Source organism: Canis aureus, chromosome 7, assembly GCF_053574225.1.
Source record: "Canis aureus isolate CA01 chromosome 7, VMU_Caureus_v.1.0, whole genome shotgun sequence".
Classification (NCBI taxonomy): Eukaryota; Metazoa; Chordata; class Mammalia; order Carnivora; family Canidae; genus Canis; species Canis aureus.
The window spans coordinates 26,265,077-26,409,255 of NC_135617.1; the positions used below are offsets into that span (position 1 = coordinate 26,265,077).

At 36.7% G+C, this 144,179-nt stretch overlaps 1 long non-coding RNA gene and 1 pseudogene across 1 annotated transcript; one reads left to right on the forward strand and one right to left on the reverse strand.

Annotated features, from left to right (window-relative positions):
* Positions 1–3,732: 3,732 nt before the first annotated feature.
* LOC144317166 (uncharacterized) lies at positions 3,733–71,208 on the forward strand. The gene is made up of 3 exons (XR_013383063.1): positions 3,733–3,927; positions 67,454–67,572; positions 71,026–71,208. It is a non-coding gene; the product is annotated as an uncharacterized LOC144317166 (long non-coding RNA).
* On the reverse strand, positions 28,127–28,365 carry LOC144316797 (metallothionein-2 pseudogene; annotated as a pseudogene).
* Positions 71,209–144,179: the final 72,971 nt, after the last annotated feature.

Here is a 144,179-nt window from a genome sequence, read left to right on the forward strand (position 1 = left end):
AACCACAAATCAGAAATCAGTAATGGATATGTAAAAATAAAAGAAGAAGGAATCCAGGTACATCACTAAAGAAAACCAGCAAACCATAGAGAAGACAGCAGATGAAGAAAGGAAGAGAACTACAAAACAACCATAAACAAGCAACAAAATGGCAATAAGTACATACTTACCCCATAATTACTGAAAGGGAATGAACTAAACACTCCAATGAAGGAAAAGCAGTTCTAAGAGGGAAGTTTATAGCAATATGGGCCTACCTCAAGAAGAAAGAAAAATTCTCAAGTAAAACAACTAAAGGGTAGAAGAGAGAAAAACAAACAAAACCCCCAAACGAGTAGAAGGAAGGAAATAAAAAAGATTAGAGCAGAAATAAATGAAATAGAAGCTAAAGAAACAATATTACAGATCAATGAAACCAGGCACTGGTTCTTTGAAAAGATCAACAAAATTAATAAGCCTTTAATCAGATTCATCAAAAGAGAGAAAGAACCCTCAAATAAACAAAATAAGAAATGAAAGATGAGAAATAACAACTCACACCATAGAAATACAAAGGATTCTAAGAGGATTATCATGAAAAATTATACGTCAACAAATTGGACAGCCTAGAAGAAATGGATAAATTCTTGGAAACATATGACCTACCAAAACTGAATTGGCAAGAAATAGAAAATTTGAATAGACTGATTACGAGCAATGAAATTGAATCAGTAATTTAAAAACTCTCAACAAACAAAAGTCCAGGATCAGATGGTTTCATAGGTAGGTCCTACTACATATTTAAAGAAGATTTAACACCTATTCTTCTCAAATGATTCCAAAAAATAGAAAAGGAAAGAAAGCTTCTAAATTCATTATATGAGGCCAGCATTACCCTGATACCAAAACTGGATATAAAGACACACACACACACACACACACACATGCACACAGAACTACAGGCCAATACCTCTGATGAAGACAGATGCAAAAATCTTCAATAAAATATTAGCAAACCAAGTCATAGGATGCATTAAAAAAGAATGATTTACCACGATCAGGAGGATTTATTCTTGGGATGCAAAGGTGGTTCAGTATTTGCAAATTAAAGTGATATATCACATTAATAAAAGATAAAAAACATGATCATTCCAATAGATGCAGAAAAAGCATTTAACAAAGTACAATATCTATTCATGTTAAAAACTCTCAACAAGTAGGTTTAGAGGCAACATACCTCAACATAATAAAGGCCATAGAGTGCCTGGGTGGCTCAGTTGGTAAAGCATCCAACTCTTGGTTTTGGCTCAGGTCATGATCTTAGGGTCATGAGATGGAGTCCCACCTCAGGCTCTGCACTCAGCACAAAGTCTGCTTAAGATTCTTCCTCTCTACCTCTGCCTCTCCCCCTGCTTGCTCTCTCTTTCTCAAATATACAATGGGTATTATGTGCAACTGATAAATTGTTGAACACTAAATCTGAGACTAATATACTATATGTTGGCTAATTGAAATTAAATTTAAAAAATAAAATAACTAAAGAAAAGGATGTCCACTCTTACCACTTTTATTCAACATAGTACTGGAAGTCCCAGCCATATCCCTCAGACAAGAACAAAAAGATAAAAGATATCCAAATAGGTAAGGAAAAAGTAAAACTTTTACTATTTGCAGATGACTACATATAGGAAACCGTAAGGACTCCATCATAAAAATACTAAAGCTGATAAATGAATTCAGTAAGGTCACAGGATACAAAATCAAGATAGATAAATCTGTTGCATTTCTATATATTAATAATAAAGCAGCAGAAAGAGAAATTAAGAAAACAATTCCATTTACAATTGCATCAAAAATAATAAAATGCCTAGGAATGACCAAGGAAGTGGTTGAGCAAACTTAACAAAGGAAGTGAAAGACTTATGCTATGAAAACTATAAAACACTGATGAGAGAAATTGAAGATGACACAAAGAAATGGAATGATATCCCATGCCCATAGTTTGGAAGAACAAATATTGCTAAAATGTCCATACTACCCAAAAGCAAACTACAGATTAATGCAATCCCTATCAAAATACCAACAGCATTTTTCATAGAACTAGAACAAATAATACTAAAATTTGTATGGAATCACAAAAGACCCTGAGCAGCCAAACCAGTCTTGAAAAAGAAAAAAAAAAAAAAAAAAAAACTAGAGGAATCACAATCCCAGATTTCAAGATATACAACAAAGCTATAGTAATCAAAACAGTATGGTACTGGCACAAAAATAGACCCATACATCAATGGAAGAAAATAGAAAACCCAGAAATAAATGCATGATTATGTGGTCAATTAATCTTCAACAAAAGAGGAAAGAATGTACAATGGAAAAAAGACAGTCTTTTTAACAAATGGTATTGGGAAAACTGGACATTTGTATGCAGAAGAATGAAACTAGATCACTTTCTTATACCACGCACAAAAATTAATTCAAAGTCAATTGAACACCTAAATGTGAGACCTAAAACCATAGAAATCCTAGAAGAGAGAACAGGCAATTATTTCTCCCACATTGGTTCTAGTGACATTTTCAAGATATGTCTCCTCAGGCAGGGGAAACAAAAGCAAAAATAAGCTACTAGGACTACATCAAAATAAACACTAATGCACAGAAAAGGAGACAACAAAACTGGAAGACAATCTACTGAATGGGAGAAGACATTTGCAAATGGCATATCCGATCAAGGGATAATATATAATTATATAAATATATATCTATATCTACATACAAAATAATTATATAAATATACAAATAACTCATACAGCTCAATACTGAAACATATAATCCAATTGAGGAGGAGTTGGAGTGCCAAGAGCAAGTTGTAAGGTCTGTGATTTGTGAGTTCAGCAGTGGCATGTCACAGAGTACCAACCACATGCATAATGTGACCCTAGGGGTCACACTTTTTTTTATTTCATTTTATAGTTTTTAGTTGGCTCTTCTGTCCATCTTTTGAATAGGATTTTAAATACAAACAATTTATTTACACATCATACAAATGGTAATAAGAAGCTTGAGGAAGGAAACAATGAGAATAATTTATATAAGCATTTTAACAGACTAGGTATTTCAAATTTGTTTTCAAGTGCTAAGATAACATTTATTTAGCAGGACCAGCACATTCTGTAGGGATACAGGGCAGAGAAATTTGGACCAATAACATCGCAAATACTAAAATGCATCATAAAAGACTGTCCGGGAATATTGATGTAAGCCCCATGAAAGCATTGAGCAATACAGAGTAATAATTGTATGATCCTCCTAAGCTTCTTTAGAAATCAATTTTTGCTTATACAAGGAAACAAACTCTGTAATGTTTCTAGCCCAGATTTAGGGAGAGAAAAAGAATTGCTCTGTTACTCTGGATCCCTCACTCAGAAGCCCAGGTGAAAGTGTCAATGCCTGAAACCCATTTCCACGGTCATTCTGGTCTTTGTGTGACGGCTCATATCAAATGGTATGGTTGAACAGCCTCTGTATGTTTTTAAAGTATTTTGATGATATGAAATACCACTTATTAAAAATTAAGAATGAAGGATACAAAACTGTATATAGTGTATGATACCTATTTTATAACATTTGCGGCCTGAATTTCTCTTTGCTTCACTAGTCTATGAGTGCAAATGAGGCCTCATGATTGTTTGTGTCACAAATGTTGCTGTCTATTGCCTCTATTTGCATAATTCAGTCTCACCTGCTGTGCCTAGAAGGCGCTGATGCTGTCTTATATGTACTTACAAAGAGTTCTGTCAGTTTTCTTTACTTCAGATCTCTTTGTTGGTATCCAGGGCCTACAGCACAAGGGTACTCAGTTTAGATTCAAGCTGGGACTATACATATATAAATCCAGATTCATATAGAAGAATGTCTACAAGAAAACATACCAACTATTTTCTTCATGTGGTGAGATTATGGATAAGTTATTCTACTTTTTACATTTTTCAAATTGTTTCCAATGAACCTATTCTGCTTTTAAAGAAAAACTAGATAAAGAAAGAGGAAAAATGGAGAAAGAGAGGAGGAAGTCTGAGAACTTAATAGAGTGGCTGCATTAGAAGAAAATATTAACCTTCTATCCAAGGCAGATGGTTAAGCCAAGGTTAGAGCCCTGATTGGGAAAACTAGAGACTCTGACATGGAGGCTGGAAACAGTAAGTGGATACTCCCAAATATTTTGATTTCTCAGACTCCTTAAATCAACTGGTGTGGGCCACTTCTGGGGATCCACACCTTCCTATTAAAAGCCAGCACAATGCCATGTTAGAAGACAATGAAGAGACCTCTCCCTCACAAGGCAACGGGTGTCCATATCAGGATCTGCTCCCTCCTCCCATTCTGTCAACTACTCCTAGAACTAGGACTAATTCTCAGTACAATCCAATGACGGCTATGGGTCTGAAGCAGAGAAGAGACAATATACCCCAAAGGAACTGCAAAATCTAACCAATATATTCTAGTGGGAGCCAGATACATGTGTGTGAGCTTGGATCTTGAGAGTGCTTGATTGGGGACCAGAAGATAAGATCTGATAAGTGAACATTCTCCCAAGATACAGAATTTGACATTTTGACAAGAGATGATGCAAATTTATGATTAGGATGAATTCTAGAAGTATCAAAAAAAATCATAGCCTACAATTAAACAACGTTGAAATGCAGAATTGCTATAGGAGATAGTGGAGAAATGGCCTAAAGGCTTCAGGATTTGGATATGCTAGAATGGATAAGTGGGTTCCACAGATTGCCTGGAGGACACACCGTTTACCAAGGCCATAAATGTGCACCAGTGAGAGGGGCACTTGCATCACTAAGGATTTCAATGATAGTTGTCCTATATAGGCCAGAGCTGACAGTAGGTGAGGTTGTTCCTGAATATGGCATGCTGCTAAAAGTGGAGATGACAGAAGCTTGAAACAATAAAGACCTGGTGGTGACACTTCACTGCCAGACACTAGAGGGTTGCTATTATAATTGAGATGATTAATAACACACAGTGTTTCTAGATGGGAAGCCAGTAAGACTACCCCTTGGTCTATATAAGAAGAAATTATGGATTATTGTCCTAATTGATTACAAAAGGTCACAATCTCATTTCTAGTTTCTAGACCTAAGCCAGTTTTCAGATCTAGAATCTGCTGATTAGGGAGCCAGCTGTGAGATGATGCAGTCACAAGGCCATGTGAATAACAAAACAATCTTTCATAAGACAGAAGTGGTGCAACTGGGATCAATAAGCATAAGCAAACTGGGAGCACATTGCCTGGGCCCCTAAGTATCCACCTCTGTTGCACTATCACCTTGTTTCCAATTCACACCTATGGTCGTGTTGGGGATTTCAATAGAACATCTGAAGGGGCAGGGAAAATATTACATATGTATATCAAAATTAGTTTGTATATGGGCTCAAGCTGAAAATAGAGAGCAACTACATTAAAGTCCACCCAGAGGTAGGCTTAGAAGACAGGGTGAAGGGAAATTGTTCCCAATGGGCAAGACTTCAGATAGTGCACCTTATCCCAGTCACCTACGATTTGTGGAAAGAGAAATAGCCTGAATTAGAAAGTATATGGACTCATAGACATGGAGAACGGTCTGGCTGGGAGTGAAAAGATAGTAAGTTTGATGACAAGGATTTCGGGTTAGAGAAATATAGATGGACATATAGGAGTGTCCAGGAAGTATAAAGATTTTTGTATCACATGCTACCCACCAGAGAGCATCCATCATTGAAGTACTAGACTGAGAAGTATACAAAATTATTTGGACGGTATACGCCGGCCAGCCTTCATCATTGACCAGCCTAGTGTTGTCATAATAGGCAAATGAGGGCAGCCCGGGTGGCTCAGTGGTTTAGTGCCACTTTCAGCCCAGGGCCTGATCCTGGAGACCCAGGATTGAGTCCCACATCGGGCTCCCTGCATGGAGCCTGCTTCTCCCTCTGCCTGTGTCTCTGCCTGTCTGTCTGTCTCTCTCTCTGTGTGTCTCTCATGAATAAATAAAATAAATAAAATTTAAAAAAATAATAGGCAAATGAACAAAGTGGTCATGGCAGCAGAGATGGTGGTTACATGTGAGCCCAACAGCCTAGATTCAAACTTACTGATCTAGGTACTGCTGCCTTTGAATGTCCAATCAAGAACAGAGACTAATGCTGAGACCCTTACTTGGAACTGTTCCTTTGTTTGGTACTGGGTTCTAGAATCAGGAAGTAGAAGCAGTAGTGACTGCACTGCACTTACTATTACTCCGCATGATTCATTGGAGAACTTTATGCTTCTTATTCCTATACCTTTGGGTTTTGCAGGAATAAGAGCCTGATTTCTTGTAATGGGGCAGTTTAGCCAGGGAACCGGGGAAGCATCTCATTGAATTCTAAGCTGTGAGTGCTTGCAGGGCATTTGTGTTCCTTGTGTCTAGAGACTGGCAGGCAAAAAAAGTCACTGTCTTGGCAGGGGTAATTGACACTGATCATTGGGGGAAATAAGAGACATGGAAAAATGTGTAGAATCTTGGGTGATCCATTTAGGTACCTCTTGGCATCTTTTGCCAATTGTAATGGCAAAAGATTTTGGACAACCTAGAATCATGGAGAGTTCTTAGGGTCTGTGTCACACCACTTAGTAAGCCAGCAAGACCAGAGAGGTGGCTCTGGAGGGTAAAAGAAAGCTAGAATGGATAGTGAGGGAGGGAGACAATGTGTGACTTGTAGCCGCGAGACCAGCTACAACAGTGGGTGTGGTTAGTCCCTCTTCTAAGATTCCCTCAAGAAGAGAGGTTTATAGAAATTCTAGAGGAGCTGCTCCCTGAATGTATATGAAGTGGAGGTGAATGGGACAAAGAGTCAACTGTGGTAGATAGAAATGGATATGCGCCATCAAGTTCACCCTTCAAGGAAAGATTTGTTGCCCAGCTCTAGGAAGCGTGATGAGCTAACAGCCTCCAGCTGGCAGCTCTTTCAGGCTCTGCCTCCACTGCAGACAGTACCTCTCCTCAGGTTGGGTCCTTCCCAAGGGTATCTCACAACCAGTGACTGAGCGAGGCAGGAGTAAAGGTATGTCCAATTAGGCCTGCATAATGCAGGATAACTCTGAAGGGCAATTGTTAGTTCGGAGCTCCTTAGCAGGCTGGCTAAGGCTTCATCAGGCTTGTGCTCTGGCTTCTCTGTCCAATCTGCTTCCTCCTCTACCTTTCACAGGTAATGTGATACACATCTCACTCCTAATTCACATCTCATCTTTAGTCCCATTTAAGTTTCTGCTTTGAGAACCCAGCCTGTGAGAAGAAAGTTCCTGTTCAAGGTTAATAGAGAAGATTCTAAGTAAATAAAATGTCTAATTCTAATTATGTAAAATTTGTGTGTTCTCTGGCTGAAATAATTAGCAATTGTTTTAGAGTCTACTTCAGCCTTATTATTCATGGATTTTATTTTTCTTTGGTTGCTAATCCTGTGTTGTAAATATCAATAAAATATCAGCCCATAGTTTGGAGTTATGATTCTTCAGGTCAAGTTTTTACTAGAATTTTTTAAATCTTTAATATATTGTTACCTTTATCCTTTATTTTGAAGGATTTCTGTAAAGGGTGGGTTTACTTAATAGTGACTCATTCATGTTTGAATTCAGAAGGAGGACTAATGTGAAGATCCTAATGTGTTTGCTGTTGGGTATGCAAATTTTCGAGATGAGATAGTTGGAAAACGAGTCAACAAAAATCTGCCTGAAGTAATGCCTCTTTTTAAAGTTCTTCATGGTACTATTTCCATTTCAAAGAGGTCTATTGTTGGTTCAATAATTTCTGCTACATCTTCTAATTCTAAAAATGACAGTGAACAATGCTATTTCTTAAAACTTTATTTGGAAATAATTTCATAGTCACAGAAAAATGGCAAGAATAAGAATAGTACAGAGAACACCTGTATATCTTTTACTCAAATTCACCTATTGCTAATATTTTACTCCATTTGCTTTATTACTGGCTTGTGCCCCTGAGATCGATAGATATATAGATATATAGTTATCTACATAGTCCTTTTCCTCTAAATATTTCTGTATTATTTCTGAAGAATAAGAATATATCCTGGGGCACCTGAGTGGCTTGGTTGGTTTGGTATCTGACTCTTGGTTTCTGCTTGGGTCATGGTCTCAGGGTCATGAGATCAAGCCTTGTGTCAGGCTGTGCTCAGCAAGTAATCTGCTTGAGATTCTCTCCCTCTCCCTCTGCCCCTCCCCTCATTTTCCTTCTCTCTAAAATAAAATAAATAAATAAATAAATATTTTTGTTTTAAAAAAAGAACAAGGATATCCTCTCATATAAACACAATATGGTTACCAACTTCAGGAAATTCAACATTCATATAATACTTTTACATAATCTGTCTTCTGTATTTTAGTTTTATCTTTTGGTCATGAAAGGTGAAGCACATTTGAAGAATGGAGCACAAGAAGAAAACTGATGGCACCGAAAGTCTTTTCTCAATGCAAAGAAAGCAGAAGACAATTGTATTAGTTTCCTATGACTGCTTTAACCACAAATTTAGTTGCTTAAAAAAATACACATTTATTCTCTTACAGTTCTGGAAGCCATAAATCCGTGTGTATGTGTGTGTGTGTGTGTGTGTGTGTGTATACATGAGGATATATTTTTTAGATGTACCCACTAGGAACAAGAAGCAAACACACCCCAACAATGAGCACACTTAGCACCCAGACCTTGATCTGTAATACCATCACCCATTAAAAACAAAACCACCAAGGCTCCTCAAAAAAAATGGTTAATTTCAGAACTTGGACAATGTGGATTACAAGAAGAACCTAAAATATCTTACAGTTAGAAAGTAAGGAAGTAGTCAAAAAATGAAGGGACATGTCACAAGACACAGAAGCTGCTGTTGGGGCTCCCACTAGTCATAATCTATGATACTCTGAGCACTAAAATAATTAAGGACAGTAATGAATTACAAACTCCTGAAAAAGTTGGAATCAATGATCCATTTTCTAATATATTGATGAAGGATAAATACGTTGATGAAAGAGGATAGCAGATCTTTGCTCATAGTAAAATGCCAAATGCAGATGGTAAAATGCGGGAATGCTGGAACTGGCAGGTCACCTTTCTGCAGCCATCATATTAAAAGTTGGTTCAGATGAGCACCATCAATGGGCACTAAACCAAAGGGGGAATTTTTGTTAAATTTATGTTGTCTTAAAATGTCTCCCCAGATTGCTTATTAATTACAAGGAAAAAGACAGTGATTATTCAGTGGGGAATTGAACATCTTGACTGTGTTCACAAGCTAACCATCACCATTAAGGGGCAGATGGGCCTGATGTACCTCAAGATGCAACACCCAGAGAACAATAAAACATCACTTATGAAGTGTTCCAGTCAAGAATATACAACCTGAATCCACGCATGAGAAAACACCAGACAAATCCAAAGTGAGCAATAATTTCTTTTAAAATATTATATTCTTTAAAAACATAAATAACATTGAAAGACAAAGACTATGGAAATATCCTAGCATAAAAAGCCCGAGAGACATGATAACTAAATGCAATACATGATGCTAAGCTGGATTCTGTACTGGGGGAATTACTTCCACAAGTGTTGTTTGAACTTTCATTGTGTCTGAGAACTGCCCAGGGGGAAGCACATAAACATACATACAACATGAATACTTGCACTTAATATACAAAGCATATGGTGGTGCCAGGGGAGATACCAATTCTGCTTGGTGTGATGAAGCTGAGGGAGGGGGAATCCAGGCAGAAATCCCAGTGGAGGTGATTATCCTGCCAGGCAAGATTTCTGCCTTCCTGATGTATTTACCTTCCATCTACAGGCTCAACCCAGATTTTCTTATTGACCCAAGGCCCCATCCTGCTTGATTTCCCACCACCACACCTATGATTTGTCACATGCTATTTCCCTGGGCTACCTATGCATGACCTGGTTCCTTGGGAATCTTGTTCTTGCTGAGTAACCTTCTTTCTCTCTGTATGATGGGCTTCTGAGCCATTTCAATCCTGTTTCTGCCCTGAACTCAGTTGGTATCTGCATTGTACTCATCTGAGCCTTTGGAAGAGACTTTGACTTTGGCTTCTCATGAGGCACTCTTTTATCTGAGAGCTGTAGGCAGTTTGCAGCCTCTTGGCCCTCATAGATCTTACTTTCTATCTTAAAATACTAAATATTTTCTGACTTAGAGTGGTTAGTATGTCTACAGAAAAAATTGTGAGGTTTTACATGCCTTCAAGCCTTTTTCTACATTTTATCCCTTTCTAGCATGATGAGTTGCACATTGTAACCCTTTGAAAGCTGTTTTGTACACACTGTTTTGCTGTAGAGTCAAAGTTCACAATCAAGTGGACTGACCGTTGTAGCTCCAGTGGACTCACTCCCCTATCCTGGCTGTATAGGGCAGGGAATAGCTCTCCCAGAGTCCAGCAAGGATAGCCTTTCAAGAGAGATGCAGGAAACCAAGTAAGATAAACACATATTGGGAATGAAGATTAAGAAATAGTACCTTAGAGGCAAATCATTGGGTATATTTATTTCAAAGAAAAGTGGCAATGTGGTGATGAATGATTGATGAGATAGCTTAGTATTTATGATCTCTGTAGAAAAGAGTTCCTGCTCTAGCTCTCTAGCTCTTAGGGGGGAAGTCATCCTGTTGATGGAGGGGCCTGAAATTTTTATGTCTGACTTCTGGTTATGGACAACTACTTTTGAGAATCCCTGCAATAAAACAAGAGGATGCAAACTCAGGACAGGTGGTAGGGCCCACATGGTCACTTGGAACAAACCTGTACCCTGAATGAGACACATCTGTCCTTGGACCTTTATGTTTCTCCAAAGAGCACACCTAGAATTCTGAAAGAGCAATGAGAATGACAGGACAAAGGATAGAGGGATAAAAGGGTTTGTATATACTTGACATGGTAGAGAAAAGAGCCCCTGGATATTTTTAATATTTTAAGTTCACAGCTTTTCAGAAGGGATATGCCAAATTTTCAAACTCGCATTTCCTATTTCCGTGTTCTAAGAGAGAAGTATGGGGTAGAGACAGTATAAAGGAAATGCTCTTGGAAGCCCATTCTTGTGTTTTTTGAGAAGGTGGTGGTAAACCTTGCTATCTCATGGCTTTTATAATATACCTGTGAACTTCATGCAATTTGGGGGGAAAAAAAAGGAGTAAGAAGCAACCAATCCTGGCCTATGTACTGCTTTACCTGCCCCTGGTCTTCCCTTTCTCAGCAAATGGCAGTTATTTTATTCTCAGATCAGAAAACTTTGAGTCATTCTTGATGTTTCTTATACCTTGTACACAATCTATTTGTAAATCCTGTTGACCTTGTCTTAAAAATATTTCTGGAGTTTAATCACCACTCACCAAATCCACCGCTATTACTCTTGCAACGGACTTGGTCTTGATCTCTGGCCTGGATTGTGCATTAGCCTCCTTTGGTCTCTTTGCTTGTAACCTTGCCACTTGATAGTCTGTTTTTAAAACAGTAGCCAGAGGGATCCAAGTTAAAAGACAAATTGTATCCTGTCATTCCTATGCTGGAAATTCTGCAATGGTTTCCATTTGGCTCAGTATATAAGATAATTTCCTTTCAGGGGCTTCTAGAACCTGGCCCACTCTATTATCTCATCCTACTTCCTGTTGTCCCTTGAATACACTAAGCATGTTGCTGCTTTAAAATCTCTGCTGTTCCTTTTGTCTGTAACATTCTTCCTGCAAATATTTTTATTGCTTGTTTCTCATGTCAAATCTCTGTGGAGTCAAATATCAACTTATCAATGAAGTATTTCTTGGCCACCCTTTATAAAACATTAACTCCCTCTCTCAGCTTCCCTGTTCCTCTTTTGCTGTTTTATTTTCAGAGTACTCTTTAGCATATGGCATGCTACTTATTTATTTTTTATTGTTTGTTTCCCTATTAAATATAGGCTCCTTTAGAATTCCTTATTTTGTTTATATCCTTAACACTTGAAAGAATGCCTGGCATGTTTTCAGTACTCAACTGAAATAATTGTAAAAATATAAATTTTTACATTTTTAATTCCCAATGGAAATGATCAAGTTAAGCACCTATAAAACTAAATTCTTGTATGAAATATGTAGCTCGGGACTAAGGGAGAGGATTTCCTGTTAAAGAAATATATCCAATAAGTAGAAACCTGCTAAGAAATACCAAGGAATTCTTCAAGTCTTTAAAAGGATGAATGATTATTTTTAGAGTTCTACAATTTACTGTTCAGTAATCACCCCAACATAAAATTTTAATTCTAGAAATTTTAGCAGGTTTTCCTCATAAATCTGGAATTCTTAGGTAATGAGGATTCTAGACAAGGGAACCAGGGATCAGAAGCTCCATAACTAGAGTGGCATTCAAATTTCTCCAAGTAAAAGTTACATTTCTGTAATGAGTGTGGGAGGATCAAGGTTGGTGGCACAATAGTCAACACCAGAAGTGACAATGTGCACATCACCTCTATAATAGCTAAATGCCAAGTGAAGGGTATTTAGGACATAAGAATGATAAAGATGATAAGGACTCTATTTTCAAAAATTAGTGTCGTAGGAAAGGGAATTTGTTCCACTAATTACTTGATTTTCCAATTTCCATGGAGTTCCAGACCACAGATATCTGGAAGTAGGAGATTAATGCAAACACAGTTTAACACAGTGCAAACTGCGCACTTTAAGGGGTCATTTGTTCAAAGGTCTCATTGAAGTGGTAGATTCCAGAGGGACTTGCTGTACTCAAGAATCCTCTCTCTATTTTTTTACATTTAGTTTTTAATGTAGAAGATTTCAAACATACAATTAGAATATGGTAATGAGCCACCATGAATTCATCATCCAGCTTCAGAGATTACCACACTTTGCCATTTTCAGAACCCACTTAAGACATCTACACTTTGTACTTAATATGACTTTGCATTTCTGTGTGAATAGTAGATGATTACATCCTGATAAAACAAAGGCAGTACAGCTGACTAAAAAGTCAACCGCATAAAAAAATAATTACCTCACTCATTGTGACATATTCTCTTTCTTTAAAAATGGTTTTACCAGTTATAAATGATGTATCAGGCATAGGTTCACATGCAAAGAACTCCAGCTTGGTCGATTAGTTTGCTGAATACAAGAAGAAAGGACGGAAGGTGGGAAAACAAATGTAGGTTTTAAGTGAGAATTCGAGAACGTAGAAGATTTAAGATGTCATTTTGGAAAGTTCTGAGCTGGAACATACTTTGTGTAACTCCTAGCTGTGGGCTGAGCAGTATGATGCCATCGTGTTGAGGCTGCTCATAAGACCATTGGCATGTTTCCTCACATGGCTCTTCTAGGTGTAGGCCTGATGGAGTCGGAGAACAGCAGATCAGTCAAAGATGGTGCAGTTGCCTTTAGAAAGGTGCTTTTTACGAATAGATCTTGGAGGAATTGGCTTTTGTCTGTATTTGGTTTGCCCTACGTAGCATTTCTAACGGGGAGGATGATCTTACAGAAGTGTAGTAACTTGTGAAGCATTTATAAAACTGATTCATTCTTTTTATAGTTTTTTTTTTTAAGATTTTATTTATTTATTCATGAGAGACAGAGAAAGAAAGGCAGAGACATAGGCAGAGGGAAAGGCAGGCTCCCTCCAGGAAGACTAATGTAGGACTCCAACCTGAAACCCCAGGACCACAACCTGGGCCAAATATAGATGCTCAACCATTGAGTCCCCAGGTTCCCCTGATTCATTCTTAAATAAGGCCAGGTTGTTAAATAGTTTGTCAGCATTTCCAGACTTAGTCAAAGAATAATGTATTACTCTATAACAATCAGCCATTTTTATTTAAATAAAAAAATTTATAGTATTGTAAATTATCATAAAAACAGATTTACTTTCAGATAACCTGAGGCATATTCATATAAGTCCTAATAGTTGGCATAGAAAAATATCCTTTGTTGAAACTTACAAAAGTAGCTTATATGGTTAAGTAAGGGTTTTTAATTTTTATTTTTTTAGTAAGGGGTTGTTTAAACTTGTAAAAAATTCAAGGCAGAGGGGGAAATGTTTACCATAAAATATTCACATTTGACTATCCGATCGCAAGATTTCTAATATAAAAGAAAATATGTATTAAGACACAATTCATCCATTTTAATGAGAGCATAGGAAGCTGTGATGCAGATGGGACATATACTAATAAGGGCTGAAATGTCAATTGACAATGTTAAATGTCAATAAATGATATTATACCTCAGTAAGATTTTAAAGCTACCAGACTACATAAGGAACTTTATTACTGCAAGAAATTTCTCAAATTTAAAATAGGAGCAGTTTTAATGGAACAAAAATCCAGAGATCTTCCAGTTGGACTTGAAGTTTAATCATGAGTAACAAAGATCTTTGACTTGGGGACTGTAGATTTATAGACTGCTTATCTGCTTATGGTAGTATTAAAAACTTACTGGGCTGGAGTGAACACATCTAAGTTCTAGCCCCTGCTGTGCTAATTATTGTGGGAATTTAGTCGTGATTTGGGATTATATAAGATTTAAAGATTTTTAAAATTCTGTTTAGTTTCAAAGAAATTGTGAGCTGCTCCAACAAAATTTTCTCTGCTCCATTTCTTCTGGCTGTCATTACTTAGGGCCTTAATGAAAGTTTGGAGAACCTAGTAAATGATTTCTAGCTGGGAACCCAGAATGTCCAAATTCTGCTGTCTATAAACACTCTTCCTGTGAATTTCTCAAGAGAAAATTATAAAAGAAAACTAAATACTTAAAAGCAATTATCAAGGACACTTATTTCCCAAACTGTAATGTAGGACCTTCAGGATTCCTGAATATGGCCTAGATCTGAGGTCCTTTTCTCCAAACTCAGATTTACATCTAGTTTCAATTAAGTACCTAAAGATGAAACAATTATTTTTAAGTGCTCCTGATAGAAAGAGAAAAGAAAGCAAAGTAATTTCTTTTTCTACTTCTGGAATTTAGCATCAACTCAGTTTAAAGAGTTAGGATGACTTTTGAGCAAATAGCAAGCTTGCCCACAAGTAAGTCCCGTCTGATCAGTGTTCTGGAATCTGATTCCACCAGATAAGAGTTTCATTCTCTTGGAAAACATGGGAGTAGTCCAGATATCTTTACATTCCTTACCATTAATTCTGCTCAAATCTTGTAAAGAGTAGAACTTAAAGTAAAATCAGTGGTCTGTGTGCTTCTGCTTCTGGTATGTCTGAGTAAGCTCTGATTGATAACTATAATCTCTGGGAAAAATACAAAGGTCAATCACATGAAGTCATTGGAGAACAAACAAAACAGGCTGATTCTGGGGGGAGTTAGCATTTGGACAAAATGAATGATATGAGGAGTTTCCTGAATTTCATGGATTATAGGTTGAGGACAGACTCAGTCAATGCTATGTGAGGTGACTAAAACTTACAGAAAACATGTAATCCTGCTGCTTAAAAAACAGATTTCATAGCATCCCAAAACCATTGAAATCAAGGCTAGAACTGCAGAAAAGCAAGAATCAGAGAGAAGAGGAAACAAATTCTGTGTATAAAACACCCAAACATCTGTCTGATCCTTGGATCACACATGTGCATTTGGGCAGCCCAGTTCAGGATTTAAAAAGTTGGATAAGCTTTGAGCTCCTTTTCAAGAAACAGAATTTACAGTTTTAGTCCAAACAAGGTGACTGACTTCTAAACCAAAAATAATCACCACACTCAGCAGAGGACTATAACAGAACTCAGTCACCAGAACTTGACATTAACAAAATCAAAGTACAATTCGAAAGTTCTTTTTAAAGAACGAGAAAAGGTATACCATTCTCAAAAGAAAAGACCATCAATGGACTCTGATCCTCATGTTGATAACAACAAACAAGGATTTTAAAATAGCTCTTGTAGCTGCTCAATGACATAATGGAAAATATGCTCAAAATGATCAAAGAAAAATTATCAGCAGAGAAATAAACATTTTTACAAAAAAAGTGGAAATACCAAAATGGAGATATATAATGTCTGGATTAAAAATATTTGTTGGACAGGCTTAACAGCAGAAAAAAGAGTTGGTGAATTCGAAAATTGAAGTAAAAAGATTGAAGTCAATACACTTTTCTTGCTTACAGAATTTAATCTTATCTCTTCATCACTAAGCCATGACTTAAAATCTTTGTAGAACTAACATTAGCTCCAGTGCTTTGCCTAGAGTATATGCTGTCAGCCATTTGTAAAGAGAATAATAGTGAATCAAAAGAAATTTAGTGCAGTCAGCGTATACCAATTAACTAATTAACTAGAGGTTGATATCTATTTCTCACTGTAAAATCGCTTGAGTTCTCTTAGGATTTTAATAATTAGTTGTTTTAATTGGCATGGATATTCATAAAATCCAAGCACTTTTCAATTAAAACCCCCTATAATACTTAATTTTTAGTTCTTGGGGTGTTTTACAATAATGAATCCCAGGTAATAACAGTAGTTGAGCTTTATTGATCACTTATTCCTCTAAGTAGTCTTAAGAAGTAGGTAATCTAATAACATTTTTAGAAATGAAGAAGCTGAGACCTTGTAACATCGCTTTACATATATTGGCACATAGCTGGTAAATTGTAATGTTGGGATTTAAACCTGGGCTCTGAAGCCAAAGGCCATGTGCTTCTCCAGGCCTTATCTGTTTTGTAATCAGAGTAGTCACAGTAGCAATAATGAGACTCCGCAACCCTAATACACATGAATTAAAGCTGTGAGTCTTTAATTATAAATGATTCTAAACTTTGTCAGTTATTTAAATTTAATCTATGCCAGTACTTTCCAAAAGTGAAACATTTAATGAAGTGTGGCTAATAACTATAAAAACTACTTGTCTTCATAGTGTTTATACATAGTTTTACTGTGAACTCTGCTCAGGATAAACAGAGATTCTTGAATACTTTATCATCTCTAGGTTATCTGCAATAATGCTTCTTCTGATTTTAGGGCTACAAAAATATATTAATTATGATGATCAAGTCACAGTGTATATTGAAAATACAAAGTAACTAATAAGGATTTAATGTTATAGTAAATTTTAATTAAAAATAGATAATGGGGTTCTTACTGCATTTGTGAAAAGATCTCTAAGACTGCTTTGGTTTATTCATTCAAAAATATTTTAATCTTCTATTAAAATAACCCATGGTATGTTTTTAAAAAGTTAATAGTCTGTAAAATTTAGTAAATATCAGTGGTATTCTCCCCCCCTTCTCATCCTATTTTCTAGAAGTCACTCCCTTTAACTCTTTTAGCTATTTTCCAAGACATCAGTCTATTTTTCTGAATAATGTGGATATTTGGTATTTTCTAAATTTATTGAAAACATTGTCTGTTGAACTTAGCCTATCTGTGGAGAAGGTTTTTTGTGTGTGTGATTGTTTGAGTGAGATAAGCCTCTGACAGGCTATACAAATACTAGCAAGGATGTAGAGGAATTAGAACTCTTACACAGCTGGTGAGAATGTAAAATGGTACAACTGCTTTAGAAAAAAATTGTCAGTTTCTTAAAAAGTTAAATGTATACTTCCCATGTGATCCAGGCATTCCTTGCCTGGATATTTACCCAAGAGAAAGGAAAGCATAAGTTCATTCAAAGACTGTACATGAATGTTCTATAGCAGTTTTATTTGAAGTCCCCAACTGGAACAGCCCAAATGTCTGTCAACAAGTGACTGGAAACAAACTGTTGTATATCCATATGAAGAAATATTACTCAGTAATAAAAAGAAATGAACTAATGATACAAACTACACTGTGGTTGACTCTCAAGTATTCATGTTGAGTGAAGGGATATAGACAAAAGAGAGAATATACTTTAGAATTCCATTTATGTAGAATTCTAGGAAATTCTAGGAATTTATAATTGACAGCAAATCATTGGTTGTCTGGGAATTGAGAGGAAGAGAAGGAGAGAAGGATTACAAAGGGACATGAGAAAGTTTGGGAGAATGAGAGATATGTTCATTATCTCAATCGTGGAATTAGTGTCTTGACTATATACATATATCAAAACTTACCAAACGATACACTTTACATATATGCCATTAATTATTTGTGAAGTATATCTCAATAAAACTTTTGAAACTTATTTCAAAAGCTCTAAAAATACCTCTAATTGTATGCAGCCTGAAAAATTTGCACTAGCTGAGTCAATCCATATTTACTAAGTTTTACTTTTTCCCAAACCATTTTCATCTCATTCTTAGTTATTGTCACACTTTCTGAATTATATTCAAATGCAAGCTAACATTCGGTTAACTTACTGAGCTTTTATGCTGAAGTGTTTTCACTTGCATTATGTATTTATACATGTCTGAATATGTACATTTTGCTTAGCCTTTACCTTTTTAATGCTCTGCTAACATTGGACTTTAACTGTCCCATACATGCCTTTCATTCCTGTCTCCAGACCTATACTCAGGTTCTCTCTGCATAGAAATTCCACTCCATCTTGATTTCCAGTCCTTCGTAGTAGTAGTAGTAGTAGTAGTAGTAGTAGCATTTTTTTAAAGACCTAGCAGAAGTCCTTACTCCTCTAAGAAGCATAATCATACTACTCTCACAATTAATTCCTTTTTCCCTATTTAACATAGTCAGCCTAGTATTAGTGCCATTGATGTGCATATGTGAAGTTGTCTATCCTATTATGCTATGAATACTGGAGAGAGGGATTGTTTCTCTTTACTCGTCGTATTTCCAATCAGTCCTTGAATATGGAGGACACTAAACACATATTTATGGAATTGAATTTCTACTTCTAATGGACCTCTACTACTATCTGCTATCTATTGCATTCTCTCTGCAAGGATCCTCACCCTTCTAGGACTATGTTTCATGGAATTTAAAATAAAGAGCAACATTTAAAATAATATTTAAAGTTAGTTTATTGATTTCATCTTCTGCTTTCTCCATTTTTTTAAAACCCTAAATATGTGAAGACAATTTTTAATTTCTAAAGAATCCTATGACTTAAAATGCATATATTAAATCTAAAACACTTCAATAATCATCTGTGGGCAACAGAAACTCACATAGCATCAGACAGTGCTTTTGTTTGCTTCCATTAATGTTCTTTGAAATGGGACTTTCACATCAGGTTACCTCAGTGCATTCTTCTCAAAATCAGGGATTTGCCAGGATGTCCCTTTTTTTTTTTTTTTAAGATTTTATTTATTTATTCTTGAGAAAGACATAGGCAGAAGGAGAAGCAGGCCTGATGTGGAACTCCACCCCAGGACCCTGGGATCTGGATCTGAGCCAAACACAGACGCTCAACCACTGAGCCACCCAGGCTTTCCCCAAGCTGTCCTTCTAATTTTTGTTCTACAAGGTATTTATTTTCAAATTCATTTTTCCCCTGACCCTTTGGCTATTTTTCCTGTTCAAATTAGATAAGGGTGAATATAGGAGCCCTACATGTTGTAAGAGTTAAATAAATGTTTATTATGAATGAATGAATGAATGAATGAATGAATGAATGAATGAATAGTGGTTTTTATGCAGAAAGTCATTGCCATCTAGAGAAGTTTCACTGATTCATTGCCTGGAATGTTAAGGTGAGAGAATCAAATAAAAATCAGGTCAATTATGTTTTAGTTAAGATCCAGAACAAGAGAATTTGTTTTCAAAGCTTCCATCAAAATTCACCCTTTAAGGTGTCCACATTGGAAATGTACTAATTTCCTGGATGAATGAATTATTGGTTTTGAGTAGAGCATTAGGTCAGAGATAAAACTCTCCCCAACTCTAGACACATGTATCCAGCTTCTTACTTACATATCCACTTAGATATCTAAAAGACATCTCAAACTTGATGTGTTTAAAACAGACTTCCTAATCATTACTCCTCAAACCTATTCCACTCACGATTTTCCCATCTGAACTGATGACCATTTCTCAGGCGACTAGACTTGGAGTCATCCCTGAGTCCTCTTTTTGGCTTCCTCTCACATGTTCTCACCCCCTTCATGTTACTTACTACCCACATCCAAGCTATCATGATATCTTGCCTGGGTTATGGCTCATGCCTTTTTTTTTTAAAGATTTTATTTATTCATTTGAGAGAGAGGGAGAGAGGGCATGAGAAGGGGGAGGGGTAGAGCTAAAGCAGACTCCCCGCTGAGTAGGGAACTGGACATGGGGCTCGATCCCAGGACCTTGAGATCAGGACCTGAGCCAAAGGCAGTCGCTTCACAGACTGAGCCACCAAGGTGCCCCTGGCACTTGCCTTTTAATGGGTTTCCTGTTTTTCTCTCCTAGCCAGCCCCCAGAGTCTACTCTCTTTACTGCAGGCAGTATGATCTTTATAAAATATGCATGATATCAGGGCACCCTTCTGCTCAAACCCTGCAAATGTTTCCCCATCTCACTAAAGTCAGAGCCAAAGTTCCTCCACAGCCCACAGGCCCTTCAAGGTCTCCCTGTTCCCAGCACTCCTTCTGACTTCCTTTCCTATGATGTACCTCAGTCTGTCCTCCAGACTGGCCTCTGTTTTCCTCCAGCACACCAGGCATGCCCTACCCTAGAGGCTGTGTTACAGTTGTTTCCTGTACCCAGAATCTTTCTTTCTCTATGTCTGCTTGGCTAATTTTCTTACCTGTTTCAAGGGTCACCCCACACTCCCCACCCTACTTGCCCTACTCTACTCTTTTTCCCTTAGCCTTTCCTTCAACTTATTGTTTATTGTCTATCTTTCCCTACTAGAGTATAAGAACCACAGATCAGGGATCTTTGCCTTATTAACAGATATAACCAAAGTTCCTAGAATCATGTGTGACACATAGGGAGTGCACAACAAATTTTTGTTGAAAAAATGAATTGGGTGGATTATCTTAGAAAAAAATACAGAATATAATCTATTAGTGTCTAGAGAATAGCACAAACAAATTGTAGCTAAATTGCATAAAGGAATCAAGTTAGATCTAACCAGTGTTCCAAAGTATAGAATAAAAGTAATAAATATAATGCTAGGATAGTGTAATAGCAGGCAAAAGATAATTAAGCAAAGTTAGAGACTTGTGTTCCACATGGGAAAACTTAAGATTTTGCTAGATATTTCAGGTATTTCAGAGTTTCAGATATGGTGTGCATGTAGGATCTCTTTATCCCAGGTTCTTCTTGATGTGTCATAGACATGGGCCGTTGAGGACAATCACCTTCAAGCAAAGCAGGCAAATATATCTGTTCTACAATTTGCCATTGTTTTTACTCACCGTCACTTTATGGAGTAAATTCCATGTTTTTATTGTGACAGAGAATTGTTTTTATTAATCTTTCCTTAGCTTTGACTCTGTTAATAGGAACATATGGTGGGATACCTTGCATGTATTAGTTGGATCCTTTCCTTTATTGCCATTTATGGAATCTGTACCTTAATTATATTGCAAGGGTTTGGAAAGGCAGGGAAATTTGTCAGTCAAACATGTTGAAGGTCTCATTAGGAAAATCTTAATTTATGGAAGTGGCACTAGATCTAGCATGTCAAAGTAAATTTAATCTCAAAGCAAAGACCACTTTGTCTCCACTCATTTTTATCTTTGCTATCCTGTATGGGCAGCCCTTATACATAGGTGTGCTATCAGGAGAGTCAAAATCCGTAGTGACTTATTCTATTTTTTGGAGATGGGAAAAACCAGACTTTGTGTGTTCCTAAGTCCTCAGGTCATGAAAATCATATCATAGCTATTAAAATGCCAGCTTCATTCCTTCCCTCTCATATAGTAGGTTTAGAATATCTAACAAATAAAAGGCCTCCCTCTTTGTTGGAATTCTCTTATTTAATAATGTTCCAATTGTTGAGGCACTATATAGAATGCTTGATGGCTTATGTGCCAGATTTTAACTGTTAACCCATCTTCTGAGTTCACAAATGACATCAAGGTAGACAGTATTTGTTTTGCATTTCCCAAAGCTTTGTTATTAGGCATACCCCATAGAAAATATTCCATGAAGATACAGATTTAGAAATTATTCAGTTAGATTTAAATCCATTAATTTGTTATAAAATTTCATATGTTCTTCAGGAATCTTCAAAAGATAGAATAGAGATAGCAAAATTCTTAACACTTGTTTGACCAGAGAACTATCCTTTAAAAAATAATTAGTAATGTAATAATAGTTTTAAAAATAGACATTTTGTTTTTACTGTGAATGCTGTCTTCCTCTGAAAAAAAAATGTACTTCAAAGAAAAACTCAAATAATTTATGATTTATGATGTTTTGAATTCATATATTTATTTCATATTACATCTATTTTTAATATTTCATAAAGAATATTTTAACGAATCTCACTACTAATATAGATAATAACTTCTATGCATTTGTAGTTAGTAAGAAGAAATAGTATGCCCAGTATGGATAAGCTATTGGTCAGTACCATATACATATTGAAGGAAAATTTCAAGTGACTAGCATATCTTGTACAGTTTGGGAAACAATTTATTAGATGATTGATCCAAGACACTAATACCTTATATTTTTTTTGTTGAAAGGAAATAAAAACTGTGTTGTGAAAAGCGATGATAGCAAAAACTTTAGTGACCAGTTAAGCAAGGTACTGGACAATCAGGATGGACAGTAGTATTCTAGTGTGCTCCCCTCATATCAACCCTGCTGCCTATGCTAGATGTCTCCAGGAAAAAGAGCCCAGGACTTTCACTTCAAAAGCAAAGAAAAAGGAAAAAAAAAAAAAAACCCAAAGAATTTCCAAACAACAGAAATCAATACTGATTCTGGTCAGCCTTCAAGTCAATGCCCTGACGTGGGAGATTGTAGTGAGAACATATCCTGCAGGAGTACTTAATAGTCAAGGAGAGATAACATATGAATATTTGTTTTTCACATTTATAAGTTAGGGATGGTCATTTGATACACAAAGGAGTCGATTTATCAAATAATCCTGATGGAGTTCTTTTATGCAATAATTGTCCCTAGGTGATTTAACATATATTTTAATTTTAAAAATTGATTTCTACACCACTATTAAGGAGCTAATCATTTCTGTAAGTTAAATGTACCTTTGTCCAAAGACCGAATGGCAAGTAGAGAAAAGAAAGGCATTAGAAAGTGTTCTGAAATTTACCAGGTGAGAGATAACTTTGGGTGAGAGGTTGGTTTGTGGAGATGTTGCAGTGTGGGAACTGTGGAAGATAGGACTACTTTGGTTTAATGAAGCTTCAGAGTTTTAAGAGTCTCTTGCAATGTCTCTGAGACCCCCACTATGAAAATGGCAGGACAATATGGAAACTGGAAAGCCCAAGTAATCATAACTGGAAAGAACAGAACTCAACAGCTGGTAAAGGCTATTAGATATTAGCGCAACACATTCATTTGGCAATGGAAGCAGAATGGGAAACAAAGGAAGTTTTTTATTTGCTGGCAGTCATTATATGCTGCTGCTGAGTAACAGGTTGAACATTTTCAGTCACTCATCAAAAGAAGAGCCTTGCCAACACCATTGGGAGGGCTCACCAGATGCTCAGTAGCCACTAGGGAAAGTGAAACATAACTAAACAACTAACGCCTCATTTGTTTAAAGAAACCTTTTAGACACTCAGTCTCAATTGAGAATGCAAAGAGCAGAGGAATGTCAGAAACCACTACTGATATCAGTCCCTGAAGCACTGATCTTTACTCCTGGCATAATGTAGGAAAAGAAAAATACCCAGAATTTTTTCAAACGTGATTTTCATAAATATGCATTTGTCATTACCTTCTAACAACAACAACAAAAGAATTTTAATTAATTACCTATCCTTTAAATTTGGATTTTTGTGATCAAAAGAGCACCTGTGAAAGTTCATTCAATCACAGGGTTGTTTTTCTTTTGGATGGTGTATGGAGGAGAATCAAGGCTGGGAGATGTTAATTGCAAAAGAGGGGATGAATGCAGGTGAGAAATAAGTTTGATTATATCCACAATTACTATTAAAACCCAAAGCTATTTTCTGACTTATCATGAGATGAACCGTGCAAAGAAGCACACTGCATGTGAATATTTATATGGAATTCTATTCTACATGTAAGTTTTCTTTTTTTATTTTTTGTAAGTTTTATTTACACGGAATTTGATGACATAAGATTTCATTAAGAACAGTGATCAATCATAACATAAATAATAATTGTAGGAAAATAAAGACTAGGCAAATTTCTTAGTTACAAGTAAAGAATGGGGAGCTGAATTTACCTTTCTTCAGTGAGAAAGATCATTATTCCCAATGAAAAGGGTTATTTTTTTCTTTTCAATTATGTAGAACTCAGGAAATATTCCTTGATTCTCTTTCCCAATAAACAAAAGGTTGCATTCCCACTTCTCCCTGAAGTCCTTTTTTCTTTTTGAGCTGACTCCATAGTCTTGCCTCAGCCTCCTATCATATACTATATATCTGTTGCTTGGCTTGATTCAATCTCTCCAGTTTCTGATTATTCTTCTCTCTGGAGAATTTGTTCCAGAACCTGCTGGACTTTCTGACATCTCTCATTTCTTTTAAAGTTGCTTTTTTTCCTCCACTTGAAATGACATATTTCATCTTTCCACTTAGATAGATGTCCAGTTTCAAGGTCACAGTGATCAAGCATCCATATTCTAGTCCTTATAAATTCTCGTAGAATAGAACTGGATAAAAAAAAGTAGAGGTGGGGGGACGAGCTGATACAATTACAAGCCAAGAAACTTTTTAAGGACACTTTCATGACACAGTCTCTGTTCACATAACAAATGAAACTAGTATTTATTTGAAGGTAGTGATGGGTTGATAAATATTTAAAAAGTGGTCCTCCAATGGAGGGGTAAGGGTAGAATGAGAGATCTATAAGCATAAGCATATCAGTGCAGAGACTAGCATGAGACACTTGCATAACCCTGAGAATTAGAGCCTCCTTTAAGTTTTGTGCCTACTCCAGGCCCTGATGTGTATATATACTTATATAAGTTTATCATAGAGTTAACTGATACAAATAATGCACAGCACACAATTTACAAAAAATAACAGACAATATTTTTGTTTTGAATTTCAAATAGTCAGTAAATTCTTACATAATTCTTTCATTGATTTTTATGTAAAGATTTTATTTTGAAATAGATTTAGACTCACAAGAAATTGCAGAACTAGTATAGGGATTTCTTTTAACTTTTATATTTTATTTATTTATTTTTACATTTTTTAAAATTTAAATTCAATTCGCCAGCGTATAGTATAACACCCAGTGCTTATCCCATCAAGTGTTCTCCTCAGTGCCCATCACTCAGTTACCCGATATCCCCATCCACCTCCCCTTTGGCAAACCTTTGTTTGTTTCTCAGAGTTAGGAGTCTTTCATGGTTTGTCTCCCTCTCTAATTTTTCCCACTTAGTTCCCCTCCTTTCTCTTATAATACCTTTCAGTATTTCTTATATTCCACATATGAGTGAAACCATATGATGATTGTCCTTCTCTGCCTGACTTATTTTACTCAGCATAATACCCTCCAGTTCCATCCATGTCAAAGCAAATGGTGAGTATTCATCTCTTCTGATGGCTAATATTCCATTGTATCTATATGCCATCTTCTTTATCCATTCATCTTTCTATGGACACTGAGGCTCTTTCCACAGTTTAGCTATTATGGACATTGCTGCTATAAACACTGGGGTGCAGGTGCCTCAGTCTTTCACTGTATCTGTATCTTTGGGGTAAATCCGCAGCAGTGTAATCACTGGGTCATAGGGCAGGTCTATTTTTAACTCTTTGAGGAACCTCCACACAGTTTTCCAGAGTGGCTGCACCAGTTCACATTCCCACCAACAGTGCAAGAGGGTTCCCCTTTCTCCACATCCTCTCTAACATTTTTCGTTTCCTGTCTTGTTATTTTTTGCCATTCTCACCGGTATGAGGTGGTATCTCATTGTGGTTTTGATTTGTATTACCCTGATGGCAAGTGATGTGAAGCATTTTCTCATGTGCTTGTTGGACATGTGTATGTCTTCTTTGGTGAAATTTCTGTTCATGTCTTCTGCCCATTTCATGATTGGATTGTTTCTTGGGTGTTGAGTTTGATAAGTTCTTTATAGATCTTGGATACTAGCCCTTTATCTGATTCATCATTTGCAAATATCTTCTCCCATTATAACTTTATGATTGAACTTCTGAATTGAATTTCTGCATCATATTTAAATCTAAATTCTGTGACTCTGTGGCAGAGAGTATTGCTTCCGGTTATTTCTTTTGTGGTGAATTCTTCCTTCTTGTCATTTTGTCCAGTGCAAAGTGGTGGTATGGGTGAGCTGAGTCAAAAATACCAACCACGACCTAAGTAAAATACACCCTAGATGATTCCAAAGAGGTCAGAGACCAGAAAATAAAAGAAAAAGAAGAAAAGAACAAAATTCAAAAAAAGGGCCACTAAAGTGAAAAACAAATTTTAAAACAAACTCGTGAAAATAAAAAAAAAAACAAAAACAAAGAAGGGGGAAAAAAGAAAAGGGAAAAAAGGGGGGGATGGTGGTGGTGAGGTGGTAGTAGAGAGAGAATGTAATCTCCCCGAGGGGTCCCAGAGGGTGATCCTTTTAGTTCTGAGTGTATTTTGTTCTGTATGTTAGAAGATGTTCAATCCCAAATTTATATAAATCAACAATACTTCTTATATAAAGACCCACGCTTGACCACAAAAACATAAACAAGATAAAAAAGGGGGTCAGAATGGGAAGGAAGAGAAAATATAATCTCACAGAATGAACCAACATGGTGTTTCACTTGGTTTTGGGTGTATTTTGGTTGTGCGTTAGAAGGTACTAATTTCCACCATTGTAAAACAAAATGAGACAGAAAAAACAAAGAACAAAAAACAAATACCCATATCTCACATACCTACCAAAATTAAATTGAATACATTGAAGGGAATCCCGAAGTGAAAACTATATATAAGACATGTGATTGTAGAAATATGAAAGTCAAAAAGGAAAAAAAACTTAAAAACAAAGATTTGGCAAAATATCGTCGTTAAGGTGTGACAAGAGAAAAAAACATTGGAAATTGTTAGCCAGCTATAAAAATGAGTCGTAATTAAAAAAAAAAAAAAAAAGGATCCTCTAGTTCTATATCCTATTTTCCTTTAGTCCTGGAGCTTTCCAGCTGCTTGTTCAGTTAACTTGCTTTTTCCTTGTTCTTCCAGCAGTTCTTCTGCGGGAGGGTTCCCCACTGATTCTCAGATGTCTATGCCCGGGTGGAGATGTCCCTTGTCCCTTGCCAGGTGCTGGGCTCAGTATGAGCTGTTTATCCTTGAAGTCTTTGTTCCCTAGGGACCCTGCCTCTCCCAGGTGCATGATGAAACACGGAGGGAAAAAAAATGGCAATGGCCAAATTTCCAGCTCTGGCGTCAGCTCCCTGCTAGTAACTAATGCAGTCTCCCAGTCTGCACTGGTCTAGATGCTTCTGGGGGCCTGCTAGGTGCACTGATCTGCACAGCTTGGGTGCGCCCAGTGGCAGGAGAGTTCTTGCTTTCTGTCCCAGGGGGAACGCAGGATCTCTGGCTTTGTCTTCTTTGGTGCCCTTGGATCCAGGGCCCTGTGCCACTGGACCTGCACTCCTGGGGCCCGCCTCTCCGGAAGGGAACAGAGGACAGCCACCTCTGTCTGTTGCCAGGCTCTAGGGTAAAGGCTGCTCTGGAGCCGGCCCTCCTAACTGGGGGGCTTCTCCCCAATTTTTAAAAAAGTCGACAGCTTTTATTATAATTCACGTATTATTTTATAGGGAAAATAACTAGGAATGTAGTAGCAAACGGGTCAGAGTTGGACCCAAAACAAAAAGCACCAAAACAAAACAAAACAAAAACAACAACAACAACAACCTGTAGGTTTGTACACGTCCCTCTATTTTCTTTTAAAATATTTTTTTTCAATTTTTATTTATTTATGATAGTCACAGAGAGAGAGAGAGAGAGAGGCAGAGACACAGGCAGAGGGAGAAGCAGCCTCCATGCACCGGGAGCCCGATGTGGGATTCGATCCTGGGTCTCCAGGATCGCACCCTGGGCCAAAGGCAGGCGCCAAACCGCTGCGCCACCCAGGGATCCCAGTCTCTCTATTTTCATGGGGAACAGGCTTTCCCCTACATCAGGCACAGCAGCTGCACTTGTCCGATGCGCCCTTGCAGATGCAGCCCTGGGCACACTTGGCACAGCCCACGGGGCAGCAGGAGAAGCAGCTTTTCTTGCAGGAGGTGCATCTGCACTCTTTGCATTTGCAGGAGCCCGCGCACGTGCAGGAGCCACTGGCAGCGCAGGAGCAGCTGGGATCCATAGCAAGAAGAGGTGGCTGACGTCTGGGGACAGCGGCAGCGAGAGAAAGCATAGGCTGCGGTGTCCAACCCTTTCCCGAGATCAGACCTCAGTTTGCTGTGAGCTTGCTCCTGGCCCCTCCTCTTACAGTGACTCCAGGAATCTTGGTGCTTCACTGCCCCTCCTGAGATTCGGTCCAATTTCCCTGCTAAGCACTTTTCCATCAGGGAAAACTCACCTGTGGATTTTTACAGTTCCCACTTCTCCAGGCTGGGCCTTCTTGCCCTGGAGGCTCTCACCCTTCTGCTTTAGCTCCTGCTAGTTGTGGTTCCCCTCCTGCACTTTATTTCTTTTTAATTTTTTTCACCTTCCTACCTTGTTAGAAGTGACAACTTTTCTCTCTGTAGCATTCCAGATCTTCTCTCTTTACATCTCAGGTTGACTTCATAGGTGTTCAGGATGTTTTGAAAGTTATCTAGGCAAGTTTGTGGAACCAGATGAGTTGAGGACCCTACTCTTCCACCATCTAGCCCCTGTCCTCCAGCATCAATCAGTAGAGCCAGTTCTTGTGTACCCTTCATTTTATTGTGAAACCCTGATCCATGTCCAACACTGAAGAGAGCCCTTCTAAGAAGACAAGGCCGCTCCTAAGTGACTGACTTGGTAACCGTGGTCCCAGCTACAGACCTGAAAATGGCTACCCTCTATTTGGCCTTGGTTCTGCCACCAACGACCATACAAGGAAAGACGTAGGAGGAGTCATGCCCACATGTGTTAGGTAATAGCCATACAGACCTCAGTCCTGGCTGTGTACTCAGAGGGGGGCCCCTGAACCATTCAGCTAATTTCAGCCCAAACTCTTTCATCTGTAGATTCTGAAAGGGCCCTGTAACTGGGCTCTCGGTTCTCCCAGCCACACTCCACAAGCAGTCCTGCCAGTATAGGACCCAGTGGGGAGACATTTCTGCTCCTCCAGATATCCTGAAACAGTCATATTCTCAGCTCCAGCCTCAATAGTCATGGTCAGAACACAGTCCAGTCTGCCCAGGGAACTGCTCATTCGTGCCTTAGAAGCCAGGCTGCAGACCTCAATTGTGGCTGCAAAGCCTGAAACAGCCTTGGAGCTCAGTCCTCTTTCAGCCATAGTCCAGGGCCAGCTTTGCCAACCCAGGAGCCTATCGTGGCTGAGCAGGATCCCGCCCAGGGGCCAGGCAGGAGCTACACCCATTTTACACTAATGCAAGACACTTTATCTTTTGAAAGTAAATATATATATGCCCTCAACATAGGAGCACCTAAATACTTATGGTAAATATTAATAGAACTGAAGAAATAGACAGCAATATAATAATAATAGGGGGCTTCAATACCCAACTTTCAACACGGAATAGATCATTCAGGGAGAAAATTAAAAAGAAAATGACTTGGGCAGCCCCAGTGCCTCAGCAGTTTAGCACAGCCTTCAGCCCAGGGCCTGATCCTAGAGACCCAGAATCGAGTCCCACATCAGGTCCCTGCATGGAGCCTGCTTCTCCCTCTGCCTCTCTCTCTCTCTCTCTCTCTGTCTCTCATGAATAAATAAATAAAAATCTTAAAAAAAAAAAAAAAAAGAAAATGGCCTGAATAATGCTATAGACCAAATGGACTTAAGAGACATATACAAAATGTTCCATCCAAAAGCATGTGAATGCACATTCTTAAGTGCACACAGAATATTCTCTAGGATAGATTATACGTAGGACCACAAAGCAAGCTTTAACAAATATAAAAAGATTAAAAGTATAAGGGGCATCTGAAAGGCATACCATCACTCTCAACCCTAATAAAGCCAAACCCCAGGTGATGTGCTCACAGCTCCCCTCCACCATAACCTTTCTGTGTGGCCCCAAGTATGCCATATGCCTGCCTTCCAGGACCTGTGAGTAAGAGACTTTTCTTCCCTCAAAGTTTTCTGACGGTTATTGCCAAAGGACATCTTGCAATCATAATAAGCACAAGGGCTGTTCCAGTCAGAATATTGGTTATGGGTGGAGATCAGCATGGAATATATGTAAATGACATATTTTTCAAAATATTCTTTTGAGATATTTGTTCTAAACATATAGGCATATAATTAATTCATATATTCTCCCAAAGCTATTGCTAAATTTCATTTACCTATAGATTCTTCTGAATTTTCAATAAAAGCAATAATGGCATGTGTGAATAATGATATTATTGTTTTTTAATCCTTGTAACTTTATTTCTTTGTCTACTCTTATTGTACTGGCTAGAACTTCCAATACAATACTGGGAAGAAGTAATGATAATAGACATTATCTTATACTCAAACTCAAAATGTTGGGAACTTCCAACTTTTATTGAAGGGGATTTTCTTGGTTTTTTTTTTTTTGTTTGTTTGTTTTTTAGATAGACTTTTATTTGTAATTTTTGAGGCTTTTTTTCTTTAATTATAAGTGAGTTTTGATTTTTTCAAATGATTCTTCTGCATCTAATTTCATGATTATGTTCTTTTCTCATTTATTCTGTTAATTCTAATAATAGTCTGCTTATTTCTTTTTTATTTTGTAATATGAATTACATGAATTTTTACTTTACTTTATTGAGGACCAATTTACATATAAAATGCATTCATTTTAAGTACATTTTGATGAGTTCTGACAAAACTATACCCCCATAACCAACACCATAATCAAGATATAGACTATCTCTTTCCATTTTCCTTTTTCTTGTCATTTTCCTTCAAGCTGAGACCTGAGTGATCACTGATCTGCTTTCTGTCACTATAGAGTAGATTTATCTTTTCTGGAGTCTCATGTGATGGAATGCTATGATATGTACCCTTTTGTGTCTGACATCTTTTGACCAGAATAATGTTTTTGAAATTCATCCTTTTTGTTGCCTATATCGGCAGTTCATTCTCTTTTCATATCTGGATGATAATTCCTTGTATAAATATAGCAGTTTGTTTATTCACTTACCTATTAATGAACATTTGCAGTTTTGAGATATTGTGAACAAGGACTTAGGGAAACTATGGTTTCCAAAGCAACAGCAATTCAGTCTTTCTACGTTTACAGAACTATCAATTCTGTAAAAATGGTTCTTATGTTGTACACTTAAAATTAATATAATGTTGTGTGTTAATTATACTTCAATTTTATATATACATATATAAGTGTTTCTTAATATATTTTTCCTAGAATGGTTACTGTTAGAATTTAAGTATTCCATGAGGGCAGGGATTGAGGGCAGGGATTACAGTCTGTTCTGCTCACTCTGTATTTTAAGTAACATAAGTGCACTTAAATATTGACTGATTAATGAAATTACTTTGAAGAACTTTGATTTTTTTCCTGTCTCAAATTTATATTCTGTCTCAAAGTTAAATTAGTTAACTTTATTTTATAATTTTAAAAGAAAAAATATAAGAGTGTTTAGAATTGAGCATAAAATGAGAATCAGCTATTCAATCTTAAATTTATTTTTTATGGGAGGACCAAAGATGAAAGTCTTTAGTTTCAATATTCCTAGGTTACAACTTTTCATGATTGACTAACTTTCTAAATGTCATCGATTTCTTAAAATAAGTTTTATTCATTTATTATTGTCAATGTAATAATCTCTTTAGGCCAGAGTTCTCTTAAGTCCACATGTATTTATCTTCTTGGACATTTTATATTTTCCTACTATTGTTTGTATTATCAGGGAAATATCACAAGTCCCAGCTTATAGCAAAACATACTTACAGTTTACAAAAGTATGAAGATAAAAGTCACAGGAATAAAAGGAAGAGACAAGGTCTATTCCATTTATCTTTAAGCCATTGGCTGATTTCTTCATACTTCCTAGGTTCTGGGTATACAAAGTTAGAGTTTTAAACAGATATTTTTCATATGACATATCATGATTTTCCTCAGGTGATACAAATTGGTTGGAAATGCATTGTAACATATTTTCATTTTACTATGTATGCATGAATGTGTGGGTGTGTTGTGGCCTTTGGAAAGTAGTTAAAGGGAAGTTCTTTCTTTAGAGTTGATTTGATTGAGTGAATAAGCATTCATTGAATTCACAATTAAACTTTTAATTTTGAGATAATTGTAAATTTGTATATGGTTATAAAAATAATAGAGATCCATCTACCCTTACCAAGATTCCACCAGTAGTAACATCTTGAAAAACCAGAGGACAATATAACAATCAGGATATTGACATTGATACAGTCAAGATAGAAACATTTACATCACCACCAAGATCCCTCATGTTTAGCTTTTATAAACACAACCACTTCCCTTCTATTCTCACTACTCCTAACTACTAATCTGTTAATTTCTATAGTCTTGTCAATTCATGAATGTTACGTGAATGGAACGACACAGTATGTAATCTTTGTCTTTTTCCAGTCAGCATAATTTTCTAGAGATTCAGTTGAGTTGTTGCAGGTATCAGTAGTTGTTTTTTTTTTTTTTTTTTTTGATTGTCAGCTAGAATTCTGTGGTATTATTGTAAATAGTTTAACCATTCACCCCTGAAGAATATCTAAATTATTTCAATTTTGGCTGTTATAAACAAACCTGCTATAAACATTGGTGTACAGATTTTTGTATGAATATAGTCTTCATTTCTCTGGGATAAATTTAGTTAGTTTTTTTTTTTTACACTTTTTCATGACTCTTTTATTTTTTTCTGTTTTTTTTTAATTTATTTTTTATTGGTGTTCAATTTACTAACATACAGAATAACCCCCAGTGCCCGTCACCCATTCACTCCCACCCCCCGCTCTCCTCCCCTTCTACCACCCCTAGTTCGTTTCCCAGAGTTAGCAGTCTTTACGTTCTGTCTCCCTTTTTGATATTTCCCACACAATAAATTTAGTTTTTAAAGAGATTGCCAAACCATTTCCCAGAGTAGCTGTTACCATTTTATTTTTTCACCAGAAATTTATGAATGATAAAATTTCTCTACATCCTCACTAGCATTGAAGTCACTATTTTGTATTTTAACCATTCTAATAGATATATGTAGTAATAGCTTATTGTAGTTTTAATTTATAATTCCCTAATTGTTAATTATATTGAACATCTTTTCACATGCTTTTTTGTTATCTTTGTAGCTTCTTTGATGAAATGACTTTTCATGTCTTTTGCCCATATCTAACTGGATTGTTGCCTTTTCCCCACTTTTTTGAGTTTTGTGAGCTTGTTAATTTCAAATTTCAATTTTTGATATATATAAGAAATTAATTGACTTTTGTATATTATCCTTGTATCTTGTGACCTTGAAATAATTACTTATTAGGTCCTGGAGTTTTGTTTTGTTTTCTTAGGGAGGAGGGTCCATGTGGTTTTCTATATAGACAAACATGTCATCTGCAAATAAGGAACTACAAATGGTTTTGACAGTGTATACTATATCAGATAGTATTATATTTTGCTAAAACCGTCAACAAAACTACAAAAAGTGTCATTTATTTTTTATTAATATATATATTCTTTGTTTCATTATTCTTGTCTTATTTTGCTGAGGAAGACTTTCAGTATGACATAGAGTAAGTGTGGTGAAAAGGGCTATCCTTGCCCTGTTAATGATCTCCTGAAGAAAGAGTCCAGTTTCCCATGATTAAGTAGGATAGCTATAGGGTTTTGTGATGTTCTTCATGGAGCTGAGGGATTCAATTCTACTCCCATTCTAAAAGTTTTTTTTTTTTTTTTAATCATGAATGGGTATTGTATTTTATCACATACTTTTTTCTTGCATCAATTGATTTAATCACATGATTTTTGCTTTCTTAGCCTGTTGATGAAGTGGAATAAATGAATTGATTTTTAAATATTGAACTTAGCTCACATATTTGAAATAAATATCACTTCACTGTCCCGTATAACTTTTCTTATGTATTTTAGATTACATTAGCTATAATTTTGAAGAAGAGTTTGCTGCCTTGTTCATGAGAGACATTGGTCTTTAGTTTTCCTTTTTTGTAACACTTTAGCCAATTTGGTGTTAGGATAATAATGGCTCCATGGAATGAGTTCAGAAGTGTTACCTTTTCCTCTATCATCTGTAAGAGATTATAGAGAATTTATGTCATTTATTCTTTAAATGTTTTGTAGAATTTGCCAGTGAAATAAAGGAATCTAGTACTTCATTTTGGGGAAACTGATTATTGATTCAATTTCTTTATTAGTTATAGACAGATTGTCCATTTTTCCTTGCATTAATTTTGGTATTTTATGTTTTTTAAAGAATTAGTCCAATTTGTCTGAATTATCAAGTTTGTGGGCATAGAGTTGTTTGCAGTATTCCTTTATTACCCTCTTAATATGTTTCTCCTCTTAATGCTTTTTTTTTTTTAGAAGAGAGAGAAGCAGATATATTCCCCCTTTTTCTCTTCCTCTCTCTCTCTTTTTTATAGATTTATTTATTCATTCATGACACACACACACACACACACACACACACACACACACACAGAGCAGAGACACAGGCAGAGGGAGAAGCAGGCTCCATGCAGGCAGCCCGACATGGGATTCTATCCCAGGTCTCCAGGATCAGGCCCTGGGCTGAAGGTGGCGCTAAACCGCAGAGCCACGCAGGCTGTCCACCTCTTAATGTTTTTTAATGAAATCAGTAGTGATGATCTCTGATTCATTTCTGATATTGGTAATTTGTGTCTTCTATCAACCCAAGACATTGCAGTAAGACAAGAAAAGGAAATAAAAGACATACAAATTAGGAAGGAGGAAATAAAGTTGTTCTTAATTACAGATTACATGATTGTCTATATAGAAAATCTCAAGGAATCTACAAAAATCTCCTAGAACTAATAAATGAGTTCAGCAAGATCATAGGATATAGATAAATATGCAAAAACCAATAGAATTTCTATGTACTAGTAATGAAAACATAGTCACTGAAATTGAAAATACAATACCACTTATATTTTCTCAGGAGAAAAGAAAAGAAATATTTAGGTAAATCTAAGAAAAGCTGTACAGAACTTGCCTGCTGAAAACTACATCAGACAGTGTTATATTTTATTTCAATTGTGAAGCATATTTTTAAAAACTCAGGGAAAGAAAAAAATCCTATTGTATTTACCTGTATTACCTCTTCTTTCTTCCTTCCTAATGTTCCAAGTTTCCTTATTTTATTTTTTTCTTTCTGTATATAAAACTCTCTTTATCATTCTTTTGTGTTGATTCTTAAGACAAATTATTTTCCCCAATTGGAGAATATTTAGATTTTTCCTTCATTTCCATAGAATATTTTGCTCATTATAGGATTCTGAGTTGACTTCTTTTCTTTCAGCACTTGAATAATATTGTACCACTTCCTTTTGGTCTTCATGGTCTCTCATAAGAAATCTGCTGATATTTAAATAGTTTTTCCCTTGTAGGTAAGGTATTTTACTCTGGCTGTCAAGAATTTTTCTTTGTCTTTAGTTTTCAGAAGCCAAATTATGATATATTGTGGGAATTGATTCTTTGAATTTATCCTGTTCAGGATTTTCTCAGCTTCTTAAATCTGTACATTGGTATTTATTGCTAGATTTTCAGGAGTTTTCAGAAATTATTTCTTTGAGTATTTTTTCATTCCACTCTCTTTCCCCTCCCTTTCTGGATCTCCAGTGACACAAATCTTAATTAATATGTATATTATAATATATATATTATAGTCCCACAGATGTCTGAAGCTCTATTCATTTGTTTTTCAGTCTATTTGTTCTCTGTTGCTGTGATCGAGTAATTTTTATTATTCTAACTTCTAGTTCACTGATTGTTTCCTCTAATTCTCCAGAATACATTTGCTATTGAGCTCTTCTACTATTCTTTTAATTTCAGGTATTTTATTTTTGAGTTCTAAAATTTCCATTTAATTCTTCTTTATATCTCCTTTCTTTTTTTCTCTTAGCTTTACTGGAGTATAATTGATTTTTAAATATCTTATCTTTTTTATTGAGATTTTTTATATCCTCATTGAAGCTTTCTGTTGTTTTCATTTGTCTCAGGTGTGTTTGTAATTGCTCACAGAAGCATTTTATCATGGCTACGACTTTAAAAATCTCTGTCAGATAATTCTAATACCTGTGTCCTTTGGTGTTGACATCTATTAATTGCCTTTGTATTTTTGTTATTTATATATTTTTTAATTAATTGCCTTTTAAATTCAGTTTGAGATCTTCTTGGCTCTTGGTGTCATGATTGATTCTTTACTGAAATCTGGACTATTAGGGTATAATGTTGTGAGAGTCTGGATCTTAAATAAGTCTCCTGTTTTAGCTGGGAATTTCTGATACTACTCTGGCAAGGGAGCTTGGGGTGCTACTTTATTACTGCCAAAAGGAAGTAGAAGTATATCCTTATTGCTGAGTAGGATTAGGAGTTCCAGATTCCTATGTGATCTTCACTAGCAGTACAGTAGGGGTAGTTTTATTACTTGTATGTCAAGATGAAAGCCCTGATTCTCAACTTGCCCTCCTCTGACACAAGAGCAGCAGAAATGAGGGTGTCTTGTTACTGCTGAGAGGAGGGCTGTGGACATTTCTGAATCCCTTTTGGACTTCTCTGATATCACACTGGCAGGAATGTTGGGAAGCCTTGTTATGGCCTTGCTGAAGTGGAAGTCTAGGCTCCCCATTTGATTTTTATTGGTGTGGATGGGGATGGAGCCACAGTTTATTCTGTGGTGTTTAGCTAAAGTGGGAAGTTATTGTCTAAAAGATTTCTCTGGAGCTAGGTTGCCCTTTCCCTGGTCCTTGGAGGTAAAGCTAAATTACAACCTTTTATTTGGGCTTTTTGGTCTGCATTTCTAGGTTACTAGCTTTGGTAGCTTCATGTCTGAGATAATATGAAGCAAAAAGAAAACTCCAGGGAACTTACCACCATGTGATTCCTAAGATCCTGAGGTCCCTAGCCAGTCTGTCTTTTTCTCTCCACCTTTCACAGTGTTCTTATGTTTGTTTTGTATGTATATCTAGGGTTTCTATTTGTACGCACTGAGAATAATAGGTAAAAGATGTCTACTACATCTTCCTAGGAGCAGAAGTCTCCATTCAATTTTCACTCTGTGAAAAGCCCTGGTGCTTAGGGATTATAGAAATAAAATAAATTATGGCTTATGTGCTCAAAAGCTTTGCTGCCTTGTTGGGATGCTACCTTATAAACACCCAAGTGACTATATCCATGGAAGGTTACAGTCAATGATATAACTGAAGTTTGGAAGATGTAAGATCAAAGGTAATATTTCATAAAATTGAAAGCCTTAGCTAAGATAGGAAAAGCTCAAGCAGGGATATCCCTAAATTTTGTGAAGTCCTAGAGAAATACTTTTTGTGGGGCCTTGTCTTTACAAGCCATTTGATATAAATTGTATTATAAAATTAATTAGTACATGTAAAATATAGTGGCTTATCAATAAAGATTTAGAAAAATAAATATGTAAGAGATACTTAGATATTTATTTCTTGTCCAATCAGTGCATATAAATATACTTTATAGTATCTAAGTCCCTTGATTTTCTGCTCAGATCCAGGAAGCACTTCTTTATTACCAAAACCTCCATTCCTTACTCTTTTCATATCTTCCTACTTCAAGAAAAAGTGAACAATAATTTGTTTCTGTTCATGGTAAATTTTTCCATTTGGAGTTTTGTTGTGAAAATACAGAACACAACTTCCATTTCTGTATTTTATTGAAATATTTAGGCTATAATAACTAAATGTCTAGTCTGTGGTTTACTTCAGTATTGATCATAATACTACCTCCCATGTACTACCAATGAGTCAGATAGGTAAGGATCTTGTCGTAGGGTGAGAAGAGCAATATCATATGCAATGCCATCACCATATTGATTGGTGGCTGAAAAGAACATTAGTTGGAAAGGTCTAGTCTTTGCAGAGCAATGGTTTTGAAAGCCCTCAAAGGATACAGGAGTAATTATCCCAAGGACTGGGACTGAAGTGGCTTAGAGCTTCTACAGGGGATGAGGTGACTGTCTTTGGTGCCAGTGGCAGGAGATGCATGGTTTAAAGAATGCCTGCTGCTATCCTTACCACCCTTTGGTACTATAGACAGGAGGTAGTACTGTGGTTGGAACATGAACAAGTGATAGTCAAAACAGGAATCCACACACATGGCTCAATCCAAAGTGTCAGCTGTAGATTATTTATAGGCCAGAACTCTGAATTCATCCTGTGTCTACTATGAGTGAGAGTTACCCAAATTATCATGCCAGGACCCTTTTGATGCCTATTCTTGCATGACCCTGCAAAATAAGAACCATGCTGGATAATAAAAGCAATTTGCTTATCAGACTTCTACCTGGAATTGGGGTCCAGCCATGTGAGCCTGGGACACCACTGCATGCTATGTGTTAGGGCTTCTCAGGACATCTGTTTGACCCTCTGTGTGGGGTAGAAAGATAGACAGAGGCTTGTAGACAAAACAGAGTAATGAGACTCATATGGTTCCCAATTGAGGACCAGGACACCCTTGTCAAGCAACATTGTTGGTCAGCCCCAGCCACTAGAGGGGATTCTGAAGACAGGGGATCCTCTGAGATGCTTACCTGTGTCTAAGAGCAGAACTCTGGTGAAATTTCAGTCCTCCTTCACTCCTGACTAGCTGTGTGTCTTTGGACAAATTACTGAAAATTATTAGATTTCGTTCTCATCATCTGTAAAGTGAAGTAATTGACTCAATGAGCAGTCATATAGTCCAAAGTCTCTATATTCCTATAGATTTATGGCAAAATAGATGTAATAAAGTATAGGTAAAAATAATATAGGCATGAAGACATTTTCAGAAAGAAAAATAGTAAATTAATTTTAAAACTCTCAACCTTCTTGGTACTTGGAAATCAAATTGAGTCTGACTTCCAACTAGTCAGCTCTGGTTTTCTGTCCCTTGCTCCTGGGCCGAGTAAAGGTGAAGACAAAGTTGTGGAATAAACACTCTAGAAGCTGAGTTTGAGGGATTCCTTCCCTCTACAGATGAAGTTGTACAGAGAGAGAATTTGCTATTGCCAGATTATACATCTACCTTTGTGCTGGATCTAAGCACATGGTGAAAGAGAAGGACTCCAATTTACTTGGAATTTGCCTAAAGTAAGATATAAAGCCCTAAAACTTAAATTACAAAGCCCTTAGAGAGAGAATAAAATTTAGGCATTCTGTTTTTCATCAACACTATAATCCTTACTGTGAGATAGGTAATTTGGACCACTTAGCCTGCTACCTTGACTTCATCTAATTGCCCTTATTTGAACTCAAGTTCTACAAACAACTTTTTAAAAAAATATTTTATTTTTGTTTTGTACATGAGAGATAGAGAGGCAGAGGGAGAAGCAGACTCCCCTTGGATCAGGGAGACTGATGCGGGACTTGATCTCAGTGCCCTGGGATCATGACCTGAGCTGAAGGTAGATGTTTAACCAAATGAAGCCACTCAGGTACCCCATAAACAACTTTCTGTTGAGGATTTGACTTCCTTGTAGATTTGCCTCCAAGGCAGATCATGTGGCAGTATATTTCTCATTGCAATTTAACAAACTGGCTTTTGGTTCTATGCTCCAGTTTTGGAAAGGTTGATTAATGTGTGGCAGCCCCTGAGAGACAATATTACACTAGAAATGTTGACAGATTCAGCTTTCAAGTCTGCAAGCTTGAATCTCCATGTCTGAGTCATAGTAAATTCATCAAGGTTATGAATACCAATGGTGCAGCCTCTCAGAACTAGATTTGCCTAGCAAGTAGACACCCTTTTTCCATTGCCAGAGGGTCTGGCCATTTAATTCTGGTGCTAATTTCTACACTGGCAAAATAGGTTTTGATGCTACTAACTTTAGCCCCTAAATATTTAATTCTTTAGTGGGACATTCCAAAAAGTATGTAAAAGAGTAGATATATACTTCAAATATTTTTAACCCTTACAACTTTGCAGTCCTAAACATATAAGCACTAACATTAGAGAAGAGGCATCATAAGACAGGATCAGAGAATATGATCTTCCTTTTCCTGAGGAGAAAGCATGGCTTATGAACTCTGGTCTGTGAAGAGTTCACATGCTTTGCCACTAACTACTGGTATCATCTTGGAAAAATTACCCTATAGGTCTCATTTTCCTCACTGATAAAAATAAAAAGGTGGGAGTAGATGGTCTTAAAAGGTTTTTATGCCTGTTAGTTTCTATTAATCCCTATTAAACCTATAAACAGGAAAAAAAGGAAATATACTAGTTTATGTTTCTAGGGGATATTACTGGTGTTCACACAGTTTTGGGTACGAAGGAGCAGTTGTAGCATATCTTTAAAATTTGCCTTTCTGTACTCCTCTACTGTATGGAAACTTATGCTCAGTTATTATATGATGAGTTTCAGACAATCTCTGGGTCTTTTGATTTTGGATTCAAAGTTTTGAGTGTTTGTACATGATTTTTCTTGGAAAGGGCCAATAGTTTTTATCAGGCTTCAAAAGGTTTAAAATCTCTCTACACATAATGTCTATTAAAAGTATGATAGGAACTAGTTTCCTGAATTGAATCCCATCAACTTGGCATTCCCATTAATTTCTAAATCTTTAGGCATAAGTGGTTCCAATTAGGAGGGAACAATTATATGCTTAAGTGCATCATCTTCTCATGTAGGCACGGAAGAAAACAATTGTCAAGATAATTCTGTTATAATTATATTATCATTAATAACTATTAGCGATTATCAAGCTAATTTTTCGTTTCATAAAAAGTCTATATAGAGGGAGCAGTCAAGTAGAAATAGTTATTTCATGTAAGTTCATATTTGTTTTTGAATGATGAAAAGGAAAAGAACAAATGAAAGACTTGTCTTTCGAAAAATATTACATTTCACAAAATGATTTCTAAGCATATGAATCCAAATCAGCTGAGATTTAAAGAACAAAGAAATATCTAAGGAAAGGAAATGATTACAAAATAATTAACAAAATATGTTTCCTGTAAAATATTATGCTTCATATGATGAAAATCTTTACTGTTTGAATTAAACTTTAGCCTAACAGAGGACATATTTTAAAGCATCAAAATTTATTTCAAGAAATACAATGAACTATATCTACAGTTAAGAAATGAAAATTGATTATAAGCATAATTCTGTCAATATAATATCAAAATTTGTCAAATCTGTGACTTTCAGTAAAACACAATTCTTTAAAAGAAAATTAATGGAGCAGAAAGAGAAATTACCTTCTTTCTAGCCCAGTATCATTTTGGGGTGGGTCCAGTACCATTTCTAAGAGTTTACATTATTGAACTTGCTATTTATATCATGTTAATATGAAGGCAGAGAGTTCCTCTACAGTAATTTTATCCAAACCAATGTATCCCTACTATCTGTTAAATTACTATCAGTAATTTAACCAATAAAAAACTATTTCTAATATCTATGATACTAATTGCTGAAACCTATATTGATGATTGGAGGTTTAAAAAATAAGATATTTGCAGCAGCTACTTCTGATATGTGGCCATTTTATTTTCATAGCTGACCATCTCTGGAAAGCATGTTCCTAGTTAATTGGGCAACCGAAAATCACTATAGTGTGAATCAAATATAAACTGATAGATACATACAAATCACACTTGACGAGCTGAAAGGTTTTTCTTAAGGCAAATAGCTTCTATCTCTTAATATTTCTGGTGTGCTCCTCTAAAAAATAAGATTGTCATCTTACATAGCCAAAATAATACCATTACATTTAGGAAAATTAAATTCTTAATAATATCTGATGATACTCATTTCATATGAGTATCATCTTGCTCAACCAAATTTTCCAAATTGTCTTTCCCCAAATTTCCTTGAATCTGATTTGTGAAAATCAGATTCAATCTAAGGTCACATTTTACACCTTCTTTATGCGTCTTAAGTCTTAATATTTAATGCTGTTTATTGTGGGGCCACTCTGTTGAATGTTCATGACATTTATCTTGTAGAATATCTTGATTTTTGGTTTTGTATGGTTGCTTTATTTGTGGTGTCATTTAGCTCATTTCTATTTGCACTGTTGGAAGTCAAATCTAAAGACCTGTCTAATTAAACATTTTGAAAAATACATTTGAAGTAATTTGTACTTTTTTTCAATGTTGAATACCATATGGATTTGTGAATTTTAAAATAGATTAATTGCATATTGCTCTCCTCAATATGATGTCCAAATTGTTTTGAGAATATTGTAGATTCACATGCAGTTGTAGGAAATAATATAGAAAAATCCTATGCAAATAATGGAGATCCCTCTGTAACTTTTAATTACTTTCCTCCAATGGTAACATTTTATAAAACTATAGTGCAAATCACAATCAGGTTATTAATATTGAAACAATTGAGATACAGAACATCTCTACCAATACAAGGATACTGTAGTCTGCTATTTTATAGTTAACACCCACTTCCTTCATATTCTACCACCTTCTTAACCCATGGCAACTACTTATCTGTTCTTCATGCCTACGATTGTGTCATTCATGAATGTTATACAAGTGGAATCACAGTATTTAGCCTTTTGGAACTGGCTTTTTTACTCAGTATACTTCTCTGGAGATTCATCCATGTTGTGTTTATCAACTGTTTTACTCTTTATTGCTGATCCTATTGTGTGCAGTATCACAGTTTGTTTCCCATTCACTTGATGAAAAAATCTGAGTTGTTTCCAGTTTTGAGCCATTACAAATAGAGCTGCTATAAATAATAATGTACATAAATTCTCATTTCTCTAGGGTAAATTCATAAGAGTGCAATGGCAGGATCATAAGGTAGTTACAGGTTTAGATTTTAATTTAATTAATTTATTTATTTGAGAGAGAGAGAATGAGCAGGGAGAGGGACACAGAGAGAGGGAGAAGCAGGCTTATCCCAGGACCCCAGGATCATGACTTGAGTTGAAGGAAGATGCTTAATTGACTGAACCACCCAGACACCCCACAGATTTAGCTTTTAAGAAGCTACTAAACTGTTTTCTAGAGTGACCATACCATTTACATTCCTATAAGCATTATATGAATGATCCAGTTTCCATGTACTCTTATGGGCATTTGGTGTTGTCACTATTTTAATTTTAGCAATTCTGACAAACATGTAGGGATTCTGATTGTGGTTTTTATTTTATTTTATTTTATTTTATTTTATTTTATTTTATTTTATTTTATTTTATTTTATATTTTATTTTATTATTTATTTGAGAGAAAGAGAGAAAGAGAGAGTGAGTGCCAGCAGGGACAGGGGCAATGGGAGAAGGAGAGAATCCCAAGCAGACTCCTTACTGAGTGGGGAGCCCAATGTGGGGCTCTATCTCACGACCCTGAGATCATGACCTGAGCTGAAGTCAAGAGCTGGTCTCTTAACTGACTGAACTTCCCAGGTGCCCCTGATTGTGATTTTAATTAGATTTTCCCTAATGACTAAAGATATTAAATATCTTTTCATGTGCTTATTTGCCATATGTGTATCCTCTTCAGTTAAATGTCTCTTCATGTCTTTTGTCTATTGTCTAATTGGATTTTTTTTTTTACTATTGTATTTTGAGAGTTTTTATGTATTCTAGATACTGGTCTTATCAGATATTTGCTTGTAAATGTTCTTTCTTACTCTGACAGGTCTTTTCATCCTCCTAATATTTTCATTATGAGGGTAAAACTCATTTTGATGGAATCCAATTGATCCATTTTTCCTTTTATGGATGATACTTTTGGTGTCTAAGAATTTTTTTCCTAGCCCTGGATCTTGAAGATTTTCTCCCACCTTTTAAAATAAAAGTTTAATGATTGTATGTTTATATTATAGTCCATGATAAATTGAGTTTCTGTGTACAGTGTGAGGTCTAAGTTCAACTTTTTTTTCTATCTGCAAATGTCCAATTGCTCCAGCACCATTTATTAAAAAGGCTACATTTCTTCCATTGAATTGCTTTTACATCTTTGTCAAAACTCAGCTGGGCATATTGATGTGAGTCTATTTCTGAGTTTCTATTATGTTGCATTATCTGCTTTTTGAGATATTTTTGAACATTTTTAGAATTTCACTTTGATTCTTGTATAGCAATTTTGAGAATGTATCTCTTTATATAGCTTTTTTTGTGGTCACTGTAGGTATTATGTTGTATCTATTAGTACTACTTGTGTCATCATTTTAACTAGTTGAAAAGAATTATAGATATCTTAAAATGACTTATGTTCCTCTATCTTTCACTATTTATAATTGTTAAGATATTTCCTCTGCATACATTTAGAATTTTTGTTTCAATCATCAAACATTGGAGCACCTGGGTGGCTCAGTTGTTGAGCATCTACCATTGGCTCAGTCATGATCCTGAAGTCCTGGGATTGAGTCCTGCATTGAGCTCCCCACAAGGAGCCTGCTTCTCCCTCTGCCTATGTCTCTTCCCCTCTCTCTGTGGCTCTCATGAATAAATATATAAATAAATCTTTAAAAAAATCATCAAACATAACTAGAAATCTCAAGAGCAGAAGGAAAGTCTATTGTATTCATCCTTATTTTCACTTACAGTGTTTATTCTTTCTTCCTGATGTTCCAAGTTTCTTTCTTTTAATGTTTTCTTTCAGTTTAGAGTTTCCTTTGGTATTCTTTAAGGGGAATTTCTGCTTACAAAAATCTTAATTCTCCTTCATTTGAGAAATGCTGGTTTCCCCTTCATTCCTGAAGGATATTTTTGCTAAAATGGGATTAGAAGTTGACAGTTATTTTCTTTCAACATGTGAAAAAATATTGTGCCCCTTTATTCTTCACGGTTTCTGATGAGAAATCTGCTATTATTTGAATTGTTCGCCTATTATAGGTGAGATTTTATTCTTCTCTCACTATTTTCAAGGTTTTTTCCTTTGTGTTCAGTTTCATAAGTTTGACTATGCTGTGTTTTGGCATGAATTTCTTTGAGTTTATTCTGTTTAGATACGCTCAGCTTCTTGAATCTGTTGGTTTATGTCTCCTGCCATATTTGAGAAGTTAAAACCATTGTTTCTCTAAGAACCTTTTCAGCCTACCCTCTTTCACCTCTCCTTTCTGGAACTCTGATGATATGAAGATAAGTTCTTTTGTTATTATCCCACAAGTCCCTGAAGCTCTGTTTATTTCTTTTCAACCCAGTTTCTCTCTATTATTCAGACTGGGTAATTTCTCATTTCTAGTTCATGGATTTTTTTCTCCTACATTCTACTGTTAAACTTGTCTATTGGCTTTTTTTTTGCAATTTAAAAATAATTTTTAGTTTTAAAATTTCCACTTGATTTTTCTTAATATCTTCTGTTTTTATGCTGATGTTTTCTGTTTTTTTAAATGAATGTCCATAAATGCTCATTTAAGTATTTTTTTTTTATCATAGCTACTTTAAAATCTTTGACAGATAAATCAAACATCTCTCTCATCTCTGCTGACATCAATGTACTCCAAAAGGCAGTCGGCCTTTCTTTTGGCTACTAGAAAGTGAACTCTAAACCCTTAGTATTCCATGTCTGATAATGTGTCTTTTCCTGAGGGCTTTGATCACTGGAGAGTCTTACAATGTGATTTGTGATAGAGATTTTGGGCCACATGGCATCAGTTCCATCACTGACAGGCCTAGAGGCTAATAGTCAACCATATAGGCAGTATGTTATTGAGCAGCAATATAAATTCTGTAGAGCAAAGACTCAGTTATGAGCTTCCCTGGTTGATGATACTTGCATATTGTCACATGTCAATGCCAGGAGAGTAATGTTATCCTGACTTTATGGGGAGAGACATGGGAAATTCTGCATTTGGTACTTTTCCTGCACTCTGCCATATGTGCTTCTTCTCTTGGCTGATTTTAATATGTATTCCTTCCCTATAATAAATCATAGCTATGAATTTAACAACTTTCAGTGAGTTCTATGAATCCTTTTAGTGAACATTCAAATCTGAGGGCAATTTTAGTAACTTTCTACACTTGTAGTCCATGTCAGAAGTAAGGATAGTCTTTCAGATGGCTAACAGACACATGAAATGATGCTCAACATCACTCATCATCAGGGAAATACAAATCAAAACCATAATGAGATATCACCTTATGCCTGTCAGAATGGCTAAAATTAATACAAGAAACAACAGGTGTTGGTGAGGTTGCAGAGAAAGGAGAACCCTCTGGCACTGTTGGTGGGAATACAAGCTGGTGTAACCATTCTGTAGAACAGTTTGGAGGTTCCTCAAAAAGTTAAAAATAGAACTAGCCTACAATCCAGCAATTATACTACTAGGTATTTACCCAAAGCTACAAAAATATAGATTTGAAGGGGTACATGTATCCTGATGTTTATAGTAGCATTGTTAACAATAACCAAACTATGGAGAGAGCCCAAGTGCCCAAAGACTGGTGGATAAAGAAGATTCAGTATATGTATGTAATATATATATAATGGAATATTATTCAGCCATCAAAATTAGTGAAAATCTTAAATTTGCAACGTGGGTGGAGCTAGAGTGTATCATGCTAAGTGAAATAAGTCAGTTAAAGACAAATACCGTATGATCTCACTCAAATGTAGAATTTAAGAAAAAAAGAAAACAGAGACCATATGGGAAGGGAGAAAAGAAAAAAAAAGGAGAGAGGGAGGGAGGTGGCTGGGGGATGAGCTAGATACATGATGAGTTTTAAAGAAGACACTTGTGATGAGCACTGGATGTTGTATATAAGTGATAAATCACTGAATTCTACTCCAGAAACCAATATTGCACTGTATTTAACTAACAACATTTAAATAAAAAAAAAGTAAAGATAGTCTTATGTAGACTGTTTCCTCTAACTTTGCACTTGATAAAAACTCCCACAGCATCTATTGATCATCTCTCTCTCTCTTTCTCTCTCTTTTTTTTTAAGATTTCATTTATTTATTTGACAGAGAGAAAGAGAGCACAAACAGGGGAAGGAGCAGGTAGAGGGACAGACAGACTCCCTGCTGAGCAAGGAGCCCAGTGTAGGGCGCAATCCCAGAACCCTGGGATCATGACCTGAGCTGAAAGCAGAGGCTTAACCAGCTGAACCACCTGGACACCCCGATCATCCTTTTTTTTATATATTAAAATTGAGATGGTCCTTGTTATTTGTATGATGAAACTTTTTTATTGCAACCTGAACATTTTGGATTTTACATTATGAAATGCTGCATCTTATTTAAACCTTCTCTTTTAGATGGCTTCCTCTAACCCAGCTGGTGAGGGAATGGGTGCACTGCTTATCTTGTTACTGTCAGGTAGAGGCAGAAGTCCAGGTTCTCACTGTACTCCATTGACACTCAAGCTGGGGGAAAGCTCCTCATAACTGCTATAGGCAGTCAGAATTTCAGCTCACCTGTAACTTCCAATGATACTGCTGTGGTGGGAGGGTAGCTTTGTTATTCAACCGGGGTAAGAATACTGTTTGTCTTCTCCTCTAAACCTCTTCTCCTAGAAAGTGGGGGAGGAACAGAGAGGCCTGTCAAGTGATCTTCACTGGTACTACAGTTGGTGGGGTTCTGGTTATGACCTGACTGCCTACTCCACATCTCTGATACCTCTCCAACAGGGAAGTTAGGGCATCTCTTTATAGCTTTTCAAGGATGGAAGTCAAGGCTTCCCACTCAGTTTTTGCTGTTGTGGGTGGGGGCAGAGTCACAGTTTTTTTTCCCGTGGTGTTTGGCAGTAGAACAATTATTGCCTGAAGTTTTGTTTTGCTAGGTTGCTCCTTTATTAGTCTTTTGGCTAGGAAGAGCAAGAGTGTAGTGGGTTTTTATCTGGCTGTGCATTTGTCTGTCTTTGATATTTCTGGTTTTCTGGCTTCTTCAGTTCCATGTCCATGATACATAAAGCCAGAGAAAACCCAGAGAACCAGATAACTCACCACCATGTTGTTTCTTAGGTCCCAAGGTCCCTATGGTCTGTCTCCTTCTGTCCAATTTTCAGCGTTCTTATTTGTTTTACATAGAATATCAGGATTTTTACTTAGTACGAGGAATAGGGAAAAAAGTATGCCTACTCTTTCTTCTGGAAGCAGAAGCTCTACTCAATACAATTTTTAACTCTGCTATTTTGTCTGCTATTGAGACTTCTTAACTTATCTTGCTCCCTTTTCTGAGTTCTATCTCTTTTTCCCTCCTATCATGTACAGAATTCTTACCAGCTTAATGTATCATCATAGCATTCCCCCAGTTTGTATTAGTTTGACCTGGGTTAAGTTATGAGGGTCTTACTATTCTTCCAGAGGCATCAAAGAGAAAATTATTATCTTGGAATTGCATATGCTTTGCAATGAACTCTTGAGGGTTTGTTTAAAATCTTCTTTTGGTTCATTAATTAAATTGGAAACTTCAAAATGTATACTAACATCCTACTTTTAATTTTTGGCAATATAGCAAGAAAACTGAAGTCTTAGTTTCCTTTATTTAAATACAAAAATACATTAATCCAATTCTGTAAAAATAAAAACATCTAAAGGCACTTAAGGATGTTAAGAAATATGATCTAAATTGAAATAATATTCAAGGGCTGCCTGGGCAACTCAGTTGGTTAAGCATCTGCCTTCAGCTCAGGTCATGATCTGGGGGTCCTGGGATTGGGATTGAGCTCCGCATCAGGCACTCTGCTCAGTGGAGAACCTGCTTCTCCCTCTTCCTCTGCTCCCTTCCCCACTCCTTTACCTCAGTCACTCTCTCTCGAATAAATAAATAAAATCTTTAAAAAGATAATATTCAATTAGATTTATACTATTGCTTTAAAAAATGTGTCAGATATTTTACATTAAGCTTTACCCAGAAAGTTGTTTTAGAAACTATTATATTATATTATATAGATATATATTTTTAGATTACTATCGGGCTTTCACTAAAGCCAATTCATAAAAGATTCTAGTTTTTAATAACTTTTAACATACTCTTATCATAATACTAATTTTATTAGCAATTTCATATTTATATCACATTTAAATAAGCTTTATGATTTAATCTTAATGTAGAAACTAAACTTTCTGTGAAATTTACATGTATCATGGCTTCAAATGCTCAGTGATGCATTCTGTAGTAACTATAATCATTATCACAGAGAAAAACATTAAATTATTGTTCTTTAGAATTAATGTTAAATGTAAATCTCTTCTTATACATTACTTTAAAATCACATTTTAAATTTTAAAAGACATTGTATGTATAAATCCAAATTTAGAATATATTTTGTAGAAAAAAAATAAATGTTTGTATCATGATTTACTGAAATATGGGGATAGTTGGGTCTTATCCCACCTCTTTGATTGGTTTATAATACAGACTTTTCTATTTGCTTATATTAAAGTGACAGGAGTTTTTTTTGTTTTTTTTTTTAATTTTTATTTATTTATGATAGTCACAGAGAGAGAGAGAGAGAGAGGCAGAGACACAGGCAGAGGGAGAAGCAGGCTCCATGCACCGGGAGCCCGACGTGGGATTCGATCCCGGGTCTCCAGGATCGCGCCCTGGGCCAAAGGCAGGCGCCAAACCGCTGTGCCACCCAGGGATCCCTAAAGTGACAGGAGTTTTGTTGGTTGGGTGGTTGGTTAGTTGGTCTTAAGACTATGAAGCAAAAGAGTATAATTTGTTTAAAAACACAGTTACATGTGATACACTTTTAGCATGCAAGCATGTTCATAGATTACCAAGTCTCTTTGGCCAAACATACACACAAATGGGTAACAAGATTCAAACAATGTCCTTTATATTTCTACCATATAAGCTTTAACTTTTTAATTTATATTATTCCTTCATAATTTATTTCTTTAATAAATTAGAACTTCATGACATCAACCAATCGGTTTAGTATTTTTCCAAACATATAATCTATTTTGAGATCCCAAAATATTTGAACATGATTTTAAAGTCTACAAACAGGGCAGCCGGGGTGGCTCAGCAGTTTAGTGCTGCCTTCAGCCCAGGGCCTGATCCTGGAGACCTGGGATCCAGTCCCGAATCTGGCTCCTTGCATGGAGCTCGCTTCTCCCTCTGCCTGTGTCTCTGCCTCTCTCTCTCTCTCTCTCTGTATCTCTCATGAATAAATAAATGAAATCTTAAAAAAAAAAAGTCCACAAACATATATGTTTATATGATTTATGGGACTTTACCATAGATAAACAAAGATATTATCTCATATGTTAACCGGAGGTTTTTTATAGTTAGGCATATTTTTCATTTTTTGATTTAATACCTTTTTCTAGATTAGTGTTCCTTATTTCAAATGGAGCCACACATTTCTATCCCATGGACTAGCCATGCCCTGGATTTAAACTAAAGACTTACTTATTCATTCTGTAACGTAACTAACATAAGTTTGCTTCTTAGTGAGCTTCATAGACTACACTGATAGAATTGTCCCACAAAAGAAACTTAATTTGCAGCAACTAAGAAGAAGATCATGAGGAAGAACTTCCAGAGCCATGACTTCCTGAGAAAGAGTGAGTGGGTTTCTTCTATTTGGGGTTAAGGTGAATATTCAGAAAAGGGAGTTTTATCATTGCATGTGGAGGTACATATAAGATTGTGCATGCCTATGTAGGAACCATAGCTATACAAGCATCATGTTATGTTAATGAGGATTGTGCTCCTCCTTGGGTGGAGACTTTAACATTATAATGAGGAAGAGGTAACTATCTGTCTTTTCCTAGTCCATCTGTGCCTGTGTGAGTCTATAGTGCAGCTAAACTGGTCTAGGCCACTGGAGCTCTTCTTTGTTGCCTCTAAAAGAAGTTAACATTTCTGTGAAAAGATGGGTCAGTGGGAGTCTTGCTGGTGACAGTTTTTACCTCATTAACCTCATGAACCCAATGTTTCAATCCTGCAAAAGCAACTCAAAATGTACATTAGGTCAATGTTTACTTTTGAAATAGCACTGGGAGTTTCACCATTGATTTACTGTCTCTGATATGGTTAGGCTATTTTGTGTCCTCATAGAGACTATTAGTTTTTGCATTCCCTTTGTTCCCTTAAACTCCTTAACTACTGAGGTGTTTGCATTTCTTTGTACTTCTGACACCTTCTAGGAAGTTCCACAAGAAGTGTATTAGGACTAGTAGGAACTGGTAAGGCATAGATCATGGAAGAATGGGAAGCAGGTGGATAGATGGGGACATAAAATGATTATCTTGTGTCCAAAAGCTATGTCTACTCTTTCTTTCTCTGGGGACCTCTAACTCTTTCTGCTAAAAATTCTAATTTGTAATTAGTTTCTAGCCATTCAAATATACTCTGTAGTAGCTACAATAAATGCTACTGTTTTTGGAAAGGCTATGGAGAAGATTGCCTTTGCTTTTAGGATTATTTAACTTACCAATTTATGAATTAAACCTCTATTTTGTTATTATGCTTGTAAGTTCAACTTACAAATCTTGTGTTTGCAAGTCTAGCAGTATTTAAAAATTGCTTTAAGGAGGTTTTAATTAGTACTTGGTCCTTTTTACAAATGTATTCAATCTAGCATGTATAAACAAACCATACTGCGTCTACAAATTTAAAACATATTTGATCTCCTTCTCAAGTACTATGACTGAGAATAAATATCATCCTCCTCAATATGAATCCCAACCAGCAACTTTCCTTTAGTACCACTGTCATTAAGTAATGAAGTCAGAAATTGTCTTCTCTAGCCTATATCTCTGTGATAAATTCAAGCTTTCTGCCCCCCCCCCCTTTTTCCCCAGAATTAATTGCAGAGGTAAGCTAATTTGCAATACACCAAATCATCTGAGAGGTTTCTCCTTCCTTAATGAGATAATTTAACCAAGCCAAACATCTTTCTCTGTTCACTGGACAAATTCCTTCTTGATGGATTTTAACTTGTGTATAAACTGTGTCTTCTTCACTTAGTAACTTCACTCCCCTGCAAATCCCTGTAATTACTTAATCTTTAAATATTTTGTTTTAAGTAGGCTCCACACTCAATGTGGGGCTTGAAATCATACCCTGAGATTAATATGTGCATGCTCTATGGACTGGGCCAGCCCGGTGCCTGACTACTCTTTAAATTGTCAGTGATCTGCTGCCTTGCCTGGTTGGGGGCTAAAAGGAGATGTAATCAAACCAATATGAGTTCACTCCTTGGTGAGTGAAAAACTGCACCAGGTTGAGTTGTCAAAGAAAACTTATTTACAGCAAATAAGATGATCACAGATAATGGCTTCCAAAGCTGTGACTCCCTGGAGAGAAGGTGAATGGGTTCCTTTTGTTTAGGGTTAGAATAAATATCAGAGAGGGAAGCCTTGTCCTTGTATGTAGAGGTGGGCATAAGGTCATGCATATGCTTAAGGAAACATGCCTATACACATATTGTATGTTATGTAAATGAGGCTGAAGCTCCTCTTTGCACAGAGATTTTAGTATTATTTTTTTAAAGATTTATTTATTTATTTGAGAGAGAGACACACAGAACATGAGCAGGGGGAGGGGCAAGGGAGAGGGAGAGAGAGGGAGAGAAGCAGACTCCTCACTGAGCTCAAAGCCTACATGGGGCTCCATCCTAGGAACCCAAGATCACTACCTGAGCTGAAACCAAGAGTCAGATGTCAATAGACTGGGCCGCTCAGGTGCCCCAGAGATTTTAGTATTATAGTGACATAAAGGTAGTTGTCGGTCATTCCAGAGGTCACTGTATGGTCCATCTGTGCAGGCATAAGTCAGGTGGGCTTCACTCAAAAGGTCTGGGTAGTCTGGGCCAGCAGAAGGTCTTGTCAGGGCAGTTGTCATCACCTGAGGGATGGTTTTGAGTTTCATTCACCTGAGTTAAGAAGTAAGCCTGAAAGGGCTTAAGGAAAAATATAAGACAAAGGTTAGTGAGTGTAAACAGGAGGGCAGTGAATGCAAGGTCTTATGTCAGGAATCTAGCTGTTGACAGAGACAGTTCTCTATTAATCACTTGAGCTACTTTCACTTATAATTTTCATATTTTTCCAAATATTGATAAGCATCCTATCACCATCATGGCAACAATATTTTTCTCTATTTTACTTCCTACAATACGTATGCCGAGATAAATATGAAGTAGGAGAGGTAATAACAGTCTCCCTCCCTCAATTTAGACCATCTTGCTGCTCCTGCTGTTCTAATTTTTCACCAGCAGATCACCAAGATCTGTTTTGAATAGCCCCCAGAGTTCCTTCTGTCTACTTTTATACAACATATGCATTTAGATGAACATGGGAACAAGTCCATGCTGTTTTCTCATCCTCAAATTTTTCCTTCTAGAAAAGATATTTGTGTCTTGCTTTTACTTAACAATCCATGTAAATGCCACCATACTTTCTGGGCCACATTTTACAACTGATTTGAGCTAATTTGGTTGTTTACAATTATTTGGGGTTTGGGGGGGCCTTTCATAGAAATAGATGAGGATTATAGGGCTCCTCCCTACAACTATCTCCCTCCCAGGGAACAGTGAAGTCAGACTCAAACAGAATTTTGCCACATATGCAACTATTTACTATCACTTAGGTGCAAAAACAGTCATAGAAACCACTGTAAACACTTTCCTTTTTAGATATTCCAACCACACCTTGAATGAAATGTTTAATGTTTATTCAAAAAAAGGAAAAGAAAAGAAAAGCTTGGATTCTGCTAATAGGTGTCAGAACTCTGAATCAGGAATGGATACAGTACCCTTTGGAATCAAGTCTCAAATGCTATTCTGAAGAGTATAAAACTTCTGGGCTTATTAGATTCTTACATCCTGTTTATAGAAAAAAATAAGCTGTGTCACTAAAATAATTTATATATATTTATAACATATTTATATATTCTCCTAATGAAATTTTACTAATGCAAATCTTTGACTAATGTCTATTAGGTTAATAAACAAAATCTTTGTTACTGGTCAGAAACCAAGAGAGCTGAGCCCTGGAAGCTTTTTTTTTTTTTTTTTTTTTTTGTCCTGGAGGTTTTGGATTAAACTCTATATAATCCTCCTCCCTGGAGTGTGTTTTCCCAATTAAGACAATAACTACCCCCAGAGTATATAGATTAAAATCACATCTCTCTCTCCCTCTCTCTTTCTTTGTCTCATAAACACATGCATACATGCACACATAGAGCATTATATCTATGCTTAAGTATTTTATTTTATTTTTTCTAAGTTTTTATTTAAATTCCAGTTAACATACAATGTAATATTAGTTTCTGCGACTTATCACTTACAAACAACACCTGGTACTCATCACAAGTGCCCTCCTTGATTCCCATCACCTATTATACCCATTCACCTGCCCACCTTCCCTCTGTTTACCATCAGTTTGTTCTCCATAGTTAAGAGTCTCTTTCTTGGTTTTCCTTTCTCTCTCTTTTTTTTCCTTCCTATTTTCATTTGTTTTGGTTCTTGAATTCCACATATGAGTGAAATCATATGGTATTTGTCTTTCTCTCAAATCTGTTCCCTAAATAACAGCAGGAGTGCTTTTCTTCAAGCACAATAATGATTATACAGAGATCTAATGACCTAATGATCATACAGAGATCTAAGCTCTAGTTGCATATATAAACATATAAAATAAATACATACATAGTGTACAATTCCATAATAAGAATGTTAAGTGAAAAAAACAAATCATTTAAGAATATGTGCAATCTAATTCCATTTTAAAGTCAAAAAAGGCAAACCCAAATATATACGTATATTTCTTTTTAAATAAACTTATTAAGAAACTATTAACATAATTTACTAAACATAAAACTATACAACCTGAGGAATTTTCAGAGTGAACACAGCCACCACCACACTGGTTAAGAAATAAAATATTACTAGCACCTCAGAAATATTTCTTTGTACCCCTTGCCAATCAGGCATTCTTCTCTCCTCTTAGATGTAACTAACTATATGATTTCAAATATAATAGATTTCTCTGTTTTGCACATGATGTAAATAGAATCATATGGTATTTATTCTTTTATATCTGATTTCTTTTAAACAACTTTACATTTGTAGCTTTTAAATTTCACATATGAATTAAATCGTATGGTATTTGTCTTTCTCTGACTGACTCATTTCACTTAGCATAATATTCTCTAGCTCCCTCCACATCATTGCAAATGCCAAGTTTTCATTCTATTTATGGCTGAGTAATATTCTATTATACATATATATACCACATCTTTATCCTACCCTTAGTCAATGGATGTTTGGGCTCTTTCTATAACTTGGCTATTGTTGATAATGCTGCTATAAACATTGGGGTTGCATTGAAGTATTTTAAAGTAAATGTTGAGATTTCAATAAGAAAAAAAGGAACAATATTGGTGAAGGCTGAGCAAGGCAAATCAAACATTATTTTGAGAGAAGACCATGAGGACATGGAGGACTTCTGATTCTACCATGCTAGAGGAGCAGAGCTTGGGAGACAAGGTTAGGCTAGATTCTGGTGAATATGGAGAATCAGACTGAAAATCTGGACTTGACCTGAAAGGGCATCTGTTCTCCCCAGAACTTAGGTTGAGTAATCATTTATTCATTCAACCAATAACTACTGAACATTGCCTGTAAATCAGAAGCAGTATTGGGCATGGAGCATTCACAAAATAAGTAAGCTCTTCATTGGCAAGGGAGGAGAAAGGAATTACAGTAATTGGACCCTTCTTTGTGCTAGTCTGTGTGTTACATGCTTGAATGTATTATCTCATTTAATTATTATAAAAACTTCATGATATTTTATGTATGTATGTATGTATTTATTTATTTATTTAAGAGAGAAAGAGGGTGCAGATGAGGGTGGGGGGAGGGGAAGAGGGACAAGAGAGAATTCTAAGCAGCATGCCAGCATGGAGCCTGGCATGGGGCTTGATCCCACAACCCTAAGATCATGACCTGGGCCAAAATCAAAAGTCAGATGCTTAACTGAATGAACCACCCAGGCACTCTGAGATTTGATTCATTATTATTATTACTTTATAATTATCTGAAATTAAAGGTCAGATAGGTAAAGTACCTTGCCCTAAATCCCAGGTATTCAATAGTGCTGTAGGCATTTGAATTTAATTCTCAATCCAAATATCTGATAATACATCAAGTAAACGTGGGGGTATTTGGGTGGCTCAGTGGGTGAGCATCTGCCTTTGGCTCAGGCTGTGATTCCAGAGTCCTGAGATCAAGTCTCACATCAGGCTCCCCAAAGGGAGCCTGCTTCTCCCTCTGCCTATGTCTCTGCCTCTCTCTGTGTCTCTCGTGAGTAAATAAATAAAATCTAAATAATAATAATAATAATAATAATAATTAATAATACATCTCCCCCGCAAACCCAAACAAACCAAAAAGCAAAAAAACCAAAGTCATTTAATTTGGGTAATTGCTTAAGATAATATTATACTAGCAAGAATGACATAATTCAGTTCTCTAATGTGTCACTCTTTAAGAACCAGCTGCCAAAGGGCTATAGCAAATCTGAACAGGCAAGAGGATCCCCAGTGTTACTCTCTGACAGAGAACAGAGAAATACAAATTTGCCAAGTGGTTTTATCCAACAGTAATCAACACATATGTGTTTGTCACTTTTGAATTCAAAGACCATTTTTGTATGCATTCCTTCTTTTAATCCTCACAAAAATCCTCCTATAGAATACATATATAACAATACATAATATAAAAATATTTATAATTTTAATTGATATATCCATCTACCTATATAATTTTACAGATGTGGAAATTGAGATGTAGAGAAATTAAATCATACTGCTATCAGGCCCATCAGGCTATAAAGTTCTCCTGGTTTTCATCAATAATTTTTCCACCTCACCACAGCTGTGCTGTTATATGCATTAAAACACTTCCAAAATTATACCTAGCTCTCTATCTTAATCATTTAAGTTAGGCTATATCTAAACTATCTTAAATCCTGTAATTATCTGAATTTTTAATAGCTCCTGGGAAAATTCCCAATGTTAAAATTCATGAATGTTAAAAATAAAAAAGAAAACCAGAAATAACTGATATATCTCAGACTTCAGTTCAATGACACTTTTTTCTTTTCCTTTCCATTGGAAAACTATTTGAAATGAAAATTCGTCTGCAATATAAAGTATTTATGAAAATATTTAGTGTCCAATACATAGTAGGTTTTAGATAAACATTTATCAAACAATTGATCGCCTTCCAGGATTTTTAAGTAAACTGTATCCTTTAATAAGAAAGTAATATTTCCTTGAAGTTGACATCCTCCCTTTAGACAACAATGGATTCCACTCAAGTTTTTGAAAAACTATTGTCTTAGATAAGAATAACCTCTTGAAATATGTTTAAGTCTTAGCTAATGTATTTTTTATGGAAAAAGCAATGACCTTTTAACTTGGTCTACATTGAATATTTTCAAATTCTAAATTAGTGGAATCTGATTATTTAAAAAAAACATTTTATTCTCCCTCACAATACAGTTTAAATGAATGTTTTTCAAAGTGTGATTTATAGGGCTCCTTGGGGGGAAAAGTTTCTGTGCTGAAACACATTTGTGAAATTCTCAACTAAAGGATACATTTAATATTTAATCTATTTAAGATTTTCAGGACTTCACAGAACCTTGATTATAGGTTATTTTATTCTCTGAAAGAGGGTTCTAGTATGAAGAATTTCTTTAATGTGTTTTCCTGCAAGTGTTTCAAGTAGAGAATGTTGCAGAGATGTTGTGCTCTTCTTAGGGCCCTGACACTATTTTCCCACAAGATTCCTTACAACTCATTTTGGTGATATTCCTTCTTCCTTTATCTTAATTCCAAAATTGTATCCATTGCAAAATACGTTTATTCTAAATTGACACTTGTTCATTATCTTAGTTGCCTCCCGAAGCTAGACTCTGAGAAAAGGATGGAATGGATACAGTTTATTTAGGGGTACAGATATCATCAGGGGACTGGTGTGAATGATTTAGAGAAGCACAGACAGCCATTAAGGGACATGCAATTAAACGAGCTCCTATAGTGGACAAGGAAAACTTGATCCTCAAAGGGAGCTCTGGAAATTTACCTCAGAATTATCCCAGCAGAAGGGCAAGAGAGGTAGGGTATTTAGTCCCTCATACCACTAGTTTCTGTTAAGGGCCCTGAGGTGATATTAATTTCTTAATTTGGAATCATTTCTGGCCCTCAGCAAGCAGGCAAATTAGTTTCTGATAGCCTAAGGCAACTCTTTAACAAAGATACAAGATTAGATTTTTGGAAAAAAGTCAGACTGACATCATAGCAATACAAAGGGAATTCCAGGGGACACAGGCTGAGGAACCACAGCATCTGTCAAAATCAGGAAAGAAGTGTTAAGCAACGTTTGAGATGGTAGCTGCTCCATCAGCATGGGTGTTTGAATGACTAGGATTAGCAGAGCAGCCTATTGATTGGAAAGAAAGCAAAAAATCTTTGTTGTTTGAAATCACTGAAATTTTATGTTATTGACATTACTTTATTGTTATTGAGCATTACCTAGTTTATACTGACTGATACACCTGAACTGCTTGAATCTATTTTCTATGTTAATAAATCTGTAACCAGAATGATTTCCCTTTGTGGGGGCAAAGTTTATGGACCATTACAGAAAATAATGGAAATAATCTTCCCTAAAGATAGGTCACCATTGTCTTTCTACTCATGAAATGAAGGAGAATTTTTTAAGTAATATAGTGCCTAATTTCAGAGATGAAATATTTGTGTTTGGGGCACACAAATTTAGTCTGTCTAAATAATATCACCACGCTTATTTCAGACAGGTCATTAATTTGTTTCATAATAAGACTAAAATATTGAGACCATAATTTTACATTTTATTTTTTAATTTATTTCTTCTTCAGTGATTATTATGATAAATATCTGAAATTTAATTATAATTATGTAGGATGACATCTTCGGGCATTTTAATCTATAGATAAATCAAAATAAAGGACTGACTTATAGAAAAATATCAATATGTTTATTAATGAAAGAAAGAAACTTTTTTTTTTTTTAATCCTACTGGTAATGACTACTAGACTAGTAATGACTACTAGGCTGGATAATTAAAAAATATGGATTTTTAGGGTCAGAGAGAACTGGATTCCAATCCTGACTTCCTGTGAAGCCTTGAGCAAGTTACGTGAACTCTTAAATCATAGTCCTTTCATCTATAAAATGAGCATAAAAATAAATCAGAGGTTTGTTGTGAGAATTCTGTTAACTGAGGAATATTAAGCACCTAGCATAGAATCGAATACAGAGAAATCTCTGGAAGACATAAGCTAGTTTATTTTCATCATGGATTCAGTTTTTATTTTTGTCTCTTACATTCTTATTTATTACTTTATAATCTATATCCAGTTAAAACACATTTTTGCTATTTAAACTGTTTCCCTATTTATACCCAGATACAGGGGGAAAATGTCTATTTGATAATACTCCAAAGGAAGAGGCAATTGATTCTAGGTCACAAGAATCAAGGCCAATGCACCAATTATTGTCTGTCTGAGGGAGAATATACTTGGCTTTCCCCTTTTAAGGATTTCTGTCAATATCACTCAAGGAGTGACTGGTAGGTTGGGATATAGAGGCTAAATTCCAACTTCTAATATATTTTGAGTTTAATAATCCTTTTTTCTTTCTGAAGGATGGAAGTTTAATCAGAATATCCAAAACTGAGGAAATCATGTACTTCATCATTTATACAATACCCTACTCTGGAGAAACTGCCTTAGATTTTTTTTTTTTTTTTTTGCCTTAGATTTTTTAAGTATCTTCTTTTAGAAACAGCTGTACTATTTAGGATCCACAGCACTGCAAACCCTGGGAAATATCATTGCCCCATTATCTGGGACTGAGGTATCCAACAGTGACATAGTAACGGATGAGAAGAAAGCTAGCCCAGTGTGATGGCTGAAGCTGCAGCTTTCATCTGCTGCCAAATGCTGATGATCTAAGGAGTACTTTGGATATACCTGTCAGACATTTTTCCTGCACAAGAGTCTTTATACACCAGACATTCCGTTCTTTGCCCTACTCCCAAAGATCCTTTTGGTGATATGGATATTTTACCTGGTCTTGGATGTTATCTTGCCTCAAAGATGAAACAGAATAACTGGCCTGTATTTTAACTGAATCTACCAACCAATAATTATCTATTGGAGCAACATGTTCTTAGACATTCAGATACAGGATAGGCAGAAGAAAGCAGAAAATGATTTAGTCAAGTCCAATGCAGGGCAGTCAGAGTGCTATACAGCCATAAAGGGCAGCAGAGGGATGTGTGTCTTGAGAGGAGAAGGAGGGAGAAGCCAGACTATTAAAATAAAGTAGCTTGATACCCAAGTCTAGCTAAAATGGGACTCAAGCTCTGACTCCCTACTTGCCTGTCTAGGTGCTGTGGTTACAGAGGTATGAGCAGAGTAAAAGACTGTGGCCAGGGCTGGCTTTCTTCAGAGTAGGAGGATGAGGGCTGTGAGCATTTATTATCTATGAGTGGTGCTAAAAGCAATGTGCTCTCTCCCCACCAACCTTAGGGCATATCAAGCGTACTTAATTTTCTTCGTGTTTTTCCAAAGGTCTTTGCTCCTCACTCCTTTATGTTTCTAGACAATTAAAAAAAAAAAAAAAAAACAGAAGTGAATGTTTATTCAGTATAAGAAATTCCAAGTAAATTACAAATTGTAAAAATTTGATAAATTCCACAGGGTCCTAAAGCCCAAAATAATAACAAATTACTTTTATTACTTGTCAGATCTAACTCCACAATATTTTTACTTATATTTTTTGGCTGAATAAATCCTCAGTCACTTTTTTCTGACAAATATTTTTGCATTCTTTCCATTTTTAATTTATTATTTTTAAAATTTATTCCAAAGTTTTGAATTTGTTTGATACAGATTTTTCATAATGTACCAGTGTCCTAGAACTTGAAAGATAAACAACAAAACAAAACTGGAAAACCTAACACAAAATATTTTTCAATACGAACAGCATACTGTCCTTTAATTTACTTATCTTTTGATGTAATAACCTTGCTTTCTACAAAGAATTGAGAAGTCTATACACAGAATGAAAGGAAGAGGAAAATATAACAATTTTATTGCAACTTTAATGAGTTTTTACTCCGTATTTGGGGCTAAGTGGTAGATTTTATTTCAACAGAAATTATTTACTTACTGTTAGAATAAAGGCTGTCTGCCTCCAGAGAACAACACTGCTTTCTCCCTTCTAGTTCTCAATTTTTGCAATTCTCAGAGTTATCTCTTAACCCTTATCTTCTGAACTGCCCATTTCCTCTAGATGTTCTTCTAACTTCTTTGCCTCAACCTGCCCTCTTGATTCCAGTTTATTGATGAGTCCTAAAGCCTTTATTACGGCTGTCACAGCAGGAGCAACAAGGCACTGTAACCATCATCACAGGCCTATGCAAATTTTCCCTTCTCTATCTTACACAACAGGACTCTTTTCATGTCAAACATTTCAGAGAAAAATGCTTGACTTGTTTTGGGGCTAATTTTTTGGTCATAAAAGGCAGAGGATAAAATCTACATGAAAACACTATTTTGTATGATTAAAGACTGATTTTTTTAATTTTTTATTTTCAATCCTCAGGATGATCCTCCAGCTTGAGTTTCTGTGGTAGGCTTCTACCACATTTTTGTTTAGGTCTGGAAGATGTTACCTAACCCCAGGAAATCTGCCTTTGTTGCTACTATATAGTCTGCTCAGGAAGATGTTTATGAAGCTTCTCCATTAAAGGTATATGTCCCTAGGGGCACCTGGGTTGGACCAAGAGTCAGTTGGTTAAGCATCTGACTCTTGACCTCAGCTCAGGTCTTTATCTTAGGGTTGTGAGTTTAAGCCCTGTATAATGCCTCTTTCTCTCACTCTCTCTCTAAACACTAAAAACATAGGTGCCTGAGTTCCTGCAGGGAAACTTACCTGTTGCTTCCTAGTATCATTAACACTTTAAAAAAAAAAAAAAAAAAGGTGGAGAGGCAGCATGGTCGGTTAAACGCCAAACTCTTGGTTTCAGCTCAGGTGATGATCTCAGAGTGGTGGAATTGAGCCCTGTGGTGGGCTCACAATCAGTGTGGAATCTGCTTAGTATTTTCTCTCCCTCTCCCTCTGCTCCTCCCTCTCCTCCTCCTCCTCCTCCTTCTCTCTCTCTCTCTCTCTCTTTCAAATAAATAAATAAATAAATCTTAAAAAATATAAAACGGACATCCATTGAATGCTTTTTGAGGCAGGGTTCCCTGTCAGGTCTGCTCACATTTCTCAGCTTGCAGTTTAAAGAACTGTGATGGGCTTCAAAAACAACGGGCAGTAGATAAACTTTTCCTATTTCTCTCACAAAGTACAACTAAAAAACTCTGGACATTATATATCAAACATGTATAAGAAGGTGAAAAGAGATGGAGAGGGGAAGGAAGCCTAGCTAGAGGTCTTGGGATGTGAAGAATGTCATACTGGTAAGTTTTCTGGGTCTCTGTTTTACCTCCTATATCCCAGACCTGGAACCAAAGAAGTCAACAATCTGAAATGCCAGTGCCATAGCCAAAAGAAAAAAAAAGCCTCTGTACAACCTGCTTTCTCTAGCCAAAAGATCAGGAAAGGAGCAACCTAGCAAGACAGAAAACCTTTAGAAATCAATAACTGCTGAGTCCTGTTGAACACCACAGAAAAAACTGTAGCTCTAGCCCTGCCCACATCAGCAAAGGCCAAGTGGGGAGCTCATATTTCCACCTTTTTAAGGTTGTTATAAGGTGTAGCAACATCCACACACATGTAGTGTCACAGAAGCCCATGTAGACAGCTGGGACTTTCACCGTATCAGCCTGTAACAAACCCTTCTCCCCTCAGTGCTAGTAGTTATTTGTCACTATCTGACAGTAATGAGGATCCCTCCCACTCTGTGCTGGGATATTGTCAGGGAAGTAGGGGAACATCAGGACTTTCACCACTGTCCACTGATAACAAGCTCTCCCTTCAATACAGACCACATGGGGAGCCTGAATACCCACCCCCTTGCAACAAAAATGAGGAACTCCCCTTTTTCAGGTATCAACAGAGGATAAGTAGGGAACCTAAACTTCTGCTTCTCCCTGGAGATAATGTGACAATGTCTCAACTTTTCCTTCCAAAATAGTGTCAAAAAATAACAGTTGAAACAGAAGTTTTAAGTGAGATTTAGGTTCTTGTAACACAATACTCTAAATGTCCAGATTTCAGTTGAAAATCCTCATTATACCAAGAGCCAGGAACATCTCCAACTGAGTGAAAACGGGCAAGCAATAGATGCCAGCATTGTGATGACAGGGATGCTAGAATTATCTGTCAAAGATTTTTAAAGTAGCTATAATAAAATTCCTTCAGTGAGCAATAGCAAACACACTGGAAATAAATAGTAAAAAACAGAAAGCCCCAGCAAGGAAATAGAGAGTAAAGAAATAAAGAAATAAGAAATATAAAAAGAAAATTAAATGGATTTTTTAGAACTGAACAATGCAACAACTGATATAAAAACTGCAATTGGTGAGCTGAACAGTGGAATGGAGAAGGCAGAGGATAGTATAAGTAAAACAGAAGTTAAAACAATAAAAATTACCTAATCTAAATGACAGAGGAAAAAACAGACTGAGAAGGGAAGGAAGGAAGAAAGAAGGAAGGAAATAGGAAGAGAGGGAGGAGGGAAGGAAGAGAAAAAAAAGAAGAGAGCCTCAGGAGCCCATAGGACTACAACAAAAAAATCTAACATTAATGTCATTGGAGTTCTGAAAACACACGCCTCAAAAAAACTTGAAGAAATAATTGATGAAAATTTGTAAAATTTGGCAGAGACATAAACCTACTGATTCAAGACGCTGAGCAAACTCTACACAGAATAAACTCAAAGAAATATGCCAAGATACATTATAATTAAAATTCTGAAAACTAAAGACAAATTAAAAAAAATTGGAGGCAGCTAGAGAGAAAGAATACTCTACTTATAGAGAAGAATAATAGAAATCCACCAGATTTCTCATCAGAAACCATAAGGCCAAGAATATGGCATACTGTTATTTAAGTACTGAAAGGAAAAAACTCTCAACCTCTCAATCCTGTATCTGGAAAAACACCCTACAGGGATGAAAGGGAAATCAAGACATTCTCAGATAAAAGACTAGTAGTATGAGAATTTGTCACAAGCAGACCTACCCTAAAATAATGGCAAAGGAAATTCCATAAACAGAAAGGAAACAATAAAAAAAGAAAAAAAGGAAAAAGGAAACTTGGAATATCAGGAAAGATGAAAGTAGGCAGTAGCAAAAAATATATGAAAGTACAATAGGATTCTCTTCTCCTCTTGAGTTTTCTAAATTATGTGTGGCAATTGAAGCATAATTATAACACTATAATTAAATATAACATAATTATAACACTATATAATTAAGTATATCATAATTAGAACACTTTTGTTTTTTTTACTGAAGTTCGATTTGCCAACATATAGTATAACACCCAGAGCTCATCCCATCAAGTGTCCACAAGTGTTCCCTCCTCACTGGGTGATGGACACTGAGGAGGGAACACTGTGGTTTTAACTGTATGTAGAGGAAATATTTAAGACAATTTTATTATAAATGAGAATGGGTACACGGATGAAAATGGAGGTAAGATTTCTATACTTCACTCAAACCAGTAAAATGAATGACACCAATAGTTTAGAGACTTATATATATATATATGATAACAGAGCAATCACTAAAAAAAGCTATAAATGAAATGTACCTAGAAAAAGACAAGTGCCATAAAAGCAAGCAGAGAAAGAGTTTGATAAAGAGCAAAAATTAATGAAATTGAAAACAGGAAAATCATTAATAAAATAAATAAAACAAGGAGTTGGTACTTTGAAAGATCAAAAATCAGCAAACTCTTAACAAGACTAACAGAAAAAGGTGTGAAGGCACAAATTGCCAATATGGAGAATGAAATAATATCACTACAAACCCTGAACACATAAAAAAGATAACAAAGGACTACTCTGAAGAATCCTGTACACATACATTTGACAATTTAGATAAAATGAACCAATTCCTTGAAAAAGATAAATTGCCGTATTTACCCACGATGACGTATGTAATTTGAATAGCACTGACATCATTAAGAACGTTGAATTCATAATTTTAAAACTCGAAAAAAGTAATCTCTAAGCCCAGATGATTTCTCTAAAATATTCTACCAAACATTTAAAGAATTGACACCAACTGAAGACAATATCTTTCAGAAAATAGAAGAGAACCTTTCCTAACTCATTTTATTAAGCTAGTATTACCTTGATAGCAAAATCAGAGAGACAGCAGAGACAGACAGACAGACACACACACACACACACACACACACACACACACACTACAGACCATTATCACTCATGAATATAGGTGTAAAAAACCTTAACAAAATATTAGAAAATAAAATTCAGCAATATGTAAAAATAATAATACACCATAATCAGTTGGGGTTCATTCCAGAGATGCAAGGCTGCTTCAATATCTGAAAATCAATAAATGGTTTTTACTATATTAACAGGCTAAAGAAAAAAATTATATACCTTATCAATTAGTGGCAAAAGAGCATTTGACAAAATTCAATGTTCATTCATGATAAAACCTCTGAGGAAAAATAGAAATGGAGAGAAACTTCTTCAACTTTTTTTAAAAAGATTTTATTTATTTATTCATGACAGACACAGAGAGATATGCAGAGACATAGGAAGAGGGAGAAGCAGGCTCCCCTTGGAGAGCCTGATGGGGCGCTCAATCCCTGGACTGAGGATCATGCCCTGAGCCAAAGGCAGATGCTCAGCTGCAGTTCCTCCTACTTGTGCTCTCTGGCTCTCTCTCTCTCTGTCAAATTATCTCAAAAAAAGTTTAATTAAAAAAAAAAGAAATGATATGCCATCATACAGAATAAAGCAACAATGGACACTCAACATTAAACGTACATTCTGGTAGGATATTCTCTGTTTTTCATACATGCTGTCACACACACACATACATGCACACACACACACACATGTATGATACCGGTTCCCTGTGAATAGATTTTAATTCCTACTCAAAATTTTCTGTGAATCTCTTGACAATTTTCCATTTGACTTTCCATTTGACTATCTATTCATTGATATAGTCAAAATAAAAGCAAACTTGTTGTCTGCCCTTAGATTAGAACCAAGGTATCTTCTTTCCTTGGTAATAATTCTTATAATCTTTTTATTAAATGTACCCGAAAATAGGTGAAAGGTATATTTATTTGTAGACTGTTCATTTGCAGTCTGGGAGAGAAAATAAGAGAACTGTGCTACTGCTTGGCTTCCAGCCCATCTCAGCTTCTGACCTGAGACACTGATTTCCATCTGGATGACAATCCTCCCTCCCAATGGGGAGGAGCATTCCTAAATGCTCTGTAAATCCCATCCCATCAGTGCTGGGCCACTGTCCCCACAATCCCAATGGCCCTCTTTGCTTCCAAACATGTTATGGGCTGTGTCTCCCGCTGGCCTCTAGGACCACACAATTGCTCGCTGTCACAGGAGCCCTATTACAGCAGATGAGGCCTCAGGTTCTTTCCAACCCTAAATGTTCAGGATTTAGTGAGAGCAGCTGCTGTTTTTCTCTCTTTCCTCAATTGCTCTGCTCTGCCAGCACACTAGAAACTTAAATTTTGCCTTCTCAGTAATGACTTCATTCGTCCTGTTTTGGTCTGACCTGGGTTCTGTTTCTGGCATTGCCATGTATTCACTATACTATGTGACTAGAGGGAAACATACAGTTTCTCTTGGCAACAAGTTCTCTATTTTTATTTTTTTTATTTTATTTTTTTAAGTTCTCTATTTTTAAATTGATGATAATAACAAAATCAATGCCCACTGTGTCAACCTCACAGCACAATGGTGAAAATCATATCAGATAATATATAAGTAAGCTCAAGGCAGATATTAACTATTATATAATATCAGGTCTAGAACTGAGCCACCCCTTTGTCACAGCAAATTGGGGAGGAAGACCCCCGTGCCCTTTGGCAGTCAAACATGCAACACTTCAGAATCATGTGAAGTGGAGAGAGCACCAGGAGAGAGTCACTAACAGTAATCCAGGGTTACATTAACTTCTTCACAGGAATTTTATTTTGGTTTTTGTTCCCTGACAGATTACCGCTTCCTCTCAGCTGCTCCTGTATTTGTGTAAGCCACGTGATGAAGAAGAATAAACACAGACTCTGGAGTTTAATGTCTAGGTCTCCGATTAAATCCAGACTGTCACTCACAGGTTGTATTACTCTAGACAACCCATTTAACCTCCCTGAACCCTAGTTTACTCTTCTGGAGAATGAATATCATGCTTTTCTCAATTTTTGTTTTGACAACTGAATAAAATGTGTATAGTAACCTATCTAGCTCAATAACTGACACAAGTAAGAATTCTATATTAATATTAACTCAATCTTATTTTTATAAAAATTCGGTAAACAAAGAGCTTAGATTATACCCAATGTGGCTTTCTTTTGTTCAGGGCTGGAAAAATGAGTAGGAGAGCAGATATCTTCTACCTGGGATAGATGATTTGAGGCTTCCCTGCCTTTGCACATTCTGCTGCCTACATTGCTTGAAACCCACCCCCAGTCCACTCTATCTGACTAACCCAAATCCCTCTGTAATACTCCAGTGAGTCATGCTCTCCCTCAGAAAGCCTTCCTAGATCCCTCTGGAAAGGCTTATATATGCCTCCTGTGTGCTTCCTCATCCACAGGTCTCTCTATTTATTTAGAAAAATAAGTTTACTATATGCCATCATATTTCACTGAAACTGTCCCTCCATCTTGCCAATAATAGTACAAGGGATGTGTAATAAATAACTGTTGTCAAAACAGCCACTGAATTTCTAATGTAAAAAGATTTTCACCTTTTCCCAGTTTTCCTAGGGCCTCGAACTTAAGAGCTATTTTTGTTATTTGTATGTGAATGTCAAGCTGGAGGGAAGTATGTTCCAAAGAGCAAGGGATTGTCTTGCCTCATGGACTTTTAGTTTAATTTGCTAGGTAGACACAGCCACATTAGTCAGTAAGAAGAAGTGGAGGGCTTGAGGGCATTTAAGAGAGCTTAGTTGGAGCAAGGAAAATACACCAGAAGCAAAGGGAAGACAAACACTCTAAGGAACTCCATGATATACCAGAGATGGTAAGTCAGGAGAGATTTAGTGACAGCCATTGTGGAGAAAGCACATCTTTCAGCAATATGAAAGGTCAGCCAAGAAGTAATTGCTAGTTTACAAGCTATATATATCTCATTGTCATCTTGGCCCTGGGTTGGGCAAATGGCCAACGTCTTGCCTATGGTTTATCTAACTAAAGAAGTTCTAAATTCTGGAGCTTGAAAGAGTCCTTCATTTGCAATGAATCCCAATTTATATACTTACTTGGCTTATCTCTTATTATTTTTTAATTGGGGTATGATTCTTGGTTACCACTGCACAAGCAAAATATTTTTAATGTATTCATATTACAAAAACTCAATACTAACTATACAGAGCCCTGACATTCAAGTAGAATTGGGTTAAATTTGAGAATCTTCTTGCTTTCCTCTCTTTCTTGTTCTAACTGGGATTGAGATTCTTTCCCAAAGTTCATAAGTCTGTTGCTTAAATCATGGTTCATCATGTTTTCCTGTTTTGTTTTCCAGTTTTCTTGTCAATAATATTTTATAGCTCCCCTAATACAAAAGCGATTTTCCCCTCTTCGGTTAATTAATTAATTTATTATTTTTTAAAGATTTTATTCGTTTATTCATGAGAGACACAGAGAGAGGCAGAGACATAAGCAGAGAGAGAAGCAGGCTCCATGCAGGGAGCCTGCCCGATACGGGACCGGGATCATGCCCTGGGCTGAAGGCAGGCACTTAACGCTAAGCCACCCAGGTGTCCCTCCCCTCTTTGGTTTAGAACATCTATGTAATTTAAGATTTTTGAAGTGTGGGTGTTGAAAATTGAGAAAGTACATAGAGATTAAAATATGATGGCATATTGAGACATCTAAACAATTGGAGACATTAGTCATTTTATAGCCTTAATTAGTCAGCATATGAAAGGAGAAGATAAGACTCTGAAAACAATGAACATAAGTGGTACCTTCTCTTCTTCTATTGTTAATGTCTTTGGTTGTTTCTTATGGGATGTATATTGTTTTGGTAATGGAAAGTGGAAGTGGTGGCTTTAAATTATAAAGACTGAACTATGTTTATAAGAAAAGTTTAGTTAAAATGCTACTTTTCTTTGGAATATTTTAAGATCCTCTTTGGAATAGCATCCATAGCTTATTTATCTTTCAATTTCAAATTGAATATTTCTTGAAATTGTGCTATGTGCCCAGCATTGTTAGAAGTTCAAAAACAAAACAGCAAGACTCCTCTGTCATCTAAGAATGTATGGTTTCTGAAAGAAACAAACTATGATGGAACCATGTGATATATGATGTGGTCAAAACTCCAGTGGAGGTACAGGCAAGGATGCCTTCTGAGATAGAATACTCAGGTCTTACTGCAGATCAAATAAAAGCCGTCATAGAAAGGATCCCTCTCTGATGTGATGATGTGTTAGTTTTAATTATAACAGTATTTCCCTATAAATCATTTGTTCATTTATAAATTCCAACAAACATTTATAGGGTGCTTGCTATGGTCTGGGTCAGGCCCTGGAGATTCAGAGATGGCACATTGCCTGTTTACCAGGAGGTTCCAGTCAAGCTTAACAGAGAGACAAGCAACAGGTCACTGCAGTTCAGGATGTGTGCTGGGTGATGTGGGAGCACATAACAGGGTAACTAATGAAGGCCTGTGGGTACGAGAGGTTTTCAGAGAGATAATATCTGAGCTGATCTTAAAGGAAGCTCTCGCATTAACCAGGGGAAGAGGGATGAAAGGGGCATTTCCAGGCAAAGGGAACAACTGTCTGTGCAAAGTCCCATAGGCAAGAGAGAGCAGAGCATATATAGGGCAATGTACAGCAAACACAATGGAAAGAGGAAATGATAAACTGATGAGATTGGAAATCTTCACAGAAGTCTGACTTTATTCCAAAGGCAAAAAAAAAAAAAAAAAAAAAAAAAAAAAGCATATTCTCTTGCTTAAAATCCTTCCATGATTTCATGTTACCTATGAACTGGAGTGTTTGGGAGTGCATATATATATCTGTCTCTGTGTCATGAGAGACACATATAGAGAGAGAGGCAGAGACACAGGCAGAGGGAGAAGCAGTAGCCTGATATGGGGCTCGATCCCGGGTCTCCAGGATCAGGCCCTGGGCTGAAGGCAGCGCTAAACTGCTGAGCGACCAGGGCTGCCCTTAATAATGTTTTTTAAAAATTTTCTATGTTTTATGATATTTTGACATCCTGGGGGCCTTGCGTACCCCAGGAGGGACTGTCCCTCCCAGGGTTTGCTAACTTCTAGAGATAACAAACAATAACCACAAATTGATATGTAAACCAACCATAATATCCCAAACACCTCCTTTATCAAACTCTCAGAAAACAAGTCAGTGTTTCCCCCTCTCTGAATCATCACAGGGCCAGGTACCAGACAACTGGGGACCACCCCTAGCCCAGAGCCTGCCACATTATTCAAACTGGCCAGTCATAAACTTACTGTGTACCTATGCTTTGTTGCTCATTCTTTCCTGTGAAACCCCAGTAAAGGCTCTGTCCTGTGCTTTCCTTTCATCCCCTTCCAGCTCCTGACCAACTCTGGTGCTTCCTGTGTGGCCCTGCATGGTATGGCATGATCTTTCCTCTTAGGAAATTAAGCAACAAACTGTCTTTTTAATAGCTATTGTCTCCAGATCTGTTGGCCTTACAATACCTGATTAAAACAAATCCTGGGTGCATTGTAATTCATCATGAGGACACCGAAGAGAACTGACATGGCTAGGTTTGTGCTGTTGGAAGGTCACTCTGGTGTCTGTATGGATGAAAAATGGCACAGAAAGAGCAGTGAGGAGACCATGGCAGTCAGGCAGGCAGATGTCAAGGCCTTCCAGAGGCAGTGGCCATGGGCGTAGAGGAGAGATTCAAGTGAACAGCTCCTTGGCCCAGAGGTAGGGCTGAGGGATCATATGATTGACTAGATTTGAGTTGTGAAGGACAAGACTTGAGATGGCTTCTTGTTTGGACACCTGGGTGGATGTGGTGCCTTTTGTCAAGTTAAACATTTTGGGAAGAGCAGGCCTGGGAATATGGAGTAGAAAGATAATACGCTCAGTTTCTGACATATTTTTTTAATGAGCCCATGGGTCTGACCAAATGAGAGTTTGGATAAATGTGTCTGGAGTTCAGAAAAGAAAGCTGTGTTGAACTAGAGCTTTAGTGCCATCAGCATAAAGAATAAAACAAAAAACCATGGGAATAAATGAGGTCCTCTGAGGAGAAGGAGGGAGAGGCAAAGACAGAAATCTAGAGAACAGCAAGATTCAAGGGAAGGACAGAGGGAAAGTGGCCTCCAGAGAGCCTGGAAAGAAACAACAGGGGAGATGGAAGCCAACCAGAAAGGTTTCTGGGAGACTGAAGAGCTAACAATGTCAGTGAAACAGGAGAAAAGGCAGAGCCAGGAAGGTGAGAAAATATCCAAAGGTAAGCTGAAGTCAGCAGACATATTAAAGAAGTTGCTTGTGATTTATTTTTATGGCATATACTTTATACACGATCCCCAAATTCAGTCCCATGAGAGTGGGAGCTGAGGCAAGCAAAAGAGAGGCAGGAATATTTTCTTAAACATATTATTTACAGAGCCAAGGTCTAAGCAGAAGGTGACTGTGAGATTTTACATCTCAAGTTCTGTTGAATCTCCCTTTAGGCTACATGACTGTTATTCCCATTAAGTAGGTAAACCGCTGATTTTGTGTACATTCAACCTATCTTTTCTCTAAAACTACATAAATGCAGTAACGCCAGAGAAGGGATAAAAATCAGTTTATAAACAGGGCATTCACTGTCTCACTGATCCTACCATGCAGCACTGCATGTAAACACATCACAGCCTTCTGGCAACAAGGTGGCTGCCTCTCTCCCATTTCTGTAGCTTCAGGGACTGTGAGACAAAAGGCATGTACTCCCCATGGTAGTGGGGGGAACTGTCCATAGTGAAGGTTATTTAACACCAGACTTTCTTTTTTTCTTTTGAAAAAAATGGACTTGACTTTTCTAAAGACTTTGTAGAACTGCTAATCTGGCTACTGTTGGGTAGATTGTGAATAAAGGGCTAACATCTGGATGTGGAATCACAGTGCCTGGCATATGCTTAGGACTCAGTCAGTGTTTATGGAAGGAAAGAAGGAAGGGAGGAGGGAGGAAGGGAGGAAGGTAGCAAAGCAGGACTGCAAAGTACCCAGCATATTGTCCATATGCAATGGATGAAGACCTTGTTATAGCTTTGTTACTTATTGATCCCCTTGCCCTCTCCTCTCTTCCTTTAATAATGCTCAGTTCTCTTGGCAATTTTAATCATCTTTTTCTTCACCAAGAACCTTTTAAATTAAAGAGAAGAAGGTTCCAAAATCAGTATTTTCCTTTATGAGAGGGAATAAAAGATGGCTCTACGTGAACAACATATTTACTTTTTTCTTTCTTCTGTGTTTTTTCTGTTTGCTAGATCATAGCGATGGGGGGAAAATCCACATCAAATGACAATGGTAGTGAAGCTGTAACACTGGGGGCAGAAAGGACATACACAAAGTGGAAGGAATAAAGAAAACTTGAAGATCAGGGAATGACAGATTTAAAACAATTGTGAAAACACAGAAGGGATTATTGACCTAAATCATTTGTCTCTAAATCAAAAGACAAGAAAACAGAAAAGTTCTCCATGTCATAAATGGAAAAAAACTGGATTGCAGGGTGTTAAGCAGAAGCTCAGTGCCACTATCCAGGGCTACCATGGAAGAGGAGTGAGAAATAGTGGCAGCAAGTGAGGAATGGTGTGGCACAGGACCAGCGATACTGCTGCCATTCTTGACTGACCCCAGTTCTCCTGGACATCCCAGTCCATCCCGACACCTATGGTTATGTGCTGCTCAGCCCATTTTCCTCAACATCAGCATCACCATTATGTGGAGATTCTGATTTCTCTATTCCAATGATCAGATCAGATCCTTGGAGATAGCATTGGTTTGGAAGTAAACTGGTGATCATCGCTCCCCTTGGACACCATAGTAAGAATGCTGGTGAGCCCTGCCCAGTCCAGACCACTAGGCTTATCGCCTAAACCCAGTCACCCTGTTCACAGCTTTCTCCTATATGCTCACTATCCCCATTACTAAGCTTCTAATGCAACTTTTGTTCCTGTCCATAAGGTTATAAGAATTTAGAAACTGATTATATCTATAGGCAATGCACAATTCTGTTACGCAACAATTTTGTTTGATTTGTGTGTGTGTGTGTGTGACTTAACAAATGATTATCTGTGAATGGCAACTATGAGGAAATCTGCAGAAAACAGAAAAATATCTTGTGAGTCAGAAAAGTACCTGTTTTTGGAATCTGATGAAGAGTTACCGGCTGATGTCTAGTTCTAAAAAATGTCACTCTGCTTTGGAGACGTAAGAGTCCTGAATGTTTATATAGTAAGCATCATTCCAATAATGGATCTATATTTAGTGTATTTTAAACCTGCTCCTTTTTGTGACATCAATATTTGCACCCCAGAACCAGGAGGGAAAAATGAATGCCACTTTATAAAGCTCTTCTTTAAAAAGAACAGTGGATAACAAGTAGTCTCATTCCACAAACCCTTACTAAGCCTTTGTCATGCTCTAAGCTACATTTATAAAGACCAAAAAGACATAGTCCCTGATGTGTATGAGCCCACAATGCAGAAGATGAAATGTATAAAACTTTTAGGTCCATGTGTTTAGGCTCATATTATTCTCCTCTTTGAGACCAGGACTGAAACCTGCACAGTTGTACTTGTTATTGATCCCGACTTCTACTAGAACACAAATAAGGGGAAAATTAATTTTGCTTAAGGAGTGAAGAAAGAGGACAAAATTAGGGAAAATTAATTATGTGACATTAAGCTTTTCTTTGAAGGATAAGCTGCAGTTTATTATACTGCATGCTCCACGAACATAAGCTGTCTATTTTGCTCACCTTTCTATCCCTGAGCACTATTTGGCACATAACAAAAAGGGCAGTGCACTCCAAGCAGAGGAAATACATTAACAGAGGCAAGAGAAATGGGTGACTAATGAACATTAGTTAAGGTAATACTAGCTAGCTGTTACAATGCATAAACTCCAAAGACTTAATGACTTCACACACTGTAAGTTTATTTCTCACTCATGTACATGTTCAACATGGATTTACTGGTTCCCTGGTGGCTGGTGGCTTTCCTCCACATGGTAATTCAATGACCCAACCTTTTCACATCTTGTAGTTCTACTATCACCTAAGCCTCATGATATTTTGCATCCCTCTAAAGGATGAGAAAAACAAGATGGAAAAGGCACACCTACTTATCTGACATTACCACTTCACTTGTGTGGGGATAAATGATGCACAGTACTTGCAGTCGTATTCCAGAGGTAATAACTAGTCATGCTTTTCCACCTAGAAACAAAGGCAGCTGGGAAGCATAATTCTTGGTTGGGCCAGTGCTTTCTAGAAACCACTTTACAATATAGAAGCAACGAACAAATTGCTAGTGGGCAGCTAGCTATCTGTGCGACAGGAATAATGAGAAATCCACGAAGCAAAAGGGTAGGGGTAAGAGTGAGAAGCTAAGCAGCCTATGTTTTTATGTAGGAGCCTATATGCAAGAAAATTCTAGAGGTGATGTAAAATTATTTTCTGGAATAAAAATACTTGAGCTGTTAAAGAAAACATTCAAGGTGTTAAGGAGAAACTCAGAGACTTCTCATGTGCCTTTTTTTCTGAAGACCCAATGCTCCAAAGCTCTTAATATTTCCATATTATTATAACATGTTTCCATTTCTTTCAAAACCTCTGTAAGTGATGAGGACCTCGGGTATGTCTCTCAGATTGAAACATACGTCCCCTTCTGCTTCAGCAAGAGCCCCATCCAGTTGAAATCTTTCATTATGACCTAAAATCTTTTCCTTAGTATAACAGAAAGTCAGAATTTACATTTATTGTTGCCAAGGATGTCAGTTAAAACCCCTCAGTCATACTTTTTTTCAGTGGGTGAAAATTAGATGAGGCTAAAACATTGCAAGTATCGCAAATAAAATACTCTCCAACTGTGAGGTTGTGTTCCATAAAGACGGTTACAATTGTAGGCTGGTGGTAGCCCAGGACTTATACTTAACACAGTTGGTATAAAGACTGGATTTTAAATTCAAGTTTTAGAATAATCTTCAAACTCTAACTTGGCACACGCTCCTCCAACATTCAGGATTTTTGTAAAGCAGCTAGCTCATGCTCTTTTTCCTTCAGACAATGCTTTAAGGAGCTGGTGTACACTTTCAAAGGACTCAGTGATTGATTCTATGATGGATTTTCATTTTTTTTTTAAATCTAAATCTAAAAAAATGTTTATTGGTTTAGCAATTCCTAATTCTTAACCACTCTGACTTCAAGAGTCACCCATCCATCTCCTCAACCATGTTCTCAGTGGAAAACCCTCTTTTATGTAAACATGATAACACCAAAGTAGGAGAGGAATAGGATCTATATTGGAGCCTCTCCTTATTTTCCTACCTGCTTGTATTCACTTCTTTCACTGCACTGTCATGGATGTGCACAAGTGCAACAAGGGCATGACATTTTCTTAGGGGGTCCTGAGACTATCATAATTTTGTCAAAGTCACATTCTTGACATCCTGATTCCAATAAATGGGTGTATAAAGTGTCAGAATGAAGACTGCTTTTCATTTCCTTGGCTCTTTCTCTGCAAACATCAGCTTTCCCTCCCTCCTTTCTCTCTTTCAAGTGTACTATCACACATGTGGGACTTACACCTCAAAACGTCTGGCTCAAGCAAGAGCAACTGCTCTCAAAAACCTGGTGAAGATCATTTCAAATGTTTACCATCCCCATTATTGTCTCCTCTTGACTGATGCCCTTAACTAGTAATTTACTAAGACCAAGGCTTTTTGATGAGGCTTCTTCACATTCCATCTTCTTCCTGACTGTCCCAGAGAAGCAGTAATCCCTCTTCTAGGTTGTCAGGTTCATTTCCTCCTTTCTCCTCTAGGAGCTCATTTCATCAATAATCTGTTTTTTCTCTTATAATTTTATATTTGCAATCTGTTTTTCATGCATAGATAAACAAGTCCTTTGTATTTTTAAATGTTTTCTTAGCACTAGTCCTTTAGTTACTCTTGGGTCTTCCCTTTCTCCTCCACTTCTTTTTTTTCTCTCCAAACTTCTTTATACTTATTTTTTTTTATTTCTCCTTCTCGACCATGTCTATCTTCCAATCTGACTTCTAATCCCCAATATGTCATTAATTCTCTCCCTAAACTCTAAAGACATTTTCCCTGTCTCATCCACAGGCTCTCAGTTCTCTTCTGCCCCTTAATGTCAGTGTTCCCCAAGAATCTGTCCAAGGCTTTTGCTTCTGGAGCTATTCTCTTTTAGTAATCACTTTTATATCTTGAAGTTTGACTATCATTTCTATGCAAATGGACCAAGTGGAAAAGATCTCTTCTCATGATCCATTTAACCATATTGTAATAAGAGTGCTACAACTCAAAAAGCTATAATTCAAAACACTATTGAACAATAATTTCATAGGAGGTATAATACAATACAAGAAATGCTTGCTCAGAAGCCCAGCGAAAAGGGTAGTGTTCTGTTTCTGAACCTCAATTTTGTCATGTGAAAATAAAAAGGTTGCACAAGACAATATCTTTCTTTCACTTCACAAAATTGATGACTTGTACAGAGTGTTTTTTAAAAAGTATTTCAATGCCCCGGTGTCTTCTATCTCAGGGAAAAAAGAAACTAAACTAAACTAAACTTAGCCAACTAGAAAAAAAGATCCTTTTGATTTAAGATTTTCTATAATATTTCTTCATAAAAGATATTTAAGGAGATTAACTTCTTGGTATTATTGTTGTTGCTAAATTGAAAGGGAGCATGAGGGGAGAAGATTCAATTTATAGTTTGAAAAGAATTGACTTGCCATTACCAAGGATTCAGACATAAGAGTTGGGGTTACCATAATAAGAAATAGAGTTACTATTATTTTTAAAAACCAATTCCTGTATCCCAAATACCGGGGTTTTGAAAATGCTCATAAGTCTGGGTTAAATTCACTTCTTGAGGTAGAAGTTGTTACATTTCATGTCACAGGTCATTGAAAAATATACTGTTCACTAAATGCCTTCAATCAAAAGAACTGCAAAATCTGACAATGTAAGTGTTAAAAATAAACTCCTTTTCCTTTTTAATAAGGTATCTCAATAGAACTTTTAAATGTGTGACTGACCCAAAGCCATTTCCCCTGTCACCTTAATTCTTGCCCATAAACAGTTGTGAGCAGGAATTCGCACATGTCACACTCTGTCTTTGCTCAAAGTAATTGCCCTGACCACTGCTAAAGGTCCAGTACTTAAAGACTTTTGTATTTCCTCCTCTTTCAAGACAACATGAGGTCAATAGTTGGATCCTTTGCAAGATCAACTAAAAGCCAGAGTTGTGTTGGAAGGTGAGTTTAAAAAGAAGTGATTTGACTAAATTTTTTTTCCTCATGTAGTAGCTACTCAGTAATACATCTTAAATAACAACAAAATTGTCTATTACATTATATTAGACAATATAAAAGGACAAACCTATGCAAATAATGCTATTTGGTGAATTTAAATTTAAGAAAATCCCTTTCTTGAATCTTGCAATCAGCTTTTTAGTATTTAAAAGATAATTCAGTGGATAATTCAAAATAGCATATAATTAAAAAATAAAATTGTCTTTAGATCTCTCCATTGGTATACATTTATTGTATAAGAAAGATATTTCAAGCCCTGCTTGAAACTCCTTTCCTGTAGCTTTGCCAAATGGGCTTTCATTTTCCTGTGCTCTGCTGGCCTTCTGGCCCATCACTGTTAGGGACTCTCTCTCTCTCTTATCATAAGTTCATAGCATACAGCACACCTCAGGGTGGATCTGGGAGGAGTCATGAGTGGCTGGAAAGATGGTGAAGTCAAAAATTTCCTCAAATCTTTCTGGTTGTTCCTCTTTCATTCACCATTTATGAATTTGATCATTCCCCCCTCATTCTTCACTCCCAGAGTAGTTCTGGTCCCAGATCCCACCTCTCTCAAGTGCTCTGACTCTTCATCTCAGCCCCAGTGATGATGTGGCCAGGTAAATATTTAATGTTCCTTTACAAAACAGTCCAATCTTTCTCTTGACAATTGACCCTACTACCAATATTTAGCTCTGGATATTGTTCACAGAGACCCATAATGAGCCATTATATTTGATTTGGAGGGTTTGGACTCCACATCTAACATCCTAACTTTAAAAGCTGCCACATGAAGGATTGACCCCCAAATCATCCAGCTCTGAGAGCTGAAAGGGTTTGGATTCATGAGTCCCATAAGGCTATAGAAAATAAAGAAGCAGCAAAACTGGCACACAAGCATGTCCCAGGTCTATTTTCCCTGGGCTCAGTGCAGAGGGGCAGCAGGCAAATGTGCCATCTTCCAATTTTGTCCTGGAAAGGATTTGACTGCATACTTTCCCAGCTGCTGCCCGAAGGTCCAGTTTCTAATAAGCCTGCATATGGGAGCTGATTGAGATTCTCTCAGGAACCTAAAATGTCTGCTGGCCATGTCCCCTGCTGTCTCCCTCTAATTCATCTCATAGTAAAACTAAGTCTCCAGCTTCTGCCTGGAAGGAGCTAGTCTACACATCCAGCACACCAGCTGTTATTGCTATCCCCCAAGAGACTAGCCAAATCACCTAACCTTGCTCTAGGAACTGACAGGGTTTGACATTCATGAGTCTCCCAGGACCACACAAAACAAAAAAGTGGTTCTCTTTGAACACACAAGCACTTCTAGCAACTATTCCCTTGGGTTAGCAAGAATGAACAGGCCAAAACACCCAACTCCTGTTTGCCTGTTAGGAACTAGATGGAATATCCCACTTTCCCAGCTCTTGTTGCCTGCCAGTCAGGCTTCCACTTAGCCCTGGATTGCTAAAGGAACAGGAAATTAATAGTCCTTTCAGAGCCTGAGGTGTGGGGGCATTTCTCACACCTTTGGGACACTGACAGGTCTTGGCATATCCTAATCTATGGGGAGCCACTAAGAACAAACATTCCAGTTAGGACAATCACAAAAATTTGAGAGGCTATGAGAGTTGGAAATGTTCATTGGCCTCCCCTTAGCTCAATTCTGGCTTATATGACCATAACTATTTGGCTCTTATGGTTAAATTTAGCATCATTCTTCTTAGTTTGATTATACCATGGAGTTTAAGAAACAAAAATCCTGCTACCAGATAGGTTAAGAACGTACCAGCACCGACAGTCATTAAATGCCTTGCTTGGTATTTTGTCTGTTTTTGTTTGCCTGTTGGAAAAGGAGAGCCAAGGACTGAGAGACAGTGAGTCAATGCTTTTCCTGCATGAGGCAGCCTCCCTAGGGGCTTTTCTGTAGGAGAGCAGCATACCTCAAACCAGACAGTAGCTCATTCCACATGAGGGGCAGGTTTGAGGATTCTTAAATTCTAGCTCACGAATTTGAAATGTGATCTCACCAGTATTTTTATTATTACTATGAGATTGCTTGTGAAATGTGTACATTGTGGTATAAATACTGTAAGAGACTGCTTTTTTATTTTTGCCTGTATTCACTTTTTTTAGATTTTATTTATTTATTCATGTGAGACACAGAGAGAAGGCAGAGACATAGGCAGAGGGAGAAGCAGGCTCCATGTAGGGAGCCCAATTTGGGACTCGATGCTAGGACCCTTGGATCATGACCTGCGCAACTGCTGAGCCACCCAGGAGTCCCTGTGTTTGTTTTTAAAAGAGTTTTCATCATCCTCACCTGTTCCCTCTTCCTAATTGCAATTGTCTTGGAGTCTACATCACTCTTTTGAAAACCTTTATGTGCAGCATGATCTTTGTCTTCACATCTAAAATTTATTTATTAACCATTAAAAGAAATAATTTTGGATGAGAGTGCTTCTTGCAATTTGAAATAACCAGTGGGCCATTACAATACTTTACTGAATGAAACATGATTGTTACACTGAAAAACAATCAGAATAGGTTTAGCTGTATCTTTAATCAAGGGCAAGGTGACCATTTTCAAGAATTCTTGGAGACTAATGTGGGCCTCCATTAACAGGGCCTTCCCTCAGGGAGTGTCAACAGCAAAGAAGCAGAATCAGAGGACTAAGATACAGATCCTTGGTAATTGAGTTTCCCTTCTGAAACTTCCAAGATGTCTCTGGCAGAAGATGCTTCCAATGAGGCACTGAAGGCAGAGACCGGTAATGTCCTTTTACCTTTGAAAGGACTACTCAGTAGGCATGAGCTCAATTGCAAAATTAGCATAATAATGTCAGAGACTCCCCCATGCAATTGAGAGAGCCCCTTTTAAGGGATAAATCTTTAAAAAAGATGATGGGTGGCCCAGTAGTTTAGCATGGCCTTCGGCTCAGGGAGTGATCCTGGACACCAGGGATTGAGTCCCATGTTGGGCTCCCAGCAAGGAGCCTGCTTCTTCTTCTGCCTGTCTCTCTGCCTCTCGCTCTCTCTCATAAATAAATAAAAATATTTTTAAAAAAAAGATGATGGGGAATCCTGGTGGCTCAGTGGTTTGGCCCAGGATGTGATCCTGGAGTCCCGGGATAGAGTCCTGCATCAGGCTCCCTGCTGGGGAATTCTCTCTCTCTCTCTCTCTCTCTCTCTCTCTCTGTGTTTTTCTCATGAATAAATAAAAAAAAAATCTTAAAAAAAAAGATGATAAAATTGTGACTGTGATACAAACATAAAATGTACACATGTCAAAATTTGATTTACCTTATTAATTAGTGAGGGAACTAGTAAGATGTTATAGTCAGTTCAAAGGAGAATTCTCAAAAACCATGCATTTATAGGGAATAAGGAATTTTGAAATGAATTTATGTCCATGCAAAATGAGTCAATCCAAAGGGAAATAATAAATTGCATTTCACCAGAAACACATTTTCCTGATAAGAGTTGTCTATATCATCAATTTTCTACAACTTGTAGCTCAAAGACAATGAAAGGTGGACAGCCATGGATGGCTGACTAGACAAGATACACACTGATATATTTGTTCCCATTTCAAAGTCTTTCACAATTTCTCTGGATGCCCTGTAGTCAAGGGCCTCTCTAGGCACCTGGGACTGAAAAACCTCAGATAACACACTGCGCCTCTCTGTCATGTTTCCCAGACCCTCCTCCAATTCATCCTCCTGACTCAAAAAATGCCTTGCTAATAATGTTTTACCCTCTATGATCCATTTAGTGACTCTAAGACACGATAATTCCCTACATGCAGCATGAACAAGCCGTCATGGACAGGGTTTCTACTAAGCATTTCACATACATTGTCTTTACATGTACAATGATTTTAAGATAATTACTATTATCCCTATTCATAAATCCAGAAAGCAAGGCTAAAAGGCCTTTTGTAAATTGTCCCAAATCTTATGGTTAACAATGGCAGAGGTGGAATTAAAATCTATCAACTTTTGATGCTTTTAACTAACACTCAATAGCATCTTAAAGACCCCTCTAACTCCTTCATTATTATTCTATTAACAGTTTTATCAGTAAGCATTTGGATTACTCACTGGGTCAAAGCTTTTCCATTATGGGCCTTTACCTTGCTCAAGGCAAAATTATCTTGACTGGGCTGACAAGTGTTCCCAAGAAACTTCTCATATTTACACTGAGAAAAGTGGCTCTATTAGCCTTATAGGAGCAACACAAAGAGGAAGAATGTGGAAAAGACTTCTCTGTGTAGCTCCAGTGTCTTAGTCAACACTTCAATGATAGCACCTCACATATTGCCTTATATCATATCTGTTTATAGAATAATAGCTAAGAGTGATTGAATATGTGTTATATATCTTATACTTTACATACAACATCTCATTTAATTCTCATAAGACAACTATGAACCGGGTAAATTATAGTAACAATGCCTATTTTGACATCAGGAAATGGAGACCTAGAAAAATAAGCAATTTGTCCAAGATTACAGAGAGAGAAAGTGATAGAAGGAGATGCCCACTTCATCCACTGTTGTGTTTGGAGGCCCTTTGGCCACGGACTTTTCTCCTTTTTGAACAAGGAGGACCTGCAAGTCTTTTCAGGTGCTGGTTGAGGAAAATTAATTCAGATGAGCATACCTTCAAATGGAGAAGACCCTGAAGTGAATGGAAGTCTCACTTCCTTCCTCTATATCTTGGTGTATTAAGACTCGTGAATTTATAAGATTAGAAGGGAAATCACATGAGTTTACATAAAATGAAAGTTCGTTTGTCCAAACTGTTAGGAAGTCTCAGGTGGGTATGACTTCAGGCTCAGCTGGATTCAGAGAATCTGTTTCATCTGTGCCCTCTCCGTTTTCCTCTCTTTTTCTTTAGTTTTGCTTCTCCTTGAGTGTTGACCTCACCTTTTCTATTATAGATTCTTCTTCAAAGTGGCATGGAAAGAAAGTGAAACACCTGTGTCTTTTACTATTTTATGGTTCAAGATCCTAAGAAAGAAAGCTTTTTTTCTCTAGCACTAATAGGCCTATATTATGAAAGCACTCTTTCACCCAGTTTGGGTCACTGTAAGGAGAGGCATGGATACTCTGATTGGCCAGCCAGGGCCACATGATCACTTTTGTATCAGAAGGTATGGACAGGACACTATGATAGAAGCAACTGAGGACCAGATGGAGGCATGGTGCCCCAGAGGAGAAGAGGATGTTTTTGTCAAAGGAGAAAAGAATGGTAAGTTGGTAAAAACAACAGATGTCCATGGTGCTGGTTTTCTCAGAATATATTACATTATGCATAAAACTTTTCTCCCAAGTTATTATATAATATTTGATTCAATAAAAATAGGATAGTTTTTATTAGGAGAGTTTTTGATTATTTCTAACACTGTAAGTTATTTCTTACATGTGCATGATTCAATATTGTTCTCATTACATTTTAAAAAGATACAAAAACTCTAAAAAACAAAACTAGTGTAGAGCTAGTTTAATTAATTAATTAATTTATTTATTTATTTTTGTAGAGCTATTTAAGAACATTACTTCTGTTTGAACTGAAATGTTTGTGCAGATTCTTATGATGATTTGAGGAAACTATTGATCAGAGAACTAAGTAGACTTAAAAATTAAACCAGAAATTAAGAACATGCATGTACTTAAACAATGAGAACTCCTTGGAAGATTTACAACCTAAATAACTTTCACAATGAATAAATGATAGGATAGAATAAATAAATAGGTATTTCAGTTATAATCCTATAATTAATTTTTAATGAAACAAAACTTTAATCATATTTTTCTTTATAAACAAATAGAATTGGGTTAATTGAACTTTTTAATGATGAATGTAGATTTATTCAATAACTAATATGTTAGAAAAAAACTATTTTCATGTATTTTCTGATGTTCCCAATTATGACTACATTGCTTACCAAAGTTAGTTTTTGGAATCATGGGACATATTTCCAATAGAAATAATGTTATATTTGCTGATTGCATGCCATATGATGGCCCATGAATAGCTACCTGGTCCAAAATATATGTGATTTGTAACATTATAAAAAGCATCTATAATAATGTTTCCATGGGAAAACATGTTTGGTGAAGCTCTAATTTGGGATTCTAAAAGCAGTTACTTCTTCATCCTCCTACTCCATCTTCTCTGGGACTGAGAGTGAAGATTTTCTTACTTCTACATCTCTAACATCTGTTATTAGCTTATGAATTAGGAAGGGTAAAGAAAGAAGGACAAAAGCATTGTAAGGAGGTCTGAGCAGGGGGCAGAAGGGCGATAGTGCAGGACAGGATTTGAGAATCCGTGAAAAATACTGAAGGTCCTGAAAGCTTCACCCGAGGTATGGACTGATTGGATGAATAAGTGGCTGCTTAGCTGAATGAAAGTTTGATGAGGATTTATTTTCCTAGGGGCTGATACTAAGGGTTGTGCAGACAAAATTCAGAGGCCCGAGTCAAAGACAGGCTGGCTTTACAGAGGCTGTCCTTACAAAGCAATGTACTGAAACCAAGAAAGAAGTTTCCTTTCTCTAGTTGGGAGTCATTTCCCAGAAAACCAAAACTACAGTGGGAGAGTAGCTGCCAGAGGAGGAGAAACTAATCCAAACAAGAAAGACAAGTGAATCAAAGAAAAAGCCAGATTGGGCAATTGATAAAAAGGAATGTGAGAGGTAAGAGAGGCTAGGAGGCCAGTGCTTCCGGACAATATTATTGGGTTTTAAAAACCTGAGTTGAGTTTCTATTCAAAATAGCAGCATAGGAAGGCTCTGAACTCACCACCTCCACAGAACACACCAAGTTGCACCCATTAATAGAATAGTTCTTCCTCAAGAAGAACTGAGGGCTGACTGAACAGCTACTGAACAAAGATAGAATGGCAAGAGAACAGCAAGAGAGATGGAGACACAGTAACAAAGGGAATCCCCATACCCATTGCTACAAATGACAGTGGGGAAGAATACATATCCCTCTGTCCTCGGCACAGAAGAAAAGATGTGGTTTACAAAAGCAACTAGCATAAAAAGAGACATTAGAATTCTGCCAAGGGGCAGAGGAGCTATGGGAAAGCTCTCCAGGTCAGAGGGAAGGGAGAACCACATAGTTTACATTCCTACCCCACCTTAAAAGCCTAGATAGAAGCAAGACACCCATAATGGGTGTTCAGTTTTCTCAATGAGCTTGTGACTTCAGAAAGAGGGTCCACAAGTCCCACCAGCCCCTGTTGTGATGGAGCACAGAAAACTTGCTGCAGTTTTGTAGTTTTTCTTTTTATTTTTTTTAATTTGATTTTTTTTTACATTTTAAAATTCATCTTGTTTTTGTTTTTTCTTTAAATTTTTTTCTTCTTTCCTTTTATTATTATTATTTTTTTCTTTATTCTTTTTGTAAAAAGCCACAGTTGAAAAGAGTAACTAGTATACCAGAGGAAGATGGGTAGGAGAATGTGTCAAATAGGTGATGCAGATTAAGAAGTACACTTGTGATGAGCACCGGGTGTTGTATGAAAGTGCTCAATTACTATACTGTACACCTGAAACAAACAAACAAAAAAGAGTAACTATTATATATAGCCACAACTCTAGCCAGCCAGAAAAAGTGACCAAGCACACAGTCTGCATAATGTATACCATACACAAGAGCACTTTATCAACTTTAGAAGTAGCCATTTCACCTAATCCATAGAAACAAACAAGGAAGTTAAGCAAAATGGGGAGATAGAGAAACAACTCCAAGAACAAGAAAAAAACTCAGAAAAAGAACTAACTAAAACAGAGATAAGCAATATGATGATAAAGAATATATAATAATGACCATAAAGATACTGCCTGTATCTTTTTTTCTCCAGAGAAAAAAATGGAAGAATTCAGTGAGACCCTCAGTGAAGATATAGAAAATATTGAAAAGAACCAATAAGAATTGAGGAATACAATAACTGAAACAAAAAACACAGTAGGTAATCATAGTAGATCTTCTGATGCAGAAAAACATACCAGCAACCTGAAAGACAGGGTAATGGAAAACACACAAACTAAACAGCAAAAAGAGAAAAGAATTTTTAAAAATGAGCATAGCTTAAGAGATTTCTTGAATAACATCAAGTGAACAAACATTTGCATTATAGGGGCCCAGAAGAAAAAAGAGAGAAAGGCATAGAAACTTTATTTGGAGAAATAATAATTGAAAACTTCCTTAACATAGGAAGGGAAATAGATAACCAAGTACAAGAAGCACAGAGTTCAAAACAAGATGAACCTAAAGAGGCCCACACCACAATACATAATTAAAATGTCAAAAGTTAAAGAATCTTAAAAGCAGCAAGAGTGAAGCAAAAGATTGGGAAAACTGATTTTTCAGCAGAAGCTTTGCAAGCCAGAAGAGAATGGGCATGATATAGTCAAAGTACTAAAAGGGAAAAAAAAAAACAAAAAAAAACAAAACCTACAATCCCAAATACTCTACTTGGCAAGGTAAATTCAGATTTGAGGAGAGAAAGTTCCCAGATAAACTAAAGATAAATAAGTTTATCACCACTAAACTGGCCTTAAAAGGAATGTTAGAGGGACTTTTTTTTAAGTGGAAAAGAAATAAAAAGAAAAATATAAATTAAAAATATGTAAAATATGACAATATATATATAAACTATAGAAAAAAGAGTTAAAAGGAAAGATAAAAAGAACAGATTTTTTTGTTTCTTTTCCTTTTTTTTTTTTAAAAATGTGTTTGAACTTAAATAACCATCAAATTAATATAGATTGCTATTTATTCTAGGATGTTATATATGACCCTCATGGTAACCACAAACCCAAAACCTACAACAGATACACAAAAAATAAAGAGGAAGAAAGCTAAACAAAACACTATTGTTACTCATTTATCACAAAGAAAGAGAGTAAGAGAAGAAAAAGGAACAAATGAGAATGACAAAAACAACCAGAAAACAAAATTTAAAAATGGTAATAAGTTCATACCTATCAATAATTACTTTATTTTTGAAAAAATTTTATTTATTTATTTGAGAGAGAGAGCACAAGCTGGGGGGAAAGGCAGGGGGAGAAGTAAACTCCCACTGAGTGGGGAGCCTGATATGGAGCTCAATCCCAGGACCTTCAGATCATGATCTGAACCAAAGGCAGAGACATTTAGCCTACTGAACCACCCAGGCTCCCCTTAATAATTACTTTAAATGTAACTGGCCTAAATGTTCTAATCAAAAGACAAAGAGTAGTGGATGGATAAAAAAGCAAGACCCATCTATATGCTTCCTACAAGAGGCTTACCTCAGACCTAAAGACACATACAGAATGAAAGTGAAAGAATGGAAAAATATTCACCATGCAAATGGAAGTGAAAAAGAAAAAAAAGCAATGGTAGCAATACTTATATCAGACAGCCTTTAAAACACATACTGTAACAAAAGACAAGGAAGAACATCACATAACGATAAAGGGATCAATTCAACAAGAGGATATATCAATTATAAATATTTCTGCACCCAAAACTGGAGCACCTAAATACATAAAGCAAATATTAATGAATATAAAGAAAAAAATTGGTGATCATACAATGATAATAGAGGACTTTGATGTTCTACTTACATCAATGGATAGATAATCCTGACAGAAAATCAATAATGAACTAATTTCTTTGAATGACACATTGGACCAGATGGACATACCAGATATATACAGAATGGTCCCTTTAAAAGCAACAAAATACACATTCTTTTAAAGTGCACATGGAACATTGTCCAGAACAGATAACATATTAGATCACAAAACAAGCCTCAATAAATTTTAGAAGGTAGTATGAAGGACAGCCTGGGTGGCTCAGCAGTTTAGTGCTGCCTTCAGCCCAGGGCCTGATCCTGGAGACCCGGGATTGAGTTCCACGTCCGGCTCCCTGCATGGAGCCTGCTTCTCCTTCTGCCTCTGTCTCTGCCTCTTTCTCTCTCTCTCTGTGTCTCTCATGAATAAATAAAATCTTAAAAAAAAGAAAACTTAAAAAAAAAATAGAAGGTAGTATGAAATCATACTTTGCATCTTTTCCAAGCACGACAGTATGAAACTAGAAATAAATCATAAGAAAAACAGTGGAAAAAACACAAACATGTGGAGACTAATAACATGATAACTAACAACCAATGTGTCAATGAAGTGATCAAAAAATAAATTTAAAAAAATCAATGGAGAGAAATGAAAACAAAAACACAACAGTCCAAAATCTCTGGGACATAGAGAAGGCAGTTCTAAGAGGGATATATATATAGAAACATAGGCCTACCTCAAAGAAACAGGAAAAAACTCAATCTAACCTTATGCCTAAAGGAACTAGAAAAAGAAGAACAAACAAAATCAAAGTGAGTAGAAGAAAGGAAGTAATAAAGAACAGAGCAGAAACAAATAACATAGAGACAAAAAAAAGAAAGAAAAGGAAAGAAGAAAGAAGAAGAAAGAAAGAAAGAAAGAAAGAAAGAAAGAAAGAAAGAAAGAAAGAAAGAAAGAAAGAAAGAAATCATGTAACCAGGAGCTGGTTCTTTGAAAAGATAAACAAAAATTGACAAACCCTTAGCCAGATTCATGAGAGAGAGAGAGAGAGAGAGAGAGAGAGGGAGAGACGGAGGGAGAGAGAGAGAGAGAGAAGACTCAAAATCAGAAATGAGAGAAAAGTAACAATGACCACAACAGAAATACAAAGGGTTATGAGAAAATACTATGAAAAATTATATGCCAACAAACTGGGCAACCTAGAAGAAGTGGATAAATTCCAAGAAATACACAATCTTCCAAAACTGAACCTGGAAGAAATAGAAAATATGAACAGACGGATAACAGGTAACAAAATTGAATTGATAATCAAAAAATTACCAAAAAATAAATGTCGAGAACCAGATGGATTCACAGGCGAATTCTACCAGACATTTAAAAAAGAATTAATATCTATTGTCTTCCAACTATTCCAAAAAATAGAAGAGGAAGGCAAGCTTCTAAATATATCCTATGAGGCCAGCATTAACCTGATACCAAAACCAGACAAGAACACCACAAAGAGAAAACTACAGGCCAATATTCCCAGTGAATAGAGATACAAAAATCCCCAACAAAATATTAGAAAACCACATATACTTTAAAAAGATCATTCACCATTACCAGGATTTATTCCCTGGATGCAAGGATGGTTTGACATTCACAAATCAATCAATATAATACACCACATTAATAAAAGAAAGGATAAAAAGTATATGGTCCTTTCAATAGATGCAAGAAAAGCAATTGACCAATTACAGCATCCATTCATATAAAAACCCTCAAAAGGGTATTAGAGGGACCATACCTCAACATAATAAAGGCCATATATAAAACTCACAGCTCAAATCGTCTTCAATGGGTAAAAACTAAGTTTTCCTTCTAAGGTCAGGAGCAAGACAATAATGTCCGCTCTTGCCGCTCTTATTCAACATAGTGAATAGGACTAGAAGTCCTAGTCATAGCAATTAGACAAAAAAAAAAAAAAAAAAAAAAGAGGCATCTATATTAGTTAAGAAGTCAAGCTATTTGCAGATGACATATTATACATAGAAAATCCTACAGACTCCAGCAGAAAGCTACTAGAAGTAATAAATTCATTAAAGTGTTTGCAAAATTAATACCCAGAAATCAGTAGCATTTCTATACACTAACAATGAAGTCACAGAAAGAGAAATTACAAAAACAACAGCATTTACAATTACACCAAAAATAATAAAATACCTAGGAATAAACTTAACCAAAGAGGTGAAAGACCAGTACTCTGAAAACAATAAAGCATTGATGAAAGAAATTGAAGATTATGCAAACAAACGGAAAGATATTCTACTTTCATGGATTGGAAGAATTAATACTGTTAAAATGTCCATATTACCCCGTAGCAATCTATAGATTCAGTGCAATCCCTATCAAAATACCCACAACATTTTTCACAAAACTAAAATAAATAATACTAAAATTTGTATGGAACCACAGAAGACCCCAAATAGCTGAAGCAATCCTGAGAAAGAGCAGAGCTGGAGGTGTCACAATTCGAGATTACAAAATATAATACAAAGCTGTAGTGATCAAAACAGTATGGTATTGGCAAAAAAAAAAAAAAAGACATATAGATCAACAGAACACAATAGAGAGCCCAGAAATAGGCCACATTTATATGGCCAATGAATCTATGATAAAGGAGGCAAGAATATACAATGGAAAAGAATATATAATGGAAAGAAAATCTCTTAAATAAGTGGTGCTGGGAGAAATGGAAAGCTACATGTAAAAGAATGAGACTGGACTATTTTCTATCACTATACACAAAAATAAACTCAAAATGGGTTAAAAACATAAATGTGAGACCTGAAACCATAAAAGTCCTTGAAGAAAACAGGCAGTAATTTCTCTGACATCAGCCATAGCAACAACACACAAAGACACTCTACTAAGGGGAGAAGATATTTGCAAAGGATATATCTGATAAGGTGTAATATCCAAAATATACAAAGAACTTATATAATTCAAAACTAGAAAAACAAATAATCCTTTTTAAAAATGGGCAGAGAATCTGAATAGACATATTTTCAAAGAAGACGTACAGACAGCCAACAGACACATGAAAAGATGGTAAATGTCACTAATCAGAGAAATGCAAATCAAAACTAAAATGAGATATCACCCTCACATCTGTCAGAATGGCTAAAATCAAGAAGACAAAAAACAATAGATGTTGGCAAGGATGCGGAGAAAAGGGAACCCTTGTGTACCATTGGTGGAAATACAAACTGGTGCAACCACTGTGGAAACAATATGGAGGTTCCTTAAAAAATTAAAAATAGAACTTCCACATGATACAATAATTCCACTATTGGGTACTTACCCAGGGAAAACACTGACTTGGAAACATATGCACCTCTATGTTTATGGAAGCATTAGTTACAAATAGTCAAGACACAGAAGCAACAAAAGTATCCATTGATAGAGGAATGGATAAAGAAGCTGTGGAATATTACACTGCCATAAAAAGGATGAGATCATGCCATTTGAAACAACATGGATGAACCTAGAGGGTATTATGCTAAGCGAAAAAGTCAGGCTGAGAAAGACAAATACCACATGATTCCACCCATAAATGGAATCTAAAAAAAAAAAAAAAAAGGATAAACAAAAAACAGAATTAGACCTATATATACAGAGAACAAACTAATGGTTGCCAGAGGGTAGGGGTGGGTTGTGGTGGTTGGGCAAAATGGGTGATGGGAAGAGGGAGCCTCCAGGGATGGAATGAGTAAGTCACTGGAATAAAAAGCAGAGCATAAGGAAAATAGTCAATGATACTGTAATAATGATGTAATGGGAGAGATAGTGGCTATACCTGTGAACATAGCATAATGTATAAACTTGTCAAATGACTAAGTTATACACCTGAAACTAATACGGCATTCTGTATTACCTATACTAAGAAAATAAATCCGAGTTAAGGTATGTGTCCCACCTCTTAATGTTTTCTTAAGGAAAACATGACTCTTCCTGACTATATCTTAGGGATGATTCTATAAGACTGACCTGGGAGGAGTTTGTTTAAAGATTTTGTTTGTTTGTTTCAGAGAGAAGGAGGGGGAAGGGTAGAGCAAAAGGGAGTGAGAGAATCTCAAGCAGACAACCTGCTAAACGTGGAGCCCAACTTGGGGCCTGATCTCATGACCCAGAGATCATGACCTGAGCCAAAATCAAAAGTGGGACATTCAACCGACCGAGCCACCCAGGCACCCCTAGCTGTGTTCATTTTTTTTTTTTAAAGATTTTATTTATCTATTCATGAGAGACACAGAAAGAGAGAGAGGCAGAGACACAGGCAGAGGGAGAAGCAGGCTCCATGCAGGGAGCCCGCCATGGGACTCGATTCTGGGTCTCGAGGATCATGCCCTGGGCCGAAGGCAGAGCAAACTGCTGAGCTACCCAGGCTGCCCTGTGAAGGATAATTTCAAGGGGAAGCTAATGTGGAAGGGAGGGTCAATCCTACAGCTTTGCTTTGGTCATGAGATAGGTCTCATGGGGAGGAGAGAGACAGGCCTGACGTGGGACTTGATACGGAGTCTCCAGGATCCCGCCCTGGGCCGAAGGTGGAGCTAAACCGCTGAGCCACCCGAGCTGCCCTAGCTGTGTTCATTTTTATTCATTTTGCCGTAATTGTCCTATGCATCACTCTTCTTTTGTATTTTCATATATTGAAGAAACAGACCTTTCATCTGAAATGCTCCTCCCCCTCTCCTTGTTTTGCAATAGTCACGTAGTCCTTTTGAAGTTTCTAAAGGTTTTTGCTACTTATACTGATGGAGAAATAGGATGGGGTAAAAAAATATTCCTCCTAAGCTTTTTTCCTCTATTCATCCTTTCTCCTGTAGTTCCCACATAGAAATGAAAGGCACCATGTATATGCCAGTGGTCCTTGTACAACAAACCACTGAAGGGAGATTTTCTCCACCATTTTAGAGAAGATCCAGGTTACATTCATCTTAGTGTCTTCTCTTAGGAGCCAAGGTAGTCATCTTGGCTGGGCAGGGGCAGCTAAGTCCACTCAGAACCGTGCATGTCAGTTGGGAGAATCCAACAGCAGGGACTGTTAGTATAACCAGTGCCCAGCAAAGGCTTAATATAATACAATGAAGACTCTGAACAAATGATTTTGCTTACTCAACCTGTTCACATTTTATACTTGTTTCCAAGCAAGCAACACTACAGATGCACATTATCAAAGAACATTTATCAAAAACTGAAGTCACACTTCAGAGAAAACTTGAAGGCATGGGACTGACATGATACACTAGGTTTCAGAGAGCTTAGATTAGTTTTGTCCCTCAGGGGGAAATCAGTCATTATTATATATACTACAGTTGTTTTGATGTATCTACTGGCTTATTGATCTGAATTGAATATAAACACAAGCTATGTAAACACTGAGGTGGCTCATTTTTTTCCAGGTTTATTTTGAAGCATCCAGAATACTTAAATCATAGAATATTACATTAAGCAGAAGCTCAATTGTAATCACTAAAAAGAAATACTACCATTACTTTTCACTACTTTAATGTTAAATACCCTCTGGTTGATTTGCTTCTCAGCATGGCAGACCTAATGTGTTCTTGCAAATCCCTCCATAGTGACTTCAGGAAGATACAGTCACCCCACAACACTGTAAAAACAGTTTCTTCTTTTCCTGGGCCCTAAAATCTTATGTTCCACTAGAGTCTACCTAATATCTAATGTCCTTTTGCCACCTTGTACAATTCAGTCACTTCCTTTTCTGAAACTACTGAGCATTAAATAACTAAGATGAAATAATATAAAAGTTAATAAAAGTATTTCATGCATCCCTTAACTTATAGGATGCATCCCTTATGCATCCTTATATGCATCCGTATAACTTAGACTTATTATTATGAAACCTGGCAAATATTTTTTTCTGCAACTAGGGAGAAAACCATATGACTTTTCTTGACCTGTTTTATTCTGTTAATAAAGTGACTCACACTGATTTCCAAATGCTAACAAAATCTTGCATTTGTGGGATAAATCCTATGTGGTTGTGATATACTCTCCTTTTTACATTGTTGGATTTGATTTGATAGTGTTTTTATATAATGTATTTATATTCACAAGAGTTAATGGCTTGTAGTCTTCTTTTGTAATGTCTGTCAAGTTTTGGTATTAGAGTCAAGCTAGTCTCCTAAAATGAGTTGTTCATGATTTTTTCCCCTACCATTTCTGAAAATATTTGTGAAAGATATTTATGACTTTTCTCCTTGAATGTTTGACATAATCCACTAGTGAAAACATCTGGGCCTGAAGTTCTTTATAGGTTTTTATAATGAATTCATTTCTTTAATGGATATAAGGCTATTCAGATGTTTTGTTTTGTCAATTTTAACTAGCTGTACTTTTAAGATAAATTTTTATATTTCATCTAAGTTGTTGAATTTGTTGGAATAAAATCGTTCTTAGTATCCTTTTATTATCTATTTAATGTTTATGAGATTTGAGGTGCAACTCATTTTAGATAGGATTTTAGATAGGATTGTAGGAAGTTTCCTTAGGGATTTTTCAATTTAAAAGAAGTCTTCTCAGAGAACTACTTTTTTGGCCTTGCTAATTTTCTGTGTTGTCTGTTTTATCTTTATTTTTTTTCTCTTATCTTCAGTATTCTCTTCTTTGAATTACTTTGTTTACTTTGCTCTTCTTTTTCCAGCTGCTTAATGTAGAGTGCTGAGTCATTGGTTTTAGATTTTTTTTCTTCCATAATATAATCTCTAAAAGCTATAAATTTCTCTCAAAGAACTGCTTTAGTTGGATCTCTGAATTTTGATACGTTGTATTTTTAATATAATTTAGTTCAAAGTATTTTCCAGTTTTTTGGTGATTTTTTTGGTCTCTGACCTATGAATTATTTAGAAGTGTGTTGTTTTATTTGTAGATGTTTGGGTTTTTCCAAGATATTGTATTGTTATTAATTTACCAGTTGGATGCCATTCTCTGCTATTTCTAATTTGATATTTTTATTGTAACTGAAATAATATAGAGTGTGTTCTCTAACTTTAAAATAGTTAAATATTTAAAAATTTATTGATACATGCCTTCTGTCCAAGACTGTGGTCTAACTTGGTGATTATACCATTTGCAGTTGAAAAACATGTTTACTCTGCAGTTGCTGGATGTGGTGCTCTATAAATGTCAATTAGATCAAGGTGGTGGATAGTGTTCAGATTTACATCTCAGATATTCTTGGTCTGATTTTCTATGAATTGTATTTGAATCTTATGCTATGATTTGGGGATTGTCTATTTCTCCCTTTAATATTTATTGTTTTTTTTTTTTTTTTTACTGTATTTTGAGACTCTTTCACTAGGTTCAAATGCATTTAAAAGTTTTATATCTTTCTGATAGATTTTCACTATTATCATGATGAAATATCTCTGTGTATCACTACTAATACAGTTTTTTTATAGTTTTTTATCTGATATTTAGAAAGCCACTTATTCTTCTTATGCTTACTATTTGTACAACATATCTTTTTCATCTATTTAGTTTCAACTGTGTTTATCTTTTTTTTAAAAATAAAAGCATTTAATCTATTTATTCATGAAAGACACAGAGAAAGAGAGGCAGAGACACAGGCAGAGGGAGAAGCAGGCTCCTGAAGGGGAGCCTGATGAAAGGATTTGATCCCAGGACTCTGGGACCACACCCTGAGCCAGAAGCAGATGCTCAATCAATGAGCTACCTAGGAGTCCCTGTCTGTGTTTTTCTATTAAAGTGGGTCTCTTTTAGGTGTATAGTTGGTTTTGATTTTTAAAAATCTACTCCTTCAATAGCAGCTCTTTATATGAGTATTTAAAACATTAACCTTTAATGTAATTATTGATATGGTTATATTTATATCTGCCTTTTCATTGTCAGTTTTCCATTTGTATCCTCTGATTTTGTTCCTTTGTTTTTTCTTTATGGCCTTTTTTGGGGATTAACTGAACATCTTAATACTCTATCTCAAATTTTCAATTGGCTCACCGACTATATTTTTATTATTTTAGGAGTTGCTCCACATATTGCAACACATGTATCATTTTCTGAAATGATTAGAGTTGGCATTACACCACTTCATTAAAAACTTCAGAAATTTTCAATCATATAGGTCCTTAATCATTTCCATTTTTTAATAATTTTTGTATACATTATATCTGTGTTTATGTAGACTCTTCCCCAAATTTACAACTTTTGCTTTAAACAGTCTTACATATTTTTAAAGATCATAAAATCGTTCATATAATTACCATATATAATGATCTTCCTTCATTTTTGAAGATCCAAGTTTCCCTCCTGGTAACATTTCCCTTCAGCTTAAAAAAAATTTTTTTTTGTAGCATTTCTTGCAAACCAAGTAAGTGGGCAACAAATACTCCTAGTTTTGTTTTATCTGAAAAGTCTTTATTTCACCTTAATGTTTGAAATATATTTACTGGATGTTCAATTTTGGATTACAGGCTCTTTTCCTTTAAGCATTTTAAATTATGTCTTTGTTTTGTTGTGTAGATGGTTATGTAAATTTGTGTAAATTGCTTTATATTATCTGTGGTTTCTGATGATAATTCCATGACCTAGGATGCCTGGGTGGCTCAGCAGTTGAGTGTCTGCCTTTGGCTCAGGGCATGATCTCAGAGTCTGGGGGATGGGGTTCCACAGACTTCCTGCATGGAGCCTGCTTCTCCCTCTGCCTATGTCTCTGCCTCTCTCTCTCTGTCTCATGAATTAAAAAAAAAAAAAAAGAATTCCATGACCATATGGATCCTATTCTCTGGCATGCCATGTGTCTTTTTTCTCTAGCTGTGCCCTCTATGACTTTCTCAGCTTTGGATTTCTTCAGTTTGATTATGATGTATGCAGGAAAGATTTTCTTTGAATTTATTTTGTCTAGCATTCACTGACTTCTCAAATTTGTAAATTTATGTATTTGGGAAGTTTTTAGACATTATTTCTTCACATATATTTTTATTCTGCTTCACTCTTTTTCTCTTCTTCCAGGACTCCAACTACATGTATATTTAATCTTTTGATTTTTTTTTAAGATTTTATTTATTTATTCATGAGAGACACATACACGCAGAGGCAGAGACAGGCAGAGGGAGTAGCAAGCTCCATGCAGGGAGCCCAATGTGGGACTCGATCCCGGGACCCCAGGATCCTGCCCTGAGCCAAAGGCAGACACTCAGATGAGCCACCAGATGTCCCATAATCTTTTGAATTTTTCCACAAGTTTTGAAGCTATATTATTTTAATTTTTAATTTTTATTTTTTTCTCTCTGTTCTTCCAATTGAATAATTTCTATTGAACTTTCTTCAACCTCATTGTCATTTTCACTATTATTTCTATCTACTAATCAGCCTAATCAGTGAATCTTTTGTTTCAAAAATCATATATTTTTGTTCTAAAACTTCTATTTTTTTCTGGTTTCTATTACTTAGCTGGGATATATTTTCATTCATTTCAAGTATATTCTTTCTTTTAACTCATGAGAATTGATCTTATTTCCCTGGTTCTTTGCATGTTATGTGATTTTGAACTGTATCCTCCACGTTTTGAATATCAATTGTGTAGAATCTGTGTATTGTTATAATCACCTGTGAAAGTTAATACCTTCTCTTTAAGTAGGCAATTCACATGGTTCAGTTCTAACTGTAAGTTCTGTCTTGCCCTCTCTGGGCAATGTTTCACATCCCAGCTCAGTTCTAGAAGCCTTTGCTCCACTGGTTTGGGTCTGCCTCACTGATGTGTTGTTTAGGTGTAAGGCTGGTGTTTGTGTAGGGGTTCAAATCTCATTTCAGTTTCCTAAGTCTTTACTGAGCTGGTTGGGTTGGTTCTACACATATGTAGTCTCAGGCTCTAGCCTGACCCTTGTGTGAACTCTTATACTAAATTCAGAATTCTTCAGCCTCAGTGTCTCTGAGATCTCTGCTTCACCTTCTAGACCACAGGAGCTGCTTTCCAAGGTTGCTCTTGGAAGCTGGTGAGATAAGAGAGTTTCTATCAGATTTTCAGCTGCTTCTTCAGGACCAAGGTCTACCCTTACGGCAAAGTCACTGGAGAAAGGAGAAAGTAAATGGAAATCACTTCTCCAAGATTTGTCTCCCTTCCACAATTCACCAGCTATTGTTTACTGTGTAGTCCTCAGGTATTTGGGGGTTTTGCATTTGGTTTTTGATAAATAGTTGTTATCAGCAGGAAGGATCAGCTACCATGGTCTTGTAGCACCTATAATAGTATCAGAACTTCCTCCAACAATATTTTTTACCTCAACACTGTTTCTTAAGAAAAAAATAAAGTACAACATAAATGCTTATAGAAGGAAAGTTGTTTTAAAAGAACATATGGTAATCTCTAAAAGGGTAATTATTCAAGTCAGTATATAGAATGATGTAGCCCTATTCTTAGCATTCAATACAGTCTATGAGATAATGTTAAGTGAGATGTATACATCATAGACACTTTAAGAGAATACCTACACATAAACACGAACACATGTAAATGTATCACAGAACTTCTGGTAAGAACCATACCAATTGAGAATGGTTAGATGGGAGATGTATAGATATATTCATTGTTATTAGGTATATTATTGTGTTGTTTAACATTTTTTGTTTTTAAAAATTTTATTTAAATGCAATTTGTCAACATATAGTATAGTATCCAGTACTCATCTCATCACACATGTTTAACATTTTTTGAGGTAGTATATATCTGTTCTACAAATTTAAAGAAAACTAAATATCAAAAAATAAATTTATTTTTTTTTTTTTTTTTTTTTTTTTTTCAAAAAATAAATTTAAAATACAAATTTGAAGTAGATAAACAAATAAAGTAGAAAAAATTTGAAGTAGATAAAAATTTCAAATAGAGTTTTAGATTATAAAGTACTTTAAAATCTGAGATTCTATAATTTTAATGGATACTCAATAAAGTTGTTTTTTTAATTAAATGGTCTGGAGAAAATTTTTGTAAAGCATTAGAATAAAATTTAGAAAAACTGTGTTCCACCCCAGGGTAGCCTTGACCAACTCACTTATACAATCTTGAGCTTCAGTTTTTGCACCTGTAAATTGAATTTTCCTCATCTCCTAGGTTCCTACCTGCTCCAAGATTTTATTGGACCCTCTATAATAGCAGGAGATGCTTGAGCATTGAGAAATAAAGAGCAGCTCTCAGTTCCGGGCAGAACCCATCTGGAATCATGGTCACTACTCTGACCTGCAAACTAGCCAACTAAACTGAAAACCTCCATCATGGATCAATGGTCCACATAAAACAAATTTGTAACTGCCTTCTCTAAAAAGAAAGTGACTCTGTTGACAATAAATTCACAGTTATCAAGCTGTTGTGTCACTACCCAGTTAAATAATGATTTATTTTTTCTAGTTAGGAAAAAATTAGGAGGAAGAATGAGGTATGAGTATGTAAATGGAAGGATTTTTGCATTTGTTTGATGCAATGTAGTTGACTTTTCTTCCTGTTATTATTAAATCATCGATGTTTTTGTTAATCCCTACATTTATAATTTGTGGTTAGAGGAATTAGCTGGATATGGTCGTACATAATACAAAGAAGTTCACATCACATTATAATTATATATATATGCTAGTCCCTTTTTGTTACCAGCTAAGGTTCATTATATTTTCTTCCAACAAAGGAGTTTAGTGGAAAAAGCACAGACTTTAGTCAACAAAGATCTGGTCTTTCATTTACCCACTATATGACTTTGGACTAATCATTTACTTTCTCTGGGTCTTAGTTTATCTTGCTTATTCATCTTTAAAGTGTTCCTCGAAAGGCTTCATTTGCCTATCTTGTTGTGAGATATCTGGTATAAGTCCCAGCCCATACTACAGTTCTCAAAGTGCAGCCCCTGGACCTGCAGAGTCAGCATCACCTGGGAGCTTGTTGGAAATGCACACTTTTGTGCCTTTCCCAAGACCCACTGAAGCAGAAGCTGTGTATGGAGCTTTGCGGTCTGTCAAAAAGCCCTCTAGGTGATTCTGATACATGTTAAAGCTATTGAGCCACACCTGTAAGGAATCCTCTCAACTGATTCTGGGAGAGATATCCTGGATTGGTGGGGGAGGTCTTGTTCTATTCACTGGAGTGGATGTTGTACTCCATTTCTCTGACTTCTCATTTGCCTCTAGAGGCCCACCACAATCTTTTCCCTCTTTAAAAATTGTACGCTTTGTGTGCCCTTTTTTTTTTTCATCTCCAACAACATTTCATTTCATCCTGCCTTTCAGACTTCTTAAAATTTCTACCAAAGAAATGTCTTTTTCCCCCTTTACCTCCATTTATCCTCCTATAAATTTAGAAGAAAACTAACTGGCAAGGTCCTCAGAGTGCACAATATCTTGAATGAATGTGGCTGAGTATGTTTAGCATTTATGTGAGCCTAGATCCCATCTGTTGTCTGACATCAGATGAGGATACCTCCTATTTTAGATATCCCAGCTGTTTATGTCAAAACAAGAAGATAGTCTGTCTTAGTGAGGGATGAGCCACTGAATAGCTGCTTAAATGTCTTTGGGGACTAGTACTTTGGAATTTGCTTTGGAATAAAAATGTAGCCTCTTTAATAATACAAATGTGGGTATGCATGCATGTGTGTGAACTAGAAGTGGAAGACAGGTTTGCAGAGAGGGAGGGCAGGAACTGAAGGAAGCAACAAAGCCTGATAATCTAGCCTTTGCAAAATAAGTGCAGATCTTCAGCATGTCATTTGCTCATTTTCATTGGTGTTTCCACCACTTCTCCACCTCCTACCATTATTTTGTACTCAGATTTCTGATGGTTTATGTAACAAGTATATTGTGAATATCAACTTGTAAAACCCTTTTGCTTATTGCACTGTAGAGGACCCAAAGCCTTATCATATCAGATGATAACTCTCCTCTTTAATGTTCTTTTGAAAAAAAGAAGCATGTAATATTCTGAAAACTAATGCAGCTATCCTAATTGGGTTAGGATAACCCAGAGAGCAAGGACTGAGACAAAACTGTCCAGTAGGGGCATTTCATATTACATGATGCTTAACCAAACTGATAAGCAGATCTCAATGATTAGTGGAGATTGAGGATGAAAATAAGACTGCAATAGACCTGCAACCCACACATGTACAAGCACACACACACACACACACACACACACAGATAGCATAGAGAGAAAGAGGAGATACCAGAGAAGATAGTGCTAAGATGCAACTATTATTCCATTAAAAATAAACTTCCATCTCTCAAGATTACCACAGCCTGTCTCTGTCCCTTACAACATGAAAATCAAGATGAATACATAAATGTTACTCATTTTTTGATATGCAATGACTATATAAAATTTTAAAATTTAAGTGGTTTTAAATATTGCATCTTATTTTATTCTCAGAAACTCCATGGGGGTTAGATATTTTTATCATACCCTCCAATTTTTAGATTTATGTGTTTCAAAATTTGAGATGTGTTCATATCCTACTGATGATCTTGGGCTAACTGTAGGTGGCTCCTTGATATGCCATTAAATATCACTGTATTACCAATGAAAGGGATGGCTTATTTCTGGTTCTCTTCAATATTTTATGTAAGAAGAACATTTCAGTTTTCAGTAACTATAAATTTTATAGTTACTGTCCTATTTTTGGACTATGATACTAGTTTTCCAGTTGTGACAATAATGTAAAATTTCCTTTTCACATTTTATTTAAATAAAAAAAATTAAAAGATAAAGAAAAAATTATTATTAGTGGTGGTAAGTATGTTATTAATGGTAAGTACTATATGAAAATGACAAAAAGTGCATAGTACAAAATAATCAAAACTTTCTAAATGAAGAAAACCTATCACAGAAGGATGATTTACTTGGGAAGATCACACAACTTTAAATGATGAGGATGGCCCAAAGGAACTAAGATTCAGGTAGGTTAAGTCTTTCCAATGTGCACTGTCAAAGAAAACCAGAGCCAGACATAAAAGAAGTGGTAAATTTTATTCAGAACTATTGTAATAGGTGGAAAGAGACCCAGTATAGAAATGGGGCTCCATTCCAAATACATCAGAGACAAGTGGGGATTTATAGCCAAGGAGCAAGACAGTCAGTGGAAGGAAATTTACTAAGAGAAGAAATCAAGACTGGGGAAAATTCTAGTCAAGCTAACCTAATACAATTCCTGCTGCAGGTAGGCCAGGGTGATCAGAGACTAAAGGAAGGAGTGAGGGGTTATAATCAGATATCTAGGGTGATCAAGTAACAGGGGTGGGGCATTCTTGCTCAACTAAATTAGCAGAGTTCTTGCTAAAACTGGAATTTACAAAGAAATGCACAGAGGGTCATAGGAGAAGTTTCTGAAGGTTCACTGACTAAAGTTTGGTCAAGCAAAGAATATTTGTCAATACCTAAGGTCTTAGTGACAGACCTTAAACCAGAACCCGTCTCCTGACTCCTAGTCTTGTTCTTTAGGCTTTAAAATGCCTTTTCTTACAGTTTATTAAAAACTCTTACTGTCTTTCTACACCAGCCCTCTCATTATACAAGAACCTCAGGTTCTTGAAAACAAGCAGTTACATTTTTTGCTGATTTAAAAAACAATAATGATAACAATAATATATTTATTCAAGCTGTACTATGGGCCTAGATACTACTTTACATATTTTATACATATTATGCTTAGTAATTAATTTATTTATTATACTTATTAATTTATTTAATCTTCAGGTTAAATTCTACAAGAGAATTATCTTTTGGATTTATTTATTTATTTATTTATTTTATCTTTTGGATTTTTAAGAATAAATCTCTCAGTGGTGGTCTTCTACCACACTTTTTTTCCAGGTCTGGAAGAGGTTACCTAACCCCAGAAAATCTTCCCTTGTTGGTACTACAGTCTATTTGGGAAAATGTTTATGAGCTGCTCCATTAAAAATATATCTCACTGAGAGCACCTGGGTAACTCAGTTGGTTAAGAATCTGATTCTTAAGTAATCCATAACATTCAATACTAACTGAACAAATGGTAATTGACACAACAAAAATATAGCAGATATTATAATGGACACTCAGGGTAACATTGATGAGCAGAAACAGAAGTGAAAACTACCCAGGCAGAGTTTATAATTTGTTTTGGGGACACGAGTAGACTCATTCAAATGATCACACACTATATGTAACTGTATAATTATCATAATTTGTATTTAAAAAAACCACATTGGCCATAAGAATGTAACTCAATTTAGATTGGGGCTGAGAGAATTGAGCAGTCTTTCCTGAGAAAATGAGGTATTGGCTGAGATATGAAAGAGGAGTAAGAGCTGACTAGGTGAAGGTGGGAATTCAGGGGGAGAGGGGACTATTAAGGCAAAGGAAAGAGCACTTACAAAAGGCCCTAGGGCAGGAAGGAACAATGTGATAGGTGGATTGGAAGGTGGCCAAGATGACCAGCATGGCTTGGAGGCAAATTCTGGAAGAGGGAGGAAATTAAATAAATTAGATGGCTAGAGAGGTTCAGAAAGACCATGTGAGGTGAAACCCTGGACACGGATTAAGGATTTTGGTCTTTTAACAACAGTGGGGGATGAGACATTATCAGATTTATGTTTTGGAAAAGTTCACTTTGCGTAGCTATGTGAGAGTTAAAGTTTTTCTTTCTTTCTTATTTAAGGTAAGCTTCCTGTGCATCTTCTCAATTATCAGAATTCCTATTTTTTTCATATGATAAACATTTTTAAAAAGCATTAAGATAAAACTCTGCTCCTTCCAATGAATGTAAATCATTTTCTTTTATCTTCTTTTTAGTCTTCTATATTAAGAATGTTTTCTCATTTCCATTTATATCTCCTGCAACACAAAGCTTAGATCTTATTTTGGCTTTCCTAATTTCATCATCCACATCTTATAAAATCATGTGCACCCATAATTATGTCATCTATTTTTTCTTTTTCTATCAGCATATAGTGAAAATCAGACTGACTTCATTTTAGCCAATAGAAGGTCTAAGAAAAATTAGTAAGTAGGCCAAATGTTGTGTGTACCACCCCTCATCTCCAGTGATGGTATACTTCCCTCCCATTCATGCCTCCCTGCCTCTCATACTTCCAGATCTGAATGCTTCCCTAGGTTTGTGTTTGTCCTGTTTTCACATCAGCTTACTTGCTTTCCATAAAATGCAGAGTCATATTTACTTTCAATGCCTAGAGGACACGGGTGTTGAGATGACACATCATAAAGACTGTATGCCCTGGCCTACAACCTGACAGGATAGGTCAAAATTTGGTAAAGGCTGATTAGATTTTTTGGAGAAAATTATGAATAAATGGACAAGGCCCTAGAGAAAAGGGAGACAGTGTCTGTGCTTTAATTCTGGTTTCCATAGAGCTACGTGAGCCCAGGAAAGTCACTTCAGCTCAATAACCCTGTTTCCTCATTTGCTGAGCTCTTGGTCCCTTCTCAAGTGTGGAGCAACTACTCTGTAAATCTGTTTTGTTGGCTGATCTGATCTCTTCTAGAAGAGTTCTCCCCACAGAGCTATTTAAGTTCAGGGGCTAATATATCTGTAATAACAGAGTTACCAATGAGAACACACAGTCAGGATGAGATACTTGGAAAAGTTCCTACAAAACCAAACTAGAGAGTGTCTACTTTGTATTTAAACCAGGGAGAGAGTGAAGTTTTATACTAAAACCATTATTCAGTGTCTGGTTTGTGTTAATTTAAAAACAGCCATCCTTGTTATCCCCTCAGGATCACATGTTGTAAGTTTTATTTTTACCATGTCTTATCTTTGCTGTTGTATTTTTAGCCTTTGGCTTCATTGGTGCCCTTCATCAAGATGTGTGAAGACACAAATACTCCCATTTGGGAACATGCAGTGCTACATCCTTCTTGGTAGTTTTCAGTAAAAACAGTTTCTCTTGATAAATGTTATGGATGAAAATGTAAAAACCTAACAGCCAGTGGCCCTTTTAAAGAACTGAACATAACAACTTTTGTCTGCTGAGAGACAAATGTGAAGTAAAATCGGGGGGCGAGGCGGGGGAGGGCTGTGTGCAGGTGCATATGAAGGTCAACCTCCACAGGCCAAGGGCCTACAGAAGGGAAACATTACTTAAGAGTCCCACATGAGAAATATAACTAATATAGAGTTTTCTAGATCATCTCTTTCAACTTCCCTCAAGTAAGAAGAAGTTTTAAAAGATAGCTATAGATAGGACAGAAATCGAGAAAGATTCCTTATAGGCATCCAGGAACATAATCATAGCCTGGCCTCACAACAACTGGAACCAGATCCAAGGGCCTCCTGGGACCATAGGAATTAAAGTCATGCTAGGCTCCATAACTAATGTCTACTTCTTTAGCATCTACCAATCACCTTTCACCTCTTCTTTCTTTTTCAATATCTATTTACTTATAATTTCTGTTTCCCCTTATCTCTGGTTTGTACATAGGACACTATGACTTTTCTAAATTCTCTTTCATTTCCTATTTCTACTGATTAATTACTCATTATCAACTCATTTTCCCTATTAAAGTTCCTAAGAGAAGAATCAAATTGGCCTGGTCATCTTTTCTCACAGAGCTTTGTGGAGAGGGGCACCTGGATCTCACAACCCTGTGATCATGACTGGGGCCAAAATCAAGAGTTGGTCACTTAACTGACTGAGACACCCAGGTGTCCCAACATGTTTGTTTGTTTTTTAAAATTTATTTTCCCTTGTTTTAAAATACTCCCATTAATTGGTGACGATCAAAACCTGTACTCACAGCACAGTTTCAGAGAATGAATTAGAAAACCCCAGAGACTTGCAGTGCCCTTACTCTCCATCTATTTTTATTTTTCAGGATAATTAGTGACTGAATCCTTTGAAATAACTTATAACCATAGTGAACAGTCACTCAGCTTGGTGAATAAATGAGGTGTCTTCACATTTCACTCACACTTGCCTGAAGTAACTCGAGACAAGCCTGATATTAGAAACTGAGTTTTCTCGAAGAAGCATCCAAATTGCCTCAGTGAATGACTCTTCCAGGTACTTTAAATGATTGATGAGAATGCAAGTGGATGCATTCTGCGGGCTTCCCAGGAGAAGCTGGCCTTGTCACCACCAAGGGAAACCTCTCAGATGGTGTGAGGACTGACACCAGGATTTCCAGAACACTTCATTCTTGAAACACAAGACCTTGTGAAAGTGGACTGCTTAACTCCAGATCAGCAAAATAAAATTAATTGCCTACAACTGCATGAACCTCATGTAATTGTAGTTAACATTTCATTTTTTTTGTTAGATATATAAGAAAATCCTTTTTTTCTCTCTCTAATCTCTCCGTAACCCTTAATTTTACAAGCTAGGCTTGTACAAACTAGAATGATATACTTTCTAATTGATATCTTGTTAAAAACTGACTCCTCAAAATTCAGAAAAAAGATATACTAAATAAAATTCCTAATATATATTTGTAAGCTTACAAATCATTAGACAAAATTATTATCAAAAAGAATAATGTAGTGTGTCAACTATATTTCAATTAAAAAAGGATAATGGGAGCACCTGAGTGGCTCAGTGGTTGAGCATCTGCCTTTGGCACAGGTCATGATCCCAGGGTCCTGGGATCAAGTCCTGCATTGGGCTCCCTATAGAGAGCCTGCCTCTCCCTCTGCCTATGTCTCTGCCTCTCTTTATGTGTCTCTCATGAATAAATAAATAAAATCTTTTTAAAAAATAAAAAATGAAAAAGTAATAATGGATGCTGGTTTCCCTTGTATACAACAGTATTCAGAAAAATGGTTAAATATTTTTAAAGCTACTTTACTGAATTCCTTTACTTTTCATGACCACGTAGTTATTTGCAGAAGTTAAAAAATTTAAATTCAAAATTCTAACATTATTATGCCAGGAATGTCATTTAAAAAAATTGCATTTTATCAGGTTTCAAATCCTACTATTAAGACTCAATAATAAACTTCAGATGGAGTAATGGTAAGCACAATGCCCTTCCCAGAACCCAGCCTGGGACCAGCAATAACTTTGATTTAAGAATATCAGTTTTGAGAGGGGCACTTAGCAGGATGAGCACTGGGTGTTATGCTAAATGTTGGCAAATTAAACTCCAATAAAAAATAAAATAAAAAAAAAGAATATCAGTTTTACAGATAGCAAACAGTATCAATCTTGGGACAGGGACATTGACAAACTTGAGGATACCTTTGTAATTTAGGGAATCCATGCAGAATCTGGATAGAGGAGAATTGCAAATTTGGGACTCCTATCTTTGAAGTAAATGAATTGAGTTGATAAGAGTCAAGGAAATACTGCCATATGAAAGTGATCAAAAGTATGACCCCAGGGGCTTTACTAAGTTCCCAGACAGGAGCTAACTCTCAAGCTTTAGTATTACATGGCTCCAGTTCTGGAAACCAGACAATACGAAGTTCCATGTATATTAATATTTCCTGTTGTATCTATGCAAATAAAATTGGCCAAATGAATAAAACAGCAAATAAATGATACTGAATCAGAAAACAGCTTAAAAACAAAACAAAATGTATATGGTTAAATACATCCTAGGGATAAGGTTGACCATAAGGAGGGACTGCAAGCCCAAAAGTGACACCTAGCCCTGGCTTTATTATAAGTAAGAAATGTGTATATCAAGTCTGAGAGTCAAGGAAAGAAAAACATTGTATCCTTGTCGGAGAAAAACAAATACCATATGATCTCACTTATATGTGGAATTCAAGAAACAAAACAAACGAGTAAAGGAAAAAAAGAGAAAGAGAGAGAAAGAGAGGCAAAACCAATAAGCAGACCCTTAACTATAGAGAAGAAACTAACGGTTGTCAGAGGGGTGGTGGGTAAGGTGATGGGCTAAATAGATGATGGGGATTAAGGAATGAACTTGTGATGAGCACCAGGTCTTGCATGGAAGTACACCTAAAACTAATACTGTATGTCAACTATACTGGAATTAAAAAATTAAAAAAAAAAAAAACAGAAAGTAAAATTATGAAAACAAAACAAAAAAATAAATTCTGAGATTTATCTCTCCCACAAAAAATTCAAACAAACAAACAAAAAACCCAACAGGGTCACCCTATCTAGTGAGCTGTTTTCTGTTAAGTTACTAATTCTCTAGTCAAATAATATCTCTGATTTTTAAAATACTGATACATGGGGTCTGGGTGGCTCAGTTGGTTGACCATCCAACTCAGTATTGGCTCATCATCATCTCATGGGTCATAGAATGGAGCTCCATTTTGGGCTCTGTGCTAGGCAGGGAGTGGGCTCAATGATTCTCTCCCTTTTCCCCTCCCCCTACTTTCTCTCTCTCTCAAAAAATAATCTTTAAAAAATAATAAAATGGTCTTACATGTCCTATAAAAAATGTTGTTTTCCACCCTGAAGAAACTAAATATAAACTTTGAAACCTTAGTAGCTTTAGATTTTTCCCTTTTTAAACTATTTGTTGGTTTTTTACTGTTTTTATTTATTTTTATTTATTTTTAATTTTTTTAAAGATTTTATTTATTTATTCATGAGAGACACAGAGAGAAAGAGAGGCGGAGACACAGGCAGAGGGAGAAGCAGGCTCCATGCAGGGAGCCTGACATGGGACTCAACCCCGGGTCTCTAGGATCATGCCCTGGGCTGAAGGCAGGCGTTAAACCACTTGAGCCACCCGGGCTGCCCTACTGTTTTTATTTTTATCATTTTTTGACTTTATTTTTTCTAATTGAAGTATATGACCATATGATGTTAGTTTCAAGTGTATAACACTTTAATTCAACAATTCTGAACATTATTACTCAGTGCTCATGACGATAAGCAAAGTCACCATCTGTCACCATGCAACATTGGGTCTTCTCCTTTAACTTTTTGACCATTTTTTTTAATTTGGTAAGCAAAGTTTGCAAGTAAAACTTCTTTTCTCCTCATGACTTTTTCATGTGTGTGTCTTCCATTCACAGTCATGGTACTATAAAGAAAAGCAAAGAAGTAGCTATTGTAAAAGTCAGGATTACTTTTAGTGGAGAGAGTGGGTTGTGTTAAAAAGTGCAAGTGTGAGACTGCTGGCATGCTTTCCCTATTCAGTTTCTTCACCCGGGTGCTTAAATGAGTTATTACCCTGTAATAATTCTTTGGAGACAATTCTCTATGGGTCTCTCACATTTATACATGTCTTGTGAATGGAGGCACTGACAGATTTTGCTCTAGACTTTGCCTTCAAAAATAATCATGTAGAGAATCCTTTGGAAGATGAAGACAGTGTCTCCCTCTGGACCAGCAGGTAGGTTTGTTTGCTGTCCAACATAACAAAGATAAAATTTCCCTTCGGAGCAAAGGACAGGCAAGCAGACTGAGGCTGAGGTTTCTAAGCTTTGAGTTCCTTAATGTTGATGCAAATTTACTGTGTGGTCAGCATCCACTTGGGTGAGTCCACATTAGCCCTGTGGGAAGGGGAATCAATAGGGTTCTTGCTTTCCACTATGCCCGTAATAAGGTCCTTTGTCTCTGACCCAGGAATCTCTGGACTTCTAGCACCATCTATGAAAGTAAGGCAGACTGAACTGTTAACTTGAAAGTAGGATAAAATCACAAACCTTTCATGGGACTTGACAATAATTTATTAAATTATACATTTGTATTTTATGACTTCTTCTCTGCATTTTATAATATGAAAGGTTTAAAATCCTAGTTAATAGTAAATACAATTAGTTTGACTTTCTGTTCATATTTCAGTTGCATTTTTGAAATGAAGACCTACAGAATTCTGAAAGTTTGTGAGAAACTGGGGTTTGGAAAGTTACCTTTAAAACCCCAAAGGTGTTAGTAAATTCTTATAGCTGCCATCTGAAAGAGCAGCTCTTCTGCTTTTATTTCCTTGATCAGTTCCTTGCTATAATAGAAAGAAAATTTTAATGTCAAGAAGAAATGGTCCTAGTAGATGGGGAAAGCTTATGAATCATAATTAAAGGAACAAGAAATTTAAACACTGGGGATGTGGCTTACTAAACAGAGGGGAAAATTTGTATTTAAGAAAAAGAGAGGGATGACTGGGTGGCTCAGTGGTTGAGCCTCTGCCTTTGGCTCAGGTCGTGATCCCAGGGTCCTGGCATTGAGTCTCAACATCAGGCTCCCCTCAGGAAGCCAGCTTCTCCCTCTGCCTAAGTCTCTGCCTCTCTCTGTGTCTTTCATGATTAAATAAGTAAAATTTCAAAAGAGAAAGAAAGAAAGAAAAAGATATATGAAAAATAGGCATACCCCCCGCCCACACACACACACACACAACTTGTGTAGAGACCCTGCAGACTTTGCAGGATCCTGGCTTGTTATAAAGAGTCAAAACTCTGGGATCTTTGCCTGACAAGGAGAATGTCAGGACTATAAAGATGAGAGAGACAAATTGATGTGGAAAAACGTTGCTTCCTAAGCACTATGACCATCTGCTGGCCAAATGGCAAGATATACTTTTTTCCATGGATGGAAACAGTTTGGAATAAAGATTATGCTGTGAACAGATGCTAGAAGTCTCTTCCTGAGGAACTAAAATTCAGGGGCAAAATTAGCCAGAATCAACTTAAAAATGAGGCTTTAAAAGGTCAACATAAAACACTATGGCCAGTAGCTAGCAATATGACTAGCACAGCACTTCTGAAAGGTTTCCACAGACATAATCCTCACCACAGAGGAGTCCAAATCATTGAGGGCAATGGCTAAGGGGAGTAAAACAGGCCTTAGCAGGAAATCAGAAATTTCTAATTCATGTTTCAAGAATAGAAGTCATTTTTGTGCTCCATTCATATATATTTTTACCTATAAATGACATTTTAAATTATTTACCATTGAGTAGAATTTATACTTGAATAATATCATCAAGAAAACACTCCATTTTGAGGTAGTGAGCCCTGTAAATCTGAGGAGTCTGGGGTAAGATTATTTTTTAAATTATATGTTTGTTAGTGCCTTTATAAAATGTTTGTGTATTGATTCTCCAGAAATATATTTTGATGACAGAAGTAGGAAATTTAACTAACTAACTATATTTAAGGATGGTTCAATCATTTAAAAGCTCAGTTACCCTGAAAATAGCTATGGTTGGATCAATGGTGACAATTGAGTCCAACACAGCTTTGTCTTGGGAAATTAAGTTTGTTGTTAGTCTATTCAGATGATGTTATAGGGACCATCACCTGTTTCCTCTCAACCCTTGACTGTATTACTTCTTCATGGATCAATTGCTAAGCTGTGGGTTTTTATCATGCATACATGCTCATGAGAGACACACACAGAGAGGGAGAGACTTAGGCAGAGGGAGAAGCAGGTCCAGAACCCCAGAAATGGATCCTTGAGCCGAAGGCAGAGGCTCCATTGCTGAGCCACCCAGGCATCCCTTGTCTTATAGTCTAAGTCAGAAAACCTTATGCAAGCTCTTTCTGCTTGTGTGGCTTTAGGCAAATCTCTTTCCTTCCCTGAGTTTCAATTTCTTTTTCTGCAAAATGAGGATATGAGATGATGATCTTCAAGGTCTTTCCAGAAATAAAATCCCATAATCCTATAATGTCTTCCATCTCACACAACAATCGCACACAATTTCACATCTACAAATACTCTAGATAATTAACAGGGTAGCCTGTTACATCTGAAAATTATTCAAACTACATGCAATCTCTACATTTCCTGTCCCCAAAGAGCTTTTGTTCTTGATGTTCCCTCTGTCTGAAATGTTTTTCTTACAGTCATATGCATGTTTCCTGACCTCTTTTCCTTCAGATCTCTGATCAGATGCAACTCTGCCGGAGAAGACTTCACCTAACTACTTTAATAAAATATCAAACTCCATCTCCAAACAGTTACTCTGTTCACTTTATTCTGCTTACTTTTTTTGCATAGATTTTTTTACTACTTGATATATTATATATTTACACTTTGTTGTATCCCAAAATGTATGTTTATCAGTCAGTTTTTGCAGCAGCAACAAATGACCTCAATATTTCAGTTGCTTGCAACAACAAACATTTATCCCTTGCTTATGTTACATGATGGCTCTGGGTAGGCTGCAGTTCTTGGCTCTCCTGAGCACACCCAAGGCTCAGCTAGGTTTGCTTCCACTTCAGGACTCAAGTAGAAAAAAACATTCCTTCTCTAAGGTGAAGTGCTGTTATGGTAAAGGAGAGGAATATAAAGGGGGGACAGAGACAAATCAGGCAATCTCATTTAAAAATTCTGCTCAGACGTGACAGTCACATGTGCTCAAATTCCATTAGCCAATGCATATCATGTACCAACCACCAAGTCAAAGAGCCAAATAGAATATATACTCCTTTCACAGGAATAGAGGTGAGTCACATGATGATTAATGGAGATGTAATTAGATGCAACAATCCTATTATTAAGACCAATTATCCCATCCATCAAAAAATATAAATTTCACAACGTGGTTCTTTTTTCTGTAGAGTTCTCAAAGTCTAGAACAGTAGATACTCAGTAAATACTATTTGAATGGATGAAAAAACAATTCTCTCATCCTTTCTCACTCCACTTTTACTGTTAGAACAAACCCCCATTAGGCCTCATTCTCACAACCATGGCTTTGGTGTGGCAGAGAGAGATGGGATGCACCGAATAATAACTTATGGTCCTTGCTGACCAGTGATCATGGGATAATGAAAAATATCTTCAGCTTTGTCATGGATGTCTATATTTTATTGAGCTTTCTTAAATAAAGTATCGTTCTCACAAATTTCAGCACCAGTGTTGATATACTGCACATTTAATGTTGGGAACATAGTGGCATCTTAGGTCTATAGCATCATTGCCATGGCTAACTCTAGCACCCAACCTGCACCTCTTCTACCCAGCACTGAACTGTTCCTGAGACAGGATGGAAAGCAGACAGCCAGCCTGGGAAGACAAAATCTTGCTCTTCTCTCCCTCAGTGAGGTAAAACAACTTTTTGAATAGTTTATTTCATGGGGAGAGTTCAAATTGAAATCTATGGAATACCTAAATAATTATGTTGCCATTTCCCTAAGCCATAAGCCTGGATAACAGTAGTGACTAAGAGCTGTGTTCTGGAGTTGAACATACTGGGTTTAAACTCCTGGCACATTTTCACCCCAATATTTATAGCAGCATTATCTACAAAAGCCAAATTATGGAGAGAGCCCAAGTGTCCATCAACTGATGAAAGGATAAAGAAGATATGGTATACATATAATGGAATGTTACCAGCCACAAAAAAAAAATGAAATTTTGCCATTTGCAATAGTGTGGTTGGAGCTAGAGAGTATTATTTCACTATTCTCTGAAATAAGTCAGAGAAAGACAAACACCTTCTGATTTCTTTAGTATGTGGAGTTTAAGAAATAGCAAATTATCAGGCGAGAAAAAGAGAGGCAAGCCAAGAAACAAACTCATAATTATAGAGAACAAACTAATGGCTACCAGAAAGGAGGTGGGTGGGGGATGGGTTAAATAGTGATGCGATTTAGGAGGGTATTTGTCATGATCAGCACTGGGTATTATCTGGAAGTGTTGAATCATTGTATTGTACACCTGAAACTATTATGCTATTGTATGTTAACTAATGGGAAATTAAATAAAAACAAGAATAAAATAAGTAACTAGTTTACTAGGAGTTTACTAGCCGGTTAACTTTGGGTTTGTTACTCCCCTCTGTAAGCCTCAGTTTTAAATCTATAAACTTACACTAATAATGGTACCAAGGACTGAAGGGATTTGAAGGATAGAGAAAAGAATAATTAGATAAGCTGCCAGACCTAAAATATGACAATCATTATTACCAAGAATATGAAAGATGCAAAATTTGGTTCTTATGTGTCATCATGAGAATTTTTAAAAATGATGTTTTAGAGTGTTTAGCATAATACTGGCACACAGTGAGCACTTAATAAATAACATCTGTTATTTCCCAGAATACTTGAATATGTATTAACTTACCGTAGTCACAACATTACCTTGTGAGGAAAAGAGAAGTAAAATAATATGCTTAATGCTCTACATTCAGGGATGAAATTCAGGTCTGCTTATTATCATTCTTCTGTTCTCTAGATACAAACAAAAGAACAAACAGAATTATATTAAAGCATTTATCTAGTTCCCATTTATTAATGTTTAGTGTGAGGCTTCCATCCTCTGGGATTATTTCCCACAGTAGATCCACTGGTTTCTTTTTTTTTTTTTTTTAAGATTTTATTTATTTATTCATGAGAGACACACACAGAGAGGTAGAGAGAGAGAGAGAGAGAGTGAGAGAGAGGCAAAGACACAGGCAGAGGGAGAAGCAGGCTCCATGCAGGGAGCCTGATGTGGAATTTGATCCCGGCACTCCAGGATCACTCCCTGGGCCAAAGGCAGACGCTAAACCACTGAGCCACCCAGGGATCCCCAGATCCAGTGGTTTCTGAGGCAGTTAAAAGTTGTTCCAAGAGAAGGGGTCTGTGACCAAATAAATGTAAAGCTGGATTTAAAAGGTTAAGCAGTTTCCATTTTTGCAGAGCTTTTAGTCTGCTAATGTTCCTTTTGAAACTCCAGGAGGAAAATGAAGAATACAGTATTTCCCATTTTACTTGACCACAAAATCCTGTCTTTCCCATCCTTGTTCTGCAAGGATACAGCTTTCTGTAGGACCGTTTGTGAAACTCTAAGGGCAGCTTTAAATGGAAGCCAACTCAACACAGATGCAGAAAGATACAGAGGGCATTGTAGTGACCAGATAGATAAAATAAGCACAAAAATGAAATAAGTAAATAAAAACTCTATTGACTCCATGGAAAACTAGAGAAAATTAGCGAGGGTGTTTTGTAGAGTGGCAAGTTGGGTGATGATGTATATGATGAGACTGAGTGGAACCAGGGGAATGTTAACTTCATTCCATGTGGTTTTATCATGGGACAACAATGTCATCACATTCCCAATGACAAAAAGCAGTTTTTGCTAGGTTTAGCATCTCTCAAATTTCTTGGTAGAAATGATTAGTTCATGTTTTAAATCTGACAGTTGTCCTAATTATTCTTTTTCCTATCCTTCAAATCCTTTTCACCCCTAGCATTTACCCTTGCAATTGAATTAGTTCAATGCTCTGATGTTATACAAACCAAACACTATTTGGAGTTCTAGATCCAGTGTCACTGATGACTTAATGGATATTCCCTGAGGATGCACTCACTGCCAAATGAAGCTTGGGCTTCTGAATACATGACAAAAAGGTGCTGCAGATTTAATTCTTTTCCTAGTTTCAATTTCTTTGATAGACTTATTCTCATGTTGTCTATGAAAGAAAGTAAGCATTTGTAAGTAGCTAGATGCCTAAGTTAAAACTATGAAACTTCTTGGTATTTTTTAACCTATTGACAGTGAAAGCCTTTTTACTCTTTGAGATTGCCTTACTTCCCTTGATTCTATCAACATCCAGCTAAGTAGTCAGTAAAATTATGATTAATCCCATTGAACATTGAGTTTTAGAAAAAGAGACAACTTCATTTCTAATTATCTTCATTTCTATATCTATATCTTCAAGCTCTCTTCTTCTAATGAGTGCATGAGAAAGTTATTGTTTTATTAATGGACATTTCTTTCAGAATTTATGTTAAGAGTATCACAATCTCACAAAACGCTAAGAGAAGAACTAAACATGAATGTCATCGTGAGCCAGTCATATGCCATTTTCCAACTAAGAAAAGTGAATTTGCACAGCATTTGCAAGTGGGATATTTATGGTGGATTGCAAGCAGAAGTGGTTAACTGACTCCAGACTGAATCTCCAGCCTAGAATCTGCTTCAAACTTCATATCCATTTATCCAACTGTCTGGTTGATATTTCCAACTCAGATGTCCCAGAGGCACCTCAAACACCATTAATTATTCAACTTAGCAGCCCTCTCTCCTCCCACCCTCTCCTTTTGTAGTCTTGGTTTTAGCATTCATTTTGAAGTCTTCACTTTCCCCCTCTCTTACCTCAATATCAAGTTAATCACCAATTTCCATGGTTCTTAAACTTTTCTCTGATCTCCTTTTGTCCATTCCTTTACTCACTGACTACATCATGTGTAGCCTCAACTACTACTTAGAAGCTAATCTCACTATCTCCATTCTTGTCTTCTTCAAACATTTCACACACAATAATACTTGCAGATACTTATTTAAAAACAAATTGGATGATATCATTAACCTGTTTGAAAGTCTTCATTGACTCCTTGTCTACCCCTAATAGGAAAAAGTCCCAGCCCCTGAGCAAGGCTCTCAAGATCCTTCATGTGTGCCTTGACTTGCTTGATTCCAACTCTTTCTGCACCTTGCCCAATGATTATGGTTCCAGCATCCCTGAAATATATGTGTTTTGGCATATATGCCATATTATTTCATACCTCCATGCTAATCTTTATGATCTTCTTTCTGCTCATCATACAACTCCAGTCTAATCCCTTCTTTTCATTTACTTCTTCTTCTTCTTTTTTTTTAAGACTTCACCATTTAAAAAATCTATTCAAGCATGTGAGCTCTAGAAAACTTCCCTGACCTCCCTCTCCACTCAGATCAGATTAGGCTTTTCTCCCGATTATCCTTATGATTATCTGTGAAAATCACAATTACTGTGCTTGCCATGTTGTTGAATAGTTACCTGATATGTGTCAGTCTCTTCCACTAAACTGAATTATTTGTAGGTGGGGACGGAGTCTGAAAATATTTTTGTTTCTCAACACCTGGCACAGTACTTGGCAGAAAGTAGGCGCTCCGTGAATATTTGCTAAAATAAATAATATTCAAAGACATCAGACACTTTCAGAAAATATTTCTGTGAATCTATATGAAAAACCATTTATTGGCAACATGAATTGCAAAAAATAGTGTCCAACTGGAAGACAGATGATATGTGGGCATATTTGGGAAGGAATTTAACAATTTATATGATATTGGAAAAGTTCCAGATTTGTGTGATGAGTCTCTCTCTCTCTATAAGAAACTAGACCATAATATTTTTACCTATGCTAGGAAATTTCTCAGCATTGATAAGAGACCCCTGGGTAAATGGTCTGTGCATCTGGAATGAGATTGTGAACACTCCTTTCTCTGCTTCAGTCAACTTGGGCACATGCAAAGAAGAAAAAGAAATCTTACCCTTTCTACTCTTTTCTCATTCTCTCTCTTCACCCTTCCTATCCCCAAAGTGTGCCTTTTTTGGAAAGGGGGGCAAGAGATTTGTATTTCTCTCATAGTCCAAATCATTAAATGTTTTTGCCTCTGAGTATCCTAGTCATATGTAAGTGACAGTTTTGGGACATTTTTCTGACAAGGAGAGAATAAGACCCCTTTTATGTAAATGTTACTCATGTTCTAAAATATCATACTGTCCTTTTAACTGTTAACTTCTTTTTTGTCTGTGGTTTATTATCCCCTTTGAAGAAGCAATTATTAAGTTCTTGCTGTGCCTCCAGCCCAGGAGGGTACAAAGGAAATGCAGGGCTCAGCTTTGTTCTCGAGGACACTTGAGGAGGGGAGAAAACAGAAACAAGCATGTGGACCAAACTTGCTGGATATACTCAGACATGTGGGACTCTCCCTTGGCTCCTGTTGTCAGAACTGCAATCTTTTCCTTCATTCTGCTAAACTCTTGAACCTCAAGTGCTAACCAATGTACAAAAAAAGAACGAGGGGAAAATTGCTGTTGCTATGTTTCTGCTTCTAAATAATAATTATAGAAAATTCTAATTGTTGTGCTCCCCCTTCCATTTTTCTATACCAAAGTAAGGCTGCAATTCTCAAAGACATATATGTGTGAGTCATCATCCCACTTTAGAACACAGCAAGTATTTATTATTCCGCAGCCTCTGACTTAGCACTAGAGATGCCTGTTGCTTCTGTCAAATACTCATTTTTTTAAATACTCATCTTTATGATGCATTTATCATATGCCTTTTAGTCTTTGTATAGTTTAACTATTACTGAGATGCCACTGCTGCTGCTGCTGCTTCTTTTTTTACTGACCACTAGTGTTCACTAAGAAAATGAGGCTGTTCACTATGAGAAGAGCCACAGCCTCTCCTGTGTCTCTTATTTCCCTCTCTCAGATCAATTATCCACTTTTTCCAGGGGATGTCCTCCAGATCCATGGTAGCGCCTACCCATACACCTTTAGTGGCTCCCTGCAGTTTACAATGTCAAATCTTCAGTCTGGCTTCCTCAGTGCCTCTGTCCAGGCCCCACCTGCCTGTGGGACTTCATTTCCCTCTCACTACATCTGAATTCCATGCATCCATCACCCCAACTGTCCTGCAAACCTGCTCAGCCCTTCACAGCCACCCTTACTTTGCTTCTATTGTTCCCCTCCCCAAAGATGGCTTCCCTCCTGCCCATGGGGCAGCACAGTGGATAAAAGAGATGGGTCTTGCACAGATGCAGGGTGAATCTCAGTTCTGCTTCCTCACACTCATGTAAACTTGGGCAAGGTATTAATCAATCTGCACTTCAATATCCTCATAGCAAATGAAGATCACAATAGCTTCTTTGTAGCACTAGGAAGATTAAAGGAAATAGAAATAATTAAGTCCCATGAAATCTTTCCAAAATCTTTTGTTCTTTCCTCTGAACTGCATGCATTTATTTATTCAGTCAGTGGATATTGAATGAGCACCTGCTATGTGTAAGTATTGAGACAACAAGAGATGTTCACTTTACCATGTTGTGGCACCCTGTTGATTTTTCACATGGTACTTATAAAATCTTGTGCAAGTTAAAAAAAAAATCTTGTACTACCACGGAGATCAAGGCATATCTATTCCTTCTTATCCATCACTGACCTTCAATTCACTTTAAGTTCTTTGAGGACAGAGGTTATGTCTTACCCATATTTGTATTCTTCTAGAATACTGATGATAGTGTCAAGAACTCTAGAACTACTGGCTGAAACTTGATTTTGTTTACTTAAATTTTAATGGCTATAAGCTATTAGTGGGGAATTTTTTAAAAAATGAAATGAGTTGATTAAACTATTCCAGTCTCAAAGAATCATAACATTAGAGTCAGGATTAAGAGTAGTCTTTGGAGTCTGACTACCAGATTAAAAATCTTAGCTCCAACATTTGCTTGTTGGATAACCTTGTGCAAACTGCTTACTATCACTGTGACTCAGCTGAGATAACAATGCCCACATCATAGGGTTGCTATGAGGATTAAATGAGTTGGTACATGTAAATTCACATAGAGAAATACCTGTCAGATAAAAAAATTGTGTTAGTTATGATGATTATTAATGGGTTTCTTCTATGTTGCTAGTTAAAACACAAAAGACTTCATCTTGAGGCTTGGCTGTGAACAGTTGAAAGGTTCTTTTTTTTTTTAAGATTTTATTTATTTATTCATGACAGACACAGAGAGAGGCAGAGACTCTGGAAGACTTTGGATCTGAAGGCAGCACTGGGGGGGTGGGGGGAGGTGGTGATGCTTACAGCCTGGTGATCAGGGAGTCCCTGAGAGTGCTGAAACCATGCTATCTTTTTTTTTTTTTTTAAAGATTTCATTTATTTATTCATGAGAGGCACAGAGAGAGAGGCAGAGATACAGGCAGAGGGAGAAGCAGGCTCCATGCAGGGAGCCCAATGTGGGACTCGATCCCAGGACTCCAGGATCACGCCCTGAGCCAAAGGCAGATGCTCAACCACTGAGTCACCCAGGCGTCCCCAGTGGAAAGGTTTGAGAGTATACTTATTCCTTTAGTTTTCCCTCCTCTGCTATTTGTTTGTATGAATCCGGATCTCTCTATAAACCTTTTCCATTTCTTCTTTGGATAACCCACATCCCTACACCTTGTTCTGTTGAAAGAACAATTGACTAGGCTTCTTTAGAATTGTGCTACTTATGATTAGGAAATTTGATTCCTTACTTAGGGTTAGATCTGAACTTCCTCTTTTATTGTGGTCCAGATTTCATAGTGTTTGGCAGGTGTGCCTGGTACTCTGTAGTTATGTTTATCTCCTTTCATAAGAGCATGCACACAAATAACTATTTGAGTCTTGGTTTTGGCCAAGGCCCTGAGGCAAATAACAGCGCAATACAAAATGAATACTTAGCCACCAGGAGGACTTAGAAAGGGGGTATAGTAAAAAAAAAAAAAACAGTATTTTTCAACTCCTGGTTGGACAGCCTTTAAAAAAATTAGACATGACAATAAAAAAGGCCTTAAGCATAGGAGAGAATTTGAGGAAAGAATCCTTGGTGTGCTGTGATCCTAAGTTTTGCCACCTCTCCCCCTAGTAAGCATGAGGAAGGGGACCTGTCCCTAACTCTAAGCTTAAGGAAAGGAGGTTTATCAGGTCCTCTGAGATCCTCTGGAGCTTGATCAACTCAAGGACTCTGTTCTGACTCACACATGAAGAAATCTAAAAGGATTGGGACTCAGGCAGGCCACTTTAAGAGCAGGGCACATGAATAAGAGAATTGCATTGGTACAATGCAAGGTACCAGAGTTTATTGGAGCCAGAGATGTATAAGTGCCCCCATGGGCCAGATGTAGGCCCATAAATGAGAGACAGAGGGTGACTTTTCTTAGACCTAGTTCAAGACACCTGCCTATGGGGCAAGAAGGCCTTAGCAGGCAGGAACTGGAAGGACACTATAAGATGCACAGTGCTGAGTAATTACAATAGAGATGCATTTTTAAAATCCAGATGGTGATAGACAAGAGATATTCAGAAATGTTGTCACTTTGAACTGGATCCCTGAAAGTGTCCTCTGACACTGAGTTGGTTTTAAATAAGGCCCAGAGATCACCTATCCCAGACAGATTAGTCTACTAATGTCTTCACTGACCAGTTTTTCTCCCCTCTCTCCTTCTCACGCCCCAGAAGACATGGAGAGTGAGAAGAGGAAAGAAGGGAGAAGACCAAGGCAAAGATGGAGAGAATAATCTCTTCTTTTCTTGCAGCAGGTGCCTCCCTGAGCCTGGCTTAAGAAATGGGAGAAAACTTACCTTTGTATGAAGACTAATTTTTCTACTACGTTGGACTGAACAAATTCATTAGTGAAATGAGATAGTTTCTTTCTTTCTTTTTTTTTTTTAATTTATGATAGTCACACAAAGAGAGAGAGAGGCAGAGACACAGGCAGAGGGAGAAGCAGGCTCCATGCACTGGGAGCCCGACGTGGAATTCGATCCCGGGTCTCCAGGATCGCGCCCCGGGCCAAAGGCAAGCGCCAAACCGCTGTGCCACCCAGGGATCCCGATAGTTTCTTTTTTGTTTCGCTGAGGGCATTAGAGAACTTCTAATTATATGAGAATGACCAGAAAACCCATGGGATCTGTCTGCATTCTCATCCAAAGGGACAAGGAAGACTTTGGTCTTGAACAGTGAACAGCAAAGACACCAACAGAGATGCCTTCAGATTAAACTCTCAAGCTCTACTTGTAAAATATCAATATTATATTTGCTTTATTGGAGAGAAATTTTTTCTCTTTTATATTCTGTCTTCTTTCTGATAACTGTTGAGGTAAGGGATTAAAATAAAAATGTCTTTACCAATTTGAAGGAGAAGATTCCTTTGTTTTTAATTATTTTTTTCTATATTTTTTTATTGGAGTTCAATTTGCCAACATATAGCATAACACCCAGTGCTCATCCCATAAAGTGCCACCCTCAGTGCCCGTCACCCTGTCATCCCATTCCCTTTCCACTACCCCTTGTTCGTTTCCCAGTTAGGAGTCTCTCATGTTCTGTCACCCTCTCTGATATTTCCCATTCATTTTCTGAAGGAGAAGATTCCTAATCAGTATATGAAAGAATAGTATGATTAAACTTTTCTTCAAGGGAGGCAGGGCAAGGTGGAGGAGGAGTAAGGTTCCCAACTCACCTGGCCCCACCAACCTACCTAGATAACTTTTAAACCATCCTGAACACTATGAATCCAACCTGAGATTTAAAGAGAGAACAGCTGGAACGCTACAGAGAGAAGGGTTTTCGCTTCTAACAAGGTAGGAAAGCGGAAAAAAAAAAAACAGAATCAAGTAGGGGAGGGGCCCCCCAGGAGACCTGGGCTAAGGCCTGGGAGAGCCTCCAGGACAGGAAGGCCCAGCCCCGGAGAAGCGGGAACTTTAAAAATCTGCACCGGGTTCTTCCCGGTCGGAAAGGCGCTTAGCAGGGAACTCGGGCAGGATCGCTGGAGGGGCGGTGAGGCCTCCAGTCTCCCGGGGTCACTAACAGAGGAGGTGCGCCTGGGGGAGAGAGCCCCACACCCCGTGGGCCGAGCGCAGTGAAGGGCTGGAGCGCGGGGGAGAAGCCGGTGGGTCAGGCGGGGGGGCCTCCGGGGGAGGAGGAGGCTGCGTGGCCTCGGGAGCGCGATTCTAGCACAGGCCCCAGATCCCAGGGCGCCAGGGGACTCAGCTGGGATCCTGCGCTCCCCTTGGGACAGGTGGAGGCAGGGAGGGCCCAGGACAGCAAGGACACTCCTGCTGCTGGGCGCCCCGAGCTGTGCAGGTCAACGCCACCACCCCGGGAGCATCTAGGCCAGTGTGGACTGGGAGACAGTGGTGGTTACTGGGGGAACTGATTCCAGGGCTGGAGAGCTGGCCACCACCACTGCTGTTGTTCCTCCCGGTGTCACCTTGTGCTTGGGACAGAGGCCTCATGGGGTAACCAGCTCCCAGTGAGCCCGGCGCCCGGCAGGGGCCAAGGCAGGTCCCCAAATGCACGCACCTGAGAATCAGTACAGTAGCCCCTCCCCTGAAGACCAGCTGGAAGGACAGGGGAAGAGCAAGTTCTTGACCGAGCAGCACTGGAAAGCTCTAGGGGAAGCGAAGGTACACACAGTATATAGAATCAGAGGATACCCCTCCGTGTTTTGTTTTGTTTTGTTTTTTGTTTTTTTGTTCTTTGTTTTCCCCCTTTTTTCTCTTTTTTTTCTTCCTTTTTCCAGTACAACTTGTTTTTAGCCACTCTGCACTGAGCAAAATGACTAGAAAGAAGAACTCACCACAAAAGAAAGAATCAGAAATAGTACTCTCTCCCACAGAGTTACAGAATTTGGATTACAATTCGATGTCAGAAAGCCAATTCAGAAGCACAATTATAAAGCTACTGGTGGCTCTGGAAAAAAGCATAAAGGATTCAAGAGACTTCATGATTGCAGAATTTAGATCCAATCAGGCCAAAATTTAAAATCCATTAAATGAGAAGCAATCCAAACTGGAGATCCTAATGACAAGGGTTAATGAGGTGGAAGAAAGACTGAGAGACATAGAAGACAAGTTGATGGCAAGGAAGGAAGCTGAGGAAAAAAGAGAAAAACCACTAAAAGACCATGAGGAAAGATTAAGGAAAATAAATGATAGCCTCAGAAGGAAAAATCTACATATAATTGGAGTTCCAGAGAGCACCAAAAGGGACGGAGGACCAGAATATGTATTTGAACAAATCACACCTGAGAATGTCCCTAATTTGGGGAGGGAAACAGGCATTCAGGTCCAGGAGATAGAGAGGTTCTCCCCCAAAAAATCAATAAAAAACATTCAACACTTGGACATTTAATAGTGAAACTTGCAAATTCCAAAGATAAAGAGAAAATCCTTAAAGCAGCAAGAGACAAGAGATCCCTAACTTATATGGGGAGAATTAGATTAGATTAACAGCAGACCACTCCACAGAGACCTGGCAGGCCAGAAAGGGCTGGCAGGATATATTCAGGGTACAAAATGAGAAGAACATGCAGCCAAGAATACTGTATCCACCAAGGCTCTCATTCAGAATAGAAGGAGAGATAAAGAGCTTCCAAGATAGGCAGAAACTGAAAGAATATGTGATCACCAAACCAGCTCTGCAGGAAATATTAAGGGGGACCCTGTAACAGAAAGAGGAAGCCCAAACAAATAATCCAAAAAAAACCAGGGACTAAATAGGTATTGCGATGACACTAAATTCATATCTTTCAATAATAACTCTGAATGTGAATGGGCTAAATGATCCCATCAAAAGACGCAGGGTTTCAGACTGCATAAAAAAGCAAGACCCATCCATTTGCTGTCTACAAGAGACTCATTTTAGACCTAAGGACACCAATAGCCTGAAAATGAAAAGTTGAAGAACCACTTACCATTCAAATGGTCCTCAAAAGAAAGCTAGGGTAGCAATCCTCATATCAGATAAATTGAAGTTTATCCCAAGGACTGTAGCAAGAGATGAAGAGGGACACCATATCATACTTAAAAGGTCTATCCGACAAGAAGACTAACAATCATGAATATTTATGCCCCTAATGTGGGAGCTGCCAAGCATATCAATCAATTAATAACCAAAGTAAAGACATACTTAGATAATAATACACATATACTGAGAGACTTCAACACGGTGCTTTCTGAAAATGACAGATCTTATAAGCACAGCATTGCCAAAGAAACAAGAGCTTTAAATGATACTCTGGACCAAGTGAATTTCACAGATATATAGAGAACTTTGCATCCAAATGCAACTGAATACACATTCTTCTCAAGTGCACATGGAACTTTCTCCAGAATAGACCACATACTGGGTCACAAATCAGGTTTCAACCAATAACAAAAGACTGGGACTGTGCCCTGCATATTTTCAGACCACAATGCCTTGAAGCTAGAACTCAATCACAAGAAGAAATTTGGAAGAAACTCAAACACGTGGAGGTTAAAGAACATCCTGCTAAAAGATGAATGGGTCAACCAGGAAATTAGAGAAGAATTTAAAAGATTCTTGGAAACGAATGAAAATGAAGATACAACCATTTAAAATCTTTGGGATACAACAAAAGCAGTCCTAAGAGGGAAATATCACAATACAAGCATCTCCCAAAAAATTGGAAAAAACTGAAATACACAAGCTAACCTCGCACCTAAAGGAACTGGAGAAAAAAACAGCAAATAAAACCTGCACCCAGCAGAAGAAGAGAGTTAATAAAGATTAGAGCCGAACTCAATGAAATAGAGACCAGAAGAACTATAGAACAGATCAACAAAATCAGGAGTTGGTCCTTTGAAAGAATTAATAACATAGATAAACCATTAGCCAGCCTTATTAAAAAGAAGAGAGAAAAGACTCAAATTAATAAAATCATGAATGAGAAAGGAGAGATCACCACCAACACCAGGGAAATACAAACGATTTTAAAACTTATTATGAGCAGCTATATGCCAATAAATTAGGCAATCTAGAAGAAATGGACGCATTTCTGGAAAGCCACAAACTACCAAAACTGGAACAGGAAGAAATAGAAAACCTGAACAGGCCAATAACCAGGGAGGAAATTGAAGCAGTCGTCGAAAACCTCCTGAGACACAAAAGTCCAGGGCCAGATGGCTTCCCAGGGGAATTCTATCAAATGTTTAAAGAAGAAACCATACCTATTCTACTCAAGCTGCTCGGAAAGGTAGGAAGAGATGGAGTACTTCCAAACTCGTTCTATGAGGCCAGCATCACCCTAATTCCAAAACCAGACAAAGACCCCACCAAAAAGGAGAATTACAGGCCAATATCCCTGATCAACACAGATGCAAAAATTCTCAACAAGATACTAGCCAATAGGATCCAACGGTACATTAAGAAGATTATTCACCATGACCAAGTGGGATTTATCCCCAGGATGCAAGGCTGGTTCAACACTCATAAAGCAATCAGTGTGATTGATCATATTAGCAAGAGAAAAAACAAGAACCATGTGATCTTCTCAATAGATGCAGAGAAAGCATTTGACAAAATACAGCATCCATTCCTGATCAAAACTCTTCAGAGTGTAGGGATAGAGGGAACATTCATCAGCATCTTAAAAGCCATCTATGAAAAGCCCACAGCAAATATCATTCTCAATGGGGAAGCACTGGGAGCCTTTCCGCTAAGATCAGGAACAAGACAGGGATGTCCACTCTCACCACTGCTATTCAACATAGTGCTAGAAGTCCTAGCCTCGGGAATCAGGCATAAAAAGAAATAAAAGGCATTCAGATTGGCAAAGAAGCAGTCAAACTCTCCCTCTTCGTGGATGACATGATACTGTACATAGAAAACGCAAAAGACTCCACCCCAAGATTGCTAGAACTCATACAGCCATTCGGCAGTGTGGCAGGATACAAAATCAATGCCCAGAAATCAGTGGCATTTCTATACACTAACAATGAGACTGAAGAAAGAGAAATGAAGGAGTCAATCCCATTTACAATTGTACCCAAAAGATAAGATACCTAGGAATAAACCTAACCAAAGAGGTAAAGGATCTATACCCTAAAAACTACAGAACACTTCTGAAACAAAATGAGGAAGACACAAAGAGAGAAAATATTCCATGGTCATGGATTGGAAGAATTAATATTGTGAAAATATCTATGCTACCAATTAACATAGACGTGTAATTAACATGTTCAGTGCAATCCCTATCAAAATACCATGGACTTTCTTCAGAGAGTTGGAACAAATAAGCTTAAGAGTTGTGTGGAATCAGAAAAGACCCCGCATAGTCCAACGAGTTAAAAATAGAACTACTCTATGACCCAGAAATTGCACAGCTGGGGATTTACCCCAAAGATACAGATGCAGTGAAATGGCAGGACACCTACACCCTGATGTTTATAGCAGCAATGTCCACAATAGCCAAACTGTGGAAGGAGCCTCGGTGTCCATCGAAAGATGAATGGATAAAGAAGATGTGGTCTATGTATACAATGGAATATTACTCAGCCATTAGAAATGATGAATACCCACCATTTGCTTCAATGTGGATGGAAATGGAGGCTATTATACTGAGCGAAGTAAGTCAGTCGGAGAAGAACAATCATCATATGGTCTCATTCATTTGGGGAATATAAAAATTAGTGAAAGGGAATAAAGGGGAAAGGAGAGATAATGAGTGAAAATATCAGTGAGGATGACAGAACATGAGAGACACCTAACTCTGGGAAACAAACAAGGGGTGGTGGAAAGGGAGGTGGGCAGGGGGATGGGATGACTGCACTGAGGAGGGCACTAGATGGGATGGGCACTGGGTGTTACTGGTGTTACTGGTGTTTACTGAACTCCAGTAAAAAATATACAAAAAAAAAAAAAAAGAAAGAAATGATACACAAAGCCAATTATTGGAGTGAGTGCAAGATCAGAAGCTTTACAGGAGTAAACATTACCTCTTGTAAAGGGAAACATGATACAGAAAGTGTCAGGTGTTGTGACCTAATTAAGGAAGCTATTAGGATCCTAATAAATAGCACTGATCATATTGTCATTCAGGGAGTTAGTTTTTCTTTGTACTTTGGCTGGTGTAGAAAATGGGGCTTTTCTTTAGAAGGTACTCCTATAATCTAAGCCAAAAACTGTCAAATGTAACTTATTACAAGAATAGTAGAAATTGTCATGAAAGTTTATCTCATCTTTAGTGCTTTTAATTTGCCTTCCGATATTAAAATATTAATTTATAAATGGTTGTTGGAAATGCTTAACAATCATTATATTTGTTACAACTAGTTTTTAAAATGGTCTTTGAAGGGAAAGTGGGACTTTGGAAAAGCCTACATCTGAGTGAAAGCCAAAGATAAGATATATTATGAACTTAGTTCATTTACTTCAACACAAAATGGTATACATTTCTAAATGATCTCCAGGCTCCCTGCTCAAAATACCAGTTTATCCTCTTCTCCCCCCTTGTATCCCTCACTCCAAATTCCACTGAAATGACAGGAGGATATATATCTTTTTAACTCAGATTTTGTTAGTTAACATACAGTGCAATATTGGATTCTGGAGTAAAATCCAGTGATTCATCACTTACATACAACACCCGGTGCTCATCGCAAGTGCCTTTTTTAAAAACAGTTTATTTATTTATTCATGAGAGACACACAGAGAGAGGCAGAGACACAGGCAGAGAGAGAAGCAGGCTCCACGCAAGGAAGCCCGATGTGGGACTTGATCCTGGGACCCCAGGATCATGCCCTGGACCAAAGGGAGGCACTGAACTGCTGAGCCACCCAGGCATCCCAACAAGTGCCCTTTTTAATACCCATCACCCATCTTGCCCATTCCCCACCCACCTCCCTCCATTAACCCTCAGTTTATTCTCTATCATTAAGAGACATTTATGGCTTGTTTACCTTTATCATTTTTTAAAATTTTCCCTCTTCAAATATGTTCATCTGTTTTCTTTCTTAAATTCCACCCGAGTGAGATTGTATGGTATTCATCTTTCTCTGACTTATTGAACTTAGCATAGTACACCCTAGATCTATTCATATTGTTGTGATGGCTGAATAATATTTGATTGTATGTATAGAACACATCTTCTTTATCCATTCATCAGTCTATGAACACTTAGGCTCTTTTCATAGTTTGTCTATTATAGATACTGCTGTTATAGACATCGGGGTGCACATACTACTTTGAATCTGTATTTTTCTATCCTTTGGGTAAATACCTAGTAGTGCAATTGCTGGATCATAGGGTAGTTCTATTTTTAACTTTTTGAGGAATCTCCAAACTGCTTTCCAGAGTGGCTGCACCAGTTTGCATTTCCACCAACAGTGCCAGAAGGTTTCCCTTTCTCTGCATCCTTGTCAACCCTGTTGTTTTTTGTGTTAGCCATTCTGACAGGTGTGAGATGGTATCTCATCATGGTTTTGATTTGTATTTCCTGATGATGGGTGATGGTGAGCATTTTTCATATGTCTGTTAGCCATCTGGATGTCTTCTTTGGAAAAGTATCTATTCATGTCTTCTGCCCATTTCTTAACTGGATTATTGTTTTTTGGCTGTTGAGCTTGAATAAGCTCTTTATAGATTTGGATACTAACCCTTTATCAGATATGTCATTTGCAAATATCTTCTCCCACCATACGTTGCCTTTTAGTTTTGTTAATTGTTTCCTTTGCTGTACAGAAGCTTTTTATTTTGATGAAGCCCCAATAGTAATTTTTGCTTTTGTAGGAGGACATATTTCTAAAAAGGATAAACCCAAAATAACACTGTAAAACAGAAGTACCATCAATGGACTGGGACATTTTGACACATTTCAAGTGGTATAGGATTGAGGGAGAAATCACAGCAGAGAAAATTATAGTACAAGACATCAGAGGTTTTGTGGCAAGTGAAAAAACATAACAGTGAATTAAGTCCAGACTTTAAAAAGAGAAAAGATAAAGAAGGAGGAAAAAAGGGAGGGAGGAAAGAAAGGAATAAGTAACTGCACCCAAGAATGAAATAATAAAGCACTCTGCTACTAGAATTCGGTTCCCTCCACCAATTTTGGCAATTATGGGGATCCTAGATGGCCTTTCTATTGTCCATTATTTAGCCTTGAAGAAAACCTGCTCATTGAAATGCCCTGTGCTGTCACACAAAGCCTACGGTGAGCCCATCTAGTCACAAGAAGGAGCCATTAGGAAAAAGTAGATTTGGGGATTCCTGGTGGCTCAGTGGTTTAGCACCTGCCTTCAGCCCAGGGAGTGATCCTGGAGTCCTGGGATCAAGTCCCTCATGGGCTCCCTGCATGCAGCCTTCTCCCTCTGCCTCTCTCTCTCTCTCTATCCCTTATGAATAAAAAAATAAAATCCTTAAAAAAAAGAAAAAGTGGATTTTCCAGTCCCTGGAAAAAAATCCTTTCCAGCCATTCATACCAAGCAACAAACTTTCTTTATTCAACATGATTTAATCACCAAAGATCTCCAGACTTTTACAGGAAATTATTAGCATGAGAAAAAAGCTCTAAGGTGAACAAACAGAACAACTGCCCTTGGGGAAACCAAAGATAATTCAGGTACCAAAAGTGAACTTCTTAAAAATTCTATTTTTCTGGAAAATTCAAAAGGCTGTTATATTTATAAAAACACATTGCTTTATAAAAAGTGTGTGTGGGAGGGCAATGAAGAAAAAAAAGGAGTCTTGAAAAATATGTATATAATTATCGAATTAAGGCATACTCATTTGATAGAATACATTATTAAATGCACACACCTGATTACTTATCTGGTAAACTATAATCTAGTAATATGGATGATGGAACACCTAGAACAAAAAGTCTGAGAAATAGGATTCCTGAGTAACAAAAGATAAAGGAACATAATCAAAGAGATAAAAGAAGAACATGTCTCTGTCTTCAGTCTTGAGTCTATCAAATGCCAAAAACATTGAAAAATAGTCCTTTATAGATATATCCCATTGATGATTTATAACTCCGAGGATTATTTTTAAAAATCCTGAGAGCAGAGAGAGAAAAACTGATTACTTGTGAGAGAATAGAACCAGATCAACTTGAGATTTCTCATCACTAACAGGGAATGCCAAGGAAAATGGAGCAAATTTTTGAAGTTCTTAAGGTAAAAGATTTTGAATCTAAAATTTTTATATCACAGATTTTCAAACACATTTCCAGACAAGTAAGAATTTAGTTTACTTTCAAAATAGTCAAGGAAGTAGCACAATCAAACAAAACAAGAACCTCAGGATGAGAGTAGTGTGGGATATACCAAATACTGATATGTGATCCAGAATAGAGAAGAAAAATGGCATTAAACTTAAAGAATATTCATTAGGCCTTAATTCTTGGAAGATTCTCCTGTGAATGGTAAAGTTTTATTGATATAGAATTCTCATTTATGGCTTCTGCCATAATATTTAATTCTGCAGAGAATGATGTTTCCATGTTTATATTATACCTGCCATTTGGGGTTTCATTTTTTAAGTTATCCTGTTGGCAAAGCATAGAAGACTTAGATTTATGTGAGAGAATATAGACATAAAAAGAGGTGGCAGATATAGAGATAGATTACTGTATTATGAACCCTAGAAATGTAAAGATAATGTATATCTAAAAATATTTGAGAGGTTGACTGAGAAAGAAAGGTGAAAGGAAAATTAATGTGACAACTTCTTCAAGTTTCATTGCAGATAAATAGATAATGTCTAAAGTTTATAAATTCAGAAACAGAAGTATAATGACAGTAATAAGAAACACCAAGTCAGAAGAAAAGGTTAATGAAGATTCTATCTGTGGAGGTGGAGCAGAGCCGCTGTCACAGGGAATCAATAAAAGGAAGAATGTTATATTTTATATATCATGCCTCCTTTGCTGTTTGAAATTTGTTACTGTATCCATGAATTACCTTTATTACTAAAAACGTGTTTGTGAAAATAGAAGAAAGCTTATAAAAAATGAACTTACAGTTAATACATCTGTCATGGAATTCAGTTGAAAAAAAGGTAAACTCAATTGGTTATATCTACATGTATTTTTTAATGCATTCAAAAACACATAAGAACATCAAAAATACTCCGGGTGTTCATAGCAGATCTAAAAAAACTTAGTTTTTATTTTAAACTTGATGTTGTGTTATTTAGTTATATAAATAAGGTAATATAGTCCACTATTTGTCAGGAATAGAAGAGTCTATTGCATAGTGATTTAAATCTACTAAAAATAAAACTGTTCAGTTAATTTGTAAGTATTTATTGGATTCCTGCTGTGCACTAACTCTTGTGTGAAGTATTGTTGGGAAAACATAAAAAGTACAAGACAAAACTATTTTCTTATGATAAGCACGTGGACACATGGAAAACATCATATAACATAAAATGGTTATTTTATCAAATGTATCCCAGAGAAGTAAAACCAATATTGATCCTTTCCTAAATTCTCAGATTTAATAAACAAACTATTGGTCATCACCTAGGACCTCTATGAGAAATATTTATATTCTATACAAAAGAAATTTGCTAATATCCTGAAACACTATATTTGGAAAGAAAGACATATGGACAGCTTTTCCAAAAGAAAGTAACATTCCGAGAGGAAAAAAATAGTCTATGGAGAAATATATCATGTGGAAGTGTGGCATGTGGGATTGTACTTTACAAAACTTTCCCATCATCCATGGAGGTGATTGGTTAAACTCCAATCACCAATTTTTAATTGCATAAAAAACTAGAATTTTTGCTCTTTAAACAAGTAACATAGAAGTACCAGTTAAAAGAGAAAGCTCTCATTGAGAAATAATTGGTGTTAAGAAGACAATATTTATCTAAGCCAAGGATAAAGGCATATTCTTTAACATCATTTGTAACCAAATTTTTCAAAATGCCAGAATGAGCAAGTAGCAAGTGGCCAGTTGGAAGCCGTGAGTAGGCAAAGTCCAAGGTAAAAGTGGCAAATTTGCATTCATATGTGTACAGAGAGTAAATGGATTTAGAAACCTCAACAGTTGATAATGTTGGAGTCCAATGAGATAATGTACTTTTTTTTTTAAACATTTTTTTTATTTATTTATGATAGGCACACAGTGAGAGAGAGAGAGGCAGAGACACAGGCAGAGGGAGAAGCAGGCTCCATGCACCGGGAGCCCGACGTGGAACTCGATCCCGGGTCTCCAGGATCGCGCCCTGGGCCAAAGGCAGGCGCCAAACCCCTGCGCCACCCAGGGATCCCGATAATGTACTTTTTATTAAGTTTTTTGTTTTAATTCTGCTGTAGTTAACAAACAGTGTTATATTAGTTTCAGGTATACAATACGGTGATTCAGCACTTCCATACAACACCTGGTGTTCATCATGGTAAGTGTACTCTTAATCCCCAACACCTATTTTATCCATCCCTCTGCCACCTCCTCTCTGGTAACCAGCAGTTTGTTCTTTATAGTTAAGAGTCTATTTTTTGTTTTCTCTCTTTCTTCCTTTGTTCATTTGTTTTGTTCCTTAAATTCCAGATATGAAGGCAGTCATACAGTATTTGCCTTTCTCTATTTATGTTACTCATCATTATACTTTCTAGCTCCCTCAATGTTGTGCAAATGGCAAGATTTATTCTTTTTAAGGCTCCATAATGTTCCATTGTATATATACACTACACCTTCTTTATCCATTCATCTATTGAGGGACACTTCGGATACTTCCATAATTTGGCTATTGTAAATAATTCTGCTATAAACAAAGGGGTGCATGTATCCCTTTGAATTAGTATTTTTGTGTTCTTTGGGTAAATATCAGGTAATGTGATGACTGGATCATAACTTCTTTAACTTTTTAAGGAACCTCCACACTGTTTAACTTTTTAAGGAACCTCCACACTGTTTTCCACAGTAGCTACACCAGTTTGCATTCCCACCAACAGTGCATGAGGGTTTCTTTTCAATGAGAAAAAGTATTTAAACCATGCCTGAGGGGTTGTATTTCTTTAAGATTTACTCTTTTTATTTTTTGGCATTCATTTAACAATATTTATTGCTTGGCTAATTATATATCAGGCACTGTATTAAGTTCAATGGACAGTTTTTATTTAAATCTGTGATTAAGATTTAACCAATAAGCGTTTTGGTTAATAATGTACCTTTTAACAGAGAATTCTGTCTTTATTGAGAACAGACAACACAATTGCTTCAGTATCAGATTCAAATGGTATCATCTAGGGAAATTTTTCTGTAGTTGAAAATGACTGACATTGTCATAACTTATAATAGCATCCTTTACCTGTTGGCATTTACCAATTTCAAGCAAATGTGCCTCCAATGTGGTGCTTGACTCATAAAGCTGAACTGGCAAGTGGAAATTAATATTTTTAGAAGATAAGTCTTAAAGAAGCAGTATAGCATTGTTGTTAAGGCAAAGACTTTGGCACCAGACTCTGGCACTAGACTGCTAGGTTAGAATCCTAACTTCTCTTTTCCTCAGATTTTTCATATACAAAATGGGGTAGTAATACTTCCTCATTTCTAGGGTCACTGTAGAACTCAAAAGAATTAAATTATAATAGTGCCTGCCACATAGTACTCAATAAATGTTAGCCATTTAAGGAGACAACTGGAAAAAAAATAAGCTCCAAAACATAAAGACAATAAAGGACCCAGAAGAACACATAGAGAAAACCATCAGTAATGATCCAGAAGGTCCTAAAGAATAGTGCAAGTTAGATAATAGTTCTAACAGGTAAAGGCTGAAGATGACATTAGAGAGTGTGTACCAGGGACAGGGAGGATCCTGTCTGGTGATACCACAGAGCTTGTCTGCAGTTGAAATAGGGGGCAATGGCTGTATAACCACAGGACAAAGACAAGTGTTTTCCATGTGTTCTTTATCACATTCCCAATTCATACTAACAAAGTAGCCTTCTGGGGAAGATCCAAAAAATTGCTGGAACCTGAAAAACTATTTGAATTATATCTTGTGAATTGAGAGTTAGTGCAAGTTACGTGGTAGAAAATAGCCATCTCCCTGGGTCTTCAGAAGTGTTCAGTTAATAGCTTTCTCGCTATTTGTTGTAGTATGTCTGTAAACTGAGGAAAAGGGGAGTACTGACTTTTTCATCTGATAACTAGAACTCTCTAGAGTCTCAACACTATGTAGAAATGTAGAGTCCATGTAGATAATCTAACAAAACCATCAGCTTATACATATACAGTGAGATAACAAGTGGAATAGAAATATACTATCTAGCGTTCTATATCAATGAAAACTCTAGAAAATAAACCCCAAACTTATGTTTATGTCCTGAATTGTGTTTTCTACTGGCTACAATGGAGATGTCCAAGTAGTGAATTACCCATATATCTGGTACCCACTTACTCTGTGGAGTTACTGAGTCATGATTTGTGTATTTGGCTATGCAGAGATGGTAGCCAAAAGGATGTGTCTTCCTACATATTCTGAAGAATGACAAGTTCAGGAAAAGGCAAATTCTGTCCAACAATCTCAGGAAAAAAAAAAGTGAAGACCAAGGGAAGAAGAAAAAAAACAGGACGATGCTAAAAGGAGAGTCATACTTCACAAAAAAATTCAAGTCCTTCTAGGGTGTGAGGTGGCAGGAGAGAAATACAGACTAAACCCTGAGGATTCAGATCTCAAATAAGGACATGTTTTATCTGCTCAGCTTCCAGCATTGGCTGGATGCTAGGCACTATGCCAGGACATTGCCATCAGAAACACACCTTTCTTGTTTTCAGAAGTCCATGGCTAAAATTTGTTAACATTTTTATGGCATTTTTTATAGCATTTTGTATTTTGGAAATACAGATAAAGTATGAAAATTTATCCAAGAGCATTTTCCCAAACTGACCCAAATGGAGACTGTTGTAATTTTTGGGTCTCAAGATAAGATGTAATATATAGTTATTTAAAATATGATCAAGTACAGCTGCAATTTACTCGCTGTAACCCTATATAAAACATAACTATACATTCCTAAAATCCCTCCCCTGGCCCCAAATCTTTGTTGCTATATCTGATTAAACACAAATAAATACTCTAAGGAATTTCTCTGGAGAGAAACTAAAAATGGCCCCCCAGCATGTCAGCAGTTTACAAAGGAGGATTTGGTTAGGTCACTGAAGTTCAAGGAACTAATTCATTTTCACAGATATGCAAATTCTATACCACATACAAATATCATTATAAATCCAGAGCTACTCAGAGCTAAAACTTTTAAAATTTAAAAGAATTTTTTTAAATTATTAGAATGAAAGATGTTATTCTTGAATAACTTCTTGAAAAATTAGAATACAATTCTCTAAATTGTCTATTGATTAGATTAGTATGTTCTCACATTTTTGAGTAGTTGGGTTAATGGATATGTCAGCAGCGTCATTTCCTTTTTATTACATTGAATGCATCTCTTGTAGCTATTTTAACAATGTTAAATCAATTTGTCATGTATTTATTTTTGGTTGGATCCTTAAGTCAAGTGCAACAGCTTGAAGGAGAATACAAATAAATTTTTTAAGTAAGGATTTCTTGAACTTAACTTAGATTTACATTACATATAAGGATAAATCATTCATCTACATGTTTCCCCAGGACTTAAAATGTGGGATATATTGTCCAAAGGAAGCAATGTGCCGTCTGAAATTCCTATGAAGGGAGAATTTTCTGACAATAGGAGGGATTTCAGAGTTCTTTTCTAAACTATGGTTTTTATCTTCTACTATGTTCTAGCCACACCTAATCTCATTTTGGTCTGTCTTCTGATGCTACAGCAAATGGGTGCCAAGTTCTAGTGACTGAATTTTTTCCCCCGAATTCCTGTGATTGCATAAAAGGCAAGATTTGGTTCTGAAGGCAGGGATTTGCCCCAGCTGAGATGGTAATCAGTCATGTAAGTTTGACAACTATGAGTGGAGGTGAGACCCTCACAGAGGAGGGACTGAGAGAGTGGGGATGAACTTGGTTGGACTCCTCACTGACACATGCCCTACCCCCTCAGCTGCAGTTCTCTAGATGATGTCATGTTCATGGCTGAGCTCACTCTTCTGCATCTTCTATCCCTCACAAAACTGGTACAAGGGCACACAGAACATCCTTCAGGAGCCACCAGCCACACATAAATTCATGCACGTATTCCTACTCACATTCAGTTTGAACATCTCAAAAACCTTTTTGCCAATATCCTTGTACAAAGCTGTATAATTGCAGCTCACCACTCCATGAGTGTAGGCACATATTTATTCTACAATCTAACAGCTGTTCACAAAAATAGGGCCCAGAAAGAAACTCAAATAAATATTAGAACTTAATATGTGATGCAGGTGATATCTTGAATCAAGGAAAACAAGATGGTTTATTCAATAAATTAAGCTAAACTAATTGGCTCTTCATTTGAGAATATAAACAGGGTTATATTCAAATCTCAAATCTTATAGATAAATAAATTCCTGGTAGAATACGTGTCAAAACATAAAAAAATAAAATTTAACAATAGACAAAGTGTTTTTGTCTATTGTTAGAAAAAGTATAACAATAGACAAAATATTTTTTTTCTAATTCTAGTTTGGGGAAGATACTATAAATGTTATTTAAAAACTCTGAGTGAAAATGTTTAACAGAAGTGGTTGCAAAAATAGTGAAAGTATCTGGATGGCAAGAAATACTATAAATAAAATTGAAATATAAGTGTCATACTGAGAGAAAATTCTTGTATGTATAAAGCATATTTTTAAGGTTCTACTAACTAACAAGAAAAAAGATATACCTTAATTGAAAGATTAATCAAATATATAGTTCACTGAAAAAGAAATGCAGATAAGTCATATAAAAGTCCCACTTCACTAATAATTCAAATATTCCAATTAAAACAACAAAAAGACATTTAGTGCTTACATATAGGCAAAAATGTTATCACACTGAAAATAGCCACTGATCATGAGAGTGTAGGGAATTGGAATTTTTAGGGGATTCTGTGTTAATTGGAACACAATTGGCACAACTTTATGGAGGGATATTTGATATCTAAGAAATCTGTTAAATGTTTATAAGCATTTTACCAACCACCTCAATATTGAGAAATTTCACCTATTGAAACAATTAATACGTTCAAGTATATATGTAAAGATGTTCATTTCAACATTCTTTGTAATGGAAATAAGTTGGAAATAACCTGAATTTCTATGTGTGGGAGGTAGGGGGTCAAGAAAGAGAGATAGAGAGATCCAAACAACTGAATACTATTTTGTCAAAAATAAAAAAAAAGGATTAGATATGAGAATGTATAAAGAAAAAGATGTAATTTGCTAAATCTTATTTGCATCATGAATTTCATGGTGTATATAAGACTGCAAATTACATTTTAGAAAATTTCAAAATGTTTACTTCCAAACTTTAATACGAATTACCTCTGAAGAGTTGGACTGTTGAATATCTTTAACAGTTATTTAACAAAAAATAAGAAGAAGAAAGTAACTTTCTTGGAATCAAAGTTTGGAGTTGAAAGAATATTAAGGAATAATTTAATCTAACTATCTCATTTGAGGGGTAGGATACCAGAATTTTAGAGAGTTTTCCCAAGATCACATGCCAAGATAATGGCAGAACCAGGGCTGGAACCAGAGCTGTTTATTAGTGCTGAGCATGTTCTAGATACTGGGATGACCTGGTCAGATGATGAGGTATGGGGCTTTCAGTCTTTTTCCATTTCATCCAAATGCATCAATTACTTTTATAAAACCAATAATTAGTGGGAAAAATATTTTTTATCAAGTACCTAATATGTGGTATGCATCAGGCAAGGAACTTTTCTTTTTGGGGGGGTGGGGAGAGGAAGAGGGAGAGGGAGAGAGAGAATCCTAAGTAGACTCCATGCCCAGCACAGAGCTCAGCACAAGGCTTGATCTCACAACCCTGAGATCATGACCTGAACTGAAATCAAGAGTTGGACACTTAACTGACTGAGCCACCCAGGTGCCCCCAGGCTAGGCACTTTTCAAGCATTCTCTACACACTTAAAACTTACTCTGTGAAGTAGGTTGCTTCTGTTTTATAGCAAAGGAGTACTCATTCCTTTATCTTTGAGACAGTATAAAAGCATCTCTCAAATTATGATCCCACTGTCCTCACTCTGGATGTGGATTCAGCCTGTAATAACCACTTTTCCATCTGCCCGAAGTCCCTTTCCTCGCCTCTTCCTTCATGTCCTTATTGTGTCACATCTGCCTCCACTCGAGTTTGTGAACTCTGAAAGGAGACTCTGCCTCTTGTCCTTCTCTGTTTGCCATAATGATGAACATGATGCTTTACATACACTGCTCTTTAAAATATCAAGGTTGAATTCTTTTTTAAAAAATTAGAGTTCAATTTGCCAACATATACCATATCACCCAGTGCTCATCCCATCAAGTGCCCCCCTCAGTGCCCATCACCCAGCCACCCCAATCCCCCGCCCACCTCCCTTTCCTGGAAACCCCTTGTTTGTTTTCCAGTTAGGAGTCTCTCATGTTCTGTCTCCCTCTCTGATATTTCCCACTCATCTCCTTTCCCCTTTATTCCCTTTCACTATTTTTTATATCCCCCAAATGAATGAGACCATATAATGTTTGTCCTTCTCCAATTGACTTATTTCAGTAAGCATAATACCCTCCAGGTCCATCCATGTCAAAGCAAATGGTGAGTATTTGTCGTTTCTAATGGCTGAGTAATATTCCATTGTATACATAGACCACATCTTCTTTATCCATTCATCTTTCCATGGACACTGAGGCTCCTTCCACAGTTTGGCTATTGTGGACATTGCTGCTAGAAACATCGGGGTGCAGGTGTCTCAGTCTTTCAGTGCATCATCTGTATCTTTGGGGTAAATCCCCAGCAGTGCAATTGCTGGGTCGTAGGGCAGGTATATTTTTAACTCTTTGAGGAACCTCCACACAGTTTTCCAGAGTGGCTGCACCAGTTCACATTCCCACCAACAATGCAAGAGGGTTCTCCTTTCTCCACATCCTCTCCAATGCTTGTTGTTTCCTGCCTTGTTAATTTTCCCCATTCTCTCACTGGTGTGAGGTGGTATCTCATTGTGGTTTTGATTTGTATTTCCCTGATGGCAAGTGATGCAGAGCATTTTCTCATGTGCTTGTTGGCCACGTCTATGTCTTCCTCTGTGAGATTTCTCTTCATGTCTTTTGCCCATTTCATGATTAGATTGTTTGTTTCTTTAGTGTTGAGTTTAATAAGTTCTTTATAGACCTTGGAAACTAGCCCTTTATCTGATAGGTCATTTGCAAATATCTTCTCCCTTTCTGTAGGTTGTCTTTTAGTTTTGTTAACTGGTTTTTTTTTTCTGTGCAGAAGCTTTTATCTTGATGAAGTCCCAATACTTCATTTTTGCTTTTGTTTCTCTTGCCTTCATAGATGTATCTTGCAAGAAGTTACTGTAGCCAAGTTCAAAAGGGTGTTACCTGTGTTCTCCTCAAGGATTTTGATGGATTCTTGTCTCACATTTAGATCTTTCATCCATTTTGAGTTTATCTTTGTGTATTGTGTAAGAGAATGGTCTAGTTTCATTCTTCTGCACATGGCTGTCAGATTTTCCCAGCACCATTTATTGAAGAGACTGTCTTTTTTCCAGTGGATAGTCTTTCCTGCTTTGTCACATATATGTCAGTTGACCATAGAGTTGAGGACCCATTTCTGGGTTCTCTATTCTGTTCCATTGATCTCTGTGTCTGTTTTTGTGCCAGTACCACACTGTCTTGATGATCACAGCTTTGTAGTACAATCAAGGTTGAATTCTTAAGAGCGGAATCAGATGACTTGGTAGAATGATTCAATAGTTTGTCCTTTTGGACTCATAGGTAGAGGCAAATTTCTGTTGGTTTTAAAGGGACAGATTATCAGAAACAATGAAGTGGAAATGTCCAAAATTTCTACTTGGCAAATGGAATTTCACTGTAGCTACAAGATGTGTGTAAGTGAGAAAGCCAGTTTCACTCCTTTGTTGGTGCTAGAAAATAATAATTGTGGAAATGAGAGATGAGACAGCTAAGAAGTCCTAGAACTGAACTAGGATGAGGACCACCTACATATTTGTGGGACATGGTACAAGGTGAAAATGCAGGGTCCCCTGGTTCAATGATTAGAGAGAACTTCAATATGGCAAGCAGAGCATTAAACAAAAAAGGAGGTCCTTTGGAACTGGAGCCTGTGTAACTGCACAGGTCACATGTCCATGAAGCCAGCCCAACTGGCATACCAATTTAGTATAAATTTCTGTGATAAACCAGATGCTTACTCTTTCATGTCTCTGTGTATCTTTCTTCTTTTCCTCTCTCCTCAAAGTCTCATATCTTTCATCACTCTTTGTTTCTCAGTCTGGCATACAACTCAGATTTAGAAATTTGTTTCATTCCAACGTCAGTTGCTTTCAATCATGAAGCAAGTATACACCTCCTAATTAAGTGGCCTTTCTTTCACTTTGTTGATTGCCATCTGTGCAATCAGCTCAGATTTAAGTTTTATTGGAGGGGTGGGGAAATATTTTTAGACAGACTTGTATTTTTCTCACATAAATCAATGTTAGAATGACAAAGTTTGTATTATCTAAAATTTTCTTAAATCTGATGTGGCATAATGCTTAGAATTGGATTTTTTTTTTTTTTTTTTTTTTTTTGAGAAGAAAGTCCTTCTTAGGAGACTCTTCTCTTTCAGGAGGAGCTTGAAAATATAAAGGTATAGGAGACTGGGAGATTTCCTATAACAAAACCCAGAGAATCAAATATTGGACATAAAACAAGAAGGAAGAGGTTTGGTTTTTCTCTTAAAAATCTTCCTAAGACCTGGCTGATTATGAAGTGGCTTATTTTTATTTCAGCTAAAGGAAAGAAATCTATTCCTTATGAAAATAAGATATTTGAGAATTGAACAAATAAATAATTTGAAGAGTTAAAGTACACATTCTTACTAAAATCCAAAAAACTTGACAGTTGTATACCTATTTTAAAAGCTCAGAAGAACTTTTTTATGTATTGAGTAATATAGGCACATCTGTATTCTCACTTGTTATTGGAAATGACATAGAAATGCTGATTGGTTTTTTAAAGCATCTTTTAAGATATATGAATTCAAGATGCCTTTATAGTGATTTTCCTTCAACAAACAGGAATCAAGATGATTGACCAGAGATGTACCAGAGGCAAACTGACAGAGTTGCTTGGGTGAGAATTGGTGAGCAAGGGCAAAATCAATAAAATAGCTTCCTCTCTAAAATAAAGTACATGATATGCTAAGCCTTTATAGATGTAACAACAAAGTCATCAAGTGAAGCAATAGATCTTATATAAAAACCTATTTGAATGCATTTTCTTCTCTGAGCTACATCAGAGATGATTCTCTACATGTTTACAAATGTATGATGCCTCCTTCAGTGAGTTCGTTCTCAACCCATCCCAAGCCATCTATATGTCCTCCACGTGCAGTAATAGTGGTAGGTGGATTTAAAATGCAGAATATAGGGGGCAGTTTTCCTCTGTCATTCGATCTTTTATTTATTATTATAGATACTATTCAAGGCTCCAAAGATACCTGAAGCCATGGGTAGAGAGATGTGCTACACTGATATTGTGTTAGAACAGTCATGGGCAACTTCAGAAAGCTAACCATCTAGAATTTGGAATTGCCAGGAATTTTGGTTGTAACAGAAACCCAAATCAAAGTGACTGAAATATAGAATGGAATGTATTATTGATATGCTGAGGAGACTGATCTGAGGTGTTGCCAAGGTCCCAAATGATATGAGTAAGATCCTTTTTTCTCTCTCTTCATCTTTTAATCTCCTTTCCACTGTGCTATTTTCTATCTCCTGTATGCCTTCTGCATGGAGGTGAAAAGACAAAATCTAGTAGCTTTAGGATTTCATTGTTCTTAGTTCTCCTAATCTCAGAAAAACAGAGGAAAATCTCACTATTAAAGAGTATACATAAACCTACTTTTCAAGGACTTGGATCAACTCTCCTTAAATAATATATCAGGCCTATATCTAGGAGATGGTCTCTGATTGGCTCAACTGGGCCAAATGGACACATCTGTGGAGAGGGAGTCAGGATCTTTGATTGACAGCCTCACAAGATTCACTCAAGTGGGGAAGTGAAAGTCCTCTCAAGGAAGTGAGGAGAAACAAATATTTATCAACAGGACAACATTCACAATAAAAAGAAAAATGAGTAAATGTTAAAAGTAGAGCTAGACATCTAAGGGGAGAATAAGGAGTGGGTAGAGTAGGGGGTAGAAAAGGTTTTAGGAGGAGTGACTGCTAACTCTCTCCTTCCATAATTTAGAAAGTTGTTCCTTTTATATTCAATGTATCATATAAGTCTATATAAAAAGAGAAGTATTTTCATAGATACGTGGGCAAATGATTCATGACAATTGACAAGGAGGATTTACAAAAGTTAATAAAGAGGAAAGTTTCAAACTTACTGGAAACAAATTAAAAATTAAAACAAAATAAAGATTTCTACTTCTACCCATGATGGAGTAGCAGGAATCTGATTTACCCTCCCATCTCAATAAACTAGAAAACTGGACAAAATACATGATTCTTGGAAGGCAAATAAAGAGAGCATAATTACACCAGATCAGTGGCTGGAGAGTTTCCAGGCTACAATATAGGAATCAGGGGCCCAAATTGATCCCAGCTATCTTCAACAGGTGAGTAAACAAAACTCAGTATGCAGTCTTGATTTATTTAAAAAAAAAATCATCGAACTAGTAATAAAGGGAATTTCTTCAACCTGATCAGACTGCAATAACAAAACACCATAGACTGAATGGGTTAAATAAGAAATAGTTCTTTCTCACAATTCTGGAGTCAATAAATGCCCAAGGGTCCATTCAGCAATAAATACACAATGGAACAAATAAATAAATGGGAGAAAGGTGACAAATCTTCTCTACAAAAGACTTTCAAGTGATATACATAGATACTTCCTTTTCATCCCCCATCCCCAATACATGGAGTTTAATTTCCCTCACACTGAGAGAGATCTGAGCTTTGTGGCCTGCTCCCAAAGAATGTATTATTAAAAAGGAAAAATTAGTTACACCACAATGAAGAAACCTGAAAGATGCCACCTAAACTGAGTGACCAAGGTTAGCATTATTAGTGATAAGTCATGTTGATAGCAGTAACCCCCGATATGGTGTTCTTTCTAAAAAGCTATAACCCCAGTCTAATAATGGAAAAATATCAGACAAACCCATATTGAGGAACATTCTACAAAATACCTGATCTTACTGTATTCCTCAAAACTGTCAAGGTTCCAAAAAAATGGATAAGCTGAAAAACTGTCATAGATCAGAGGACACTAGGAAGACATGACAACTAACATGTGAACAGTATCCTTTAGTATTCTGTTGGAAGTTTGATTAAATCTTTATAAATAGGAAGGAACTTCCTATTTATGATCTTCTGGCAATTTAGTGACAAAATCACATTGAGCTTCCAACTAGCTCTATGGGACCGGAAAGAAAGGAATTCTCTGCTGTACTATGTGAAGAATAGGAAAAAAATAAAGGTCTGTAGAAGTATTTGAGGTCTTAATGAAACCAAGAGGAAGTTATAATATAAATATTTTAGGAGTAATAAGTAATTTTTATATAACTCATAGATATAATTGATCTAGAATGATTGGGTAATGGGGAGTTCTGGTTAATTTAGTGTTTTTATTAACTGGTTATATACGTGGATTGTGTATTTTTTAGGGGACTAGGAAATGTCAGTGCCCTTCAGCTAGAGGACTCCTTGCAGACCTCCAGCACTGAAGGGTAGTATTCACTGTAGGGAAGCTACGAAGTGCCTCTCAGTAAGGGGTGTTACATAGAAGCTATTATGGGATTTAGACTTTGGCTGGATATTTTAAGGAGGGTCTAAGGAAGTAGTGGCTCAATCTGGATTGAGTACTGTCAGAAAGCCCGGATAATTCTGTAACTGAGTATCTGAACAAATGTAATCTACACGAGGGACAGATAAAGCTGTAGTTAGTAAAGAAGTGGCAGGCACTCATTTTATCCAAGTACAAGTACAGAGGGTATTTGATATTTTTTGGACCTCATGGTGATTTTCTTTTAGCTCACTTTATCTTGGTGTCAGAGTGACTTTGTCTGATGTTCCATGAGTTTATGTCCAACAGGAGAACAGTATGGTCTGGCTGTGAGCACCATCAGTTTCCAGCAGCCAGGGCTACTTTTTGCTTCCCTAAAAACAAATGAGAAATTCTTAACATGTAATCTTCAACTGTACTTGTCTGTTCTAGATTTTGAAACTAGAACTTTGTGATCCTTTGTTTTTGTTTTTAAAGATTTTATTTACATATTCATGAGAGACACACAGAGAAAGAGGCAGAGA